The sequence below is a fragment of the Phascolarctos cinereus genome, unplaced genomic scaffold (genome assembly GCF_003287225.1).
Source record: "Phascolarctos cinereus isolate Bilbo 61053 unplaced genomic scaffold, phaCin_HiC Scaffold_2;HRSCAF=192, whole genome shotgun sequence".
NCBI lineage: Eukaryota > Metazoa > Chordata > Mammalia > Diprotodontia > Phascolarctidae > Phascolarctos > Phascolarctos cinereus.
The window spans coordinates 266,623,829-266,768,007 of NW_027555625.1; the positions used below are offsets into that span (position 1 = coordinate 266,623,829).

The 144,179-nt window shown below is 43.1% G+C and overlaps 2 protein-coding genes across 5 annotated transcripts; one reads left to right on the top strand and one right to left on the bottom strand.

Moving 5' to 3' along the window:
- The first annotated feature begins 783 nt into the window (after positions 1-783).
- On the top strand, positions 784-34,913 carry PTGES (prostaglandin E synthase). 3 transcript variants are annotated; one of them, XM_020973587.2, is made up of 4 exons: positions 784-874; positions 13,080-13,280; positions 17,443-17,525; positions 33,717-34,913. In XM_020973587.2, exons 2-4 carry the CDS (start codon positions 13,104-13,106, stop codon positions 33,964-33,966), a joined length of 510 nt encoding a protein of 169 aa, XP_020829246.1. In that variant the 5' UTR covers positions 784-874; positions 13,080-13,103; the 3' UTR covers positions 33,967-34,913. The 3 variants fall into 3 exon arrangements, with proteins under 3 accessions (XP_020829246.1, XP_020829245.1, XP_020829244.1); XM_020973586.2 differs by lacking the exon at positions 784-874 and adding an exon at positions 10,478-10,644; XM_020973585.2 differs by lacking the exon at positions 784-874 and adding an exon at positions 10,877-10,968.
- A 10,819-nt stretch (positions 34,914-45,732) lies between these two features.
- Positions 45,733-110,027, bottom strand: PRRX2 (paired related homeobox 2). Of its 2 annotated transcripts, XM_020973575.2 has the most exons (5): positions 109,443-110,027; positions 51,660-51,844; positions 51,013-51,191; positions 49,860-49,983; positions 45,733-49,401 (listed from the first exon to the last, which is right to left on the bottom strand). In XM_020973575.2, exons 1-5 carry the CDS (start codon positions 109,729-109,731, stop codon positions 49,219-49,221), a joined length of 960 nt encoding a protein of 319 aa, XP_020829234.1. In that variant the 5' UTR covers positions 109,732-110,027; the 3' UTR covers positions 45,733-49,218. The 2 variants fall into 2 exon arrangements, with proteins under 2 accessions (XP_020829234.1, XP_020829237.1); XM_020973578.2 differs by lacking the exon at positions 49,860-49,983.
- Between the last annotated feature and the right edge of the window lie 34,152 nt (positions 110,028-144,179).

Below are 144,179 nucleotides of genomic sequence, written 5' to 3' on the forward strand. Positions count from 1 at the left end.
GACTCTGAAGTCAGAAGATATGGGTTCAAATCTCTCCTCTCACCCTTATTAGCTGGGTACTTGGAGATGAGTTATTTAACCTCTCTAGGGTCCTTTCTGGCTCTAGATCTACAATCCTATGAATAAAAAAGAAATAGAATGGTATCTCAAAGGCAATCACCAGAGAAGGTGGGAAGGACTATTCCCTTCTCTAAGATGTCCTGCAGTGATGCCCAAAATTTCACTATTAAGAATTTATTTCTTTGAATTAAACACTCAAGCTTTCTTTTAAATAGTACAAATATTCTTGGGAAGGGTTACATGCCTGGTCATCAATACATTAGTGGGAATGGGTAATCTGGGGCTTCCCTTCTTCATGAGAAATAAGGCAGTAGGCAGAGATTAAGGCTGAAAAGACTCGGGTTTGGAGGAAGTTTCAGGAGTTTCTGATGATCCATTTTGCCTAGAGCTGACCTGTTGACCTTGAACCCAAGGCAAGAGAGAGTTGGCAGTTTTCTGCCATTGAGAAATAGCAGTGGGGAATCCTAGAGGCCAAACCCCAAGCACAGAGTCAAGTAAGTGAAACTGGAACTTGGCTGGGCATCACTGCATCTCTCAGTCTGAGCTCTTGTTGTGAAAGAGGGAGATTAAAGGGAGGGAAAGTAGACAGCGTAATAACTTTGTGGTTTGAGTCAGGAAAACAATTACGTAAAAACTGACCCAAGGTGAGGTGGGGAGGGGGATGGCCTCATAGTCTGACTCTCCCTGAGTCACACCTCCGAGAGGAAAACCATAAGAAAAAGGAAGTAGCAGAAATCAGTTGAAACCTCCTGCATCTATGAATTGACAGAAAGATGAGCTCAGGCCTACGAAGTCTTAAACTCCTCCTGACAGGGTAAGGACCAGTAATGTCAGGGGTGGGCTTGCATGGGAGCCCAGGATTGGGTTATAGGGAGGGCACCTAGGTCAATCCCCTGCCACTCACTACAGGAGACAGATGACAGAATCCACTTTTTCCTCAAAAACCCTTAAAGAAGCCTCATAATCCCAAATGAATAGAATTGGGCATCATAGACTCACAACTTGCTAGTCGTTGTTTTCAATGCTCCTATTTTCCCAGTTCTTTCCTTTAAAGCCCCTTCTTTCAGAAATCCTTTCTTCTAAATCTTGTTGGTTTCTCAGATTTTTATGAACATTGTATTGTGACAGTAGTAGTAAGTATACTTGCTGGTCAACTGCTTAACATTTTACCTGATTATGTTTTGTGAGCTCGGTGCTACATCTCAGGACTCTGGGATCAAAGCTGGTTGAAGTTAAGGACTTTGGCTGTTAATGTACCCAGGAAAATATTGTTATGCTATTCACTGATGTTCAGATAGCTGGTATTCTTCTCAGTCTCTATTCACTGCTTCTTCCTACTTGTTTCTTTCAGTTTGGTATTTACAGAAAGGGGTACCAAGGGTGGGATTCTTGAAGAAGAAAGGAAGGGAAATTGAAGGGGTATGGTAAAGTACTAGGTTTGAGCTGTCTGATTTTGATACTCTCACTTCAGCTGTTAACACCCAAGGTGGGAGTGGTTGGGGTACCTTCTCAGGTTACAGTGTCTACAAAAAGTCCAATTTATTTTCCTCCTTCTACCTTGCTTGTGTTTCTAGGCCAGAACCTCCTGTTCTTCACCCTTTCTCTCATGACAACTTTGTCTAGCCTTGATAAGTTCTGAGGATTCTTATCCCAAATCCCACCCACACTAATAAGCTGGGTGTTCCAGAGCAAGGTTAGCTACATTTTCCCTTTTGGGTTCTAGGAGTATCTCTGAGGGGTTTGGGTTATCTTCACTGTTGTTGGCTCAAGTCCTTATTCTGATCTATTCTCCCCAATATCATCCACTAGTAATTAGCATTCCAGTATCATTTAGTCCATTGACATCAATTGGTTTTTACATGGGGATATTTCCTGAGAAAATATAGAAATAGCAGAAGTAAAAACATTTCCCTCCTCAGCACTGGAAGACACCTTCTCCCCTATATCATCTCAGTCCTTGGGGAGAGTGGGCTCAAACTTAAAGCAGTTTTTAACCAAGGATTTGCCCCACCAAGTTCACTTCTGAATTCATCATAGTCAATCAACAGAGCCACTCTCTTGTTGGTAGTGCCTAACATCTTAGATTTGGGGAGCCACCCAATGTTGAGCTGTGCTGTAAACAGCCTTGGCTGGTACCAAAGTCTTGCGTAGATTTTGGCTCTTAGGCCTCTGGTGGTTTGCCATTCTGACCTTTTAAATCTCATGCTGGAGCCAGAACCATGGAGGTGTTTCCAATACCCCTTCATCTAAAAGAAAAAGAATGGAGACTTATATTCATGGGTAATATGCTGACCCCTGGGAGAGAGAGAGAGGGATGAGGACTCTTCCCACTGAGAGGCTTACAGCATGTGTCTGTCACTTAAATTAGCCAGGCAGGAAAGAGAAAGGGTCTTGCTTTGGTACCTTTTGAATATGCTCTAGTTCCAGCTCAACCAATCAAAAGATCCATCTCTTCACTGAGTGGTGAGTGGACTGGAACCACACGTGGACTGTGTCAGCAGAACATGCTGTGTACACTCATAATGAGTGGGCTCATTCACCAGTGCCCTGCTACCTTTGTTTAGTTAAGCACTACACATACTTTTTCTTCCCTCTTTTATAGATGAGAAAATGAAGCTGAGAGAGATGAGGTGAAACAGCAGCGTGGTATGGTGGAAAGAGCATTGACTCTCGAGTCATTCAAATCTTACCTCTCATACTTATTACATGGACAATCTTGGGCTTCATTTTCCTCGAGTGTAAACTTAGGCGTTTAGACTAGATGGCCTAGGAAGTGCCTTCCAAAGCCAGATATTTCAGCCTATAACTTGACTATGGTCACGTAACTAATAAGTGCCAAAATTAAGATTTGCCACGAGTCTAAACTGCCTTAGTTCTTATTTAGTGCTCTTTTCTTCTTGTTTCTTAAGTAGGCTTTCCATTTGGTCTTTCTTATTTACTCAGTTTTCTCCCAGTCAGTTTGACAGGCCAAACATTATAAATTATCATTCATAAATAGCATACGTTTGTATAGAGCATACAGTAGCTGCCTGTCGATGTTACAGGTGGGACATAGACAAGTAATGCTATCATCTCAAGGGACTATCCTAGATTTGATGAATTTTCATTGGGGTATAATCTTTTTTTTATGTAATTGCTATAGTCTCTGTTTCTATTTTATTTAAAAGGTTTTCATAATAACAGTAGTAGCTAACATTTATGGAACACACACTATGCGGTAGCCACTTTACAAATATTATTCATTGGTCCTCATCACACCCCTGGGAGGTAAGTGCTATGATTATCCCCATTTTACAGATGAGGAAACTAAGGCAAACAAAGATTAAGTGGCTTGCCCAGGGTCACACAGTTAGTAAGTGTCTAAGGTCATGTCTGAACTGGGGTCTTTCTGATTCCAGGTCTAGCCTCTACTGCACCATCTAGCTGTCCCCATTGATATTCATTAGGAATATTGTTCTGTAGTTTTGTTCTCTGATTTCTCTCTGTCTAGTTTAGGTATCATGACAATATTTGTATCACAGAAGGAATTTGGTAAGATTCTTTCTTTTCCTTTTGTAACAGGAATTCATTGTTCTTTGAATTTTTGATAGAATTGAATTGTAAATTCATCTTGTCCTGATTTTTTTTTATTTTGAAATTAATTTATGGCCTTTTCATTTTCCCCCGAGATTGTGTTATTTAAACTCTTTGCTAATTGTCTTATTAATATGAGAATTTTGCATTTTTGTAGATATTCATTAATTTCCTTAAACTTTTCAGTTTGGTTGGCATGTTAATGGATAAAATAGTTTCTAATTTTATTTATTCTTCATTTGTTGTGATTAGTCCTTTTTCACTGTTGATACTAGCAATTTAGTTTTCCTCTCCAATTTAATCAGACTAGCTAATGGATTATGTAATTTATTTTTTAAAAAAGATTTTGGTCTTATTTATCAATTCAGTGGTTTGTTTTTTGCTTTTGTTTTTGTTACTCTTCTCTGACAGAATTTTTATTTTGATGTTTAGTTGGTTTTTTAAAATTTACTGATTTTCTAAGAGGTTTTAGTTCTATGCTCAATTCAATTATCTTTTCTTTCTCTTTTTGTAATTGGAAATGTTTAGAAATATAAAATTTCCCCTAAGAATTTCTTTGACTGCATTCCAATAATTTTTGTATGTTGTCTCATTGTTGTAATTTTCTTTGATATTCTCTATTGTTTCCATAATTTGTTCTTTAACCACCATTCTTTAGAGTTGTCTTTTTATTTTTATGTTCATTTACTTATCTATTTATTTGCTTGTTTATTTTGTTGAGACCGAATCTTCCCTCTTGGTCAGGCTAGAAGTGCAGTGGCTATTCATAGCCCCAGTCCCAATACTGATCATCATGGGAGCTTTAATCTACTCTATTTTTCCAGTCTGGGACTGTTCACCCCTCCTTAGACAGCCTGGTGGTCCTTTGCTCCTGGAGGAAAGGAATAATCATTTATTAAATGCCTACTATGTGCCAGGCACTGTGCTAAGTGCTTTACAAATATTATCTCACCATATTGGTGCCAGATCTGATATATAGAGATCCAATAGGCTTTAGTTCTACTGCAGCTCTGAGTTCAGTAGATCCACCAGCTTCAGATTCCTCAGCAGCAGGGACTACAGGCATGTACTCCCATGCCTAGCTAAGATACTTAGTCTCCAATGAATTTTTAATTCTTTGTTCAAAGGTCCTTTATCGAGCCTTCAAAGGTCCTAATATAATTTTTGTTCTATTGTAGTCAGTAATGAATGTATTTAGTATTTCTGCTTTTCTTCATTCATTTGTGAGGTTTTTATGCCCTAGGACTTAGAAAATTTTTGGAAAGGTGTCATGCACAGCTGAGAAACATGTACATGCTTTTCTGTTACAATTCAATTATCACCAGAGATCCATCATATCTACCTTTTCTAACTGGGTCTTAATTTTGTAATATTTAGTTGCCATGCCATTTGGTATGTATATATATGTATATATAAACAAAAATGTATACATATACACTATACATGTATGTATGGATATATACACATATTATATATAAAAATTATTCATATTAATTCTCTAGAATGTGTTATCATGATTACTACCCGTGATTCTTTTCATTAAACTGAAACATAATAGTTTGCTCCAGTCCCTTATTTTAATTCTATATAAATCTTTCTGTTTCAAGTGTGTTTCATTTAAACAATTTACTCTGCTGTCTAATCCACGCTGTTAGCTTCCTGTTTTAGTGAGTTCATCCCATTCTTGTTTACTGTTGATTATTAAAAGTGTCTTTACCTTCATCCTGTCCTTTTGTACTTTCCCTTCTCTTTTTTTCTGCCTATTGTCTCCCATCTACTTCCATTCTACTATTCCTCTTTTCTTTTTACCCAGTCTCTGATCATAGCTTCTTATCTTCTCTTTGGTTCTACCCTTCAAATTCCACCCTCCATAGATGGACTTTGCTTTCCTTATGTCCTCTCTAAATCTACTCTCTTTAGTCCCCCTCTTCCCTCTCTCCACCTGATTTCCCTTTTGAGTTGAATGAATTTCTACACCAATCTTTGTGTGTATATATGTATCGATATAACCTTCCTCTGTCCAGTTAAGATGAAAATAAGGTTCATGGGGAGCCTGTTTCCCCTCACTCCTTTCTCTATGTTCATATGATCTTTTTTCATACCTTATGTAAGATAATAAATTCCACACCCTCTCTCTTTTCTTCTTTAGTAAAGTTCTTTTTCCTTCCTTTTAATTTTTTTCTCTTAAGGTCATCAAAAAATAGCAAAACTGTTCCTAGGTGTTCTCTCTTATTTAAGACCCCTGAACACATTAGTGATCTCAGGGGAAACTTATTTCTTAAGCCCCTACTAAAATATAAACACTTTATAATCATATGGCCCCTTCCAATTACTCAAATATATTTATCTTTCTGTTTTTCTCTTAACTCCTTTGTTTTCATTTCGCAGTATTTACTCAGCTCTAGCCCCTTCATCAGGAATATTTGGAAGTTCTCTATTTCCCTAAATGTCTGTTTTTCCCCTGTAAGACTTTACTCAGCTTTGCGGTGTAAGTTATTTTCAATTGTAAGCCTTTATCTTTTGCTTTCTGGAATATCACAGTATAAGCTCTCTTCTTTATTGTGTAGGTACCAAGTCTTATTCAATTGTAACTATGACTCCTAGGTATTTGAACTTTTTCTTTTTGCCTCTTTCAGTATTTTTCTTTGACCTGAAAAATTTCGTATTTCGGCTGTGACAGCCCTGAAAGTTTTCATTTGGGTCTTTCAGGACTTTGACCGGTAATTTTTTTTTCTATTTTCGCTTTGCTCTCTGGTTATAATAGATCTGGGAGGTTTTCATTTGTGATGGCTCAAAATACAATATTTAGGCTTTTTTGTTCTCAAAGTTTTCAGGCAGTCTGATGATTCTTAGACTATGTCTCCTTGATTTGTTTTCCAGATCAGTCATTTTTGGTAGGAGATATCTTTCCTTTTCTTTTTTTTTTTCCCAGTATTTTCATTTTGCTCTAAAATTGTTACACAGGGAGTTTATTACTTGAGTGAAGTTTTGCTCATTCTCCTTTCAACTCTTTCCCATAAAACTCTCATTTCCTTTCCCATTCTTTCCTTGAGAGTTCTCATTTCAATCACATGATCACTTTTAAATTCTTGCTCTATTTCTTCTAGAAATCCCAGTAGAGCATGTGGTAAATTTGTGGTTTTATTAAGGTTTTTCTCATACAGAATTCTTCTCTTCTTCTGGGTATGTATCTTTAGCATTCCTTGTTCTATATATTTCTTTCTTGTTAGTGTTTTCTTATGTTTACTCATTTTTCCAGGCTTTCTTGCTGAATTAGGATTTTGTATGGGGCCGTTGGCTCTGTGTACTTCTAGAAGGAATGATAGGCCTTCTTTAGTGCTGATCCATATTATCTGAGTAAAGTACCTCAGAGGCAGCTGGCCAACTCAAGTGATGAATGTGAGGTGGGTTGGATGGCCTACATTGGGACATAGTGAATAAACATTAATTAAGCATCCACTATGTGCAATACTGTGCTAAACCCTGGGGATACAAATACAAAAAAGAAAGACAATCCCTGCCCCAAACAGCTTACAATCTAATCCTTCCCTTCTGAGTCAGAGTAATTTAGCTGCATATTCTTGGCTGGTCTCCCATCACTCTGCCTTTGATATAGGGCTTTAGTCTCTAGGCTTCTTTGGCTTGTCAGAAGTCCTTGAGCTTAAAAGGCTTCCATGAACTGAAGTGCCTGGCTGGGGGAGGGGGGGCCCCAGTCTGGTAAAATGCATGGATTTCTCGATCATTTCTTAGTCTGGTATGGTTTTATTTATTTGTTTTTTAGATTCTTGCTAGAGTAGTTGTGAGAGAGCTGAGTCTGATCTGCTTTCAGTCACTTCACCATCTTGACAAAAGTCTTTTGATTAAGTAGCCTTCTCCTTAAAATTGTTAGTCTTCAACAAAACCCTGTTAAAATAAATGTGTTCTTCAAATGCAAACACGTTACCAAGAAGGTAATCCATTAGCACCCATTAACACATTAGTGAGAAGTAGTTTATGAGTAGTGATCAGGGTCTTATGAGAATGGTACATAGGGCAGGCAAGTTTTAATGGGAATGGGGTTAGGAAAGGTCAAGGGCATGGAGCCCATCTGGAAGAGGAATAGTTCAGATGAAAAGCTGAAATGGGGAGGGTGATACATTGAGTGTTAATTATAACAATAATGATAATAGCTAATATGTAAGTAGAGTGCTTTAGTGTTTGTACACATGTACATATGTACATGTACAGTTCATGCACGTGTGCCTGTATGTTTATATACATATATGCTACATACACACATATATTAAATTTCATTTGATCCTAATGGCAACCTTATGAAAAGATGTTATAATCATTCTCATTTAAAGCATGAGGAAATTGAGGCCAAGAGGATTTAAATGATTTGCCCAAGGTTACAAGCTAGCAAATAGCAATGGCAGGATCTGAATTCAAGTCTTCCTGACTTTTTAAGCCCAGATTGCTACCCATTCTTCGAAATTGCTTCTCATATAACCTAGGACATGAAAGCCAGAGGGGAAGTAACAATAATGACCAACATTTATAGAGTGCTTATTGTGTCCCAGGCATTGTGCTAAAGGCTTTACAATTATTACCTCACTTAACCCTTGCAACAATCCTGGGAGGCAGGTTAGCTATTATTACCCCCATATTATAGATGAGGAAACTGAGGCAGACAGATTAAGTGACTTGCCCTAGTAAGTGTTTAAGGGTGGATTTGAACTCAGGCCTTCCTGACTCCAGGAAGTAGAAGATAAATCTCACTTTTTCAGCCTCCTCTAGCACATAAAAGGTTTTGTTTTAAATAAATATTTACTCACAAAAAATGTCGGCCCTAAAATTCCATGATTTCATGACTGAAAGATTATGTTTCTTGAGATCAGAATGATGCCATAGACTTCAGGAGAAAGAGGATGGACTTCCTTCCTGACTCTTATGGTGTTTTGTTTTGTTTTCCCCCCCAAATGGGAAGTGTTTGACATATTTCATCCATTTGGGAAAACTATGGTGAGACTGATTTGGGGAGCTCCATCTGAGTACTTTCCTAGGAATGTGACATCAGTTCTCTCAGCCCTGCTACAGGAAATCGATTCCTGATGTATTCCAAAGGTTTGAAGGCCTTAAGAACACTATAGCCCTAAGGAGATGTCTTGTGCAAACAAAACCATGGAGGGTCTGGGGCAAGAGATGGGGGGAGGTCAGGCAGAGATCTTGTCTCCAGTCTCCTCCTGCTCCCCACTTCCAAACCAGGAACTACTGTCTAGACCTAGCTTTTTTGGCAAAGTCAAGTCTCTTTGAAATTCTTGGACAAAGGCTTATGCTGAAGCAAACTTCTCACCCTCCACCCATCCAGCTGGGCCCTGTCCTAGAGGTTGGGCCAATAAATTTTCCTCTCTTGATTCCATATAGTTTCCTCCTCTATAAAACAGAAATGGTAACCCCTTCCTGGCCATCTTCACAGGGCAAATAACGTGAAGCTCAAATTAGAGAGGCTTTGAAATTGTGAAGCTCTCAGTAAATAGGAACTATTAGTAGTAATAGTGAAACAATTAGGGGATAAGAGACTCAGGAGCAACAGATAGGGCCTTGTCAGAGGCCTGGGGCCCTCAGGCCTGGCAGTTTGGAGCCACAACCATCACTGGTATGATGGGAATCACTTTCTTTTTTAAAGGAAGAGGCCAGGGCAAACACCAAAGCTTTACTATAGACCTCAGCAGGCCAACCATTTCTTGACACTATTGTTTACCCTCAGTCCCAATTTGGACACACTCCTCACCACCCAGAGCTCCCAGCAATGTTTTTTCCCCTGACCTATAGAATCACAGGATTTTAGAGCTAGAAGCCACCTTTTAGGGACTCTTAGAGGAAGTGACCAATGAGTACAACCCTTTCATTTGATAGATGCAGAAACTGAGAGGAAATCACTTAGATATCTCACAGTCAGTGTCATTGCTGGGCCTAGAGCCCAGATCTCTTGATTCTCATTCAGGAGTGTTTTTTAGAAAATGTGTGGCTGAAAGAAACACCACTCCTCCAGCTTTTCCCACTAGGCCAGAAAGCCTATTTATTTATAAATGAATGCATTATGATTCCTGTGGGTTCACTAATAGTTTGGCCTTTCCCAGCTTCAGTACCCCTTTGTGTTTATCACTGTCAATGAGTTGTGATGCCTCAAGCTTCCAAGGTACATCTTACACTTTGGGAACACCAACATTCCTGCAAGGTACATCAAATAGAGACCCTTCTGCAGTCTTTTGCCCTTAGGGGAGGGGGAGGGGAGAATCTCTCTTCTTCCATATGCTCTTTTGCAGGTGGTACTCTAAAAAGAGGGGACACAAGGTTCAGAGAAATAACAACCCACTCATGGAAACTACTGGGGGTGGGTGACCCTGATGGCTCAGGTGAGACCAACTTCTCTTTGGGTGGGCTACAGAGTTCAGCCTCTCCCAATTTCAAACCAATTAAAAAGCAGTGGCCCCGCAGGGCCTCCTGATCCATGGCAAATGCAAGAGTGGCATTCGGTGGTCTGGGATTTCTGGCAAAAATAACTCTACTTTTTTCTTAGCAGAGTTCAGACCTATAACTGGGAGAGCTTTAATAGTGGAGACATTGTAAGCGTGTGACACGTGTAAGCATGACAGAAAGTGCATTTATGAGGAGCTAATAATGCCCCATCCTGGAATCCATCCACATTGTTTTCCGCAGTGATAACTTGTGATTTCAGAGGCATACAGGGCTCCCGATGACCAGTACATGACCCCGCCCCGCCCGTGCGTGTGCCTGCTCTGCAACTTACACGATGTCAGAGAGCTGCTTGGGGCCACGGAGAGGTCATACGTGTACGGGGGTCATGGGTCACAAGTGGGACGCCAGCTCGAGGTCTTGCCGACTCCGAGGCCTACTGCCGGCTGGCTGACTGACGTTTCTGTGACATTTGCTACTACTCTAGGGAGCCTGCCTTCCCCCGGGCTTTCTGATACCTGAAGGTGACATTCTCCAAGAGGCCGAGAGCAGGTTGTGTGGGTTTCCCAAATCCCCCAAACTCCCCACGGCGCAGCCCTCTGGGTAGGGATAAACAGGCCCTAGGCCTGGGAGGGTAGGGGGAACGTTCAGTCATTTTCCCGCCTCCGGGAGAGCCTGGATCGAGTGTTGCGCAGCTCTGCCTGGGAACAGAGCAGCCAATCACAGGGCGACCAGGGGTTTCCTGGGGCCTGCAGCAGGGGCTGGGGGTATATTAGGAGAAAAGGGAGGGCCCCACGTGGCTCTAGGAGGCGAGGTTCCGCGGCTTCGGTTGTGTCTCTCTGAGCTGGGGTTTTGGGAGCTGGGATCAGCCCGAAGGTAAGTGATCCTGGCCCCGAGATAGATGGGTCCGCTGGAGGGTGACGGGTCCGCCCTTTGTCCGACCAGTGAGAGCGTGGTGACGTAACGAGGGACCAAGAGGGCTTGGGAGCCTAGATCCAGAGGCTTCAGAGGCCGTCGAGTTGGGCCAGGTGCCTCGTTTTACAGAAGGGGAAACTGAGGGCCAGAACGGTTATCCGACTTGCCCAAGGCAAAATATATACATTGATATATGCTATATTTTATATATATATATGTATATATATAGTGTGTGTGTATATATGTGTGTGTGTGTGTGTGTATTATGTGTATGGGGCGGCTAGGTGGCGTAGTGAATAGAGTGCTGGGCCTGGAGTCGGAAGACTCATCTTCCCGAGTGAAAATCGGGCCTCAGACACTTACTAGCCGTGTGACCCTGGGCAAGTCACTTTACTCTGTTTGCCTCAGTTTCCTTATCTGTAAAATGAGCTGGAGAAGGAAATGGCAAATCACAACTGAAATGACTAAACAATACACACACACACACACACACACACACACACGCTAACACAATCATTTTGTCCAACCTCCACATTTTCCAGATGAGGAAATAAGATTCACAGAGAATATTGGGACTTGCCATTGAGATAGTTTTTATTTGTGTGTGTATTTAAACTTTTATATACACACACACATATACATATACACACATATATGTATATGCACAGAGTAAGATAGAGATGGGATTTGAATCCAGGTCCTTTGACTCTAAATCCAGCCTACTTTCCTCCATGTTAAGCTGGTCTGAGAGCCGGGGGTGGGGAGTCTGGGGGAAGGGCTAGCTCAGAAAAAAATAGTTTAAAACAAGTGACAGGTGAACAATCTGCTAAACCAGAAAGATAATGAATTTGAGGGTTCTCCCTCCCCCCCCAATCCCAAAGCCTTTGAAGTGGCCTTTACAGAAGGAATAAGTTTATTGAGCACCTGCTGTGCATTTTTGAATTATTCATAAGATCATAGGTTTAGGGCTGTAAGGGACTTCAAAGGGTACCAACTCTATTCACTCTTGATCCTTGAGAAATCTATTAACCTCTTGTAAAATGAGAGGGTTGGGTAAAAATCACCAAGATCCTCTCCCACTTTTATTCTGTGATTCTAGAATTTGGAGCCTGAAGGGACTTTAGGGATAATTTTGTCCCACCCCTTATTTTACAGGTGAGGAGTAAGATCCACCGAGAATGTTGGGACTTGCCACTGATTTATCTTGGCAAAACCAGCCAGAAAGAAAACCCTATCCTTGCCCTCAAGGAGTTCAGAGTCTAGCACAGGAAACAGAACAAGACAGGACAGTGAGCCCTAACGCCCACTCTTACCTCCCCTACCCTACCCCCTTTTGTTGCAATGTCTTTTCTAGGTGATGGTTGGATCACCCTTACTTCCTCAAATCATTTTCTGTTAAAGCTGTACCTTGAGGGGAAGGAAAGGAGGCATTTTAGGGAACTCCCCTGCATCCCTTCTTTTAGAGCTCAGGAACTAGTAGGAAAGACTGCCAAGCCATGGCCCGTGAGGGTGTCTGAGAGGTCCCAGGACCCTTCACTAATAGTCTCTAAAGTCCTCGGTTTGGTCAGAGATATTCTAGGGAGGCATTCTGTTTTAAGAATTAGTGGCCTATCATTTTCCAGAGCAGGTAAGTTGATTCTGCTGAGAAAATAGAAAGCTAAGTATATGGAAGTTGGTTTGTGGTAGAGGTGGGGGAATATAAAATTGTTTGAAGGTCTGGGACCTTGCTGGGGCAGCTTTCTGTCCCCCAAATTAGGGAGGGTGGCATTTCTTGCAAGGATAAATCCTTGGCATGCTCCTCAACTAACCTCCAACTTAGAGGTTTCAGTGTTACAAAGAAGCCCTCAGCATCTTCTAAAATACTTGGGAGCAGAGAGGACATATCCTGCTAAGTGAGCAGGGCTGAGAGATTTTGGGCAGGAGAGGCTAAGAAAATGAGAATCTGTCACCTTAAGGTTCTGTGCCTCTGTGTGGGTGTCTCTGTGTTGATTATAGACTAAAGGATTTTCATAAACCCATTTCCCCCCCTTTCCTTTCTCCGCCTTCTTCCCCCTTCCTTTCCTCTCTCCTAGTCTCTGCCCTGCTCACTTGAACACATGCATCCAAGGAACCCTCCACTTGGCCAGGCGTCCGAAGGGGACCGAGCTCCGGCTCCCGCTAGCAGGATGATGGACAACGAAGTCTTTGCAAACTTCCTTCTCTACAGCACCGTGCTAGTCATAAAGATGTATTTGCTGGCAGTTATCACCGGGCAAGTGAGGCTTCGGAAGAAAGTAAGTTTTCAGTCCCTCTGAGCCCTTCTCCCTTTCAACTTATGGTTTTATTCTGTTATCTCTGCAAATAGTTAGAGTTGGTAAATAAAACCCAGTATATGTTTATATCTGGTGGAGACTTAGAAGTGAGTTAGATGCTAAATATTTTCTTATTGTTTTCTTGGGTTTCTCTTTCCCTCAGTTCTCCCCACCTCCCCAGTCTGTTTCAGAAGGGTCTGGTTATTTCATCTTTTGCATGTAAAGAACATTTTTCTCATTTGACATGACATGTTCTCTGGAAGGGTATTGTGTGTTAATCGCTTCTTGGAAAGAAAATCAGGCTTCTTTTAAACCTGAAGTTCCGGAATAGTACAATCTGATAGCTTTGGAGCCTTGTATCTTTCACAGGGAAACTGTATTTTGGGGGTGGAGTAGATTTGGCTAAACAGGGACATGGGGATCATTAAATGGAAATTCCCCAAACCCCAGGCTGATTATTCTCCAGGGCCATCAGAATCTTCTGAGCCAGGGTTTTAGCTGGAAATAATCAAGAGGATTCAAGTTCTGGCACAGTTTATGTGGAAGAATTTTCACCCGACATGTTTTAGTCTCTTAACGATTGGGGGAAAATACAGAGAGAATGAAAGTAGAGAAATAAGAAGTAAAAACTGTTCAAGATGGGAATGCATTTTTAACTGGATGGTGATCAGACAAGTAAGCGTATAAGCCAGCAGGATGGACCTGTTTTATATTATATAGAATTGCAAGAGAATGCCTGCTGCAGAGGACTGCAGTTCCAAAGGTCCACCTGGAGTTTTCACCCAATTCAAATTTTTCCATATGATCTCTCTGTTGATACAGTTCTAATTAATCATTCCTGTTTCTATCTTCTGCCCTTCTGGGCATTGGGTTTAGAGTAAAAAGATCTGGGTTTAAGTCCCAAGGAATCCTACCACTTATGAGCTGTGTGACCTCAGGCAAATCATTTGACTTCTCTGTTTCTTCATCTGTAAAATGGGAATGATAATATCTGTACCATGTACTTCATCAGGTGAGACAACCAATGTAAATTATGCTTTTTTAGTTAATTTAGCAAACATTTGTTAAGCACTTTATAAGTGTTATTTATTATGGTTCTTTCCTACATCATAGGATGGTGGTTGCATTTCAGAAGCAAGTAAAGTTTCAGCATAGAGCCTAAATCTTGTTCAGAAGCTGGGAGGGGAAAGGAAGAGAAGCAATCCATTGAGCATCACTGGAAGCTTAAAGGAAACATGACTTCCTGAGACACAGAAATGGGTGGGATTGTAGATTTATTGCTGGAAGAGACTCTAGAGCTCATCTAATCCAAAGCCCTCATTTTCAATATGAGGAAACTGAGACCCAGAGAAATTAAAGTCATTTGCCCAAAATCACATGGGTGGTACTTTTAGGAATGTGGAATGCATGTAAGCCATTGTGTTGTCACTAACTACAGTTCTAAAGACATGGGAACAAGTAAGAGGAGTGCCCGTGCTTTACACCAGGGCTTGTTTGTTAAGTTACTAAAGCCAGTAGTCATTGCCCCATTCAAGAATAATTATTCCTGTGTGAAGGCATTGTTGGGGAGGGGAATTCCTCAGATTAGACTGACCTTGCTTCTTCGTGCCTTGTTTGGTTATTTCTTTAGTTCTTTGCATTTCATACCCAGGCACAGAGTAGCTTGTGCATCTATTAAGCCATAGTCTGGTCACCCTCCTAGAGGCAGTGCAGTTCTAGGTGAGATGGGGTAAAAGGAAGTAAGAGGTTTCACTGGGAATAGCTTAAATACAGAAATAAGCACGTTGCTTCTGGCTGGAGTCTTTAGGCCCCCCCCTCCCCCAAATCTCCCTGCCTGGTGTAATGGAAAGAGGGAAGGGCTTGGAGACTGAGAGCCTGATTTCACATCTTGGCTTCATTCCTTAACTTCCTTTGTGACCTCAGGCTAGTCCTTCAACACCTTGAGGCCTCAGTTTCCTCCTCTGATAAATGAAGGGGTCAGACTGGATGACCCCTAAGGTTCCTTTGAGCTCTAAGTTTGTGATACCATAAACTTTGTTTTTGTGCCACTCATTTATCTGGGTGTTATTTGTTTGGGGTTGAAGTTTACCTCTCCGACTAGCCTCTAAGCTCCAGGAGGTCAGGGACAGTGTCTTAAACATCTTTGGAATCCATTCTGTCTAGGAGAGTATGTTGCACAACATTATGATCAGTGCATTGATATTTAAGGATAGTAGGAATATACTAGCGAACTGTAAACAAGGCATGACAGGCAGTCAGTAAATATTTTTTGAATAAATGAATGAAGGGTTAGGATAATTCCATGCTTCAAGAAGCATGTTGCAGCTCTTCTGGCTAAAAATGGTATCCCAGAGATTGGGCCTAGCTTGGTTTGAAGTTAACAGATAAGAATCTCTTGTGCTGATCCCAGTTCTGATGAACTTATTAGATAACTTGGGACAAATACCATAAATTCCAAGCTCCTTCCCTCCCTGTGTATAATGGGAAGCGTGAAATGTTATTTTTGCAAAATCAGCTAGATATGAAAACTGGCAATGATCCACTGGAGATCCTGGCCTCTGGATTCCAGGATCAGAGATCCTGGAGCTGAAAGGCATTTCAGAGGCCATCTACTACAACCCCTTCATTTTGTAGATGAGCTAACAGGCCTAGAGAGATGGAGTAACTTGTCCAAGTTCATACAGGTGATCAGTGGCAGAACTGGGATTTGAACCCAGACCTAGATTCTAAATTCACCCTTTCCCCGTGTACCACCTAGTCTTCTACAGCTGAAAACATTTAATTTTCTAAATGTTCTTATCCTACTTCTGATGGCAAGGACGACATTGCTTTTTGCTCAACTCCTAGTATCAATCAGCAAGAATTTGTCAAGCTACTTATTTAGACAGCTAGTGGAGAGAATCCTGGACTTGGATTCACGAAGACTTGAGTTCAGATCCTGTTTTAACTACTTATTATCTGGGCAAGTTGCTTCATTTCTCCCAGCCTTAGTGTCTTCATCTGTAAAATGGGAATAATAATAGTACCTACCTCTCAGGGTGGTTTTGAATGCCTAAGGACATAACTTTGTAAAGTACATTGCCAAACCTTAAAGCACTTTGTAAAAGCTAGCTGTTATTATTGCCCAGTGCCTACTCTGTGCCAGGCATCGTGTCAGATGGTAGGGGTACAAAAGACAGACAAATAAAACCTACATATAAGGCCCTTACATTCTAACAGAAAAGCAGAAACAGGGTGAGAGTAGTCTTGGGGGCACCATGTGAACCTAATTGAGTCAGTCAACAAGCATTTATTAAGCTATTACTTCGTAAAATTTGTGAAAAATGCTGAGAATACAAATGTAAGTAAAAGAAAGACAATGCCTGCCCTCAAGGAGCTAACATTTTGAATGGGGAATGCTATATAAAAGGAAGATGAAGTGAGGGGTGGGTGTGTGGACAGGGGCGTGATAAAGGAGTCTAGATCGCTGGCCTGGGCACTTTTTTGGGGGGGGCAAAGCATTTGGGGTTAAGTGACTTGCCCAGGGTCACACAGCTAGTGTCAAGTATCTGGTCTGAGACCAGATTTGAACTCAGGTCCTCCTGACTTCAGGGTCGGTGCTCTATCCACTGCGCCACCTAGCTGCCCTGGCATTTTTCTTAAATGGAGGTGTGGGGAGGGGCCTCAGTGACTGAGGTGTGAATTCAAGGGCTGAAGTGATCTCCTTGGATAAAGAAAGTGTGGGAGGGAGGAAAAGAACAAACATTTATCAAAGCTCTCTCTAGTACTGTGTGCCAGGCACCGTGCTAAGTGTTTTACAATTATCTCATTTGATCCTCAGAAACATTTCTACCTAGAAGTTGGTATTATTATCCCATTTTACAGTTGAGGAAACTGAGACCAACAGAATGACTCGCCCAGGGTGACACAGCTAGTAACTGTCTAAGGTTAGATTTGAACTCGGGTGTTGCTGACAGCAGGCTCAGCACTTTGTCCACGACCCCCCTAGCATGCCTTTTCTGGGGCATTATAGAGGAGTCTAAATCGCAGCCTGATAAGAAATGAAGAGATGATTGGCCTCCTTAAATGGAAATTCCTGTGATGAAACATCCTTAGGCCTGACTTATTTCCCATACGGTAGTAATTCTCCATGAATATCTTTTAGGCTTTTGCCAATCCAGAAGATGCCTTGAAGCATGGAGGCCTCCAGTATTGCCGGATGGACCCAGATGTGGAGCGATGTCGCAGGCAAGTATCTGCCATCTGTCCCTGTGTGTTCCTAGTTCAGCCTCTCACTTCTTCCCATCCTATGTGTTAGGGTGCTTAATGCTATTTTGGAGAGATGGCTGGTGGGTTGTGGAGAGATGGGTGATGTCTTAGACATTCTCCTTCCCTTCTGCCAGTTTCTGAGCTAGGGCCAAGAGGGTGGAGTTGGTGAAAACAATGTAGAGCAGGGATAATTGTGGATGGGTGGGTAGTAGACATAGGATGGTTTGGGACGGGACAAAACCCTTCTGTGCCCTAAACAAATGAATGGATGTGTCACCTCAGACTAGAAAGCAGGAGTAGTTTGCACTAATTACAAAGCTCTCTTTACTTATGTTATTTCCTCACTTGGTAATTTCATTTACCATAAGCCTATCCCTCATGCCTGGAAAGTATTCCCTCCTGCTCCTCCTCCTCTTCCTTTATTTCCCCCTCACCCTTTTCTTCCTTCTCCTCCACCTCTCTGAAGGTTAAGTGACTTGACCATAGCCATTCAGTGGAGCCAAAACTTCTACCCAGGTCTTTGACTTCAAGTCCCACACTTCCCACCAGTGCCACACTATGCTCTTGAAAGGCTGGAGCCCAAATAATGAGGAATTACCAGAGTCCTTGGCATCTTCACCACAGCTTAGCAAGTTATTGCAGAGTATGGAATAGAGACATTCGTTTTTCAGAGATTATAAGAATTTATAGCCCAAGGAGTAAATCTCATCAACCTGCAGAGACTAGAGTAGTTAAATATTAGGCCAGGGCTGATGGAGCTGTTACTCAGTAGCTTGGCCTTTCAGCCGGGAAAGAATGAAAGCATTTGTATTTTGGTTTTTGGGAGCAGTAAAGATACCCTATAGGTGAGAAAACTTGGACTGCAGCTAGGGAAGGCTGGGGAGAGGGAGGCAGAGTACCCGCTACCACTATGTTTAAACACTGCCTTTTTAGATGGCCTGAAAATAACAGCCTGGGAAATGGGGCTGAATGCTAAGACCTTATCTGTATATACACATATTTGGAAGGTGTTCATGTGGCATAGCAAAAGGAGAAAAACTACTTCAGAAGGAGGTGAAAAAAAGGAGAAAAACCACTACGCATAATTATGTTACCCTTCTCTTGAATGTGTAGACAAACTTATGGGATGGACTAATAGGGATGGATGCTTGCATTTCTTGTGGACAGGGATTTGGGAACAGGAGGAAAGTATAGAGAAGGGCACAAATGGATGAATGGGGTATTGCTAGATGTAGTTGAAAAGAGCATTAGATTTGGAGTCAGAGGGTCTGGGTTAGAGGCCTTGCTCTGACACTTAACTAGTTTATCATGGGAGTCAGTGCAAGGGGGACCTGGGTTCATATTCTAGCTCTACCCCTTGCTCTTGTATAATTACCCTCAGGCACTCAGCCTCCCTGGGCCTCAGTTTTCTCATCTGTAAAATGAGGGGAGTTGGACTAGCTGACATCTTAGGTCCCTTTCAGCTTTAGGAGCCTGTGATCATAGCTTTGTATCCTTAGACAAATAGCTTTTTCTCTGGACCTTAGTTTCCTCATTTTCAGAACTGGGATAATGCACTACCTACCTTTTGTTTTGTTTTTGCTCTCCATATCTTAAAGTTAACATAAGGAAAGCATCTTGTAAAACCTTAGAGCTTTGGAATAGGCATTGTTAGTAAGTTTTCTATTAGTCATAATGGAAGAAGTCTTAGGAAGACCAGTTTAGCTCACTTGAAAGAAGCTCATCGCCAGACAGTTGGCCACAGGTTAGTGAACTTTTCAGCTATAGAAACTCAAAAAAACCCACATCCCTGTCTGCTGTTGTGATCTGCTTTGGTGGGGAGAGCACCCACTTTGATGAAATCAGAGGTCCTTGGAGTCTAAGCATGATTGCCACCATGTTGGAGGATGGCCAGGACAAAGTCCAAATTACAGATTTCCACATACCCATTTCTATTGGAGTTTGACATCACTGCCATAGTTGTTATGTTTGCAGATGACTCGGAGTTGATTGCATCAAGCCCTAGAACATTACAGAGTCTTTTAAACGAAACCCATAATCATGCCTAAGAGTTCAGTTCCTATCCACACAGGAAAACCCCAGTGGATAAAGAATACGTATCATCCAGACTACAACATGTAGTTTGACAGGTGATCCATAGATCTGGCCCATTAGTACCTGTATCTTGGAAGGACACTGTGCAGGGCAATAAGTTGGGCCCAGGAGCAAATAGCAGGTTAAATAGGCTGCAGGAAATTGTGCTGTCCCAAGCTTCTCCCTGAAACAAAAGGCCAATTTTTAAAACATGACTATCCCTCTGCTGATGCTGCCTGATATGGGGCACAGAGTGACCTCATCTCTGAAGAGTGAAAACTGTAGGTCATCCTAAAGAGAGGTGGGCTCTGAAATGTGACTGAGGAGCAGTTGTGGGGAAGAAGCAGCATCAAGAATGACAGAAAGGAGGGGGGAGGGTCGCAGAGCCTAAGGCATCGATCCAGAGCTGGAAGGGACTGGGGAGGCCAGCTGGTCCAATTTCCTCACTTTACAGATGAGGAAACTCAGGTGAGAGATGATCAGTGGACAGCCCATGGGTTCCATCACATCCATCTATGAAATGAGTAAGCATGTATAAAGCAAACCTTAAGGTGCTATATACGTGCTGGCTGCTATTATTATTCATGTAATGTCAAAAGGTTTTGAGAAAGGCTCCCAGCACAGCAGATGGACCACTTGCAAGAGCGTTTGTGGTAGGAAATGAACACGGCATGGATGAGTTAGAACCTGTACTGTGGGAAGGAATATCTACACCCCTTCCCCATTACCAACCCATTGAAAAGCCTTCAAAGTAATATATTTTCATAGTCCAGTTTATCAAGCATTGAAGGCACTGGGGTAGGTGCTGAATTAGTTACTTGAAATTTATTAGTTGGCAGGAAATTTATAAATATCTTCCTATTTGTATTTTTCATTGTTTGGGGTATCAGTGGAACCCAACTTCCCTTTTCTCTACACCAGCAATTCTCAGACCTTTTGGTCTCAGAATCCCTTTACATTTTTAAATTATTGAGGACCCTCATATGTGGGTTATACCCAGGGATATAACACAGCCAACTGCACCTGGATGAGCCAGTTGTTACATTTTTAGTGAGTATTTACTTCTTGAAAATCAACAAAAGCTACAAATCAGGGCTTGGTTTATTGTTCTGTTGATTGTTTAGACTTAAGAAATTGATGGAGAAAATATTAATAATACAGATGAAACATAAAAGTATGTCTCACTGTGTACTTTTTTCTTGGAATGCTGATGGTTAAATATTTATCAGCCCATTCTTGTTTGTATCTTGATATTTGGCTGGTTGTTCAGGTGTTTTTCAGTCACGTCTGACTCTTCATGACCTTATTTTGAGGTTTTCTTGGTGAAGACACTGGAGTGGTTTGCCTTTTCCTTCTCCAGCTCGTTTTACAGATGAAGAAACTGAAGCTAGCAGGGTTAAGTGACTTGCCCAACGTCACATAGCTAGTATCTGAGGCCAGATTTTAATTCAGGAAGACTCATTTTCCTGACTCCAGGCCTGGCACTCTATCCGCTATACCATGTAGATGCCCCATTGACATTTACAGTATTAGAAAGTAAAACATCTTAGTATTATGATGAAAATAGTTTTGACATTGTGGACCCCCTAAAAGGGTCCTGAGCATCCCTCTTGGATCCTTGGGCCACATTTTGAGAACACCTAAATTAATGAGGTTTTACTCTGTTTTTTACCAGCTACAAAACTGAGCTGAGATAGGGTTACCTTAAAGTGAAAGTCATGAAAATTGTAGAGGCAGTGGGAGGAAAACAGCCTGCCTCCTGGATTGCCTGGACGTGACTCCTAGCAGCTGCTCTCCCAGTGGGGACAGGGCCTGGGGGGAAGGCGCCACTTCTGAAAGACAGCTATCGAATTTCCAAACGGCTGTAATGACATAGTAAAATTCAGGCTGATGTCGCAATAGCTCAGCAAGAGGCAGGATATTGCAGTATAGGGAAGCTGGCTGGGGAGCAAGTCTGGTCTGGAGTGAATTTGTTTTGGATGACTCTTGCCTTGAAGTGGTCATTATTATGAATGACACACGTTAGTCTGTACCTCTGTTGGCTGAATGTATTTTTTGTTTTTTCTTCTCAGATTAGATTCTGAAAATGTGAGTCTCCTTAGAACAGGCTCCTTGTGTTTGCACTTTGCTCCCTCACCTCCATCGTGGAGAATGTCCTTAGTGGCTTTATTTGGAACCATTTTTATAGGATCCTAGTTATAGAAGGAAGAGGGACCTTTAGAGGTCATCTAGTTCAGCACCTTTTAAACTGTGGGTCGTGACCCCATCTGGGGTCACGACCCACAGTTTAAGGAAGTGCTGAAGGGGTTGTGAGTGGAAAAAGTTTAAGAAGCTCTGATGTAGTCCAACTCCGTCTTGAAAAGAGTTTATTAATGCATTTTGATTTTACACATATGCCTCCCATGCTCCTCTACCTTCAACTAAACCTTCTCTTGTAACAGAAAAACAGTAATTGCAGTCATATATGATTTGACTAACAGTGTCTGCAGCGTGCTGCCCTTGTAGCGTCCCATCTCTCTTGTGAGGGGAGGGAGGTATGGTTTATTATCTGTTCTCTGAGCCAACACTTTTCATTTTACCAGTGATTAAATTAAAGCCCAGAAAGATTAAGGACTTACCAGAGATCACACAGGCAGAGTCAGGATTTGAACTGGGGTACTCTTGACTCCAAATACAGTGTTCTTTCTGCTGTACCATGTTGCCTTTTAGTGACCTGGACTACATGGCCCTATTTATGTGTACAGTTGTGAGGAATGGGAATACTGCACTTAGCCCTGGTCATTGCTTAGAGAGTCTTTATTTAGAACTCTCATTCTTGGGGAGAACATCCTCCTATGGCTAGTATTATGTCAGAATGCTGGGAGTTCTCAGGCTGAGAGAGTCCTCTGGGGAGAAAGACTTGGGTTGACTTAGCTCTCTCTTTCCTCTTGCTCATACTTGGGCAACCTTGGGAAAGTCACCTAATCTTTCTGGGCCTTATGTTGGATGGGATGACTGTTGAGGGCCCTTCCAGCTCTAGATATGTGATCCCCTGAATTTTGAATGAGTAAACATGAAGTAAGGTGAATCCCCCAATAGTAGGACCTAGGGGAACCATCCTTGAAGTCTGAGTTTCAGGAAAGCGAAAGGGAAACCCACTCTACATAGCAAGTAGCATATAGATTCTTGGGTGGTCTGCTTCAGTTTCCTCATCAGTGAAATGAAGGAACTACACTAGGCGGCTCCTTCCTCAAAGGTCCAGGGGTTGGCAAACTATGGCTTGTGGAGCAAATATGGCTTGCTGTCTCTTTTCATATGGCTTGCAAGCTAAGAATGGTTTTTATATTGGCCAGATTTGGCCCATGGGCTGTGGTTTGCCGAACCTTGCTCTAAGGGGTTTTGCCAGCTCTAATGTGGTACTATATCTCTGGCCTTTACTACAAAAGGTTGTGAACCAGAAAGGCAGTGAGATACAGGGGGGAAGAGCCCTGGGCTCGGGAGTCAGGAAGACCTTGGCTCAAATCCTGTCCAAGATGTTTTTCAGTCAGGTGGCTCCAGGGAAGTTACTTAACTACTTTGGGTTCTCAGTTTCATAATTTGTAAAATGGGGATAATAATAGTACCTGCATCATTTTAAGGAGAAAACACATGTAAAACACTATGTAAAGTGAATTAAGATTTAACAATAGATGGCTAACTGAGCTCCAGTAAATGACTTAAGGAAGATAGAGATGTCTGAAGACAAATCTCTCATCTTCTGAAGTTGATTTTTGAGTGGGGCAATTGCATCTTTCTGTGAGCTGGTCAGCAGTGTATCTACACACTATGTCCAGAGGCAGGCTAAATCAATTTTTTCTTGTGATCTTTTGGTTCTCCTCCCCCCCATTATGCTTCCCTAGTCCCCCCGCTCTATTATTTTTAATAATGAAATCTCAGTCAACTTCAGCACCTTCTCCTCACCGCCCACTCCTCTATCCTAGACCTTTGGCTCTCTCCTAAAAGAGTGCATTGAACTCAGAGTACCTGTTTTTAGGACTGGCTCTAGGACCCTCTACCTCTTCCTGCTCAATCCACATGCTCTCTGGACATCAACACAACTGTTGGTTTGATTCTTGATATTCTCTTTTCATTTTATTTTGTTTGCAAATAGGTTTTTTTCCCCCTAAATCAAATCATTTAAAATACGGTAGAGAAACTGGTCATGAATCCTTCCTTAAAGTGAAGAATGCTTTGGTAAAGTTGATAATGATTTCTTCTCTGTCTCCTGTATCAATGTCTACTTTACTCTGTCAAGCTTGTGTAAAGCAAAGCAGAGCTGTACTTTTCTGAATGCATTAATATAGACTTCTTCAGAGGTAATGAAGCTGCTGAGAGTCATGGGTTCATCAAATCTCAGAGCTTGAAGGGATCTCAGAGACCATGCAGCACTGTGCCTTAACAGAAACCGTATTTCTTCCTGAAGTGTGTCTAACTGAGAAGTTAATTCCGGGCTGGGAAAGTCCTGGTAAGGCTCTTTTCTTGGATGAGAGGGAGAGGTTTGTTTGCTTTTTGTAGATGGAATCCCAGAGAGGTGGGCAAGTTGTATAGAACAAAGAATGTGAGTCAGTGAAGTCTGGGAGGTTTTCTAGTCTAAAAAAACCTATGGGAGGCAAGTCTCTGCCTCAGGTTCTTCAAGTGGGGACTGGATAAATGCTTGATGGGGATGTTATAGAGGGAATTGCTTTTGGGATACATTTTGGACTACATGACCTCTTGAGGTTCCGTCCTAACTCTGAGATGCTGTGATTTTCTCAGGGAACCTTGGGGTGGCTGTGCTTTTCCGCTGACTGACCTGCCCGATTGACGTTTCTATCAAAAATAGAATCCTGTGTCATGGGATTGAGGCAGGATACCTCTACTGGTTATTTAGCTTCAGTTTATCAAGCCAGGTAATGTAGGGAAAGAACACTGGCCTTGTAGTCAGAAAATTTGAATCCAGCTTCTGACATGTAGTAGCTTTGTGTTACTGGGAAAGTCATTATTAACCTCTTCTAGCTTTAGGGTCTCCCATCTGTAAAATGGGGACAGTAATAATAGAGGCTACCTTACAAGATTGCTATGAAGATCAAATGAGATAATATACGTAAAGTGTTTTGCAAGCCTTTTTTTTTTTTAATTTTTTGAACCAAGGTCTCCCAATTTTGCCTGGGCTAGAGGTATAGCAGCCATTTGTGGGTCCAATGCCAGTACTCATCAGCGTGGAAGCTTTGACCTGTTCTGTTTTCAATATGATCCAGTTTGCCGTTCTATAGGCAGCCTTGCCCCCTTGCTCCTGGGGGCTCACCATATCGGTGTCATACTAAGTGAGGACACCCAATCAGCATTCAGAACTACTGAACTCAATCAGTCCATTACCCTCTACCTCTCCCTTCCCAGGAGCAGGGATTATAGGCGCAAACCACCATGCCTGCATGATAGAAATGTTACCTTTTATTTAACATCTACTGTAGTCAAGGCTTAGGGCTAGGAGCTTACAGAGATAGATGTAACATGCTCTGCTCTTGATAAACTTATAGTTGGATGATGGGGGAAAGACAAATATAGAAATAAGTGTGCTATAAGAGAGCGAGGTGAAGGGGGTGAGGGGTCCAGGCAAATTGCTATGAAAAATTTAAAAAGGAAAAGATTGATTTTATCCAGTGAGCTTGGGGAAGGCTTCATAGAAGAGAGCACTGGAGTTGGCCCTGGAGAGAAGTCCATTACAGGCAAGGGGGTGGGTGGAGGGAAGTGGTATGAGCAAAAGCATGGAGATGGAAGAAGGCTGGGCAATAATGAGGGGGAGAAGAGTGCATGTTGATAGGAAAGCGCAATACATGGAAGCAGTATCATGGGGTAAAGCTGCCCAGGCAGATTGGAGCCACCTTGTGAAAGGCTTTGAATGCAGCTAGCTGGTGCAGTGGACAGAGCACTAGACCTGGCGTCAGGAGGACTACTTAAAATTAAAATTCTCCCTCAGACGCTTACTAGCTATGTGATCCTGGGCAAGCCACTTAACCTCTGTCTGCTTCAGTTTCCTTAACTGTAAAATGGAGATAAGAGCACGTACCTCCCAGAGTAGTTGTGAGGATAAAATGATGTGATATTTTTACAATGTTTTTCAGAAAGAACCATATAAATTATTATTATAATATGTCAATGTCAGGAGTTTCTTTTTTGTTTGCTAGGGAGCCACTGAAGGTGTCTAATTTAAGGAGTAGTATGATCATAGGTTCTGTTAGAAAGAGTATTGCTCAGGATCAGTTATGTGGAAGATGGGTGAGGAGAGGAGAGGAGAGATTGGAGGCAGGAAGACTTGTCAGGAGCCTGCTAGAATCAATCAGCAAGCATGTATTAAGCATTTATTGTGTACCAGACACTCTGCTAAGGTCTGGGGATACAAAGAAAGGCTCTGCCCTCAAGGACCTCACATATTGATGGGGAAGACAACATATGGACAATTCTACGTGTACGATATGTATACACTGTAAATGAGAAATGATCTTAGGGGGAAACGGGGGTGAGATTGGGGAAGGACTCTGGCAGAGATGGGTTTTGAGCTGTCTTGAAAGAAGCCAGGAAGTAGAAATGAGGAAGGAAAACACTCTTGGCATGAGATATGGCCAATAAACAGGCCCAGAGTTGAGTGGTGGCAGGGTCATGTGCAAGGAATAGCCAGGAGGCCAGTGTCCCTGGATCATAGAGGGTGAGGAAGGGAGGAAAGTGTAAGAGACTGGAAAGGTAGGAAGAGGCCAGGTTGTGAAGAGCTTTAAAAGCCAAATAGAATCTTATATTTGATCATGTAGGAGCCATTAACATCGATTGTATAGGAAGTGACAAGGTCACTTTGGCAGCAGAATGGAGGGATAGACTGGACTGGCAAGGAGACCAACAAGTAGGCTGCTGTAGCAGTCCAGGCATGAGGTGATGAGGGCTTAGGCCAGAGTAGTGCCTGTGTGAGTAAAGAGATGTTGGGAAGGTAGAAATGGCAAGACTTGGCCACATAGTGGGTCTGTAGGATGAGTACAAATGAGGGGTGGAGGATGACAACTGAAGTTGTGAGTCTGGATGACTGGGAGGATGGTGGTACCTTAGACAGTAACAGGACAGTTTAGAAGAGGAGAGGGTTTGAAGGGAAAGATAAAGAGCTTTGTTTGGGACATAGTAAGTTTGAGACAACATCTAGGTAGAGATGTCCGTAGTTGGTAGTGTGGAGTTCAAGAAAAAGATTAAGGTTGGCTTGGTGAAATTGATCAGGGAATCATTTGCATGGAGGTGACAGTTGAACCCATGAGAGCTGATGAGATCACCAGACAAAATAGTGTAGAGGTTAAAGAGAAGGTGGCCCAGGGCAGAGCCTTTGGGGATACCCCGCAGTTCATGGGTGTGACCTGGATGAAGATCCAGCACAAAGGAGACTGGAGGAGCAGTCAGGAAGGAAGAGAACCGGGGGAGAGCACTGTCACAAAAACCTAGAGAATAGAGAGTATCCAGAAGAAAAGAGGGGTATATATCCAAAGAGTCCAGAAGGATGAGGATTGAGAAGAAGCAGTTAGATTTGGCAAGTAAGAGAGAGGGACAACTTTGATGAAAGCAGTTTCATTTTAATGATGGGCTGGAATTCAGGTTGAAGAGTTTAGGGTCCTAGAGAGACAGGGGAGGAAGTGGAAGCACTGACTGTAGATAGCTTTCTCAAGGAACTTAGGCATGAAGGGGAAGGGAGATGTAGAAGATTGCTAGTAGGGATGTCTGGATCAAGTGAGGGGAGAACCGTGGGTGTGTTTATAGGAAGCATGGAAGCAGCCAACTAAATAGATAGAGATTGACTGTTAGAGAGTAAGATAATGGAGAGGGCCATCTGCTGGAGAAAGTGGGGTGAAATGGGAGCAGGGGTGCATGTACTCGAGTGAGGGAAGACATCTGAATGCCATGAGATGAGAAGGAAGAGGAGCTAGCTCCTCTGGGAATGGCCTCAGTTTTTTCCTTGAAGCATGAGGCCTGAGGAGGGGTAAACTGCTGTGGTGAGTGGGATAGTGAATCAGTCATGTGTAATACTTTCACAGAAATGAAGTGCTGTATTCTCATTTGGGGATGGGTATAGAAAGAAGAGAAAGGTCTCTTTGGACCTGATGTCTACTCCCCAGTTTCCAGGGTTGTTGATGAGAATCTTGTTGGAGATTGTAGCTGTTTACCCAAGACAGGAAGTAGTTGATGGGGTTTCCACAGAGACCCTTTGTGTATGCCCAGCAAAAGCTTACACTTAGACAAACCCTGAGAAAGAACAGCTGGATAACAGTGCACAGATGTCTCCTGTCAGCCACCAGCCCAGTGTCAGCAGCAGTAGGAGCCAGATGTGTGAGGCAAGCTTTCTTGCTAGCCTGAGGACTATTGTCTATGGTAATATTGATCACTGGATTTTAGAACTGGAGTGGGCCTTTGAGGCCCATCCTCTTATTCCTTACAGAAAAGAAAAATGAGACCTGGAGAGGGGAGGTCACTCAGGTACTGGAGTGGTAGAACTAGAATTCAAGCCCAGGGTGTCTTTTCCACTAAAGCAAACAGATGATTGATGCTAGAGATCTCTAAGCACTTGCCACTACTGATTTTATTTCCCTGTGACCTATTCAGGAAGCTATAAAGTTGGCATCTTGCTAAGGCATTTTGATTGTTAATTATAATAGCAGTGCAAGGTTCACAAAGTGCTTTCCTCGCAACTCTGTGAAGGTAGGCACCATTATTCCCATTTTGTGGATGAAGAAACAGGATGAAAGAAGGAAAGGGACTTTTGCTCAGATTATACTACAGTAAATTTGGAGATTGTAGGACCATAAATTTAGAGTAGGAAGGGACTTCCAAGGGCTTCTAATCCAACCTTACCTTTTTGTATAGTTGAGGAAATAGGCCCAGGGGATTAAGTGACTTGCCCAGGGGTGATCACACATATAATAAATGTCAGTTGGGATTTGAACTCAGGGCCTCCAGTACTCTTTGTATTGAAGCTAGGCACTTTTGGCACTACTCCTCCCAGGGCAGATTTGTATAAATGGTGATCCTAAAATCAGGATCTATCTGAGTATGACCTACCTGATCAGATGTTGGGCAGGGGACCCCCCTTCTTCATCCTCTAAGATCTCCACCTCCACCACCCTGAAGTCCAGGCAGTAGAGAGACATTCCTTGATGTTAAGCATCAGCTCCTTCCAACTTTCTCTTTTTAAAATGCAAATATTCCTGACAAGGGTGACATAAAAATCAGGATTCCTTGGACTGTACAGAAATCTTGGCTCTGTTAACAGTGGGTAGATAACATGTTTAAGAAGGAGCATTGAGTGACTGTGGAGGGTCTCCCTAAAGGCTTCACAGTTTCTTCTAAGGGCCACTTCTGGGGGTGGCGGGTAAAAGAGACTTGCCTTAAGGGCAGCACCAAGTCTTGAACAGGGGCACTGATTAGAAATCATGTTTGGGGAAGTTGACAATGTTTCCCCTTCTAAGCATATTGGAGGAGGGTCGTGGGAAGAGCTGCATCTAAATTGAAAAGTAGTGAGAATAAAATAATGCCAGCCTGATTGACTGGCCCTTTGGTCTAGGGATTAGAAGGCTGAGTTAAGCTAAATCGTTGCAGGCGCTGTTCAGCAGTCACAGAACATCTGTGCAGCAAACCAACTGCCTTATAAGATATAGAATTAGATGCCTGTCCCTTTGGGCACAAATTCTAGGAGCAAAGATTGAAAAGGATTGGTCTCCTTATACAGAAGTAGAAAGTTCACTGGGGTTGGGTTGCTGAACTGCATTTACCAGGCCTTCCTTGTTTTTCCCAGTTTCCCTGTTTGGGTAACAGTCTTTCTGGTTGGACAAGTATGAATTGACTCTTGCCAAAGAATGGAAATTCTCATTTTGAGAATGGGGAAGTCACAGGGTTTTGTTTAAAGAATTAGAGTGACTGGGGCCCTGGAGCATTCCAGTTAGATAAGGTAGAATAGGTCTTGCCCTTGTGGTGGTAATGATGGTGAGCTTGAGGGATGAAGGGGCCCTGGAATGGGAGCAGGAAGGGTGCTGCTTTGAGAAGCCTGTCTCTTCCATTGACTAGCTTTGTAAATTTAGGCAAGCCCCCTTCCCCTTTCTGGGCCTCAGCTTCCTGGTCTGTTTAAAAAAAAAGGATGAGGGGCAAGAATTAGATTATCTCTATGGTTCCTTTCAGTTCAAAATATTCAATTCTGTGGAAGCAGATTCTGGAGCATGTGGATTTGTGTGTGTGATGGCAGTGGGGTGGGGAATCAAGAGTTACAGAATTGGTGGGGAGGAGCAGGGTAAGGGACTTTTACTATTTTTGGAGTGTGCTTCTTACTTGCTTTAATGGACACTTTTTGTGGATCTGTGATTTCCTTGTAACTGCTCCTCTCTGTTGATAGAGATCTCGGCCCAGGCACTTATTTGTGAAACTTATCTGTGTTTTCCCCCCATAAATCCTTCCCTTACCCCCAGATACTTCCTCTCAGTACCTTAGAGGCTCAAATATACCAAACCAGCTGGCTGCCCATCTGCCATATCTTATTCCTGCTCTGTGATATGAACACTCCAGTTTCTTTTCTGATCATGTTTCTTGGTTGTGTGCATATACAGATTGGTCAGACTTCCAACCTGTGGGTTTAAACCACTAATTTGAATCACTAATTTATGATAATCTGGAATCTCTTTACCACTGAACTCAAGGAAATCAAAGGTTAGCTAAATGCCTCATGGAAAATGTTAACCAGTTCCAATTAGATTGAAGCAAATTGGCTGTCCCCCACATCATTAATTTGTGTATAGGTATGGAAAATTTTCATCCTTTCTTGATCTTTATAATAAAAGGCATTTCATTGAAAAGTAGAGTCAGGGAGCCTATAAATTACTTGGTGATTATTGTTTTGCCAGTGTGATAAAGTGATGTGTGAGAGGCAGCACACAGTAAAGTCAGAGAAACCTGCCTCTGGGCACAGGCTGGCTCTGTGGCTGTGGGCACACACCGTAGGCTGTTCTGGAGTGCTCTGCTTTGCAGAGCAGTTACTGATCTGCATTGCAACAAGCCTGTCTTATTTCCTAACTCGTGTTTAGCTTTATGGAAGTCCAGGATATTTTAACTCTTCAGCCTTGGACAAGTTACTTCCCTTTTTAGTGCTCTAGGCAACTAAGACTTTAGATTGCAGTGCCAGTGCCAGCCTGTGTGGGTAAAGAGAGTTTCCTAATCTAGGAACCATTGAAATCCCAACTCCAGTCCCTAGCCAGTCCCTAGCTTGAGAACTCTGCAGAACTTTCTTTTTTGTGGGGATGGGAGGATCTGAACATGTTTGTCCAAATTTGTGTTTTATTTGGTGTGGGAAATTCCCAAGAGAGAAGAAATCTCCCCTTTACCAAGAAAAATCAGCCACTATTCTGTAACTTGGGTTTTAGAGGTTAAGTAGCTTTCCAGACCCACATAGCCATGGATGGAACTTGAACCCAAGTCTTCCTGACTCTGAGGGCAGTTACACCAAGCTGTGTCTCCATAGTCTGTCTCTTATTTTATATCATATATATTTATATATAATTTTAACAAGCTATTCATTTTCCACTTCCATATGAATAATGTAATGATGGTCAATCTGGAAAGCCCCTGATTAATTTAATGAGCTTCTTCCCTCCTCCGAGTCATCTGGAGTGTTAGGGACGAAAAAGACTGCCTGTGGCCCAAGGTTCTGGCCAGCATCCTCAGACTTCCTGACCTGCAGTCTCAATTCTAAGCTTATGAATGAGTCAGGCATGTGATCACTGTTGCCAGGCTTCTTATGGCAAAGGTTCTCGACCGTTTTTGTGTCCCCAACCCCTATGGCAGTCTGGTGAAGCTCATGGACTCCTCAGAATAATACTTTTAAATGCACACAATAAAATACATAGGATTACAAAGGAAACCAATTACATTAAAATAGTTATTAAAATACATATATTTAAAAAACAGATTTACAGATCCCAGGTTAAGAACCTCTTTTCTGCAGTTTCTCCATGTTCTACATCCTAAGTGTGTTTACAACTAATTCAACAAAGCCAGCTGCGATCGACTGGGTTGTAATTTAACAAATGGATCAGGCACTCCCTTAGTCAGTCCCCACTGTACAATCAATAGAAGAAATAAGAGCTCTACCATTATGGTCCATGTGTCATTGAATAGTAGAGGGGCACTGGTACATCCACACTGGTAGTGCCCTAGCCAGTCCTCAGTTGGGATCGCCTGGCTTCGTTGGCCTGTCTCTGGTCGATAGGGCTACTTGGGTTTTCAAGGCCAGGTGTCCCCCAGGTCAGTGATCTCTGTTGGGAAGCTAAGTTCTTGTCCATGGGACATCCTTGATTCTTTCAAATGAAGTGCTTATTTCCCCATTTTTTAACATTGTGCTGTGTTTGTGGAATGTTGTTGTTCTTTGTCCTTTATCTTCGAAGAGGACCAGTGACATCAGGTGATGTCTTGGCTTGTTATGTGAATTGGATTTAAGTGAGGCAGAGTTAGTTGCACAATGTTCTCATCTACCTATTCTGCCAGGTAAAATCTTCACATGCTTGAGGTAGACATCCCCCTAACTTACCAGTGGGTTTGAGGCCTGCCGTTTACCCTCTGCTTCGGTTAGCTCGTCTGCCAGAGATGGTTTTATTGGGGTGTGGCTGCTGCACATGCTGCAGCTTCCTGGAGCCACTGGTGAGAGTTGGGTGAATCAGATAGACACCAAAGGTTGATGAGCAGCCCTGAAAAGGGTATTTTAGATGGTCTTATTATGGTTGAGGGCCAGTTGGCTCACAGTAGGCCAGTCAAGGGGACATGAGATGGGGAAATGTCTGAACAGGATTCCCCTCTTAGCTAAACTGAATATTCTAATATTATAAGCCCAGAAACAGCAAAATGTATGTGATAAACCTGCTCATTTATTTATTTGTTCTTTATATACAGGTGCTAGGAAAGGAGAGGGCGCCAGGGGTCCTAGATCAGGCCTCACGAAGAAGCGCCACCTCTGGTGACAGTCACTGGGAGTTATAGAATAATACAATTTATCTGACCTTTGACACAGCTGAAAGGGACATATCTAGGGTAACTCTTGCCTTCTCAGCCTCTTCAAACTTTTTCTAATCTCCCCTGAAGTTGCTAGTGCTGACCTACTGCCTGTAAAACATTTTTAACCTTGTATATATTTTTGTGTATGCATTTTTTCTCAATATGTTTTTTCTCCTGATAAAATGTAAGCTCCTCAAGGGTAAGACCTATTTTATTTTTGTCTTTGTATCTCCAGCATCTAGCTCAGTATCTGGCACACAATAGGAGCTTAAGAAATGCTGATTAATTTAGTATCCATGTTTTTTTCTTCTTCTCTGTGGAATAGGCCTGTCCAGGTTTATCTCTACCCCCTTATATTTGTGTATAGAAACACCCCTTATAGGTCAAGATGTGAGAATGTCAATATTATCAGTTCTGAGAACTACAGTGTTATTTATTAATAGCTAGCTAGCATTTATATAGACCTTTAAGATTTGCAAAATGTCTTGCAAATTTTATCTCATTTTTTTCTCACCACAGCCCTGGAAAGCAGGTGCTATTATTATCATCCCCATTTTACAGATAAGGAAACAGGCTGGACAAGGTTCAGTGACTTGTCCAGGCTCACACAGCTAGTAAGTGACTGAGGCTGAATTTGAACTCATGTCTTCCTGACTCCAAGTTCAGTTGCTCTGTTCACTGTGCCACCTAGCTGCCTATTGAATCAAAATTCCGTGTTGGAAATATAGATCACTCCCCCTAGCTTTCTACCCTCAGAGGGGAGAAAGGATCATCAGATTCTCAGGTAAGTCCCCTATAGTTATCCATCCCATTATTTAACTTTTCACATCTTATTCCCTTAACTAAATTGTACGTCCCTGAAGGTGAGGGCCCATAATGTTTATTTTTTGTGGACTATGCAAATAAGAAGTGTTTAGGAACACATTAGGGAACTGGGAGTAGCGTTTAAGAGGGACTTGGAGTGGATACATTTGGTTGGTGTGGAGGCATCCCCTTCCAGCAATTGAACTATGATCAGCAGCTGACCAAACTGTTTTCTTTCTGTTCCAGAGCCCATTGGAATGACCTGGAGAACATCTTACCATTTCTGTTCTTGGGATCCATCTATTCCTTCCTGGACCCAGACCCCTTCATAGCCTGGCTTCACTTTTTCATCTTCTTTGTCGGGAGGATAATTCACACCATTGCCTACCTGGTGAAACTGAGAGCTCCCATCCGCTCAGTGGCCTATACCATAGCTCAGTTCCCTTGTGTTTCCATGGCTCTGCAGATTCTTTGGGAGGTCATAGACACCTGGTAACCAGCAATTAGCTATGATGCTGTCTCTCCAGCGAGGGAAGGCAACAAACGCAGGTTTTCCAGGGGTTCCATCTCATCCCCATGTCCATCTCCCTCCTTTCACTTTGCTTCCCTGCATGACTGAACCAAGTGCCTGGTTGGCTGGCCACTTCCAGAGTATGTGTGTGAGCATGCTTGTGTCTTTATATCATCCTGTGTATGTCCTGATATGCAGATCTTCTTTAGTTCTGCAGAGTCTAGTAAGGTTGCTGATCACAGCTACAGCATAGCGAAGGGAATGGTCAGATCCAAAATCCTCCCAAGTTTGCTCCAAAAGCACAGTTTTAAAAATTACTTGTCCAGTATGCATCTCTTTCTTGCTCTTGTTCTCTTTTGTGTTCTCTCTCTCTCTCTCTCCCTCTTTCTTTTTCTCTCTCTCTTGTTTGAGTTCATTTGTGTTTTAAGACCCTGGAAAAAAGGAAATGACTCTTTTTGTTAAATATTTTCATAGCTGAAGTTTAATGAGACTAGGGCCATGGAAACAATCTGTTTTGGTGTGCCCCCAGCGTAGGTTTACAGTATTTGGTAGGCTTCGAATCTTCTATTGCACTGCCTTTTCCACAAGAGATCATTTCAGAGGAGGAAAGAGGTTGTCCTCTCTAGCAGTAATAAGATAGAACCACTAGTTAGGTGTAGGCTAGAGATGAGTAATGGAATCCAACCTCTCTGAAAGGGGGAAGGGGGACAGAGTTATAACCAACAGATATAAATTGGGAAAAAGTTGTAAAATAAGGTAAATAAAAGCTGACTCCTTGGTCTGGCTTTGTTTCTGTGGTTTAGAGACCTAAGACTGAGGACCCGGATGTCACAACACCCTCCGGGAGTTCATTCCCCAGAAGCATACTTTTTTCTTGTTCTGTGAAAGTGTTTATTATTGTTGTTATTAAATTGCATTGTTTGAGAAGTTGACCCATTGCCTCTAAGCTTCTTTGACTGTGTTTATCCGTGATGTCCACTTTTCCCCCAACTGGGTGCTCTCTGGGAGTCTTATTTGGTCATGCACTTGACAGTGATGTTTAAAAGATAGAGATTCCCAATAAAGGCCAAACCCTGCATCCACCCCACTCCCAGAATGTGGACCTTACTTTCTACTTTTAGGGTATGTTATATAGGGGATTCCTTTTGGATATAGTTTGGACTAGATGGTTGCTGAGGTCCTTTCCAACTCTGAAATCCTGTGCTCCGGGGTCATCCTGACCAGTGCTTCGCAGGGACATTTTTAAGGATCTGTAAAGCCAGAGACTGAGGTCTTCAGCTATTGGCTGGTGTTCAAGGGGAAAAGGAAGTATTGGGGCAGGGAGGAGGGAACAAGCATTACTTAAGTGCCTACTTTCTGCCAGGCTCTAAGCTAAGTGCTTCACAAATACTATCTCATTTAAAGGGGTATATATCTCCAGAAACTGACCCAAAACCAGGTGGGCTTCTAGCCAATGAAGCCTCTGTTGACCAGTCGTCATCTTGATACCATTACTCCCTTTTCTCTTGCTCCGAGTTTTGGAGTCACAAATCATACGATGTAGAAATTGGAAAAACTGACCAAGAATCCTCTCTACAGTGTCCCTGGCCAGTGAGCATTCAGCCTTTTTTCTTTTTTTTTGGTGAGGCAATGGGGGTTAAGCGACTTGCCCAGAGTCACACAGCTAGTGAGTGTTATGTGTCTGAGGCCAGATTTGAACTCGGGTCTTCCTGACTCCAGGGCCAGTGCTCTATCCACTAGGCCACCTAGCTGCCTTTCATTCAGTCTTTTTGAGAACCCTACTACCTCTGAAGAAAATTTACATACAGTCTCTGTGACCTCTTTACTCATTGCTGCTTCTGCCTTTGGGGGCCAAGTAAACCGAATCCAATTTGTCTTACATGGAATAGCCCATCAGATATTTGAAGGCAACCATTGCTTACCTTCTACCTCAGTCTTCTCCAGTCTAGGTATTTCCATTTTTTTTTTTTACCAATGTACATTAAGCCTGTTCTTCAGGCCTATGCCATCCTGGTCACTTTCTTTTGGACCTGTTCCAGCTTACTATGTCTTTGAGATGTGGCCCCCAGAGTTGAGTGGTGTACTAAAGATCTGTTCTGTTTGACACATCAATAGGAACGGGCTTTTCTCAATGTTGCCTAGATCCCAGATTACACTTCTGTGTAGAGTTGAGCTGGCTCAATTTCCCCCATTGTGGAGCCTATTCTTCAAATGGGAATAGAGGGTGCAGTGGGGGGAACAATTACCAATCTTCACTTTCCCTCCAGGGGTTAAAGAGAAGGTCTGAGTCAGAAGCCTGAGGGAAGAAACTAGGTGTGTGGGAATGAGGGCTTGCTAAGCAGCCAGCACACGTAGGATGCCGTTGCTCTTGCTGAAGGGGGAGCCACCAAGAGGATCTTTCTGGCATGGAGCTGCTGAATGAGGACAGGCTTCCTGCTCTAAAAACTGCCTTTGACTCACCTTTGGAGCCTGTTCTGGCCAGCAGGGAGTCTGCAGCCCCTTGTTATGACTGTCCTAAGGCCCTGACTTCAGTCAAGGGGAAGAGCAGAGACAGGCAGCTTTGTGGCTGGCTCTTCATGTGGTCTCAGAAGATGGACTCGTAGGATCGTATGTTTAGAGCTGGGGTGAAGTTGCTGAAGGTCACTGAGTCCAACCCCATCATTTTCAATGAGGAAACAGGCCTAGAAAGGTGGTGACATGTGGTCACATAGGTTAGTAATAGGATTCAAACTTGTGTCCCCAGATTTCAAATCCAGTGCTCCTGAACTTTGTTGGGTTTGGATAAATCGTACAAAGGGATATGGGGATTGCAATCCTGGAATTCCCAGTGGCTGTTAATGTAAAGGGGTTAATCTGATCTCTGAGGTGAAGACCCACTTCCCCTCCTTGCTCAGTGTCAGAGCGAACCTGGGAAGGATGGCAGCCCTGTTTAACAGAGGCTCTCTGAATTGTAGGCCCTTGGCTTGGGTGTCAGAGAGAGGGGCCATTAGGTAGAATTGGGAAATGTGTTCATTGAGAAGCAGGGCTAGGTGAACAGTGACCTCAAGATGGCAGTGTAGGCCAGGCACAGAGATGCCTGGATGCACTAGTGAGTAGACTAGACTGCAGGGAATCCGTCAGCCAGAGCTAGGGAGGCCCTTAGGAGTCTGGGGGCAGCTCTCCTTTGCCATTCCTTAGGTGAAAGGTTTTAGAGCTGTAGAGTATCTAAGGTCCCTGCCCGCATTTACTGATGCTACCTTGGCCAATAAGAGTGTTGGTATATTACAACTTAGAGCCGAAAGGGGTTAATTCGGTTTTCCAGTAGAAATATAAGTGACAGAGCTTTGCCAGAAATTAGTGAACTGTGATAGGAAGTGAAAATAGAGAAGCTAGTTGCCTTGTCCAGGTTTCTGCCTTGGGAAATCTGTATAGCAAGTATAAGTGTTGGGGGGAGGGCCTGTAAGTTGTACCTTCTTTCTCCCATCATGCTGAAGGTTAGGAGTAGACAGAGTTTCTCATGATCAGTGTTAACCATTTTTGTTTTGTTTTGTTTTGTTTTGGCTGGGCAATGGGGTTAAGTGACTTGCCCAGGGTCACACAGCTAGTAAGTGTTATGTGTCTGAGGGTGGATTTGAACTCAGGTCCTCCTGACTCCAGGGCCAGTGCTCTATCAACTGCGTCACCTAGCTGCCCCAGATTAGTGTTAACTTTGGCACAAAATGTGAAATTGGGGATGTCGGTAAAATTTGTTTCTTAGTAATTCCTGTTGCCCTCCTTCTAGTTATCCTACATCTCTTTGTACTTATTTTTAACTAGTAGCTAAGTTACTGTTAACTGATAGCACTTGCTATCAATCAATCAAGTACTTATTAAGCACTCTCAATGCTACGTGTGCCTGGCACTGTACTAGATGCTGGGGATACAAATAGAAAGGTGACAGTCCTTGCCCTCCTGGAGCTTACGTTCTAGGAGGAATGTGTGGCACAGCCCACGTGAGAAAGCAATGGACAGCAAAGAGGGTCTTATGAATGGAGTATGTAGCAGTTGCTTCCCATACCCTTTCTAGAAGCAATGGTAATATTTGATTATTATCCAGGGCAAGAGGTCAGAAGTGGGTTGGGAAAATCAAGGAATGACTGACAAGCATTTATCAAGTGTACTGCTTGCCAGACATCAAGGTGCCATGTCCCAGTGCTGGGATTTGAGAATTGGAAGGGACCTTAGCAGCCATTTAGTTCTACCCCTACCTGAAGGAAATCCACACTATATGGCAAAGAATTGGAGATTGAGGGGATGCCCATCAGTTGGGGAAGGGCTTAACAAGTTGTGATACATGAATATAATGGAATACTACTGTACTATAAGAAATGAAGAGCAGGCAGACTTCAGAAAAACCTGGAAAGACTTGAATGAACTGATGCTGAGTGAAGTGAGCAGAGCCAGGAGAAGACTGTACACAGTAACTGCCACATAATGCGATGACTGACTTTGATAGACTTATCTCTTCTTAGCAATGCAAGGATCCAAGACAACTCCAAAGGACTCATGATGGAAAATGCTATCCACATCCAGAAAAAGAACTATGGAGTTGGAATGCAGATCAAAGCGTATTATTTGCTCTCTTTTTTTTCCTTTTTGTTTGTTTCTTCTTTCTTGTGGTTTCTCCCATTGGTTCTAATTCTTCTTTACAACATGACTAATGTGAAAATAGGCTTAATATGGATGTACATGTAGAGCCTATATAAAATTGCACATAGTCTTTGGGTGGGGGGGAGGGGAGAGATGGGGAGAAAAATTTGGAACTCAAAATTTTATGGAAGTGAATGTCAAGACTAAAAATACATTTTAAAAAATCCCCACTACGATATACCTGACAAAGCATTGTCTAACTGCTATTTAAAGACCTCCAGAAATGGGGAACCCACCACTTCTTGAAATTGCCAATATAAGGAAATTTTTCCATGCTGTCCAGGCCCTGGCTGTGTGGAATGAAGAAACATGGTCTTGGGGGTCTGGGATCCGCTGGGTGTAGAGGGCAGAGGTGGGATTGGCTCACTCTGTAATCTGGATGGCTTCATCCCAGGAAGATTCCCAAAACTGGATGAATTAACTCCCCTGGGATGAGAGAGGCAGGGCCTCTGGAGGTCTGGTCCTAGTATGGAGAGACAGGTAGCAGCAGGACAGAGAGGAACATGTACACGTTGGCTAGATGCTGGTGTCCTGGTGGATGGCTGCATGGCATGAAGCATGATTTGGAGCTAATGTAATGGTTTTCATGGCCCTAAGTAGAGCCCTTGAACTTTAAAGACTCGTAGCTTCCTTGATGAGAATAGTCTTTTAACCAATACAGAGAGCAGCACCTTCATGCCTTAGTTTCATGAGCTATTGAAGCTCAAGTAATAAATCATCTGGTGACCAATGCTAGTGTTGAGCCTTTCTTTACTTAGCAATAGAGGCAGTGCTATAGATAACCGTTTCAACAGCACCTATGGCCATGAAAAGACAGCAGAGCAGAAGTACAGTATTTCATTTTAAAAGTGGATCCTTGAAAACTGAGGATTTCAAGGACTGAAACTATAATAGTGGAATGATAGGCGTTGGGGTTAATATTTGAGGCTAGGAGGAAAACAGATATTATCCAATATCCCTTCAGATGACCCATGGCTAACTCATTCATCAAATATTAAGTGTATATCATCTCTTCCTGGGGGGATAGAAACTTAAGACATGGTCCTTGCCCTCGGTGAGATTTTGATGAATTTATAATCTTGTTGGGAGAGCCAATTAACACTTGTAAGGCTGACCATAATGGTGTTTTAAATGTTTCTTTTAGGACTAGAAGCAGAGGAAGTGGTAGATAGAGTAACTTTGTGGTCTTCCAGAGAATTCTAGAGTTGACCTGGGACAACTACTAGGGATTGGGGGAAAGTTCAGTTTCTAAAGTTCTTGATTTAGAACTAAACTAGGTAAGTTGGATATAATCTTTCAAAACTTTAGCAGCATGGTTAGTATGGCCTTCTGTCCTGGATCATCTCCTCTGGGGGGGGGGGGGTGGGCCTTTCTGAGAAGTTAGATTATTCAATTATACATTATCCAGTTTTCCCAATAGTTATTATTGAATTATATTACATTCCTTTCACCACTGTTTCTAAGTAATGAGTTTGTCAATAATTTTATATTCATTTAGTACAATTTCTGAATTCTACATTTTTTTCATTGATCTATTTTTCTGTTTTTAATGTAGTATTTGGCCATTTCTATAATTATCATTTAATAGTTTATCTTGAAATATTATAGGATGAGTCCCTTTCATAAAGTTTTCATTGTTTCTCTTGATATTCTTGCTCATCATTTAAAGCTTCATATGAATTAGAGTTTTACAAATGCTGGTCAGTAGCTCATTGACATTGTATGCAATCTAAATTAACTTGGGAAGTATTGAAGTTTTTAACATATTGGCTCAATCTAATCATTTGCACTTCCTTAATTTCTGTCAAAGTAATATTGAGGTGTTTTGTTTTATAAATCTTTTGTCTTGGTTTTTCCTTCTTTCCTACCTTCAAAAAGCTCATCTCTCCTAGTAAAAATTAAAGTCATAATTAGACAATGTCTCCAACTTTCCCTTTACCTGGAGTCACTCTCTTAGGATTGCCTAGGAACACTTAACAGGGTGGGGAGGTGGGACTGTGAGATTCTCCAGAGCACCCCGGTTATCCACATCTGGGAACAGACATTTTGTAAGTCAGGGCCGTGTCCAAATAGTAAAGAACAAAAATGTGTGTAGGTCACTCATCTTACTGAATCTTGGCCTATTTGAGCTACTGTTGAATCAGTGATCCAGACCTCTTTTAGAGTTCCAGACCCACCTTTCCAGTTGTCTTCAGAATATAGCTCTGTGGAGGTTCCACCAGCACCTCAAACTCAATGCATCCCAAGCTGTAGTCTTCTTTCTCATTAAGCATATCCTTCCTTTTAATTCTGCTATTTTTATCTTACAGCACCATCATTTACACAGCCTCCCATGTTTGCAACCTTTGAGTTGTAATTGACTCTTCCCTTTCCTTCACCTTTCATATCCAATCATTATTAAGTTCCATGAATTCCGCCCTACAAGCAATCCTTCCTACCGCTGCCAGGATAACCTTTCATAAGAAAATAATGACATTTATTTTGTGCCTTAAAAGTGACAGAACCCTTTTGCCTTATTATAGCCTTTAAATTAGTCTTTTTGCCACTGAGTTCTTTCCTCTCTATTCCTTTCTTCAGACAGCTGCCAAAATTATCTTTCTTCTGCTGAAGACTTTTAGTGGTTCCCTATTATTTCTAGGGAAAAAAATGCAAACTCCTTAGCCTGACATTTAAGGCCCTTTACAATTGGGCTCCAACCCAATCTGTTCATGTTACTCCCCTCATGATCATTATATACCAGTCAAATCACACTATTTGCTAGTCTCCAAACTCAACATGTCACCTCTCCATCTTCATATCTTGGCATAAATGAATACCTAGAGTACACTCCCTCCTCACCTCAGCCTTTCATAGTTCTTATTTTATTTCAAGACTCACTTTAGAGACACCTCCTCCTGGATGCCTTCCATGATTTCCTGCCTCAAACTTCCTAGAGCTCTTTCTTATTTATCCAATGTACCCGTATGTAGTAGACAGTGTTCAAGAAATCAGAGCAGCTACAAAAAGATTTGCTTGCCCTCTCTCCTTGGCTAGACTGGCTAGAAGAATACCTGAGGACAGACATGTATAAAAAGTTCTGAGCTTGAAATTGCTGGAGGGAGATAGCTAGCTATTAGGAAGATGAGGAAGGAACCTGTATATTAGAAGCCCATGTGGTAGGGTGAGAGTAGTATCAGGCCATCAGAGACAGCAGCTGCCTGACAAGTATCAAAGCCAAGCTGGGTTGGTGACCATGTGGGAGGCATGTAATGAGCACTGCTGCACTAGAGATGGTTTGGGACACCCAGGAGGAGATGGACAGCTGTGCTGAGAGACTGACATACTGGGAGAGGATACTGGACTCCAGAAAAGTGAGGCAGCAACAGAAAACCATTAGATCCATGATGATTTTAACTTGGGGTCCAAGGACCTGCAAGTCAGGGGATAGGATGGGAAAAATGATATCTTTATTTTTGCCAACCTTTGGTTTCCTTTATAATTCTATTTATCTTATGCATTTAAAAATGTTATTCTGGGTGCCAGAATCCATGACACACACAAAAAATTAAGAAGCTCTGTACTAGAGACTGAAGAAGGAGGTGATGGGTTGGCAGAGACTCGGGACCTATGCCGGGACCCATGATTTCATTTACATCACTGAGACCTAAATGTGGTGATCGGTGAGTTTTGCAGAGACTGTGACTAAATCTCTTGGGGTGACAGAAACTAAGCTGAATAGGGTGAAGGCATGGGAGTTTGCTAAAGGGGCTAGGATACTAGTTACTTCTCTGTTCTTTACATTCCATTAATAAAACAGCCCCATGTTTATTGTTGAGGAAGTCTGATGCTCTTACGGGGGGAGCTGTGAGCTCCTTTGAGTAACATAAGCCAGAACCTGATGTTCCCAGAGGAGGTTTGGAGGGGAGAGGGAAGGGGTTTTCAAGCCCTAGAAGAAAAGCTCCCAGGATTGAATGAATCCTTCTGTCAAAGGAAGGGGGTCTAGGGGCCCCAGGGGACACTCGGGTTATACTTACCTACAGCCATGTTTTAACTCTCCCCAGGAGGCTGTAGGCTCCTTGAGCATTGGGCTGTTTTTTGTTTTGGTAACCCTGGTACTTAGCACAGTGCCTTGTGTATCATAGGGGCTTAACTGTATGTTGAATTGTGAGCTCTTTAGAGATTGGTAGCACCAGTATTATCATGTCCATGTTACAGATGAGGACACTGCCTCAGAGAGGTTGTAAGTGATTTGCTCATGTTGGTGCCAGATTTCAGCCGACTCCAAGTCTGACAGTCCATTATTCCATACTGCCTCTCTAAAGCACAGACCTAGACATGCTACTTCTTAAATTACAAAAAAACCCCACCTTTAATGATTTTCTACTGCCTTACCAACTAAAGTTCCAAATCCTATGCCTAGCATTCAAGGCCCTCTAGAATTGGGTGCAAGGGGCATCTGGGTGGTGCAGTGGACAGAGCGCTGGGCTTGGAATCAGGAAGACCTGAGTTCAAATTTGGCCTCAGATGCTTACTAGCTGTGTGACCCTGGGCAAGTCATTTAACTCCTATTTGCCTCAGTTTCTCAACTGTAAAATGGGGACACACTAGAGAAAGAAAATGGCAAACCACTCCGGTATTTTTGCCAAGAAATTCCATGCACAAGCCTAGAGGGTCACAAAAAGTCAGACACAAATGAATGACTAAACAGTAATCAGGTGCCAGCACACTTTTCCACTGGTATAATTCTTCCCCTCCATCCTCTGCACTAGCCAAACAGGATAACTCAGGCTCCTGAACACACACAATTCTTACACCTCTGTGGTTTTGCTCTTGCTGTCCTCTCTACCTGGAAATGCCCTCCCCTTTTCTCTTTACCTGGTGAATTCCTACTTGTTAAAATCCACCTCTAACACCACCCCTTCCTTTTCCTGGTCAATAATAACTCTGCCTGTCAGACCTCACCCACGGTTTTCTTTTGTAACCCTCCAATGTATTCATCAGGCACTCTTAGCTATCAGTGTTAGTGAAAATTTCCCCTATCTGACTGCAAGTTCCATTTGGGTAGGGACTGGGACATGCCTAGAATCCTGTTCCTATCCCATTAAGGATGTTGTCTATCTTCTTAGAATGTAGAACTGTATTGAACACAGCCCACAAGCTTTTCCCTGCCCTTTTTATTTTTTAAAGCCAGGAAAGCTATGAGAAAAATAAAATGGTGAAGTTGGTTAAACCTGCTCTTCATCTTCCCTCCTCTCTCCACCCCAAACTTGGAAGGGTCTTAGAGAATCATAGTCAGAACTGGAAGGAGGCTTAGAAGCCATCACGTCCAACTCTTATTTTACACATGAAGAAACAAAGCCAAGGGAGGTTAAGTGCTTTGCTCAGAGTCACACTGATAGTAAGTCTCTGAGGCAGGATTTGAAACCAAGATTTCTTGACTCCAAGTCCAGAATTCTATCAACTGTGCTATATAATGCCTCCTCATGCTGCTCCATCCTTAATATCAGGAAGGAAACCAATCATCTAATAATTGATGCCTGGGTGTGAACGATGGGAATGTGTGACCCAGCCCCTTGTGTAACCCAAAGGGAGGAAGCACTAATGGTGGCATTCCAGACACTACCGGCCTACCTGGAGTGGGACATGGGGCACTGTTTTGGATGGGGGCCAGGATGCCCTCTAATCACGGCCCTTTTCTGCTCTAACCCTTTTTGCTTTTTCTCCACTACCTTGGTCAAATAACTCAGTAAAGGAGTTGGCTGTCGCTGGTTAACCAACCCCAGGTCATGTGCATGATGAATCTGTCTTCCTTTTCTCTGAAGAGCAAACCAGATTAGCTCTGGGTTTAAGCAATGACTTCAAGGTATGCGTGCCTTTAAAATATTTTTTTGCCTCTTTTGTGTGTGAGGTAACAGATGTGAGGTGGGCCTGAGCTGGATGATGTCTCATCAGGGAGGGTCTTTTGGTGCCACCTCCCCCTTCCCTTGACTCCCCTCCACCTAGTGCCTATGATAGAAAAGTGATGAGCATTCCAGGATTTGGGTCTCAGTCATGGGATCATAGGGTCACTGAATGCCAGAATTAGAAGAGATTTCAGAGATTGTTTAATCCTGTGATTCTCAAACTTTTTTGTCTCAGGACCCCTTTATATTCTCAAAAATTAGGTTATCTCCAAAGAGCTTTTGTACATATGTATATCTATTGCTATTTGTCATATTAAAAACTAAAATATCAAATAATTTTGATCTCATGGACCCTTTTTTGGGGTCCACGGACCCCACTTTGAGAAGCACTAGCTTAATCCAATGTCCTTATTTTATAGATGAGGAAGCTCAAAAGAGGTAAAGAGAGTGGAGTGTCTTGTCCTTAGGATTCAAATCTGGATGCTCTGACTGAATCTTCCCATTCTCCTCCTTTCTCTTGGCCTAACAGGAATTTGAGCCTAAGAAGAATGCCTCCCAAAGCTGTGAACCTTGGCCATGAGAAGGGAGGCCAAATCTCCTTATGTCTTCTCAGTGACTAGGATGGCTGGAGACTAGAGTTTCCCGCCTCGGCAGCCACTTCTCTCCCACCACCCTCTGTTTTGTTTTCCGCTCCCCTGCCCCCTGGGGCTCTCCTTCTGGAGTGTGGTCAACTTGTACCATGGCCTGGCTTGGCTTCCAGGTCCCAGGAAGGATGACAGTCTTGAGGTATCCCAAACTTTTCTTTTTCAGGATCATCACCTCTTAATAGGCAGAATCTGGCCCCCAGCCAGATATGTATACCTCTGTATCCAATCAAATGCATACTTTTCATATTGCTTTACCAACAGCTGTGCCTTTTTTTTTTTTAATGGTTCAGGGTTTTTTTTTTTAACAAAAGTTCCTTCATATAAAATAAATTGAAAAAGACACTTGAAAACCCCTATCAATCCTGCTTATGAATAACTGAAACAGACAAAGGGAAGGGAGATGGGGTGAGGGGAAAGAACTACAGAGGAAAAATTTCGAATTCACTGCAACACTCGGTGTGGGCAATTTGTATCTTGTCTCGGTGAAGCCTTTATCTCAAGTGACAGATGCTGAATAAGCTGCCAAAACATCACAGCAATTAAGGGCTACAATATCAAGAGCAAATGTTTTAATTCATTTCGTTTTTCTTTTTTTAAAAAAGGGGGGGAGGGAGGAGAGAGAGAGAGAGAGAGAGAGAAGAGAGAGAGAGAGAGAGAGAGAGAGAGAGAGAGAGAGAGAGAGAGATCCTTATTCTCTCCCTTTTGGGTTTCCAGAGAGGCATCTGTAAACTATTAAACTGGTTTATTTTCATTAGTGCACTCACGGCGGAAGTGACATTTATATCCTTGTGGTAGGACTGAGAGAGCCAGGAGCTTTCCATGGGAATAGAGCCCCCACGGCTTTTTCCAAAGCTGACAGAGGTTCTCATGAATACAAGCTTCATGTTCAGAGAGGATTCCAGGCCCTCAAAAAACATGCCGATTCCATCTATCTAGCCCTTAGCAGTACCAGAAAAGGCCTTTATTTTCTCCACCAAGGGAAAAAAAAAAGTAAAGAAAACATCCTTCTTTTGCCTGCACAACCCCTGCCTGCTGGGCATCCCTAAACTCAGAGACCTTAGCCACTGACTGTAATACACCTGGGAGGGACAAAATCTATTAGCTTTTCTGTTCCCATTGGGGAAAGGCGGTTTAAATTGCAATCTGTTATCAAGCCCCCAGTGATGTTCCATTAGGCCACCTGCTGGCCAGCTGGAGTCAGTGCAGGCAGGTGCCAAAGCTAACCTTGCCTTCCTTGGGTGGTTGGCCCCAACTTTGTATGGAGGCAGAGCTGTGTCCCTGGAGGCTGCCCCTGCCCCTTACCCCTCCCAGTGACTCTTTAGGTACCATGTCTCTCCTCCCCCTCAAAATTGTTGGGCAGTGTTTGAGCTCTTAACATTTCCTTAGCATCCTTCAAGTTTTCTCTCTATCATTCTTTTCTTCCTTTATGTTCACTTCCCATTTTTCCCCATTCCAAGCACTAAGAGATCTCTGGCTTTCCCATCCGTCAGGCCAAGGAAAGATGCTTCTGATATTTACTACCAGATGCTTTTTATTTAAAGTGTGACCCATGGCATCTCAGGAGTATTTTCATTTTAAGATGGTCCCGGAGAGAGCAACGTTTAACCCAAAGGGAGAGAGCTAATGGTAGGGTTTCAGATACTGCCCCCAAGATGTGGGGCTGGGACAGTGCTTTCTTGGAAAGGGTCTTATTCTCTGGGTTTCTTCCAAGTACTTAATGCCTACTTTGTCCACTTTGCCCAGGTGTAAGTCTGTTCTCTGATTGAATTAATGCCTCATAGGATTTGTCAGGCTCGTTAAACAGTATGGGGTTCTAATGGTTCTTCCCTCCTTTGCCTCTGCATGGTAAACCATATGAGTTCTGGGTGTAATGTAGCAGCATCTATAGAGGAATAAATGTGTTTTATACAATTAAAAAAAAAACCCAACCCAAACCTCTGCTTTTGTGTGCAAGAACAGATGTGGGGTGGGTCTGGGCTGGGTGGTCTCTCTATGGCTGCTTGTCAGGGAGAGGTTGTTTGGGTTCAGAACCCCCATAAGCAATTTTCTATGGCCCCCTACTGCCATGCCTGGCAGGCAGAATTCCTACAGCTGAATTTTTGTTCCTCGTATTTTTCCTGTCACCTCTTCCCTTTTCACTAACCATCTGCAGAGATCACAATTTTAGGTTGATGACCTTTTGATCCCACTCCATAGATGACCACCCATCTGCAATCCCAGACTGGCCTGTGGTTCAGCATCTCCTGTTTGTCCCGAGAGCTGATGCTATCAACATGGGTTTTGCCAGAGCTGTATACAGCATAGTCTCCATTCAGGTTTTTGAGACAATTCATTGAGATGCCTGCATATGAAGGTCAAGAAGTTCTATGTTCCTTCAAGTGAGGTTCTTTCAAACTACCCTGTTATGTTTCCCTGCCCCCATCTTCCCCCCTGAGCCATCAGATACAGACAGAGCTTCCAGTCCCCTGGCCCAGGCCTTAGTTCCAGAATCCTAAAGCAGTCATACTTGGAGGGGCTTTGGAAATCACCCCATTTTACAGATGGGGATACTGAAGCCCAGAGAAGGAGAGCCCCTTAGCCAGTCATTCAAGTATTAAGTGGCAGAGCCAGGATTTGAACCAGACCTCAGGCTCCCCAGTTTATTGTTTTTTCTCCTATATCCCCAGAAGAAGGCCTGTTCTAGGCTCCACTCCCATCTGGTTCTTCTTCCAACTAAGGAGGGCTGTGGGGGGCGGGGACAGGGACTAGAGGCCATACACAGGAAGCAAAGAGAGGCTTCTGGGAATGACAGGAAAATGTTCCTGCTATTTCTGAGCCTCTCCATCCCTCATAGCCATTGCTGGAATATCCAATTAGTGAAGGGCAGTGTTGGTTGGCAGAAGGAAGGATGGCCCAAGCAGGCTCCTGTATGATGCTGAGGAGTCTCCTGACCGTCCCGAAGACTGGGGCTATGGTGAAGAAGCATGGGAGGGCAAAGGAGAAACACCAGCAGTCCCAGGTACACAGAGAGCATCTGTGTTGCTGAGCCTCCTGTATTCATAAAGGATCTCAGGTCTTAGAGCTAGAAGGCATCCTGGAACTATCTGGTCCAGCTATGCCCTCCGGCAGGAGATGTGGTAGTCCAGCGAGGGGGGGTTGTAACCAGAATTCAGGGTGACATGGCTATTGTTTCCAAGCACAAGACTCCTTTTCTCTTTTAACTTGGCCTCTGGCATCCTTTCCTTAGAGTCTGCCTGGAACCTTAGGAGAGCTCCCTTGGGAGAAAGGGATCGAGGCAGTCTGGGTCAATCTCTTTCTGACTCCCCCCTACTTCAACTATGTACTTTTATACTAGGATGCACGTATTGTTCAAGGTCCAAACCATGGAGCTGGATTCCACTATTTATCCAGCGGAAATGGGCAGACTTCAGCCTATGTACAGACCAAGGTATGCCAGGTGGCATGATGATGTATGTCACAGAGGGGCTGGTTTATGCTGACTGTTGCCCTAAGGGCTGCTGGGACATTTGATGCCAAAATCCCATCTGGTGTCAGCAACCAAAATGGATCTTGAACAACATCAGCTGGTACCAGTTCATATTCTGCATCTTAAATGAAAAACCTTTGGTTCTGTTTATAGTTTTTTTCTCATCCTTTTCCAGGTTTGTTTGTTTGTTTGTTTTGAAGAACTCAAGCTTTTTGATTTTCAAACAAACACTCTGTTTAGGTAGGTCTCCCTCCTCTTTCCTGGCCTGACAACATCAGATGCTCATGAGTGAGGATAACCGAGACAGAAGTTGGAGGGAAGGTCTGGGTCTGGGCTCTGCTGTCCTCAGCAGCCACAGGAGAGAAGGCATATTGGTTGGAGAGCATGTCCTTGGATGGCTCTGTAGGGTCCTTTCTTAACCAGCCCTTCTGTTGGGGGCAGGAACAGCCATCCTTGTACTGTGGGTAGGAAAGGAGGGTGAGGTTCATTTTCCTTTCCTTCCCTCTCCCCCTTTTTTCTTTTTTTTTTAAAAACATTTTTTTCTTTTTTTTCTCTTTTTTCTTAAAAAAAGTTTTTAAGAAAAAGGTAGCTTAGTCCTGGTTGAGGGCTGCTGGGAATCATTCAGTTCACTGTGGGCACCTGGTTCTGATGGAGGCTGAACTCTTTGGCTTTGAGGCGAAGGCTGGCGATGCTGTTGGCCATGTTGACCCCCTGAGTGGGAGGGGCTGTCCCCCCGGGGCTGTAGGATGGCACCGTGCTGGGGTGAGGGAAGGAGGAGACATAAGATAAGTGAATCACTCACAGCCTTGGCCCAACCACTTCCTGACTCTGGTGAGTTCCCATTCTTGCTCTCTCTCTGTTCACCTTCCTACCTTGGCTTTCTCTTTAAATCACATGGGATCTCAGATTTGCTCCTTCCCTTTCAGAAGTGCCAGGAGGTTGGCAGGACTTGGGGAAGAGTTAGAAGCACCTTTCAGTGTGGGGGTTCAGTAACCTTTGAAATCTTAGAAATATGGAATTTCAGAGCTGGAGGGGATTCTTGAGTTCATCTCTGGCAGTTAAGACCCCCAGAAAAACGTTAGTTCCCCACCTCCCCTGCCATCTCAAGTAAGAACAAGGAAGGAGGAGGTGGTGTGAGGGGAGCCCTGACCAGACATTCTAACTCCCTGCTCTCCCCATGCCCCACTTCCTCTCTTCCCTTCTTCCCCTTCACACCGGCAAGCCCATCTCGATGTTCTGTACAGGCGTGGAGCTGCCCCCGCAACTGGCTCTGGAGCCCCCATCAGCCGGCGCATCTCTGGCAGGCGGGCGTGAGTGCCCAGAGCTGCCAGCAGCTGAGCTGAAATTGAGATTAGAGAGTGATCAGAACCCAGGGGCTGGGGTGTCCGGAGTGGAGCCTAGATACCAGAGCAGGCCCTTCCCTATGCACTTGGCCTGATGAGCCATTCAGAATCCCCCTGACTCCCCGTCTTAGCTCCCTTTCTTGTCCTAGAAGACACTGAGGTTTTTCTAGGCTTTTCTTAGTCATTTAGAAATTCCTTTTCCAGAATAGATTCCTCTAAAAGCCATCTGATAAATCAATCTCTTCTCTCTCTCTTTTCCTTCATCTCCCCTGTTCTCTTCCTCCCCTTTCTTTCCCTCCATTTGTCCCATTCCCTTTCTCCTTTACCTTCCCCTTTCCTCTATGATCCCTTCCCTTCCTCTTTCCCTTTCTCTCCTTTTTTCTTTCCCCCTTTCTCTTCCCTCTCTCCTACCTTTCCCTTTCCCTCCCTCCTTTTCCCTCTCCCTCTTTCTCATTTTCTCCTTTCACATTTCCCTCTCCTTCCTTTCTCTCTCTCTCTCTCTCTCTCTCTCTCTCTCTCTCTCTCTCTCTCTCTCTCTCTCTCTCTCTCTCATTCTCCAATTCCTTCTTCCTCTCCTTCCTTCTCCCTTTGATTTTCCATCTCCCTCTATCTCCCTTCTTCCTTTTCCTGTCCTTATCTCTTTCCCTTCCCCTTTTCCTCTCCCCCCAGTTCTACTCCACCCTTTCCTACCTAGTTGTGCCCAAATGAGTAGAGCCTGAGCTAACCTGTTCTGGGGCAGAGGTTTCCCACTGCTTTAGATTTTGGGATACCCACGCTCAAAGGATTCTTTAATTTCTCTGTTTCTGTGCCTCATAAGCACAGAGGAATTCTTTGCTGTCTCTTACTGTGCCGCCCAAGGAATAAAACAAAATCTGTCTTGAGCTCTCCATTTTGGGGATCCTTTCTTCCCCAAACTTCAAGAGGCCTTGTTTCTTCTCCCTTTGCTCTCTAGCAGCCCCCCGGCCCAAAGTGCCTGGAAGGTGGGGTGGGGAGAGGGCAGGCTCAGAGTGTTGGGGGAGTCTCACCTGTAGGGGGTTGTGGTCGTCCAGGACAGATAGTCTGGACTCAGGGCTGTTGGCCTGGGTGCCATCGGCTGCTCGATGGCTGCTTCCTGGCTATAAGACTTGAGGAGCGAGGCAGATCTGTTGGCTAGCATGGCTCTCTCATTTCGTCGGAACTTCGCTCTTCGGTTCTGGAACCATACCTGGGCAGAGACCAGGAAGCACACAGTGAAGGGGTGCCAGGTTGAGGAGAGTGGGGCATGCAGGGAAGGGAGGAGACTGGCTATGAGTCTGGGCATCCCCAGCTCTTCTTGATGGGTCATAGCCAGCCAGCAAGATCATTAAGTTTATCTCAGCCTAGTTTATCTTAGATGGGAGCAAAAAAATCCCTGATACTTTAATGGTGGGACTGTAGGCATGGGACCAGGAGATCTTTCCAGAGGCCATAAGAAGTTAGCACCTTCCCTCCCAATGCCCATTCCAATCACAGGACCTTAGAAGAGATCTTGGAGACCATCTAATCTGGCCCCTTTATGGAGTGAAGATGAAGAATAGGCCTGGTGGGGTTTCACAATGTACCCCACATTACACAAGGAATGAGGCTTACACTGCTCCCAGCACCCTGTGCTGCTTCCTCCATGGAGCAGGCTGAGGCCTCCTGCTGCTCTCACCTGCACCCGGGCCTCACTCAGGTTGACCCTGCGCGCCAGCTCCTCTCGGACGAAGGCATCGGGATAGTGGGTCCTCTCGAACACCCGCTCCAGGGCTTGTAGCTGGCTGCTGTTGAAGGTGGTTCGGTTTCTACGCTGCTTCTTCTTCCTCTTGGCGACTCCTCTGCTGGGGCTGAGGCACTCACCTGGAGTCACAGGGAGAGACAGAGAGACAGAGCACCTGGAGGGACGACGTCCCATGCCTTCTCATCATTCACAGAGGCCATCCCAGCAAACGCCACGTTGTGGGTTCCCATCCTTGTCAACGTCTGCATTTTGTAGTGCAGGATGAGGTGGCTGGTCCTGGAGTTAGGAAGACCTGAGTTCAAATCCAGCCTCAGACACTCACTAGCTCTGTGACCCTGGGCAAGTCACTTAACCTGTTTGCCTTAATCCACTGGAGAAGGAAATGGCAAACCACTCCAGTATCTTTGCCAAGAAAACCTCATACAGGGTTACAAAGAGTCAACACACGACTGAACAACACCAATGATGTAAAGAGCCTTGGATTTGGAATGAGAAGAATTGGGCTTGAATTCTGGCTTTGCTGCTTACCATCTCTGTGGCCTTGGGGAATCTCTTCCCTCTTATGGGCCTCAGCTTCCTCATCTGAAAAATGAGACGATTCTAAAAGATCTCTAAGGTTCTTTCCAGTTCTAAATAACAATTGTTAAATAGGGCACTTTAAGGTTTGCATAGCACTTTACAGATACTATCTCTATTCTTATAGCAAACCTGGGAGATTTGGGCTATTATTATTTACTTCTTATCAAAAAGGAAACTGAGGCAGACAAAGATTAAGTGATTTGCCTAGAGTTATCAAGCATCTGTGGCTGGATTTGAATTCAGGTCTTCCTGATTTCAAGTCCAGTGCTTCATCTATTGTGCCACCTAGCTGCCGATATAATGATATGAATCCTATGATACTATTATGCACTGTTGTATCTTTTCTCCTTATTAAATTGTAAACTGATTATTGAGACTGAGCTTTCATTGTACAGCTCATTTACTCTGTTGGCATCTTCACTAAATCCAGAGAAACTGAGGAAGGACCCATAGCCTTTGGTGGAGGGGCTTCTCCCAGCGACAAAGCCACAGAGGGATACGGATAAGGGTTCCATAGTATGGGACAGGCACAGGTAAATTGTTATCTGCAGCATTGCAGAGGATACCCATATCAGTAAGCTCAGGAATCCACTGGAGCATCTGAGATTAATGGTGCCTTCATCGATGGACCCCCTTCAGTAGCCTAGCACAGGGAAAGCTGTAGCATCATAGCTGGTACTCCATCGAAAAGCTGAATTGATCTGAACCGAATCCTTCCAAAGTCCTAATAACTGCCGGCATTCCTACAGATGGCCTTTAAGGCTCACAAAGCATTTCTTCCACACCAACCCTTTGAAGGAGGTAGCACAAATATGATGGTTCCACTTCAGAACTGAGGAAAGTGAAACTCAGAGAGAGGGCTTAGACGGAATGACTGGCCTGGGGCCACACAGGCCCCAGGTGGCAGAGCCGGCATCACACCCGGGTGTTGCTTGCCTCCAAGTTCAAGGCTCTTCTCACTGCACTAATTGCCTCTCTGCACCTGCAGATGACCCAGGTGGAAGTCAGTCTGTGCCCAGCTGCACTTGTTAAACTTCAGAACGTGAGATCCCCCGCTACATCTACCTCACATCCTTCCACTGCACAGGGCCAACAAATCAGGGTCCTGGCAGGCATTGCTGGCACCTGAGCAAACACTTCCCCAAATGCCCCTGCTAACCTCTTAAGTTCAAAAGTCTGGTCCTGACCCCCCACCCCTCCCCCCATCGCCTTTTACAGACAAATTCAATTGAAGGGAAGAGAATAAACCTTAAGACACAAAACGCATGGGAGTAGAGACTCCAGGACATCACCCCATTGTGGAGAAATAGGGGCCCTTGGACACTGACCCCACAGGCAGTGATCCTAGGAATCCTGCAAGGTTGCATCTGGGGGAGGGGGCAGGGCAGAGCTCCTCGGATATAACGGTGAGGAGAAAGGATGAGGCCATTAAGTAGCTTCTTATTTTAATTATACAGTTGTTTCTACCTCCTGAAGGAATGCAAGTGGAATTACTGGTGCCTTCCAAATTTTGGTGCCACGAAACAAAACCCTGATTACCCGCCTTGGGTAACTGCTGTAGTTTCCACCCTCCATCATGAGGAAGTCAAAGTGATTTTCCTGGAGTATAGGCCTGATTACATCATTCCCCTATCCAGGGGTGAGGATCCTGTGGCCTCCAGACCACACGTGGTTTTGTAGGTCCTTGAGTTTGGCCTTTTGACTGAGTCCAAGTTTTACCGAACAAATCCTTTTACTAACAGAATTATTTTAATTTTATTAAGGGGATTTGTTCTGTGAAGACTTTGCCGATATCCCCAACTTGCTAGCATCTTCTCCCTACGTGGCCCCAAAGTCTTAGCACTAAAAACTTCATTCAAACTCTCAAATCTTCAAACTCCTTTAAGACTTAGGGGACACCTTGCCTATTTACACACATGTTGGCTTCCTCCAGAGAACAAATTCCTTTCGGGCAGAGACTCTAGAATTTTTGACTTTGTGCTCCTGGTGCCTGGCACAGAGTAGGTGCTTAATAAATACGTGTTGATGGATGGATGGTCACAAAGCCTCATGAGATGGATTTCAGCTTGGAATTGGCAGCAGAATGGCATGCATTTAGTTGATAATGTTTTGAGCTCTCTGCTGGGATACTGACTTCCTTCCAGACTTCTCTTGTGGAGAGAACTTGTCAGCTGTTTATACTCCCATGTATCTCCTGCATTTGTCTTCTGCTCATTAGGGAGCAAAATTAATTACACTTCCTCCTTTAAGGTCTTCTTAACTCCTACATCCTCTGTGAAGAATTCCTTGCATTTGTCATGCATTCAGCGAATACTTATTGGCAGCTAGATGGCGCAGTGGATAGAGCACGGAGCTTGGGATCAGGAAACTTTGTCTTCATGAGTTCAAATCCAGCCTCAGAACCTGACTAGCTATGTGACCGGCCAAATCACTTAACCTTGTTTGCCTCAGTTTCATCATATGCAAAATAAGAAGGAAATGGCAAACCAACTCCAGTATCTTTGTTAAGAAAACCCCAAATGGGGTCATGAAGAGTTGGACACAACTGAATAACAACAGCAAATACTTAATTGACCATTCCACCATAGAGAAGGCATCATGGGACAAACTTAATTAAGTCTTTTGCTTGTTTTGTTTCTCCAGATAAGAGCTCCTTCAGGGCAAGGACTGTTTCTTAGACTGTCCTCTTGCCTGTCTTGGCCCCCCAAACTCCCTACCCAAGGACTACTTAGGGCTAGGCACCCAGGAGGTGCTCAGGAATCAGGAAGATCTGGGTTCGAATCTTGTCTCTGACACTTATGAGCTGTGCTGATCCTGGTGCAGTTACTTGATCTTTCCAAGTCTTAGTTTCCCCACATCTGTAGTACCTACCTCACAGGTTTGCTGTGAGACTCACATAGGTGAATGGAGAGGCAGCCCAGAGTAGTAGATAGCAACCTGAATTTAAAGTCAGGAAGAACTAGGTTCAGACTCTGCCTTTGACATTTATTAGCTGATACTGGGCAAGTCACTTAACTCCTCTGGGCTTCAGTTTCCTCATCTGAAAAATGACAGGATTGGACTACATGGCCTCTTCTACCAACAGGTCAGTGCTCCTATCTACGTATCTGGCTTTATCTGGCTCTGCTAACTTTAAAGCATTGTCATTATCATTTGCCTAGGATGTGGATGCTGCTGGAGCATTGCTTTCTTCTTAGTCAAGCTGAGATCTTAGGAATGTTATCAGGGAATGGGGACTGGACCTGAGATTTCAGAGGCCTAGGAAATGCCTTCTCTCAATGCAAGTTAGGACCTTCTCTGTGGCTTATCATCTAAGACAGAGGTGCCCATCAAGGCTGCAGCTGTCAACATTCCTGAGTACTGCCAGAACCAAATTAAAATCTAATTGAGAAATACTGAACAAAATAAATAAAAATACAATAGAATAGATCACGTTAATATGTGGTTTTCTAAGTCAATCTGCCTCTGCAGGAATCCTTATGTAAGTTTAGTGGTTCTCTTTCCTATTTGAGTTTGACATCCCTGATCTTAGGGAGTTATTATCAGAAGTTCAATGATTTGCCCAGCATCACTCAGCCAGAATATGTCACAGGCAGGACAAAGACAGGTCTTCCTTGTTTCAAGGCTGGCTTTCTAGCCACTCCTCCATGCTGCCTCCACTAGAATATTCACACTGCATTTACATTTCTGGGAGAAAAATATCAGAGTGGGGAGGAGCGGGACACAGTGAAATAGGGAGGGCCTACTGGGTACCCAAAACCAGTCTGGTTATTTGGCATTTTCTTCTTTTTCTGATCAGTTTAAGTCAAAAGGAGATGGGGCAGAAATGTAGTGATTTTCTTGTTTCTTTGAGTTCCAGATAACTGATCAGGCCTCTTAGCCTCACATACACATAAGCAGGCATTCCCATACATATTGTGTTTGGGCGTAGACCCAACCCAGTGAAAATTTTCAGCCAAAAAAGGAGAATTTTTCCAGGAAGTTTCTGAGCCATTCAAAATGGGAGTTATAATGAAAACCATTTTGCCTTTCTAGTGCTTTTGACCACCAGAGTGGTTAAGAGACAACTTTTCTGGCTCCAGGTTGTCGGCTAGGTGCCTGTGATGGAGCTCAAGTGGTCCTACTGAAACCCTGTTTCAAACCAATGCACGGGAGTCCCTGGCAAGCTGGAGACTTGGTGACTGATAACCACCATCTCCTTTGTTTCGTGATCCAGGGCAGGAAGGATTCCTTTTGGATCCTGTGTCTCATCCAAACTGTGATGGAGATAACCCTAAAGACCTTGTAGAAAGTGTGTCCTTAGGATGCAATGGGGAGGGTTTGGAAACTCACTTTCAGCCCCCAGCTCCAAATTTCCTTTTATAATCATGTAGGAATTCCTAGCTTAATTTAGGGCCCATGAACTTGTTTATAATATACAGATCTCTCTCTCTCTCTCTCTCTGTCTCTCTCTCTCTGTCTGTCTGTCTATCTATAAGTCTATTTAAATATATAGGCAGCTAGGTGGCAAAGTGGATAGAGCAGTGGACTAGGAATCAGGAAGACTTATCTTCCTGAGTTCAAATCTGGCCTCAGATACTAGCTGTATGACCCTGGGTGGGCAAGTCACTTAAACCTGGATGTCTCATTTTTTCATCTGGATCAGTTTCTGATCTGGAGAAGTAAATGGCAAACCACTCCAGTATCTTTGCCAAAGAAAACCCAAATGGGATCACAAAGAGTCAGACGTGACTGAAACTGCTGAACAACGGCAGGGGTCAGAAGACCTGAATTCAAATCTATCATTCGACTGGCTATGTGACCTTAGGCAAGTCACTTAACCTCAATCTGCTTCAGTATCCTCACCTGTAAAATGGGGATAATAATAGCACCCATTTCCCAGAGTGAAGATAAAATGAGATATTTGCAAAGCACTTTGCAAAACTTGAAGTGCTATATAAATGCTAGTTGTTATCATTATAAATATAACTGGTTTCTTTTGTAATCCTATGTGCTTTATTTTATGTATTTAAGAACATTACTCTGAGAAAGGTTTCATAGGTTTTACCAGACTGCCAAAGGGATCCATGATGAAAAAAAAAAAAAGATTAAGAACCTAAGAAGTGATAGCCCTCCCCTAACACTCACAAGAGGTTTTGTAGATTATTTAAACTCTCCAAGAGGAAGTTTGGATATACTGTGGGTCTTGGAGCCAGGAAGACCAGGATTCAAGTCCCATCTCTGACACAAACTGACTGTCTGACTCTGGGCAAGTCACTTAACATTTCACTGCCTCCAAGACAGCTTTAAGATTATATGTTACAGAAGAGATGCCTCCCTGTGTTGGTAAAGGGAGAAGACAGCTATATCAGTGAAATCTGAAGTCCCCAGTCCCTAACCCTCTGAATGCTGCACTAATCAGAACTTTTGTGACAAAGGGGGTTGAGAGAGGAATCTGTTGTAAACCATGAGGGAACTGACTGGTTCAGACTCTTTTTTTCCCCCAACAGCAAGACCCAAGGAAAAGTTGTATTTTCTTTTATGAGCAAAGAGATGTTAGAGCTGGCCTGGGTTCTACCAGAGTTCATAAGATGATGTTACCCCATTGCCTAACAAAAAAAAATTCCAAAAAAAAAAATAGTGTTAATATCCTTCAGACTGCAGAGAGGTGGGCTCTCCTCCTTCTAATAGGGACCTAACAGGTCATTTAACCCAACGCTGGCATTTTCTAAATGAGAAAACTGAGACCCAGGCAAGGAAGTGACCTGACCAAAGTCACAGAACCGCTAAGTGGCAAAGTCTACATTTGAATCCAAGTAATGTACCTCCAAATTTAGCTCATTCATTCTATCCCATGGCTCTATGAGTATCACCAGGGGTTTGCATGGCACCTTTCAAAAAAAAAAAAGCACCAAGCCTTCAGTCCCTTCATATGTTTTAGCTCTAGGACAAGGTTAAAACCATCCTACTTACACAAACCTTCCACTCTAGGCAAATAAATTCCATTCAATTCAACAAGCATTCATTATGAGCCTACACCATGACACTGAGTTGGAAGGAGCAGATTGTGTTTGCTGGGTAGGGGGTATCCAAAAGATTAGTGATATTTTATCCTAGAAGTAATAAGGAAATACTGAAGATTTCTTTGCTCCAGAATATTCAATGACTCCCCAATGCCTCAAAGACAAAATAAAACTCCTCAGCTAGGCATTTAAAGCCTTTTACCATCTGTCTCCGGCCCACTTTTCCAGATTCACGTGACTTTTTTCACATGACTCTGTCTTCCAACCAAGTTGGCTTTACTGCCAAACTCTGAACCCCACCTTCTATCTCCTGCTTTTATGTCTTCTCAAGGCTCTCAATCCTGGGATTCACTCCCTCCTCACCTCTACCTCGGTGAACCCCTGACCTCCTTCAAGGCTCAGCTCATGGGCCACATCCTACAGGAAACCTTTCTTGATCTCCCTAGTTGTTAGGGCTTCCTTATCTACTCAAACTAGCTTGTATTTACTTATTTGTTTACCTCCCAAAGGATGTAAGCTCACTGAGGGCAGGGACTGCCTCGCTTTGGTTTAGATCACTGATTGGTAGCCAAAAAAATCCATTACCCAGCGTGTACATTTTAGAGACGAACCTCTCTGCATTTAGCTCAGTCAGTTCTTGGATGACAGCCAGCCCAGTGCATCCCCAGGCCTGTTTTTGAGGCCTCTCCATTGTGGTCAGACCAGGCAAGGCCTGTGGTTCACTGAAACGATCTTCAGGAGCTCAGGGTCACCTCCACAGCAAGGCATCAGAGGGGGGCTTTTGTGGAGGATGACCGGATATTCATTTATTATATTAACTTCCTAAATCATCACTTAAGGAATTTATTGATGTGGCTATGTGTCCTCCCCTGGGAGCACCAAGCCTGAGGTTTAAAAAGAAGCCAGTGTTCTACAGCCAGAAAATACCTCGACAGAACTCACCTCTAATCACACCCAGCTAGTGGGCTGGGGTGGGGGGTGGGGAGGGGAGAGGGAGAGAAAAGCATCAAAAATTAGAATTTTTCAAGTGGGAATGGAGCCCAAAGTCTCCCTTTTTAAAACTAAAAATTTAGTTTTAAGAGAGTAAAACATGAAAAGGTTTCCATTTGAATTGGCCACTTAAATGTTGTTTGTGTAAAAGGTTTAGGATCAACACATTTCTGTCCCTTCTCTCTGGGTTCAGTTCAGATGGAGGAAATTTCAGGTCTACATCTCTTAAAAGCTAAAATTACATTGCCTGCTATTACACTGCAATGAAAAAATGACTAGTGCAGTTTTCTGCTGTTAAATTATTTCACACATTCCATTTCTTTTCAGACGCTTGCCAAAGAGATTTTCAAATGTGCTCTCAGCCAAATGATCAAGTTTTTCTTACCCTCCCCTCCCACCCCACTTGTTTTTTCTTATTCCATGTAATTTAAGGGTCAAAATAGCCTGGAGGGAATTAGCTGCAAATTCTTCCTAAGACAAATAAATTCAACCTTTGCCTCTCCAATGTCCCCCCCCCACCCACCTTTTTCATGCTGTTGAGAGACACTTTCTGTTTGTTTTTGGTTGAAATAATCAGTCTGAGCCTGACCCTAGGGTTGTGGCGGGCTCATACCCAAATAAATAACTTTTATTAATTAGTATTTGCTCTTACCCAATACGCTCTCAACAACCCCCCTCCCAACACCCCCACCCCCACTACCATCTCATTGCTGCCAGTATATTAACAAAAATAAACAATTGGCTCCCGAGATCTTGATGTGGATTTAACAAATTAACACTGGGCCTTAATCAGAGGGGCCGCAAGGCTGCAGAAGTATTTATAGCCAAGAAAGTTGCAGGGAGTAACAGAGGAGAAAGTCTTTTCCTTCACCCAAAGGCTTTCCTGGTAAAGATTGTGGAGGCCTTTAAAATACCTCTGGGAGAAGGTCTTAAGTAAGAGGGCTAGTAATGATGTCCTGTGTGATTACCAGGGTAGGCGGGCTGTTCCTCAAAGTTATTAATGCATCGCCTTTCTCAGCAGCTTCTCTCGATTTTTGGGGGATGTAAGTGGCCTGGGACAGCTGCTTAGCAGAGCTGTAATAGGGGGCAATTAGAGAGACGCAGAATGTAGAATGTCGAGACCTGAGTCTTCTATTACTTATGTGGGGAGTCATCTTGCTCATTAAGTAAGTAATTCATGGCTTCCTGGAAGCCTCATGTTTAGGACACTTATATATGCAACTTTTAACTGGTGCTCATTTATAAGGTGCTCGATGGACACTGGAGCTGGGGAGGATGTGTATGACCCATGCCATAGCTCTTGGACTCCCATCTACTTAGTGAGTGGACTTTTAAAAAATGGAACAAACACCATATTTTCCAGTATATTGGGCACACCTATTTTGAGGTTGGAAATCCGGCTTAGACATAGGAGTGCTATTAATGGCCAAAAAAAAAAGAAACCAAAAAACCCTATGGTAGCTTCCGGAGAGGATGCCCCTGACTCCCACAGAGGGGCTAGCTCTCTGTGGCCAAAGCTGTGCGTCCTCAGCTATTCCCTCCCCTCCCCACCCAAGCTGAGGCTGTGCTGATGAGTCCATCCCCCAGACTTCCTGGGCTCTCACCCAGAAGAGCAATGTTTTCAACAAATGTGGTCAGAGCCCCTGAGAAACTGCCAGCTGAAGCTAATTGCTGTACTTGTCCCTTTGAAACAGGCAAATCCAGTGTTTGGTTTTAAGAACCTAAACACTTCTGAACTTAAGTCCCATTGGCAAAGGACAGTCTCTAATTCCAATGGTCTATTTGGAGATTTGGTGGTATGGGAAACACTTCAGAAGAAGGGAATGAGATGACAGGTAACAGAAACATTTGTGTAACGGTTGTGTGTCACGTAATTCAATTACAGACCTTCAGGGAAATTAAAAACTACAGCCTGGTGGGGGGAAGGGGAGAGGTTAGGGAGATGGGTGGAGAAAGAGTCAAGATTTAAAAGCATAGCCTTTGGGAGACCCAGTGAGGAAGGTCATGCAGGCTCCAGAAGGATATATTGGAAAGGTGTATGGGAGGAGATGTCCAGAGGAGCCAGTCAAAGGGGAAGATGACTAATAATGTGGAGAGAACGGAAAGACAGGAGGGAGGTTTTGTGACCAAGGGAGTTTGCCCACAGGGCTTAGGAAAAACTGGAAGGGTTCATTTGAAACTGGATAAATTTCCTCTATGATGCCTCTCTGGTTTCTCAAGCTTCTTGTGGCCCAGTTACTCTAGGCTGAACTTAGTTTTCTGTTATTTCATTTGACATCTTTGAAATTAGGGATACTATAGGATACTGCCCACATGAATCTAAGGGGAGGAGAGGGAAAAAACACATGACCTCTCTTTACATACTGCTGAAACCAACTGGCTTTTTTTTCTGTTTCCAAAGGAATATGTCTTCTTTTTCCAGGGATTCCAATCTTAACAAAGGACAGAGACTGGACCTGTGATTTCATTGGTATAGAGGACTCCCAGGTGAGGAAATTCCTTCCACTAATACAGATCTGCACCTTCTCTAAAATGTATATAGTCTTGAGACTTGCCTAGAGCACTAAGAGGTTAAAGAACTGGCCCAGGGTCACATAACCAATATGTGTTAGAAGAGGGACCTGAATTCAGGTCCTTCCTGGCTTCAAGATCACTTTCATTCAAGATCACACATTATCCTACCCATCATCTCTCTACTAGTTATCTAAAGCAAAGTGTTTAGAAGGAGACCACATCTCAGACTGAGCTGTGACTTTCTCAACTTTAAAATTCATTAAGTTTGTGGATGATGCCCCAGAATGAGTCCCAAGAGCTTAGGTACATAAAAAGCCTTCAGGGAGGTGGGGTTTTGTGAGATTAGTCATCTATTACTAGTGTTTTGTTTTGTTTTGTTTTTTTGGAAGACCTGGATGTGAGTTCTGGCTTTGCCATTTACTAGCTATGTGACTTTAAAGGATTTCCCTTCCCTTCTCGGACCTCAATTTCCTTTTTTTTGTAAAATGAAAAGTTTGGACTAGATCAGTGGTTCTCCAACTTTTTGGTCTTGGGACCCCTTTGTACTCTTAAAAGTGATTGAGGACTCCTCTAAAAAAGTTCTGTTTATATTGATTATATCTCTCAGTATTTATTGTATTAGCAATTAGAAATTACATTTATGTATTATTAAAAAAACAGATTTGATCTCACAGATGTAAGTGCTCAGGCCACTCTTTGAGAAATATTATTCTGGATGAATTCTAAAGGTGCCTTCAGACTCTACCATTCTGTTGGGATTCTGTGAGACTCCTTTTACCTGATGGTGAGCTATTCTCTAGTAAATGAACGGGAGCACTGAACTTATTAGAGTCCTAGATTGAAGTCCTGACTGCCACCTACCAAGCTTATGACCATGGCCAAGTAAGTCTTTGGGCCTTAGTTTCCTCCTCTGTAAAACACGACTGTTGGACTGGACGACCTTTAAAAGACTCCTCCAGCTCTAACATTCTATGATTCTAAAGAGGAGGGTTTTTTGTTTGTTTTTTGTTTTTCCCTGGCAAAAATTAGGAGCACAGAATGTCCAAGCTGGAAGGACCTTAGAGATCACCTAAGTCTAACCTCTCATCCTACAGAGAAGGAAACTGAACTTTGCCAAGGTCACACAACTAGTTGGTGCAGACCCCAAATAGACAGAAGAGTCAGAAGCCCTGGGCTCTACCTGCATTAAGCACTCAGGTCATCTCAGTAGACTGAATCTATTGGGAGAAACCCTGTGCTTCTACTTGGGGCTAGTTCCAGATCTCTCCTATCAGCTCTGAGATAGCTCACCCTTTGACAGAATAGGAGAACTTAATATTACTACAATGAGAGGTTTCATTGGGATCAGAAGGAGCACAGATTTAGAGCTGGAAGGGAGATAAGAGGTCTTCTAGTCCAAGTTCCTTGTTTTGCTGATAAGAAAACTTTCTTCCTATGGGCTTGGAAAGTTAGCAGTTGGTATCTGAAAGGAGGCTAAAGAAAAGCTTGAGAGAAGAACCCAAGAAAACATCTGAGAAGGAGGGAGCTGGAGAGATAGGGTCTTGGGAAGTATGTGTGTGTGTGTATGTGTGTGAGTGTGTGAGTTTCAGCTACTGAAGTAACATTACAGTGCCATGTCTCTGAGAATGTTTCACTTATTTATTGTGAGAAAAAAAGACTAATGAATTTTTATTGGCTTCCTCTCAAGGGGCATAATTTTGGGGGTGGGAAGAGTCATCTACTTAAAGGAAGAGAGAGAAGGAAAGTAAATCTGGCTGGAAGATCAAGTCAGGGCTTTTCCCTGAAGGGGGCAAACAGCTCATAGGAGGGCACTTTATAGTAACAAAACTTCAGGTCTGTGCTAGCTAAGAATCAGCCTCTCTTGGCCAGCCTCCTGCTAAAAGGCAGCAAGGGAAAGGAAGCTCTGTGGTGGGAGGCACATAGACTCACTTGTGTGCCTGTAGGAGACAAAGCCATGTGGATGTCATAGACTGTCCCCACAGAGGGTGAGTGAGTAGGAGAGGCCGCTTGGACTGCCTTCGGAGATGTGGTGGGTACATGAGGTTGGAGCCAGTAAGAAAGACCAGACTTGAGGTCTATAACCTCTGCCCACTAAGCAGCTGCAGTCTGATTCAGACCAGCTGGGCAGAGCCCCACCTGAAGTCTCACCTCCTCCAACATGTATGAAATGCTCAGTTTTTATAGTGTAGAGCATAAGGGAACAGGTCTTTAGACACCATTCCCTGCCCTCAGAAGCCACATTTTGGATGGTTAAAAGGCAGTTTTCCAAACTACCCACAGGACAACCAAGGTGGCTAAAAAAGGAAATGAAAATTTGGGGAATGGATGCCTTGTTTGGCTCTGCTGTCTGTGAAGCAGGGCCTTCTTTATGCCTCAGTTTTCCTTCCTATTAAAAGGAGTTGGAAATGGGTAGAGAGAACTCTGGCTATGAAAATAAAAAGGACTCAATTCTGTTTCTGGATCTAGCAGCATCTGTGTGGCCTTGGACAAGCGACCCAGCCTCCATTTCCTCATCTGCAAAATGATAGTATATCTTCCCTACTTATCCTCTGGGATTTGGGTGCCCTGCATCCTGCTGACTCCATAACTTTGTTCACACTGTTTCCTGTGCCTGGTCCATCTGGCTCCTGTAGAGTTCCCACCTGTAGAGTTCCCATTAGTGCCTTACAGCTGAACTCGGGGTGTCATAGAAGGCTTCTGTGATCTTGGTTCAGCTGGTCATCACCTTGTCCCCTTGGACCTCACCTAACTCTTTGTTTTATAACTCTATAAGCCCCACACTCCTTTGTACTGGCTGATCTGCAGGCCTGAAATGCCCTTTATCACCTCTGCCTCACAGAATCCCTCTTTTCCTTCAAGACACAGCTCAAGCCTTCTAAAACCTTTCCTGACCTCCCAATGTTGATATTTCCCCAAACTACCTTGTATTTAATCATGTTGGATTTATTCTCTTTTTTTTGCACTGAATATGCTTCTGTGTGTTCTTCTGGTCTCCCTCTTAGAACACAGTCTTCTCATGAGTAGGTACTGTTTCAGTCTTTATATTTGTAACCTCAGTGACTAGCATAGTGTCTGGCACAATCGGTGCTAAATAAATGCATGATGATTGATTAATTGATCTGTTAGTATTTTTTTCTTTTGACTGGCATAGAGAACTTTCAAAGAGAAACTCAGTTTCCTAGATCAGTATCAGCAGATCAGTAACTTCTCTGCAATTTTTAGCTTTAGAGAATTGCTTGGGTCACTGAGACGTTAAGTGACTTGCCCAGGGTTACACAGCCAGTATAGATCAGATGCAGATCTTGAACCCAGGTCTCTCTGGCTTTAAACCTAGCTCTCTATTCAGTTTGCCATACTACCTTTAAGAAAATGAACTTGGGGGCAGCTAGGTGGTGCAGTGGATAGAGCACTGGCCCTGGAGTCAGTAGGGCCTGAGTTCAAATCCGACCTCAGATACATAACACTCACTAGCTGTGTGACCCTGGGCAAGTCACTTAACCCTATTGCCTAGCCAAAAAAACCCAACCCCCCCCAAAAAAAAACTTATCTTGCATCATTAAATTTCAAAGCTCCCTTGTGTCTTACCATCCTACCAGAGCTGGAGGTGGGAAATCTTCGGGCCTTGAGGCTGCAGGTTCCCCACCCCTGTACCAGACTGTAAGCTCCAGGAGGGCAGGCTAAGTCTTATTTAAACTTTGTTCATTCCCTAGAACAGAGCTCTACACACAGTAGGTGCTTGGTAAATGTTTGCTGAAGTCAAATGAGAATGTGGATAGGAAGGGTGCTTTGAAAAGTATAACTGGTTATCCAAATATTTGCTTATTATTACACATATAGGTATTGTATTCACCCTTTGGGAATCTCCTGCCGAGGTTCCCAGCACAAGTCCCTCAGAAGTGGTGACCCGGCTGATTACACAGCTGAAACAATAGTAACTCCATGGGATTTGTCCTTAAGAAGCTAGCCTGGCTTCCTGAGGCCTGCTTCACAGAAGGGCTGGAGAGAGAGAGAAGTTTGGAATATACAAACCTAGGGCTTGGATATGGAGTAGCTAGGTGGTGCAGTGGAGAGAGCTCTGAGCCTGGAGTCAGGAAGACCTGAGTTCAAATCCAGCCTCAGGCACTTAGTAGCTATGTGACCCTGGGCAAGTTACTTAACCCTGTTTGCCTTAGTTTCTTCATCTGTGAAATGAGCTGGAAATGGCAAACCACACCAGTATCTTTGCCAAGAAAACTCCAAATGGGGCACAGAGTCAGACGTGAACAACAAAGGTTTAGCTACCTATCAGTGTTTCCCAATTTTAAAAGGGACTGGAATGAGAACACTGAATTGGTGAAAGAAATCAATAAAAAAAGAGGTCCCAAACCGTAAAGGCTTGACTTAAGATCTGCTGGATGAAGAATGGGGCCCTGAAATGGAGTGTGACCCACAGAACCCAGCGGCCAGCAAGGACCCTGAGACCTTCAGTTTGAAATCTCAGCTCTGTCTCTGTATGTCTCTCTTCCCCCACTGCCGCCCCCACTGCTAGAACTTGGGTAGGTTTCAAAACTTCTTTGTGTCTGTAGAATATCAGAAAACCATAAGATACTTCTTTTGGCTCTATCCTGTCTTCTTGGCACCTCTGGCCCCCACACCAGCTAAAGGGAGTGAATGGGTCTTGAGGGCACATGGTAACACAGGGACTTGGATTACTAGATCAAAGGGTAATTTACAAAGCATCAGAGACCCCTGGTGTGAGGCTCAGTAGTGCCAAAACCTTAATAACTCCCCATGAGCCTCATGAAACAGACCAGACAAGGAAACCTCAGACTGGGGAGGGGATAATCTAGATTCTAAGGCTGGGAAAAGAGAACTGGACTGGGGATGGGGGAGTGGGTCAGGTTTAGGGTCAGGGTGGGATGACATCCCTGAAACTAAGGCAGATAAATAATCTATCCTATTTTTTGTCAGAGTAACTAGTGATGTTTTACTCAATCATATATGAAGGTAGGAGTTTAGGGAAGTCTCTACCTAATTAATTTAGCATTTAACAGCCTTTAAAATTGTCCAGTCCTATATTAAAATGTGAGTCCTTTCTCATGAAAAATTGCCCCCCTCCCCCAGACAATGGCAGGTCTTTCTGAATCCTTATAATGTCCTCATTTTGCTATGATTTCTTCATGCATCTTGAGAACAGTCTTCACACCATCCCATGACCATCGATGAGAGAAATCTGGCTACTCTCTGGGTTGGTCCTAAGGCACACATGCACTACATCGTCCCCCACCCCCAACCACATCCTAGGAGCTGGGTACCTCCTGCAACTTAACAAGCCCCCCGAGCCCACAGCAAGCCCTCCCCACATGGCATCTGGCATTGAAATTGAACACCAACCCTTCAGGTTAAAGTGGAGCCCTAATTGCATTTAGGGTGGCTGCCAAAAGAGGCATGTAAAGCCTTGTGATGCAGCACCAGTCACTGGGGCGGGGGGCAGGTGGGGAGTGAGGAGAGAGCCCTTGCTCCAATCAATGTTTATGGCCTCAGCCCTGCACAGTCTCCACTAAGAATCTAGTGTGTCGCTTGTCAAGGGAAGGGAATTTAAATTAGATTGCTTTGGAGAGTATAAGCCTGACTCCCTCTGAGGAGAGCTGCCTCAGAATTGGGGATGGGGGGGGGAGGAAGGGCAGTGCCGAGAAAGTCGAGTGTGTGTACAGCCCGTGCTCTGGAAACTGCGGGTCTGAAAACCGAGTTGCTGTCCGCCAGTCTGTTTTTAATTTGAGGTTGATGGAGCCCTGCCAAATTTATTGTAAAACATTCATTTTAATAAGTGGTTGGTATCTCTCAGAAAGCCGCCCTGCTTAACCATTTTCAGTCCAGGCTGCACTTTAGCAGATAAGAGCATCACTGTTTCCCATACTTATTTAAAAGCCTGCAAAGTAACACCTGCTGAGGTGCTGAGGCAAGGTTATGGGATCCTAAAGAGTGGCAAAGTCCCCATTTCTTCCCCCCACCCCAGTCAGTCAATAAGCAGTTATTAAGCACCTACTATGTGCCATGCACATAAAAACATAAAACCACTCTTTCCTAACCAACCTTAAATTGCAGGTCAAGCCATCCTTTCATCTTTGTTGTTATTCTGCTCCCCCAAAGAACATCTGAATAAACTTAATCTTATAGTATGTCCCCCATTTCAGCCTAAACTGTGGGGGCTATTTAGCCAAAGGCATTAGCTCCCACCCTCCTATGCAGACTCTTAGAGGTAAAAGGATTACAAGGTCATCTGGTTTAACCTCTTCTACCTAATGCAAGAATCCCTGGCAGCCTCACCCAGCCTCTGCCCGAAGACTTCCAGTGGCGGCGAGCTCAGTCCTCGAGGCCCAGCCTGCTCCGATCTCATCGCCATATCCCCAGCTCACTCAGAGGTCTTAGTTCTTGATCCTAGAGCTGGAAGGGGCCTCAAGAAATCATCTGGTCTAGTTAGCCCAGCCTTCCAGGCAGCCAGAGCGTCATTATCCTTATTTTGTGGATCAAGCAACTGAGCCCTGAAAAGTTAGGTGACTTATCCAAGGAACTCCACACACCCTCCCAGCTTTGGGTCACACACAAACTCATTCTTCCCCCAGATCCTCCCTGTAAATGGACAAAAGTGAGGTGAGGCGAGGACAGGAGAGTCCGAAGGAGGGCAGCTGAGGGACTGCAGCCACATAAGCTGTTCTTTTGGCTACAGTTTGGTAGCTTATCTCCTGTCCTCTTCCCTCTGCCATAGCCTCTAACTCCACCTTTGCTGCCTTCGGACTTCAATAAGGAGATGGACTGGGACTGCCCCAGGGGAGCTAACTGGGGTAGATGTTGGGTAGGACATTTGATTCATCTCTGCACAGGCAGCTTGGGTAAATAGGAATTCATTCGTTGGGCACAGAATTGGGTCTGAAGGAGACTGAAGAGTCTATGATCTCTATGGTCCTTTCTGACTTCAGGATTCTGTGAGAACACTGGCAGAAGGGACAGCAGGTGGATGACAAGCCTGACGAGAAAAATGCTTTGGGTCCCTCTCCCAGAAATAAATTTCATTGGTTGCTTAAGGAGTCTTAAGAATCTTAAGAGCCAGAAAGCACCTTAGAGACCAATCGGTCTAGCTGCTAGTAATGGAAGAGGCTGAGGAAGCTAAGGAGAGAGTGGTGGCCTGTTTTCACTCTGTTCTTTCTGCTATATGTCCTTTACCATGTGGAGCAGAGGAGATAGCCCTAAAGGAGTAGGTGGAATTTCTCTTTCATTCCTGAAAAGTCTGAGACATTCATTCTCATACAATCTTAGTGGTGAAAAGGACTTTAGTGATCATAGATTCAACAAACAGCAGAGAATCTAAGAAATCATCCCATTCTACTCCCTGCCCACTGAATGAATCACCTCTTACAGCCTCTCTGACAGAGGGTCCTCCAGGACCTTGGTGAATAGCTATGCTGTGAATTAGTGGAGGACTGGTACCAGAACCCAGGTCTTTTGGCACCAGCCCAGGGCTCTTTTCCCTACACAGGATACCAATCAGAATTCAAATATCCTATGCGGAGAGCTAAGGGCAGATTCTCATCAAGCTCACTCCAAGGGTGTTTCCCTGGGATCAACAGCACTACCTCTATTGTGCCTCCAATTACAGGGTAAGGCCTCACCTAGTCAGCTTTTCTCTCTCTCTCTCTCTCTGCTTAGGCAGTTGGGGTTAAGTGACTTGCCCAAGGTCACACAGCTAGTAAGTGTCAAGTGTCTGAGGCCAGATTTGAGCTCAGGTCCTCCTGACTCCAAGGCCAGAGCTTTATCCACTGTACCACCTAGCTGCACCCCCCCCCCCCCCCCGCTTTTCTCTCTTTAACTTCTTTAGCTCCTGAGGGGGAGGGCAAAGGAGGGAAGCCAGCACAGCTCTCAATTGGAACCTATCGTATATATTAGAGCTAAGCCTTGAAAAGCAATGAGCACAGCCAGATGGGGTCCATAGAAGCCCGAGGGCACCAATGCTGATTAAGGTTTCCCAAGTTCTCTTCAAATAACTTTCCCCTTGGTAACACCAGTTGGGCCCCGGGGGCTAAGGGCAGTAACACTAGCACTTTGCTCTTGGACAGATGAAGCTTCTTTCTCTCCCAGCATCCTTCCAGGGGACCTCACTATCATCTGCTCAAAGAACTCCTGGCCCAAGCTAAACCTTTTGTCTTGATCCATACTGTTGGGGCCTTCCATGAGGCCTTTGGTTGCTCAATTCCATGTTCCCGAGTACGTTTGGCCTTTATAGCGCTGGCAGAGGGTTTTATGATTCGTTTGTGAGTTCTGGCTATGCTGGAAAAAATGAACCTGGTGTTCATGAAAGTAAAGGACAAATGACATGGGTTGGTTGGAGCTAGGCATAGCTTCAGCAGATGTCTTTAAACATTTTTACTTCTTTGCTGACTGTCTGTTCAGTAAGCCTGATTTAGTTTGTGATACTGTTGGTCAACAGGGAAGGCAATCTGTTATCCCTCTTTCAAGGCACTGAGCCACTGGACAGCTGGATGGGTGATGGTGTCATGTAGCCTGGTTCACAGTAGGGACCAGCTTAACACCATTAGGTCTATATTTTTGTTATTTTTCTGACTCTAACAAAATCCTCATACTCCACCCACATCTACCAACCAGACCACCCAGTCTCTTGCTCTGCCTTTCAGCTGGGGAGAGAGTGAAAAAAAAAGGAAGGGAGTTTGAAGGGAAAAAAACAGATCTAATCCTACAAATAGTCATTCTATCATGTGTAAAAACAGTGAGGGACACTGATTTGCTGTCATACCATGGCCTCTGTGATCCTGTATCTGAAAAAATAGACAAAAATCACAGAACGTTTGAGTTGGAAGTGTCGCTGAAGATCATCTCATCCAACTCAATCATTTTTAAAATAGGGAAACAAAAGGCCAGAGAAGGGCATAATTCCAAATTGCTTTCCAGAATGGCTGGACTATTTTGTAACTCCACCAACAGTGTATTAGTATGCCTTTCCTCCCATAGCCTCTCCAACAATTGTCATTTTCCTTTTACCTTTGCCAATCTGATAGGTGTGAGATGGAACCTCAGACTCACTTTAATTTGCATTTCTTTAATTATTTGTGATGTAGAATAATTTTTCACATGATTGTTGGAAGCTTGGATTTTTTCCTTTAAAAACTGATTTTTCATATTCTTTGACAATTTCCATTGGGGAAATGGCTTTTATTTTTATAACCAATTCCTTGTATATCTTAGATTTGAGACTTTTATCAGAAAAATCTGCTATAAAGACTTTTTTTTCCCCGTTACCTATTTTCCTTCTGTTTAACTATAATGGTTTTGTTTGTGTAAAAACTTTCCAATTTTATGCAGTCAAAATTGTCTATTTTATCTTCTGTGATTCTCTCTATCCCTTGGTCATTAACTTTTCTTCTATCCATACCTATTGTTGTAAAAGTATTCATTCCTTGATCTTCTAATTTGTTTATGATGTGACCTTTTAGATATGTCATGTATCCATTTGGAACTTCCCTTGGTATATGGTGTGAGATGTTGGTCTATACCTAGTTTCTGCCAGATCACTTTCTAATTTTCTTACATGCTTTTATCAAATAGTGAGTTCTTACCCTCAAAAGATGAGTCCTGGGTTTATCAAGCACTGGGCTACTATGTTCATTTACTTCTGTATGCTGTATACCTAATCTGTTGTACCTATTAACCTCTATTTTTGAAAATAGTACCAAATAGTTTTGTAGTATGGTTTGAGTTCTGATAGGCCCTCTTCCTCCTCACTTTTTTCCACTATTTCATTCAAGATTCTTGACCATAGCTGGACTATTGCAATAGTCTGCTGATTGGTTTCCCTTCCCCACTCCTTTCTTTGTAAACTCTAGTGCTTAACACAGTGCCAGGGACATGACAAGGGCTTAATATAGTTGACTGTAGAGTTGACTGATTCCAGATAATTTCATCATCATTTTTTCTAGCTCTATAAAATAATCCTTTGGTGGTTTGAGTGGTAGGGCACTGAACTGGTAAATTAACTTAGGTAGTATTGTTATTTTTATTATATTGACATGGTCTATCCATTATCAATTAATATTTTTCCAGTTACTATCTTCATTTCTCTAAAAAGAATTTATAGTTGTATTCATATAGTTCCTACGTACATACTGGTAGCTAGACTCCCAAATATTTTCTAGATTTTGTAGCTATTTTGAATAGAATTTTTCTATCTCTTTCTGCTGGATTTTATTGGTAAAAGAATAGTAATGATTTATATGGATTTATTTTATATGTAAAATCTTTGCTGAAGTTATCGATTATTTCAATTTGTTTAGTTGATTCTTTTGCATTTCCTAGATGGACCATCTTATCATCTGTAAAACATTATAATTTTGTTTTCTCTTTGCCAATGTTTATTCCCTCAATTTCTTTTTTTTTTTTAACATATTGTTATAGCTAGCATCTCTATAACTATATCAAATAATAGTGTTAATAGTAAACATCTTTGTTTTACCACTGATCTTACTGGAAAGAACTTCAGCCTTTTTCTGTTACGTACAGGGTATCTATTTAGATAGATTGTGCTTAGCACATTAAGGAAAGGTCCATTTATTCCTATGCTTTCTAATTTTTTTTTTAACAGAAATGGGTGTTGGATTTTGCCAAAGGTTTTTTTTTTTTAGTTTTTTATCTATTGACATAATTCATGTAGTTTTAAATATATTGGTATTAATGTGATCTATTATTGTATCTATAGTTTTTTTTTATGTTGAACTAACTCTATATTTCTGGTGTAAATTCAACCTGGTTTATGGTGTAGAATATTTTTAATATGTTATTGTAGCTTTTTTTGCTAACTATATTTTTGTATCTATGTTTGTGAGGGATATTAATATATAGTTTTATTTCTCTGCTTTGTTTTGCCCTGGTTTAGATGCCAAGATCATATATGTATCACAGAAAGAGTTTGGAAAGATTCCTTATTTTCCTTTTTTTTTAGAAACAGTATATTTAATATTGCAATTATTCTTTGAATATTACCATTTACTTGAAACTGCATCTAGTTCAGGAATTTTTTCCTTTGAGAGTTCATGACTTGACAAAGGTGTTAAAGCTTGTAAATGGCAGGGCTCCAGTCTTCTGACCCCAAGTCTAGTGCTTCCCAATCCCCCATGCTTTTTCCCACTTCTAGCCTGAAATGAGAGAAACTCAGTCCATCACATATCATCACCTTAATACAACTGAGACTTGTACTAGAAGTGTTCTAAAGGAGAAGTCTCTTTTCCCTCCTTAATTACTAGCCCTTCAGAATCCTAGATGGGTCCTGTGTGCTTTTACCCTGTAACACTCGATGGGTCAGAAACCTAGCTGTGCAGGCTTTTTAACAATTCAAACAAAAGGGAACTAACTGATTCATTTTCCTCTCCTCATCTCGAAGTACCAGTCACTAGCAGGTACATAACAATGACTATGACACTGAGTCTTCCCAGTTCATCCCCCTAGGTGAGAAAATTCTGAAATCTGTTGAGGTCCTTGCTGGTTGTGAGGATGATCTGCTGTAGCTCCCAATGAGTTTTCTATTATCTTCCTGCTCCATCATAAAAATTATAAGAGTATAAGGAAATGACACTTAAAAAGAGTGTTCTACCATTCATCCCATCGGGGACTACAAAAGAAACCTAGTATACTTTGATGATCTTCCCCTGATTTTTGGGGAAACAGAAGGAAACAGAGTGCTAGATTTGGAGTCAGGAAAACCCGAGTTGAAATCTTACCTCAGACACTTACTAGCTGTGTGACCCTGGGTAAATCACTTAATCTTTCTGAGCCCTAGCTTCTTCATCTGTAAAATGGGGATTAATAATAGTATCTATCTCACAGTGTTGCTGTGAGAATCAAATGAGGTAATTCATAGCAAATGCTTTGCAAATCTCAAGTTTATGTAATAAACTATGTTAGCTATAATTATTATTATCATCATTAAGGATAACAGCATCTATCCACACAATGATATTTATCAAGCACTCTGTGCAAGAACGTATGACAGAATTCCTGCCTTAAGGTCACTGAATTAAATAATTTTAGATTTGGAAGAGACCTCAACATCCATCTAGCCCAACCCACCCTGGAAAGCAAGCTCCTCTATCACATATCTGACAAGATAAGGGAGTTCTGGCTAGATGGCAATTAATCTGAAGAAGAGCTGGGGATTTTAATGGCTGTCAAGTTCGACAGGAATTAATAGTGTCATAATGTAGCCAAGAAAGTTACTTAGACTGAATTGAGAGAGTCTAGTGCCAGGGAGGTTACAGTACCACTGTATTCTCCCCTGATCAGACCACATCAAAAGTACTGTGTTCAGTTCTGGGTACCAGGTTTTAGGAAGGATTTTCATAAGCTGCAAAGCAATCAGGAGAGTGAAGGACATCAAGATGATGTCATAGAAGAATAACTTGTTGGAAATGGGGATATTTTACTCTGAGGATAGGAAAACTTGAGGGCAGGGGTTATTATAGCTATCATTAGGAGTTGGAAGGTCTACCTTGGAAGAGGGAGGCAGCTAGGTGGTACAGTGGGTAGAGAGCCAGCCCTGGAGTCAGGAAGACTCATCTTCCTGAGTTCAAATCTGGCCACAGAACCTTAAGAGTAGTGTGACCCTGGGCAAGTCATTTAACCCTCAGTTTCCTCATCTGTAAAATGATCTGGAGAAGGAAATGGCAAACCACTCCAGTATCTTTGCCAAGAAAACCCCAAATGGAGTCACGATGAATCGAACACAAATGAAATGATTAAACAATAACAACAAAAACCATGGAAGAGGGGTTAGATTTATCTGCTTAGCCCCAAAGAACAGAATAAGGAACAACGGGTAGATTTTCAAAGAGCCAAGTTTGGGCATCATATCAGGGAAGAACTTCCTTACAATTAAGAGCTAGCCAAAAATGAAACGGGCTTCCTTGGAAAGTGGGCAGTTTCCCCATGAGTGAGTTCTTGAAGCAGGGGCTGTCAGAGCACCAACAAGAATGAATTCCTGTTCAGGTATGGGGTGGACTAGAAGGCCCCACAAGGGCCCTTCCAACTCTGAGATTCTGTGATTCTATCTGACCTAGACTTTAAGTTTGTCCTTCAAAGATTTTTACAATCCAGTAGAAAATACATCAAAGAAAGGACAGAGGGAAGGATCAGAAAGGATTCTTCCTTATATCATTCTATAAATGACTGAAGTAGCCGTTCTCATAGATCTGTAGATTATTAGAAGCGGGAGAGACCTCAGGGATCACAGAATCATAGAGCCGATAGAAATTTTAGAGGTTATTTAGTCCAGCTCCCAATTCTGGAGAGAAATCCTCTCTACAAACCTTCATTGGTTTGTCTGACGATCATTTATAAAATAAAAGAATTGAGTTAGCTGATTTCTGAATTCCCTTATAGCTCTATGATCTCCAGTGATAGGGAGTGTATAACCTATTATTTATTTTACAGTTAAGAAAACAGGCCCAGAGAAAAGAAATTATTTGCTCAAAGTAAAAAATCTACTAAGCAGAGCAAAGCTAGTGTTGTATCCCCCACCCCTCAATATCTCTTAAGCAAGAGCCTAAGACTCACAATTCTTGGTCTGGCTGGGTGTAAAATGAAGGGCCTCCAACTCAGAAACCAATTCAAGGGACTTAAAAACATCAAATAGTAAATTCTTACAATAGTACTTCCATTTACTTATTTGTGTTCCTAGGTTTTATTTTATCTTTTTAATTAAAAGACCAGAGCCCTAATCCCTACAAGAGAGAAAGGCTGACAAAGCAAAGGTGGCCTGGGCTGTCTGATGTACCCCAGACCCAAACATTTATTGGAGTATCAGTTTTCTTGTGTTCATTGGAGTTGCCCTGGGCTGCAGCCAAATTTTAGCCTACTCCCTCAGGAAGGGGCAGTAAGAGAGGGCTAATTAGGGTAAGAGAGTAGGAACTCAATGACTCTATATCGTTGTAACGGGGTCCCTACTGAAAAAATGAACTCTATCTTCTTCAAACTTATGAGGCCTCCCCAGATTTATCTACCTAAGAATATCTAGATCCCCCATCTCTATTGTCCATTCCTTTCTCTACCACTTTTGTTGGTTCTGTGAGAACACTGACCATGGATTTAATCTTACCACCTCTTTCTCCAGCTCCAGGTAAGTACATTTTGACTTCTCATTGGAGGAAAACGGAGAAAAGGAATTATACTTTTTGTGGTCATCTATAATGAAAACACAGCCACAACCCCTTAATCAAGAAATCTTCCATGTGCTAAGAGATAAAATGTGGGCAAAGACTCTATAACCTTTTAGTGCCCTCTGAGTGGTGTCTTACTTTCCCCCATTTTTGGGGAATGACTTAGTGCCCAGCATCATTCTTTAAGCTCCAAGTGGGCCAGGCTAGGGGATACTTCCTATAGAGAGAAGGTAGCTAAATGGCTCCTTGCCCTTTCTGATGTAGTATTTGTCTATGAAAGACTTCCTTGCAGGGAATAAGGAGAAAGAGTTGGAAACCAAACAGAGCCCCAGATACCACTGGAAAGGCCAGATTGTTCCTGGTTCTTAAGAAAAGCCTTTTCTGACAGTTTTCTCCACTGCTCACAGCTGTCTAACCAGTCCCAGTCATTCCAGCCTGAGCCAGCTCCATACTTCTGGCTTATCCAATCAATGCCAATCTAAATCTGGTTTTTGCTTCAAGGTCCAGCTCCAGTCCCTGCTGACCCTGGGCCTGGCTACTTCCTAGAGGCTTCCCCTGCCTCCTCCAATGCTCAGCACTCACCTCCTTTATACTTTCTAAACTTATTTGACATTTGCTATCTGGGTTTCAAATTTTAGTACTTCAAATCATGGGATTTTTAGAGCTAGAAGGAAACTCGCTGTGCAGATGAGGGCTTGATCACATGATGGTGATAGCTTATGTTAACATAGAGCTTTACAAAAAATATTTTCACAGCCTGGGGCTGTTTGAAAAGTCTATATTATTATCCACCATTTTAGAGAAGAAAAAACTTGGGTTCAGAGAGGGGAAATGAATTGCAAGGTCACACAGCAGGAGTGAAACAGGGAGGGGGTCAGATGCCTTCAGGTCTCTCTGTGGCTGTTGCAAAAGAACACAAGAAATCTTGATTCTGGGCCTCACTAGGGGTTCATTATAAAAGAGCAAGTTGTCTAGGCAAGAAATACTGCCCTTTCATTTTGAAGCTTTGTTCACACCTTCCCTTAAAGAGAATAAGGTACCTATCAGGAGAACTGACCCGAATTTACAGCCTCAATCTCGGGGAATTGACTTTTGTAAAATAACCATTTATTAGAGAAGACAAACTCTCCCCACCCATCTCCTCCCCCAAACCCGGCTAAATTGATATTTTGATTCTAAATCCAATTTTCTACACTCCTACTTGTGTTCTGTCTTAAGCGTGTGTAAGTCACACAGCTCCAAAAAGACTGAAAGCTTTTTGAGGGCAGAAATCTTCTCATGCTTTTTTCATGCATACTATGGGCCCCGGGGGAACTCAATAAATACGTGAATTGCAGTTAGGCTGTGGTTAGTTTATAATTAAACACTTGTCTCAATGAGTTCAGCCTTTCCAGAAACCAAAACCTGTAAACTTAAATTCTACCAGCAACCCTTCAGTTGCCAGACTAACCTGCTCAATGGTTAGTCTTTTCACCCTTCTCCCACTTTGCGGTCTTGCATTTTTCTGCAGCCTTAGGCTACTCGAGTTCAATAAGAACTTTAAAAAACAACCACCACCCACCAAAAATTGATTTTTGAAGTAACAAAAAAAAATTGCTCTTATTTGGAGGGTGGCCACAGCTTTTGTATCATGTGGAATCATCTCTCAGTCTACAGACCAAGGGTTAAGGATGGAGGGATTTAGAAGGCAGAAGTTCAAAGTGGCTTATTTGCGTGCGGAGGGGTGGGGTGGGATGGCGAGGAAAGAATCGCTGCAAAGACAATCTCCTGTAGCGGTCTGGAGTTACGCATGGTGTGAGAGTTTATTCTCTTACAGGCGAGTCTTGGGTTGGGGGAGGCAGTACCATTCTGGGTTCAAGGGCAGCTGAGACCGAAAAGGACGAGTTGGGGTGAACGAGCGACGTTTCCAGGAGGAAACCTCGGAGTTGAGCGTCCAGAGCTCCTGTACGAGGGCAGCGAACGGCCAAGGCACCCTGAATCTCCTACAGTTATGACCCTCATCCACATACATCTTTTTTGATCAAAGATCAAGGTCCAAGAAGAAACCGAAAGGGCTGGGGGGGGCAAGCATGGCAGAGGTGGGGGCATAGGGGGGATGGTTAGGGGGCTGGGGTCGCAGCATGCTTCCTCTAGCCGGCCCCAATTGGGCTGCAATCGCCTCCCCTCCCGGACCCGCCCTGCGCCCAGGCCAGATGCTCCCCTGTCTCCCCAGCCCCCGCCTTTCTGCCATGTGTTCGCCAGTCTCATTGCGTGTGAGGGCTGCGATTCGGTGGCTGGGCGGGATGGCGCCTCTCCACATCTGGTTCAATGTGAGAGCCTGGCGCCTGGCTTCGCCACAGACTTCAGCCTGAGACATGCAGACGTTAATAGACTCGCTCGTTCGCTCGCACAATCCTCCCCGAGCTATCGCTCGCTCGCTCAACCCCTGGGCTGCTGAAAAGCCGCTTTATTGTGCGGGGCCCCAGGGCCTGGCTGGATGGAGGGGGGTGGGGGTGGACTGTTTCCACACCCCCTCGGCCGTTCTCCCTGCCCAAGCCCCTTGCCCCCGGGCTGCGATTAAACTTCTTTCTCTCCTATTTAGCTCAGATATCTCTCCCCTCTACCCCCCCCCGAAAAAAAAGCTCAGATCCTGTCCTGGTTTAATTCTCCCAGAAGTTTCGGATAGGTTACCTTTCTTTTTGGTAAATGGGAAAGAAGGAGCTGTGAGTTAGGTGGGGATAGAGGAATGGGGAGGAAAGACTCCCCAAGATGTTCTTGTGCCTCCTCAATCTCTGGATACAGCCACTGTCTTCTATAGCTAGGCTTGTACCCCTAACTCCCGGTCTCTGCTATAATTAAATCTAGACTGGGACAACTTTCTGTTCTAGAGGAATGCTTCATCACCTGTCCAAGTCAGGAATTGGGGGAGACCCCCCTCCCTCTGACCCCTTCCTTGGCGGTAGTTTCCATTTCTCATTCCAGCACCCCATTTCCCAAAGTTCCTTTTGTACACGGGCACCTGAGGTCGATGCCAAGGAATTATCACCTTATGGGTGAAATAGCTTTTTGATGTCATCCTCTTTGGATAGGGTCCAAGACTGAATTGCCCTGAATTCCTCTCTATCTCAAAAAACATCATAGTGGCATTGCAACGCTGGCTTTGGTTGTGTTCCCGAAAGATAAATATGAGCCTGGCTTTGCAGCCCCACCGCCTTTGTGGAGGGCTGCAATTTAGAAGTCTGTTTTTATTGTTTAAGGGCACATGACGCATTTTATTTTGCAAAAGGGCAATGGTCCATCGGACCAGCCCCCCTATAAAGAGCTAAATAATAATAAATCTTAAGGCCTCTTTTAAAGAAACGTTAGAAGTCCTCTCAAAGAGCTTGGGGGTAGGATGGTGTTTCATTGTTTATGGCAGACCTTAGTCCCCATTTCTTGCCCTTGTGTGCTTAGAAATTGCAAATCATTTGGAGGCTCAATGCTAGACTTTAGCTTTCCTCCTTTCTTAGAGGGCACTTTATAAGGAAATGGATTACTTTAAGCTCAACATCAAAGTACTATCGCTTTGCTTTTAAATTGGAGAATTTTGCTGGGGTTGCCTAAGTTTCTACTTAGAACTGCCACTTTAAGAGCTGCCCACCTCTCTTCTCCCTCCCCCCTTAACTTGGGCCTTCGGAAATTCTGGATTTGGGGAATAAACCACAACGTTTTTCTTTTTTCTTTCCTAAAAGGCAATCCCAAACCTGTAACAGAATCCACAATCAACGACTTCAACATGGTCAATACACCAGGCATGTTTAAAGGCAAGGGAAGAATGATGGATGCTCCTTGACTCCCCTGCCAAGCCCCTGGGCTCAGAACTCTGTTTTTGATGGTAGTATCCCCTACTGCCTTATAGATGGAGTAGGAGACAGAGAGGGGGAGAGATGCCTTCAGGTCTCACTGGCTTCTCCAAAAGAACACAGGGAATCGGGACTGCAGGACTCAGTGAGGGTTCGTTAAGAAGAGCAGACTGTCTCTTGGCAGGAAATATTGCCTTTTCATTTTAAAGGCTTCATTCACACCTTCTCTTAAAGAGAACAAGGCATCCTTAAGGAGAATTGACCTCAATCTTTGTGGTTGGCCTTTATCACTGACTGTTTAGAAGAGAGCCATCCTGTCCCACTTTCTTTGTCTTTCCCTTTTGACAGGCTTGAATAAATGGAAACTGGGTCAAATGGCTGGTTTTCTGGTTACATTTTCCACTGAAGGAACTTTCCAGATGCTCACATTCTACCTCCATCACACAGGCAACCCATGGCACAGTGGAATGAGTTTAAGGAAATTGTATCAGATGACCAGGGTTTCAGTTCTGCCTCTGCTACTTAGGACCTTGTACAAGTCTTGTACAAGACCTCGTATATCTCTCTATGTCTCAGTTTTCCCATCCATAAAATGGGGGAGCTAGGCTAGGTAAACTTTAGGGTCCATTCCAGCCCTAAATCTGATGTTCTTGGTGTGTTTCATTATAGTTTGTGATCATCTCCCCCCCCCACAATGTAATTTTTGTCTTCTCTTTTTCTATATTACTCTCCCTCCTCCCCAAATAAAAGTAAAACAAAGCAAAAACCCTCTCTGTACCTTAACATGGATAGGGGAGAAAACATGGAGCTTGACCACAGGCTAAGTCTGTGGGCTTCAGAATGAATTGCATTAGGAAAAATATTCCAGTCTCAGTGTATGTGACAGTGGAATATCTGCCCTTCCCTTTATGGAGACACTGAGATGTTTCAAACAAGTGGAACTACAACCCCCCTCTGCTCAGAAGCCACTGTTCTGCCTGCCCCTACAAACCCTGGGATTTCTCTTGCCGCTTGTCTTTGGAGAGGAGTCCCTGCCTTTCCTTCTCTCCTGGCCCCTTGCCTTCTTTTAAAGATAAAATGATGGCTAAGCAGTTCCCCCTTCCCCACCTTCCTCCTTGACCTCTCTTAAGCAGTGCTGTTATATGCCTCATTGCTTCTTGATGATTAATTCTTTCATCTGGGGGCTGAGGAGTTGGTGGGGGAAAGAGGAAGGAGGGTCATGGGGCCTTGAGGCTAGACAGACACAACCCGCCTGATCTGAAGTGCTATGCATTTCAACCAGTCTGAAAACTAAGCCACAGAAAGCAAGCTGTGGCTCTCAGATGTTATGGTCAGTATTGCCTCAGAGATCTTCTAGCACAGTGTCCCTCTCCCTCATTTTACAGGGAGATAAACTGAGGGGGAGTGAATTACCCAAAAAGTCCCTCAGGTAGTTAGGGCTGGGATTGAACTCCAGGTCCCCTGAACCCCAAGCTAGTATTCTTTCTATGACACCACCCGTCCCTAGAGCAGTTTGGGCCATGGACCCCTTTGACCATCTGGTGAAATCTATGGATCCTTTTCTCAGAACATTGTTCTTAAATGCATAAAATAAACTACATAGGATTATGAGGGAAACCAGTAATTTTGAAATACAGTTATCAAAATATTTTAAAAACAAACTCACAGAACCTTTGCACCAGAGCATATTACGGGTTCTTCAGCTAGCTTTATATAAATGTCAGTTTGGTACTGTACACACATAGCTTACCCAAAGTGACCCAAAGTGACCTGGACAGCTAGATCTGGGCACTTGTCACAGGTTATCTGGGTGGGGGGATTGGCTGCTGACCTTCCTTCAGCAAGGGACCCACTGGCCAGAATGCACCAATCCTGGGTTGAAGTCCTTGTCTCCAAATTCCCCCATCCCCTACCTTCATCAGGGGAAGAGAACTGATATCCTCAGGTAAGATTGAGGAGCACCCCTCCCCCCACCTTGGCAGAGTTTAAGTGAATCACGCCCCATCATTGTGCTCCAGCTATGAATACTAAATGCACCATGCAACTCAGGTGCCTATAATATTTTTATTAAACTTTTAAAAAGGAATTTGGCTTGAATAAATTGCCGATTTTAGAAGAGACTGACTCAGGTTGAAAAGTCTATAAAGGTTGAAAAGTAGAAAGACTGCTAATGCACAAGTTGAAGGCACTGTACTCAAGGTCCCTGGGAGAAACAAAGAAAACCAACAGTTCCTTACCCTCTTGGAACTATGGGCAAAAGTCTATATACTGAATGACCCAGTGCTTTGAGATCTCAGAGGACAAGGAGATCATTGTGAGTTAGACTCATTAGAGGAGTCAGGGCATGTAAGGGCATGTAATCCTTGTTATGAGAGGAAACTGAGGCTGGTGGTTTACTTCAGTTTGGAGCTGCAGTAGGGTTAAAGCTGATGGGCTGCTGTATAAAGTCTGGCATTGATATAATGGGTCCCTGGGAATGAGGACCCTCAGGCTACTTACAGAGGGGTAAGTCACCCCACGTCGGAAGTGGAGCAGGTCAAAGCTTCTATCAGTTATGAGGTTGGGCCATGAGTGGCTGATATCTTTCCAGCCGTAATGAGATAGGAAGATCCAGTCTCAAAGTACAAAATCAGTAGGGAAGATGAGGGATTTAAGTTAGTTCTTGAAGGATATACAGAACATTTTTAACACAGGTGCATGCATACTAAAGGAATACCTCTTGTACCAATACCTATACCTCTTGTACCAAGCTGGGGAGGGGAGGGGATGAATGATCCACATTTCCATGGCACTTTTAAGCTTTATAAAGCACTTCTCTTGCAACAACCCTATGAGCTAAGTAGGGCAAGTACTATATCCCAATTTTACAAATGAGGAAAATGAGGCTCAGGTTAAGACTTTCCCGAAACCCCAGAGTGGCTCAGTGGTACAGTTAAGACTAGAACCTATATCTGTTGACCTCAGCACCAAGTGATTTTGCTATAACTCCAGGCATGAAACATGAGTTGACTTGGAGGCAGAACTCAGATACCTGAACCACATTTAGGACTCAACAGTCTTGTTTTTCTTACCCCCGACAAAATTCAGACTTTCTTACATCACCAAGTATATCCTCCTTCTCTCTTCACCACTAGCCCCCAACCAGGGGCATTCCCCTAAGATGACAAGGGTCTGAAATAAGTGTTGTCCATGGGATCAGAAAGGAAAGGACAGATTTGCCAAAACTTTAATTAATTCATCAAACATTTATTAATCGCCTATTGCATGCCAAGCACTATTGTATGCTGTAGGGAAGAGACAAAATTTAGATAAGACACGTTTCTTCCCTTCATGGATCCTTATATCTAGCAAGGAGAGTTAAGAGAGACAGCATGCTATAGTGGAGAGGGAACCATTTTGGAAATCAGGTGGACAGGGGCGTACCTTTTCTCCCTCTGACATATACTGTTGTGTGACCCTGGGCAAATTACTTGACACCTCCACTTTCTAACAACCCTCTAAGACAGGGGCTCCCAACCTAGGCTATATGCACCCTAGGGAGTATATAGAGTTTATCAAAAGGTATAGATTTGGGGGCAGCTAGGTGGTACAGTGGGTAGAGCACTGGCCCTGGATTCAGGAGAACCTGAGTTCAAATCCAGCCTCAGACACATAATACTTACTAGCTGTGTGACCCTGGGCAAGTCACTTAACCCTATTGCCTAGTAAAAAAAAAAGAAAGAAAGAAAGAAAAGAAAAGAAAAGAAAAAGGTATAGATGTGGTAAATAACTATATTAGCCTATGGAAAATAATTTCTTATGGGCATATGCGTGGTTGTTTAGTTGTTTCAGTTGTGTCCGACTCTTGGTGACTCCATTTGGGGTTTTCTTGGCAAAGATACTAGAATGGTTCCTTCTCCAGCTCATCATTTATAGATGAGGAAACTGAGATAATCAGTGACTTACCCAGGGTCACACAGCTAATAAGTATCTGAGTCTGGATTTGAACTCAGAAAGATGAGTCTTCCTGACTCCAGGTCCAACACTATCCACTGCGCCACCTAGCTGCTCCATATGTGTCGTAAATTCTGGAATTTCTTCCTTTTTATATTGAATGGCAATACAGGAAGTTTTACTGAAAACCAAGGGGTAGGGAGTTGGAAAAAGGTTGGAAACCCCCTGATCTAAGACTATAAATTACAGAGCAATTGCTGATCTGCATTAATAGAAGGAATTTCCTCCCCAGGAGTTCCCCTACACCAATGAAATCATGGCTCTGGACCTTTCCCTCCCTGTTCTGTCCTTCCCCCTCCTCTTCCTCTCTCCAGCAGGGAAAAAAAGGAACAGAACTTGGTTGAATTCCATTTTAGACATGTTGAGTTTGAAGTGGTGATTGATATGACACGCAAGTTGAAATGCTTGGCTCCAGAGGAAAGAATAAGAATCAGGGGGCAGAAATTGTAGAGAGGCAGATTTTTGCCTCCATATATGGAAAAACTAACTTCCAGCTAGCCTCATCCCAAAGTGGAAAGTTTTGCCTTGGGGTGCTGTGGTTCTTCATGTGAAGAAGGCTGAATGAGTACTTGTTGAGGATGGTGGTGAGGGGCTTCTTCATTGCTGTGGGTTGACCGGGTCCCTTGTAACTCCTTGGGATTCAGTAAAATGTTTGGGAGGCAGCTGGAGCTCAGGTGGTAAGGTCAGGGCTGGAAGCTACAATTGAGGCCATATCTACTATGGCAGAGGTCATTAAAAACAGAAGAGTAAGGGGAAAGGAATGAATCTTGTGGGGAATGTCCACAATTTGGGGGTAGCAGGAGGCATAGGAACAAGCAAAGGAGATAGAGAAGGAAGAGAGATAAGAGAACCGGGCTAATGTGGTATCATGGGGACAAGGAGGGGTGAGTTTTATGGGACCACAGAATGTGAATTTAGGTCATTTAGTCAAATGCCTTTATTTTACAGATAAGGGAAATGAAGCCCAGAGAAATTGGAAGTAAGTAGTCAAGCTGGTGATTTGAACACAAATCCTCATTGACAAAACTCTGTTGCCCAGCCCCAAGGGTCCGTCTCTTGCTCTGGGGACAGTAATCAAATCAACATGCTATTAAAAAGGATGTGACAATCGAAGTCTCTGTAACCAAAATTATCTTCCCTGTCCACCAATATCCTGTGTGAATTATATCCTCCATTAAAATGTATGCTCTTTGAGGGCAGGGGCTATCTCACTTTTGTCTTTGCATAGCACAGAAGTAGGTACTTAATATTCTGTCTCTGTCTCTGTCCATCTGTCTGTCTGTCTCTCTCTCTCAACAATTCTATGTGATAAGTACTACAGATATCAGCATCAGCATCATGTCCATTTTCCAGATGTAGAAACTAAGGTCTGCAGTGGTATTTGAACCCAGGTCTTCCTGATTCCCAAGTCTTGTACTCTATTGCTCCATCATTACTCTCTATGTCATCTTCTTCAAGTTGGGATAGGGCTTGGGGGAGAGATAGGGCTTAAAGACACCAGAGGAGGTTTGTGGCAGTTGATCTGGTGCCTACCTAGGCAATCAACAACAGAGGAATAAAAGGTTTATTGAGCAGAGAGCAAGCAGGATGAATCATACAGCATGAATCTGTAGTGGGTCTGGGTTTGTGAGGTTCCAGAACTTTCTCTGTCTATATTGACAACATGGGAACAAGACTATAGAAGATCAGAATTCACAGACTGTTAGAGCTAGAAAGGTCATTAGACACCAAATAATCCCTTTATTTAACTCAGGATGGAAGTGAGTCCCATAGAAATGAAGTAAATAGCCCTAGGTCATACCACCAGTTGAAGGAAGAATTGGGTCTTCAGCCCAATAGTTACTTTCTTCTAGCTCCCAGTCCATTCATTACTCTGCTACCTTTACCCAGAGATACAAAAACAAATGATCCGAATATTATGCAAGTGTCCTTGGGGTCCTTTCTAGCTCTAAAGCTATGATTATATGAGGGTGACCGGGGGTTGACCACTGGCATGACAGGAGTTCTCTACACTGGAGCTCTGTCAACACTTAGTTTAGGGCATAAGTGTGAGTAGTGCGGGAATGACTGGACGTGACATGGGGAGGAGGAGAGGGAAGAGATGTGTGGCCAGGCGGGGGCTAAAGAGACTTGGTGAGATGAGAAGATCCATCAGCATAGGCATAGAACAGGTTGACAAGGCATGAGACATCAAGCGGAGTGCCTTCTTCAGTGCTGGTATGGAGAGACAAGGAGAACAAAGATGCTATTTGATGCCTGATGCAGAGGTTCTGTCTTTAATGAGTCCCCTCAGAATCTACGCTGCTAGTATCGAGGTGGCCAAGAGAGCTTGGCTGACTCCACACAAGAAGACAGGGAAAGAACTAAGTGGCACCCCCACCACAGCCCTGGACCACTTAGTGAAGTGACATTTGTCTTGGTGCTTTTTCATCTTCTTTGTCACATGGGCAGTCTCCACATCCTGGGCCCCTACCTCAGAACCTTACTCAGTGGCAGTGATGAAATCACACCATGCAAGTATCTGTGGAGGGAACTAGGGATGGTTAGGCTAGAGAAGAGAAGAATAGAGGGGAACATAATTGCTGTCTTCTAATAGCTATCATGTGAAGGAAGAATTAGGCTTGCTAATAATAAATAATTATAATGACAATGACAGCATTGATATAGAGCTTTAAAATTTACAAAGTAGTTTACAAATTCTATCCTTACAACAACCTTGGAAGGATATCTCCATTCTACAGATGAAGAAACTGAGGCAGACAGAGATTAAGTGACTTGCCCAGCTCTCCCCACTTCACTTCACTTGGACCCAGAGGGCTGAATTAGGAACAGTAAGAGGAAGCTGCAAAAGGGCAAATTTAGGCTTAAGGAGAGGGAAAACTTCCAAATAATTAGAGCTATCTAGCAATGGAATAGATTGAGTGGCAGTGGATTCCTGGTGGTTATCTCCTCTAGGCTTAGTGTGCCTTCTGTTCTGGCAGTGCAGCAGTGTGGTGGACAGAGTACTGGCTGGGCCTGGGGTCTGAAAGACTTGGGTTTGAATTCAGCCTCTGACACATACTAATTGTGTCTCTGGGTGAGTCATTTACCTTGCTGCACCTGGATTTCCTCTTCTCTAAAATGAAGGGGCTTGGATCAGATGACTTCAGAGGCCCCCTGTAATGCTCTGAAGCCTGTCCCATACACTTACTAGTTGTGTGTCCTCACACAAACCATTTAACCTCTCTGTGCTTCAGTTTTCTCATCAGTAAAATGGGGATAATCATAGCATCTCCAAATGAAATTATGCTTGTAAAATACTCTGCAAACCTTTAAGCATTACATAAATGTAAGCTATAATAATAATTATTATATGTATATATTTCATTTTTATATTATATGTTATATTTGTAGATATTTATGTTATATATGCATTATATTTCTGTTATATTCATATATTATATTTATATGTATGTATATTGTATTACATACATATATTCCAGTGTATGAATATATTATCAGTATATAGAGAACTGGCTATGGAGTCAGGAAAACCTTGGCTCATGTCCTGTCTCTGACACATACTCGCTGCCTGACTCTCCTGAACCCTTCACTTAATCTCTTAGTGCTTCAAGCAACTCTCTAAGACTTTAAATAAAAAAATAGGCATAATTCATATATGTAAGAATAATATGTTCTTTTTTCTTTCCCTCCCTCCCTCTTTTCTCTTCCTTCCTTCCTTCCTTTTCCTCTTTTGTTCTCTTCCTCCTTTCTGTAATTCATTCATTCTTTCTGCCATTCTTTCTTTCTCCCCGTCTATCTCCTTTATTTCTTCCTTCCCTCCTTCCTTTCTTTTTCTTTCTCTCCTCCCTCCTTTCTTTGTCATTGTTTCTCTCTATCCCTCCCTCTTTCCTTCCTTTTCCTCTGTCTCTCTCTTCCTCCCTCCTTTTCTTCCTTTCTCTGTCTTTCTCTCCTTTTTTCCTTCTCTCCCTCCTTCCTTCCTTCTTCCCTCCTTCCTTCCTTCCTTTCTTCCTTTCTCTCTTTCTTTCTTCCCTTCCTGCTCTGAGATTCTGTCAATATTCATAGCCACCAAAGAGCATGCTTACCATGGTAGAGAAGGGACTCAAAAAAAACCCCCCAACAACCAGCCTTCTCCAAGCCAGTCTCAACAGTTAGCTGCATATTTTAGCTTTTAGCTCTGCCCTGAACCATTGCAATTACTATGATCCTTTACTATGGCAATGAAAGGCAGCAACATATGACTACATTAGTTTGTGAAACCTCTGTTTGAGTTTAAAGCCCTTCTTTAAACTCCCATCTTTCTAGCCTTCAATCACTTCCTCCTCAATATACATTTTGGCCTCCCAGCTCTTCCTTGAACAAGACACTCTGTCTTTGACTCCAGGCCTTTACACTGGCTGTCCCCTAGGCCTGCAAATTCCCTCCCTCTTCATTTCTGCCTCCTGGCTTCCCTCAAGTCCCAGCTAAAACCCTCCCTTCTACAACCCTGATCCCCTGTAATAATGTGCTTTCCCTCTATCGATTATCTCAGAACTTATCTTGCATACGTTTTGTTTGCACTCTGCTGTTTGCATGTTGTCACTCTTATTGCACTGTAAGCTTTGTGACAGCAGCGTTTGTTTTTTACCTTTCCTTAGATCCCCAGCACTTCGCATAGTGCCTGACACATAGTAGGTGCGCAATAAATGCATGTTGGCTTGGCTAAATAATTTGAATAATCAATGTTAACTACCTTCCTTCACTCTCCCCTCTCAGATTCACCTTCTTGATCTATCTCACTCTGCTACACCCTTAGAAACTCATCTTGGTTGCCTACACAGATTTTAATTGAATATCTTTTCCTCTGAAGCAAAGTCATCCCTATAATAACAGCCAATTAAATATGGAAATGAACCTCCACTGAGTGGCACTTCATTTGCTTAATTCAAGTTTAATTTGGTCTTGACAAGGGGAGTGGCTGCCTTTGCCTAGGCCTTTGGTTTTAAGGGAGTTCTGCAAGTTTGTTCAGAATTATTCTTACAGTGTGCTAAAAAAAATCACTGGGAAGGAGTTTTTTTTTTTCAGGGATGGCAGGGAGAGACAAAGGGGCTGGCATTTTTGTAAAGACTTCTTAACAGCTGCACAACCGTATTCCTGGAGTAGGAGAATTCATTTTTCAGCCAGAAGGTAAGGAAGTCAGAGGTCAGGAGAGGCCCAGGGACAGCTGAGGAGTCCAGGGAGAGCAGGATGGGTGTGTGTATAACTCATCCCTAATAGGAACCAGAGAGTCCTGTTTCTAATTGCCTATGGATTTAGAGACAACAGGCACCTGTTTGACAGCCTTGTATCTCTTAAATGCAAACCCCTGTTCCTAGAACAGGGAAGGATCTTACAGGGCTAAGAGGAGAATGGTTGAATATGAGGGAAGAGAGAGACCTATTCTCTTTTTACCCTGAGGTTTTCTCAGGGGGACTTTCAGCTCTCCTTTGTCCCAATAGTCCTAACTGACTGATCTGCTGCCTTTACACGCATCCCACCAGAGGGATGATGACAAACGAGGGTGGAAGTTTTACCTTCTATCCTCAGAATCTTTTGTCCCTTGCTAAGAGAGGACTTCCTTTACTGAGTATCCATAAAAGTTGAGATTCTGTCTTCTTAAAAAGCTCTCACCTCCTGCTATCCAAAGATTCTTCATCCTACCCTACCCACCAGCCATTAAGACTAATGTGGGTATCTACTCTCTTTCCTGTGGCAAACTTATAAAGTTTGCAGATTTTTTTTTCATTGCCCTTTCTCTTTTTCACACTGCTTACCATATCTAATTAATACAGAATCCCATTCTCAACTGTTCAGATAAACTAATCCCTACAAATGTGTCAATGATAAACTTGCATGTGAACAACTGTCTTTGGGGGACAGTGCCTTAATCCAAAGGTGCAGAATTTTCGGGTACCAGGGAAGGCGTGGAGGGGAGAAAAGTCAGGGGAATCTTTCCTTGCTCTCAGTCAGATAAATACAGTAGAGATCCCTTTTCTGTAAGGTTTCCCAAACTTGCTTTCTTATCACATGACGGCTTGAGACCTGCTGGAACTTTAAGAGAATCATAAAGAGTTGGCTGCTCAATTTCCTGAATTTCTTTTCCTTATAGAAGGCTGGAAGGGCTATTTACAGACTCGTGATTTGACATGGACAGGGAGACTGAGAGAGAAAGAGAGAAAAAGAAGGAGAAAGAGAGAGAGAGAGAGAGAGAGAGAGAGAGAGAGAGAGAGAGAGAGAGAGAGAGAGAGAGAGAGAGAGAGAGAGAGAGAGAGTGAGTCTAAAGGGACCAGAGGGCAGTGGAGCAACCTTCTCTTTAACAGGGATTCCCCCCATCCACGGAAATGGCTTGCTAGGTTTGTTTCTATTTGTCTTATCAAAAAGCAGTGAAGATCCTCTTTGACCCAGCAATACTAATATGAGGTTCATAACCCAAAGTATTCAAAGAAAGAGGGAAAGGTCCTATGTGTGCAAAAATATTGGTAGCAGCTCTTTTTGTACTGGCAAAGAAGATGCCCATCATCTGGGGAATGGCTGAACAACTTATGGTATATGAATGAAATGAAAACTATTGTGCTGAAATAAATGACTAAAGGGATGGTTTCAGAAAAACCTGGGAAGACTTGGATGAAATGATGCTGGGTGAAGTGAGCAGAACCAGGAGAACAATTATAACAACCATATTGTAAAGACAAACAACTTTGGACAACTTAGGAACTCTGAGCAACATGCTGACAGAAAGTCAATGGACCGAATATTCAGAATGAGACATACATTTTTGGACATGGCTGCTACAGAAATTTATTTGCTTGACTGCATATTTGTTCCAGGACTTTCTTTTTCTTTCTTTTTCTTCAGGGGAGAGTGTGGAGGAGGTAGAAAGGAAAGAAACTAAATGCTTATTAATTGAAAAACATTTCCATTTTTAAAAAAAGCAGTGAAGAGCTAAAATGTATTGAGTTATCTCTTTAGATGTGCAGATGCTATAGCTTCTCCTGCCCCAAAAGACGACAAAGCTTGTAGTAGGGGTTTGGGAAGCTGGAGAAGGAAGCCACAGGCACAGTGGGTAGGGATTCAATGCCCAGGTTAAAGAATCAGATGCAGTGACCAGTCTTGCTCCAAGAGAACAGATGACTGAACAGATTTGCCTTTCTGAAGAAAAGAGGTGAAGGGGCTCCCAAGAGTAGAAAGTTGCAGATTTTACTTACCTGATTTTCTTAGCTACAAAAGGGGGGCTTTTAAACTGTTTTTGTTACAAGTAGGGGTGCATGTGCACAAAAAATAGATGTGGTGTAAAAAACTGAAATTGACAGTCAAACTTAAATTTTAAAATTCTCCTCCATGGCCCCCCAATAATTTAAGAAACACTAGGAATTTGGAACAACTCCTTCCCCCACGCCCATCAGTACTTTAAGACAACCCCCTGAAGGTTCTTGTTCGAGGGAGGTGAATGTAATCAAAGCCTCAGCCCTTCCTCTCTGAGACTGGAAAACTTCCCTTTATGTTTGTTCCTGACATCTCCCTTCCCAGGGGAGAAGATGCAAGACTTTCTATTCACAACACAGAATCCAACCACATTCCCCTGGGCTGTGTACCTTTAGAACATTGCTACCTGGGATCAAATGCTTGACTGAACCCTCACCTGCAGGTTCCATCAAGACCACATTACTGGGGCAGCTAGGTGGCGCAGTGGCTAGAGCTCTGGCCTTGGAGTCAAGAGGACCTGAGTTCAAATCTGCCCTTAGACATTTGACACGTACTAGCTGTGTGACCTTGGGCAAGTCACTTAACCTTGATGCCTACCCATTTTGAAGGAAGTATTACTTAGAATCCCCCGAAATCCATTAACCAGAGTACTCTGAAGGGGGCAATAGGATTGTCTTTTCTCTGTTCCTGTCTTCTACCAGCCCTGAAATGGTCAAAACACTGTAGGGTTACCCACTGGGCAACACATTGGATGACTAGACCTGGAAAATTTCCTCAACTTAAAGTTTCTATGATGTAGCAAGTGCCTTTGGTGAGTTTAAACCATCACTTTCTGGCTAACCTAGAACCTTTAGAACCTGGCCCCAAACCACCTTCTCAGTGCTTCCCTTTCCATAATCTTCAATCCAGTCAATTTGACCTGCTTACTGGTTTCCATAAGGAGTATTCCATTTCCCTTTGCACTGGCTGTCCCACATGCCTAGGGACCACTCCCCACTTATCCCAGTTCTTGGAAGCCCTAGTATCCTTTGAAGTTCAACTCAAGTCCCCTACCCCCTTCAAAATGAAGCCTTTCTTAACTTGGCAGCTCCTAGTACCCTAGTACCTGCCAGATCAGGTACAGCACTTTGTATCTATTTTATCTGTTTCTATAAGTACATGTTGTCTCTCCCAAAGAATATAAACTCTTTGAGAGCAGGGTCTGCTTCACTTTAGTCTTATATCTCCAGTGTCTAATACAATGCTCTGAATGTAGACAGCTAACAAATCCTTGTGGATTTATTGATTAATTATTCTCCCCATTTTGTAGCTGAAACTACCAACCCACGGGGGGAGAGGGGCCACATAATGACCCTCTTATGAGAAAGAAGGGTTCAGAACTCAGGCAGTTTCAGTTCCAACTAACTACTACCATGTCTCCAATTGGATGCCATATTCTCAGCTTCACAATTATATTTTCCATCTGGTTCTGGCTCTATTCTTTTTTCGTTGTTGTTTTTGTTGTTTTTAGGGGCAGGAAGGTTCAGGCAATCAACCATTGCCCAGCATGCCACAGAAGAAAGCTGATATTTAAAGAGAAGAGAAAAAACAAACCTAACTAATTGAAGTTTGGTGCCCCTTGAGTTTGCCTTTAATAGTTTAATTCCACATATTCTAGGATTGGCTTTATCACAGGAGCCTTTTTTTTAGGATTATGGTGGCTGTCTCTTAAACATCAGATCTTCTAAATCGATCTAGGGTCTCCTGATTAGACAGCAGATATATCTATCTGTGTGTCATACCAGTGGCCTGGGGTCCTCTATCAATCTTTGCATCAAGATCATTTTTGAAATGGTTTCTCTAATTGCAAACACTCACTGGAGACACTATGGAGTGGTTTCTTCTCATGTCCCACTGTGAGGGCATGTGTGTTCCTAGATTTGCCAGAAAAGTGAGTTCTTCTTTAAGGAGACAGACAACCTCCAGCCTATAATTTCTGTCTATGGAATAACAAGAATAGGATCCATTTCTTTCAGTCTTCCTGAGCTGCCTTATCTGGAGATCTAAAGGACATGGTAATTAATCTTTGAATTAAACTAGTTAACCTCAAGCACAGCCACTGTGGTATATAAATAGACAGCAGTGTTGTGTTTTTTATAGAGGGTATTTGTCATGCAATTATACATGTTTGCAATTTGTGCCATTCTGGATAAAATCCGGCTGCCATACTTGGGATTGAAGTGTTTTCCCCAAGGAATAGTGCCTCATTTTAGGAAATTGATAAAACTGGACAGTATCCAGAGGAAGGCAAACAGAATGATGGATAACCTCTAAGATCTAGGCCAATGAGGAACCCCGGAGCTGTAGGACCTGAAGATGTTTAGGCTGGAGAAGACTGGAGTGGGGGTATGATAGCTGGCTTCAAATATCTGCAGAATTAACGTATGGAAGAAAGATTAGGATGGCTCTGCTTGGCCATGGGTGGGGGAGAAGAGGAATGGCTGAGAAGAATAGGTAGAAGTTGCAAAGAGGCAAGCATAGATTCAGGACATAGGGGAAATTTTTCCAACAATTAGGGCTGTCCAAGAACAGAATTGACAACCTCAGGAGGGAGTGAGTTCCCCTTTGCTGGAGGAGGGGGGCAGTCTTCAAACAAAATCTGGTTGACCATTTGTTGATTACTCAGCAGAAGAAATTTCTCTTCAGGTCTAAGTTGAAGTACAGGGGCTCTGACTGAAGATCCTTCTCACGGTGAGATTCTGTGATTCTTTTTTTTTTTTTGAGAAAGGTTGAAATATAATCGTCTTAGGTCCACATGTTCAGAAGGACTTTATACAGTCCAGGGGTTGGCATAAAGGACTACTTTTCCCTCTTACCTTCATAAAGCCCATTATTCAAAGCAGACATAGCGCAAGCTCATAGAATTACAGATTTAGAGTTGGAAGGGACCTCATAGACTGTCCAGTCCAACCCCTTCATTCAGAGATGAGGCAACTGAGGCCTGTGATGGAAAAGTGACCTGCCGAAGATCATACAAATAAGAAGCATCAATGGTAGGATTTGAACCCTGGTCTTCTCATTAGAGAGACAATGTTTTTCTACTGTGCTACCCTTAATTTTCTTGTTTTCTACAGCTCTCCTTCTACTCTCCCCTTTAAAAATAAGGCAAGTTATTAACCCCCACATATAAATATGAACCCAAGAGAAGCCATTTGACCTGGGTGAGGGGCTGATTATAGACTTGGGAGCGAGGAGGCCCCTGTCTGAATTCTAGTTCTAATTCTGTTTTCCGAAAGCTTTCGCTAAATCTCTTTCTGTCTCATTTTCTCTACCTGTGAAATGGGACAGATAATTCTAAATACAATCCTAAATCCTATCCATCTCCCAGTTGGTACTGGGGAGAATGGTAAGGTAAAGTGATTGCAAAACACACTGAAAATATGCAGCATCATCTCTTGGGTGCTAAATGAACAGAAGAGCTTTCTTCCTAGTGTTTTCTCCCCTTAGATGTCTTGGTCCTCTAGGTAAGATGTAGTTGCAAGGCTCTGGATTCAGATGACCTGGGCTGAAATCCAGTATGGAATGCTTACTACCTGTATGACTTGGAGTAAATCGTTTAACTTCCCTGGATCTCAGTTTCCTCCACTATTAAATGAGGGGGTGAGATTAGATAACCTCTTAAGCCTCTTCCAGCTCTAAATCTATGGTTAAAAGAGATTATTTTTTCCTCTTTCTTCCCCAAACATTCCAGGCTGGATAGTTGTTCATAGATGGAGAAACTGATAGGCCCAAGGCCAACAAGAAAGAAGACTTGGATTAAGAAAACTCAGCTCCTGGCTCTCAATCCAGTGATCCAATTCTTGAACTGAATGGCTTGTTCTATTTACATTGGGCATGTTAATATATCTGTTGCTTTAAAAGAAAGAGAGACAGATCGAAAAAGAGAGAGACAAAGAGACAGAGAGACTGATAGGGAGAGGGAGAGAGGGAGAGATGGAGACAAGGGGAGAGGCGGGGAGGGGGAGAGAGAGAGAGAGAGAGAGAGAGAGAGAGAGAGAGAGAGAGAGAGAGAGAGAGAGAGAGAGAGAACGGGGCTCATGGAGGATCTCATGAGGTGTCCACTAAGTGAACTGGAGAGATAAAGTATGGCGGGGCCACTTGTGGGGGGAGGAACACCTGTTCTTAGTTTTGTAGGGCTCTGAATATACTGTGCTTATTGGGGAAAAATAATTAGGTGAATTAGTTGAATTGCTGGTGAAGTGAACCAACTTGGCTTTCTGCCATATGCTAGAGTTAGACTGTGGCCCTTTTAATGAGGCTCCAATATGATTTTGGCTCCAGAGCCGGTCAGTTTAAAGCACAAAGAATTCCGGTGGTGTAGACATGCCCTCAATCCAAGAGCCCAGGTAACAGCTGGTCAGGAATTTACAACCTTCCTCTCTAGGAGGCTAGAGCAGCCAAGGAAGCAGCCACAGGCGACTGTGGTCCTCTAAAACAGCAACATGTAAATCAAAATAAAATAACATGGTCCATGCTACAATAAGAGCTTCCCTACAGCTGGTTAAAAAAAAAATAGGACATAGCTTCTCCCAGTCTAGTTGCATTCAGGGTAGTTCCTAGGAGTCTGCCCAGGGCATGCTTTAGAAACCCAACCCTGTCAGAGAACAGCTCTTCCATCACAGTTGTGTTCATGACTCTGAAGGCATTTCTTCAAAGGGGGGGGGGGGTGTAGATCCTATTTAAAAAAAAAATCCTTCCCCCTCCTCCATTAGCTCTGCTGTTCCTAATGTACTTGGATGAATTGAAACAGAAATCGTTTTCTTTAAACAGTGAATATGTTTTCTGCTGTTGGTTAGATCTTTTTTCTCTTCGTTTTCCTTCTCAGTGAAACTGGATCGGTCCGTTTTTACTTCTTGTCTCTAGCAATTTCCCTTTCAGGTTCTGATGCCCTAGCTGAGGGCCACGTAGGCTGGGCTCAGAGCTCTGCAGGGAGACGCTCCGGTCTTTCAAATGAAAACATTATGTCTCTTAGAAATATTATATTCCTGAAGGCTTTGCCTTCTCCTGCTTCCCACCCCCTGCTCTTCCCCCTAGATCGAAACCCAGATCTAGGGCCCATCTTTTTTGACTGTGTCCCTTTTCTATGGGCTTCACAGGTGCATTGATTTACACACACACACACACACACACACACACACACACACACACACACACACACACACACACACACACGCGCTCTCTCTCTCTCTCTCTCTCTCTCTCTCTCTGAGCCTGGAAAGACAAAGGTTTGGATGGCATGGGCCCACAGCCTGAGATGCTCAGGTTTATAGGTGAGCAAAGAGGCAAGGCTGGGGATCCCCACAGCTCCAAGAGATGACAACCAAGCCTCTCCACATGCAGGCCAGGGAAGGGCTGGGAAGGGCACATAGTTCAGAGACTGACTTCTATATCTGTAGCCTGAGAACCACTGGACTTTTAAACTTGGGGCCCAGCAACAGGGCAGTCACCAGACCAGCCAGACCCTAGGCTGGAATTTGCTGCTGAAGAGGTAGAGAGGAATTCTCACGTGTGCTGTTTCATCATATGAGGAAATATTCTTCCAGACAGCTGGACAACATGACAAATTTGTCTTTCTTCCTGGCTCTACCACACTGCAGTGATTCTTTTGCCTCTACCTGAGATCAAGAGTCAGATAAATTCCATCCCAGAGGCTGGGACTCAGTCAAGATCTAAAGGTATGGCTCAAATTCTGGAGCCTAGAATTCGGGGAGCCACAATCTTTTTCTGCCAGTGCTTTGGGGCCTCTTTTATTCCATTTGCCCTTGAGAAACATTTCCCCCAACTCTGGGACTTCTTGCTATATATCTGTATGAGGAATCCCTATCATGAGGGTGGGATGATAGAATGGGAGGGGCCTGGCCTATGAGAACATCTGCACTCAAGGTCCCCTGTGGCTTCTGAGATAGAGCCTCACTGCCCATAAAGTTCGTTGTGGATGCTTTCTTTCTTTCTTCCTTCCTTCCTTCCTTTTTTTTTTTAAAATTGTACTTATTTACATTTCTTGGGCTTCTATTATTTGGGAGTGCTTGTAAGTTGGAAAATTCAGATCAAGTCTACTTTTTTTTTATAATAAGAATGACTCAAATGTCCTTTTCTTTTGAATGGACATCTTTTTATTGTTGTTGGCTTTCAGTGATTCAAGGAATGTATATTAATGTCACACTTTAAAGTGACCCTGGCCTGATCTGGAAGTAGTTGCTTTCTAAAAGTCCACTGGTGCCCACTCTCCTTTATTTGTATACATGCCTTATCTCTGCTATGAGGTTAAAAGCTTGTTGTGGGGAGGGAAGGCAGGAATAGCACTGCCTTCTCTTCAGTACCTAGCACAGTGCATTGTATACACATGGTAGGCTGTCAATAGATTTTTGTTGAATGAATGAGTTGGGAAAGGAACTGAAGAGGGTTCCTTCCCACATGTTGCATAGAGGGGCCAATACTCTAGGGTAATCTGGGATATCTATGGAAGCGGCTTCCCTGGGGAGGGCAGGCTTTTCTCAAAGGGCTATCAATCTCTTGTGGGGATGCCAGGAGTAACTGCAGCCCGAAATGGCATCAGACCACGGCCTGCTGGCTAAAATTACCCTTCTGCTTTATCATCTTGAGAACATTAAGGGCTGTTGTTAACAGATGTTTTCTGTTACACGTTATTTGTTAGTCTAATGAAAGGAGGTGCACTAGCTTTCAAGACCTCAGCGTTCTACAGAAGGTTTTATATGAGAGGCTATTGCACAGCTCTGGTGGAGAGAGCATCTCTGCCAATTGTACTTGGCGGGTCCAGCTTTGATTTTGATGTTTGCAACCATTTGCATTGTAATTTTAGCTCTGGTTAAATGTCATTTTTAATAACTCCATCTATGGTGTGTAAATGTTTGAGCAAGCACAAGAGAGGCGGGAAGGGAGAGGAGAAAGACAGACAAATGGAATTCTTGGTCAGCAGTTATGAGTAGAATTGCTGAGGACGGTGAGCCAGCGAGTTTATGGGATGCAATGGGAAAAGCTGTGTCCTCTGTTGTTTGTCCTCGGAGGTTGGGGACTAGATGCCAAGGCTAGAGAGAGGAGGCTCAGAGGAAGGTCAGTTGGCCCCTCCCTTGTGGGGAGGGGGAGTAAGCAGCTGAGATGGAAATAGTCTGTATGCTAAAAGCAAAGTCCTATCCCGATGGTACAAAGGGACACACGTGCCCAGCTTAACAATGAAGCCCAACTCCCACAGTGAGCCTCAGCTGAAAGCTAGAGAAATCAGGACACAGTAGGGGTTAACAGGATAAGTCTTCGTCTAACATTCTTTTTTCCTTTACTCACAACCACTTACGTTGCTATTCTTTGGTGACTTAGTTACACTTTCCAGTGACCTGCTCTATTTTCTCATCTTTATCCCAGACACTAAGACGTCCTGGAAAAATTTAGATTCTGGAAATTCAGAGCCCCGTCCACAGTGTTGGCTGGCCCCCATTATTCCATATTTAATCTAGCCATCTAGGTCACTCTCACCCAAAAAACAACCATGTTCTTCACTAACATAAGTTTATTTGATATCTCACATACCCCCTGAGTAGTAGCAGAAACTGGTAAAGTGTCCATTTTCCAGATGGGAAAATTGACACAAAGGAAAGGAGGGAAAACTAAGATGTTTAAGTCTCAAATAATCGACTCATATTTCTAATACTGCTTTATGGAATACAAAGTGTTTTCTTTATGATAATCCTGTGAGGTAAGGGGTTCAAATATTATTATTCCCATTTTACAGATGAAGAAATTGAAACCCAGGGCGGCGTACAGAACTAGTAAGTGCCAGGGCTAGGACTTGAACCCAGATCTTCTGATTCCAGAAGGTGAATTTTTCTCAGAATGAGGAAATGAGTCTTCCTTGTGGGTTTGTTCCTCCTTTGAATGTCCTTCCATTCGTTACCTTTTGAGTTACATTTTCTCTCTCTGTCCTATGTCCTTAAGAAACTTCAATTACCTTTCCTCTACAGTCAAAACTACACGGTATCACTCTTAGTCCCTTTCACTCTTTCTTATCAAGGCAGATTAGAGCCCAGTCCTCGAGTCTTCCTTAAAAGGGGCACCGTAAAAGAAATATAGATGCATGTGTATATGTATGTGGGAGTGGGAGTGGGGGTGGTGACTGTATGTATATAATTTTTTTTTCAGTGTTGACAATAAACTTGTTGGCGCAGACCAGGAAAGTTCCAGCTGCCCATCCCAAGTACAGCTGGGAACAGAAAGAGCTGGCAATAAAGAGGGGCTGGAATAAAAACGTCCTGGGCCTGTTTCATTTTAGGACACCAATAAAAGATACCATTACCCGTAAAAGTCCCTGTGTGGACTATGCCCTGCCACACAATGGCCCCTCTGCCTTGGGGTGGGAGCTGAAGGCTTCCCAGATGTGTGGAGAGGGAAAGAAAGAGTTTAGAGAAGGCAACAGCAAAAGGACAGCATGACACGTGGCGTCATGCATATCCGATGAAGAATCAAACCTGACACCCAGACCAGGTGATGCATTCACAAAAACCTCTTCAAATTTTACTTCCTAGATTAGAAGAATGAAGCAATGATTGAAATTCAAATGAACCAATATCAATCATTTAAAGAGATTTTTTTCCAGCAATTTTTATAGTCAGTGGCCTCTGGATCAAGCCAAAGGCCAGACCTGACACATCCTATGGTCAAAACCCTTAACTAAGGGATATACCTATGAATTATTCTGAGTCCTTTCTGTTTTCAGTTCAGTCCTCTGTTCTTGATGAGAGCAACAGGACTTGCTTCCATTCCCCTGTGACTTCTACATGGAGGTCTTTGATGCCTTTTCCACTGAGATTGCTAGGCTTACAAGTCATACCCAGTTGTCACATTTTCCCTTCCTTAGCTTATCAAACCCTCTCTCTTACTTCCTCCCACAAGGCCTTCACCAAAAGAGAAGTAGATGACTTTCTCCAACCACGTTTGTCTAAACAGGAAACTCCCCTAGCCCTCCCCTACTCACCACCTCACAAAAGGCACTTAACCCTTGGCCCCTACCTAATACAAATAGGTAATCTCATCTACTCATTATTAGTATTTATCCTATCACTGTTCTCTGGGTGTTCTCCCTAAGTTTATCCATGTGTTGAGCCCTCAAGAAGGGATTCTTAGTAAGATAAGGGTTAGATTAGATGTCCTCTGCAGACCCTTTCAGCTCAGAGATTCTGGTATTCTATATCTTCAACTCTAAGAATCTGGAGGGAGGGAAGGGGAAGATGTCTGTGTAATTTTCTTCTTGAGACAATCTAGTATAATTCTAACCAATCGGCAACAAGCATTGATTGTCTACTATGTGTCGAGCATTGTACTGGGCACTAGGGATACAAAGAATGAAACAATTCCTACTCTCAAGTTTACATGCTAAAAGTGTGTGTGTGTGTGTGTGTGTGTGTGTGTGTATGTGGTATGTGTGTATGTGGTATGTGTGTGTGTTTATGTGTATATGTGTGTATGTTGTATATGTATGTGGGTGTGTGTGTGTGTGTGTGTGTGTGTGCGTGTGTGTGTGTGTGTGTGTGTGTGTGTGTGTCTGGGGGGAACTTACATTCCATACAAGAGGAAGACAAGAGTGTGACTAGGGCAGAATGGAATCATAAAACATCCAGGCTGAAAGAGATTACGGAGAGTATCTAATCCAGGTCCTTTGCTTCACAGCTTTAAAAGTCGACACCCGGAGATGAAACAACTTACCCAAAGTTATCCAGGGAGTTTAGTGCAGAGCCTGGGCCTGAAGATCTCATTTTTCTCTCTGCTATTGCTATACTGTTTCCCACCTGCAGTTCCCAATCTAGAGTTATATTAGCTGTGCACGAGGTGGAACAAGGGGACCAGGGTGGGGGAAAAGTCATCTCCTCAGCTTTGGTCTGACTCTGATATGACTAAGAAGCCCCCATATCAATACCTACCAAGACTATTATATATATATGTATATATATATATATATATATATATACATATATATATAAACAATTATATAAGCATAATAATAAGTATAATAATACAAGTATAGGGAACTTGCTTGGCCCTAGCTCCTTTCTGCTCCGGAGGAATATGATAATCTATAGATGATGGGAAATGCAAACTATGTGGCAGGCATTAGGGATCCAAAGATAACAAAATGATGATAGATCGATTTAGACGCAGAAGAGAACTTAGAGGTCATTGCGTTCAATCTACTCATTTTTTAGGTGAAGAAACTGAGATCCAGATAGTTTCAATGACTTGCCCAAGGTCACACTGATAGTGAGGGGCAGAGCTGGTATTTAAACCCAGGTCCTCCAGAACCAGCATTCTTTCCATATTAACAAGACCTAACATTTCTATATCATTTTAAATCTTGCAAAGTGCTGGTAGGTGCTATTATTAGGCCCGTTTTGCCAATGAGGAAACTGAGGCAGAAAGCAGTTAAGTGACTTGCCCAGGATCACACAGCTAGTAAGCCCCTAAGGCTGGATTTGAACTCATGTCTTCCTGACTCTAAGTCTAACACTCTGCCAATGATAGATTGGAAAGGTACCTACTTACCTTTCCAATCTATCATGCTGGAGTCCTTTCCTACTTCTTGCTACCAATCTATCTAGGCCAGCCCAATCCCATCTTTAATATTCCTAACAAGTGCTCATCCAGCCTACTCTTGAAGGCCTCTGATGACAGGGAACTCAGTTCCACTCAGTGGCTCTTTTCTTCTGTCAAGGGCCAGGCTGAATAAGTGATCCTTCTACCTAACATCCCTTCAAATATATGAAGTCTAGCATCATGACCCACTCAAGTCCATCATCTTCTCCAGGCTAAACATCCTTTGCTTCTTCAACTGATCCTTGAATGATGTGATTTCAAGTCTACTCATCCTAGCTGCCCTTCTCCAGGTGTTCCTCAGCTTTTCAGTGTCTCTTCTAAAATGGACAGCTCTAGGTAGGGCACTCCAAATGTGGGCTGACTAGTGCAACCTTTAGAACTAGTGCCTTTCCCTCCCTCTGGAATGAGCTCCTCCTAATGGCCCATCAGAGCAAGTCTAAATCTCTTATGAACCTACTATTCAAAGCCCTCCATAAATAAGCACCATTCTTCCTATCATTAGGGCTCTAATTCCTTGAACAAACCCTCTACTCTAGAACAGTCTCTTTACTGTCCTGGGTGCTCAGTCTTCTCTAAATCATGCTTATTCCTGATTCTGCCTTTGACTCCCTTTTCTCCCCAATCCAAATTTTACACTTTAACTCTCATCTCAAGTCACATCCTAAAGCTTTCTGCTCCCTGTTTACCCTGAGGGCTCTCTATTCCAAAAGTCTATGAAACATCTAGTCTCTATCTTACAATTCATCTCTTGGTGATTCATTGTCTTTGTTGTATTGCCCTCCCGTTTCAATAGTGGAAGTCTCATTTAACTCAGCACTTATTAAGCACCTACCATGTACAAAGTCATTGTGCTAAGATCAGGAGTAACAAAGTCAAAACCAAAAAACATCTTTATGTAAGGCAGGACTGCTATCTTTTCCATACTTCTGTGACTTAGTAACTAAGGAACTCCAGTAAATTGTTCCTATATCCAGTAGGATCCCTTTAAAATGCCACACAGTGGCTGACACAGGACTCAGTAAAAATATTTGCTGTCTTGCTCTGTTCAAAACCAGTTCATGTTAAAAAAAAAAAAAGGCGGTCAAGAATGGAGATCTGCTGGGAAAATCGCACAATCACCTTGGGCCACTTGATTAAGCATTAAATTGTTCGCATCAAAACAAAATCAATTTTTTTAAACCTCGGTGCAGTTAGCATTTATAAATCCAGTCATCCAAACTCCCAGGCAAAACTCCTCTCTCCACCCCACTTCAAACACATATATTCCCCCTTCACTTAACATCAGTTCTTAAGTCTCTAGGCCGGGCATCAATCCCTTGAAGGGTCTCTCTCTGTCACATATAATCAGCCTGTGGCAAGGAAGCAAGGACCTAAGGGGACAAGGATACATTCAGAGAGTTGAGTTCCTAATAATTGTAACACAATGGTTTTTTGAGGTTCAGCTAATCCTCTGAGGCAGCTGACCCAGTGATTTGCTGGGATGGTGTCTATGGCACAAGCTGAGCACTGAACACTATGATGCCCAGATTCTATGGGGTGCTTGTTAACTTCACTCAAGTGTTAAATTGGGTAGGGAAGCAAGATCTCACTGAAAACCAGATGCTGCATCTAAGCTACAATATATTAAAAAAAAATAGAAAACATCCTTCCAGCTAACGAGTTAGCATTACACAGAAGCCATCCGCAAACATGAGGCTAAGGGAGCCACCAAAGGGTAGACAGCTGAAGCCAATGGCATTACTGCCTGTTTATCCCAGCAAGTTTGTGTAGAGTTGCCCTGTATGGGTCAGCTGCCCACTGCTACTCTGGCAAGGCTGGGGATGATGGGGGTGGCATTTATACTTCAGACCCCTTGTGTTCCATTAGGGAGAAATCTCAAATACACATATATGAGGCTCCTAGTTTTCTAAGTAGTAAACACTGAGGGTGTTGTCAACAGAAGGGTTAAGAATAGCTACACTATACTAGGTCTTTAAAAAAAATGTGAACCTCTGACAACATTGCCTTTATTTTGAGATTTTCTGGTAGGGGTATGTGTAGTACATGTTGTACTACAGGGACTGTGAAATCAGGTTAGGATATGTACTAAAAGGATAGGTTAAGTAACTGAAGGAGGACTTTAAGTAATTGAAGAGGGACTGATAAGTAACTTAAGAGGGACTTTAAGTAACTGATGGAGCTAGAAAATGGGTAATGAAACATACCTGCCTCCTCATTGCAGAGAAGTAGGAGAATATGAGGGACCAGTGAGGTATACACTATCAGAAGCTCTCATGGGATCGGGCTTTTTTCTTAATTATTTTTATTTGTCACAATGGAATCCATGTTCAATATGGAGTGAGGAAAGGGGGTCTTTATGAAGAAATGAGTGTGATGTAAAAGATTTTTTAAAAAGCACTAAAAGCATTAAATTGAATTTTTAAAAAATTGCTCCAGATCAGTAGATATTTTTGTCTCTTGACCAATCACCAAATTCTTACTTCTCCTACCTTTGGAGCTGGTAGCCTACAGTAGATGCAGGACAGATTTTGCTCTCTGTGCCAAGCCAAGCCAAAATAAGAGGGGGGGGGAGAGCCAAATTTAATGGTCACGGGTGAACATTCATTGAGAAGACAGAAGGGTGTTTCAGGTTTTCTTTCCCTCCTCTAGGGCTAGGACACCATCCACAAACTGGACTTTTCCTCATTGTCACTTCCTTTCACTTTTTAACAAATTGGATTGAAACCCCTAACTTGCAAAGATGATAACCACGGTCAAAATGCCAGTCTCACATTGTCTTTGGGTTCTTCTGATTTTCTTTTTCTCTCATTTCTTTCAATCACCAAATAAATACCATGTCCTGAGTTAATGGAAAATAGGTAGAAGTTTGGTGGTTGCTTTTTTCTCTCTCCCAAATCTCTGACAACCCTAGTGAAAAGAATAAATTTTCAGCCCTAGAATTTTTTGAGTATAGGCAACAGAGAATTGAAAAATGGCAAGAGGAAGTTCTGTTTTAGCCAAAAAGTTTTAACCTTCCACTTTTGACTTTCTTTATTTTTGTAGCATCCATGTTACTAGTTTCTGCCCTGCCCACAGGAGGGAATCTTTTAAAGGAAGCCCAGTTATTAATGTGTCTCTTTTGTTGTAACTCATTGTGAAGGCAGCAACCCAAGGGTTTATTTTCTCGACGTGCTTGGCATATCTTAACACCCCAGCTCAGACCTCAGAGTTTGATTGGGGAGGAATCTGAGCCTCTGGCTTGCTCTGACTCACTGAAGAAGCCGCTGCCTTTCCCTGCTATCTCTCTGAAAGGGGTGGGGGTGCCTGATGTCTGGGAAAACCACCCAACTCAGAAACAAGCTGTGTCCACCTTGGTCTTTCAGAAACATTCTCTCTCTCTGTCTCTCTCTCTCTGCCTCTCTGTCTGTCTCTCTTTCTCTCTCTCCCCCTTCCTCTCCCCCACTCCCCCATGTTGTGATTCAGCTTGTGCTGTTGAAAAGACATCCATTTCTTCACTTTTTAATATGTCCTATTCTCTCCTCCTCCATCCACCACCCCCACTCTTTTTTTAAAAAGGGGGCACACGTTTCTTTTTCTCCACATCTAGAAAATAGCTCCCTGATGCTTCAGGGAGCGTACAAACGTGTTGGACTCCTTTGGGAGTAGGCAGAGCATTTCCAAGGCCAAGGGGCCAGAAGGAAGTTAGAACATGTGGCCAAAGCTGGCTGGAAACCAAATCTTGGAGATCTGCCTGGTGCCTGCCTGGGCAACTTAATATTATCCTGAATATTATTCAAGACCTGCCAGGTCATAGATAATGGTGGAAAAGGGGGAGCAGTGGCCAATGGTATACTTAGCCTGGAACTGAAAAGGAAGTTAAAATCACAGAAAGAAATGACTGCCCCCTCCCTTCCATATTTTGTGGCAGGGATTACAGGACCATAGCCCTAGAGAAGAGGTTCTTAACCAGAGGTCTGTGAACCTGTTTTAAAAAAAAATTATAAAGATTTCAAGATCATTGTTTTCCTTTGTGATTCAGGTATTTTGTTTTCTGCATTTAAAAACATTATTCTGAGAAGGTATCTATAGGCTTCACCAGAATGCCAATAAGGTCCATGACCCAAAAAAAATGTTAAGAACCCCTGGTCTAGAGCAAGGATCAGCAGACTATGGCTGAGGTTTTTGTATAGCCCGTAAGCTAAGAATGGTTTTCATATTTTAAAAATAATAAAATGTTATTTAAAAATAAAAAAAAACCATTCTTAGCCTGTGGGCTGTACAAAAACAAGTGGCGGGCCAGATCTGGCTTGCAAGCTGGAGTTTTCTGAGCTCTGGTCCAGAGCGCAGAGTCCTCACAGGCCATTTAGTTCAACCTCCCTTATTTTACAGATAAGGAAACTGAGGCATAGAAGTGAAGAAGGAGAGCTATTCTTGGGCCAGTAGTCCTCTCTTATTGTCCAAAACCTTTTTCTAATTTAAGACATGACAAGTGAAATGAGCATCTTTGCTTTGCTGGGGGGATGCCACCCACGTGATTTGAACAGTGCACTTTTGCTGCTGAGCTCCCTGAGAAGTGGTTGGGCTGGTGCACATGGAACCCAGATGCCCAGAAACCTTGAGTTCCATGGAGACTCAATGGCTTTCAGGGTCTTTCTCCTAACCTTCAGTCTCTTGGCTTGACTAGTGTAATGATGCCTCCACCTGTCTCCTGGGAAATACTGAGCCTGGAGCAGTAATGCATTTCTGTCTCTTACCGAGCTGGGGCCATGACTGTGCTAATGGAGACCACCTTTCCCACCCCACCCCACCTCCCAATCAAGGAGTCTTTTTGGCCATGACTTTCTAAGAATAGAATAGTTCTCCTCCCAAATCACTGAAGTTCGTTGCCTCTTTTCTCTCCATGCCTCCTTGGGTCTTTCATCCTTTTCCATCTCCTCCTATCCCTCCCTTATTTCACTAGTAGCTAATAAAGTCATAGGAAAGTGATGCTGTTCCTGGCACCTTGGATACCTGTCTTTCATATTGGAGGCACTTAAAAATGTTTGTCAAATACATGAATCATGATACTCACACCCACTATGTCCATAGCATTTCATGGATTTTTGAGGCACCTTTACTGAAATTATGTCTTCGTTCAAATTATCTGATTTAATCAACTCCTCATGGCTTTCTCCCAGTGCTAGTGATTAGCAGGTCCAGAGGTTAGCTTGTCCTTTGAGATAATACATACAAAGTGCTAAGCACAGTGCATGCTTATGTCAGGGCACATACGAAGGGCTATATAAAAATTAGTTGTTATTATTTTTATTATTTTCCCTGAACATTTTCAGTACAATGGAATTTCTTGGTTTTTCAGCTAGTAGGGTAGCTGGCCCCAATTGGGGACTTACTCCCCATCATCCCAGGAAGATAATTTGATTAAATCTAAACTCTCCAGGGCCTGGCTCCCTAAACTCCTCTTGGAGAGAAAAAAACGGGCTTCTCATCCTCTCTATGGAAAGTCATTTCTCCAGTTGTTTCCTCTGACTGGAGAGAGACAGACTGGGTAAAGGAGACAGTTTGCTTCACCTTTGATTCATTAGGAATAACAAACCCGGCTGCCAAAAGCACTCTGGAGGGAGGGAAGACTTGGCCAAATGGGGCTCTTTCTCTTCAGAGAGATTAGGCATGGCCGCAGCTTTGCCATTAATTACAGAGGCACTTTTTGATCCCCACTTCCTGCTTGACCTTATATCAGGTTAAGCATCAGTTTTCTGTGGCCATGTCTGTCTAAAAACAAAACAAAGCAAAGAAAAAAAAAGCCAAATCATCACCCAACATGAAACCCCTAAAGCTCCTGGGAGTCTGATGCTGGAAGAAGAAAGTTGTGGCTTCACTCAGACTGGGGAACTTATTAGTCATTTTGCAGATGCTGTGCTGTCCTAATTTCCTGGCAGGAATGATGCTGTGAAATATGAATATAGCCCCAACATGGAGAGGCTAATGATAGAAGAGGGGAGCGAGTGACTTCTCTCCTACATTCATGAAGGGGGTAGTCATTGGACCGGGGTACAGGCAACAGCACCCGGAGGAAGAAAGTTCCTGCACAGACAGAGAAACCCGCACCTCCAGGGTGAATATAAATGCTCACTTAACTCTGCTCCTTCCAAGTCTCTTTCAATCTCCCTTACAACTTGAGGAGGTGCTAGTATCTTTAGATCAGGCCTTCTCCCCTTCTCTAACAACTGCAGAATAGATGTCCTGGAAGCAACTTGGAATACAAATCTAAAGGTGGACAGGGGTCCTTTATGAACTCTTTAGGAGTTTGGATTCTCTTTCCACTCCTTTTCTCTTACTAGATCTAAGCTTCAAGGGAAAGATGACTTCCCAGGCCATGGAAGGTGTAAAAATATTCTGGACCCTGGGAGTAAGGGAGTCTTAGTGAGCCCCTAAATGCAAATTGCTAGTATTTATATAGCCCATTAAGGTTTGCAATTTCATTTGATCCCCCCAATAACCGTATTAACTAGATGCTATTATTACCCCATTTTACAGATGGGAAAACAAGCTGAAAGGATCACACTACTAGTAAGCACCTGTAGCAGGACTGGAATTCTTCTTGATTCCAGGGCCAGGACTGTGATCTCCTGTGCCACCCAAACAGCTCCCTAGTCCTTCTAGCTAGAAACTTAGTTTCCCAAATTCCAGAAAGACAATTTGATTAAATTTAAACTCTCCAAACACCCAAGCAGAATAGTCTCCCACCCCAACATATAAACAAGCCCATCATTTAGGTAAAAGTTGTGTGTGGGGGGGAAGGGGAAGCTAGTCCTTAACTCTAACCAGTAACTCATGAGAAAGTCAATAATCCCCACCCTCCTTTGAGAAGCAGTAATAAAAATAAACCACATGCATATAGTACTTTAAGATCATAAACGTTTAACATTAGAAAGAACCTTAGAAATCACCTAGTCCAATCCCTTTATTTTATCGGCCCACAAGACATTTTCCTTAAAAAGAACCCTACAAAGTAAATTGTGTATTAGTACCCCCATTTTACAGAAGAAGAAACTGAGGATCAGAGAGGCAAAGGGACTTGCCCAAGATCACACAGCTAAGGGTCAGAGCCAGACCCAGAACCCAGGTCTCCAGACTCAGAGTCTAGCGCTTTTTCCACTAAGATTCCCCTCATGCCAATATTCTCTTCGCCTCCCCCAGTCTTGTCTAGGAAGTTTCATGTTGTTTTGTTTTTTTCTTAAAAAGAAAAAAAAAGAACCTCTCCGTCTAGATCTGCAAAGTCCCTTCCCTGGACTGACTCATTCTGCTCACCAGGGTGTTGCTTTTGCCGCTGTTTCATCTCCAGCACCCACTAATCCTCTGACATCCCTCTCCAACTCCCTACTGAGGCCTTGGCATCGCACCAGCACAGGTTTAGGGAGGGGGCAAAGTGAACAAAGTGAGGGGTGTCTACCAGGCAGGACACTTGCTCTTAGCTGAATGACTCTCGGGGTCCCCTTTCGACCCATCCCGGAACCCCTACTGCCAAGGGATGGTGGGGATACAGTTGGGGATACGGGGCTGAAACCCCGTCGGGGCTGGAGGCATCCTCAGCCTTCTGGTACGCATTAGAATTAAGTGTGTCCCATTAGACGGCCTTGGTCCTCATTAGAGGGCTGCCGCCCTCCGCCCCTATCCAGGACCAGGGGTTTCCTAATGAGCTCATTTGGGTGGCGGGGCGGGGGGTGGGGAGGACCCCTCTGTCTTCTGCGGTTCGCGACCTCCTGCCTCCCGCCAAGTCCCGGGGTCACTTACTGTCCTGGGGCGCCGCCTCGCTGCCGCTGCTCCCCCCGGACGGCTCCTGCAGCCCCCGGCTGCCGTCCCGGGGCTCGGCCCGGGGCTCGCGACCTCCGTTCCTGCCAGCGGCCGCCACCTCCTCCAGGTCCAAGAGGTGGCTGACGCTGAAGTTCTTCCTGGCCTGGGCGCAGTCCCCCGGCTCCAGGAGGCGGCCGCCCAGGGGCTGCTGCGGCCCGAACGCCTTGTCCATGACGAAGGCGCCGGAGGTGGCGGCGGGGGCAGCGGCCGGGGCGCTGGGGCTGTCCATGCCCCAGGCGGGCGGGCGAGCCTCCGAGCCGCGCGGCGACGGAGCTCCGGCCACCCGGAGCCTCTCTGCGAAAGAAACTTTTTTTAAACCTCGCCCCCAACTCTGTCCCCCTTGCACTCCCCTCACTTTTTCTAACTCTTGTTCCGCCTCGTGCAGACTGTGAGAAAACAAACTTTTTCTCCCTCTTTTCTCCTCTTTCTCCTTCGCTTTCTCCCTGAAGTTGTTAAAAAACACAATCTCCTCTCACCACACGCCCCTTCTTGAAGGGAACCTCTTTCCTTCGTCTCTCCCTCCTTCCTTTCCTCCTCCTCCTCCTCCTCCTCCTCCTCCTCCTCCTCCTCCTCCTCCTCCTCCTCCTCACTCTAGTCCTCTCCCCTTCTCCAGGGGCAGTGGGGGTTGGGGTAGGCGTGGGGTCAAAACAGGAGAGTCAAAACCCAAAGGCATAAAAAGAAGCTTTGGGAGTTGGGGGTATTGGAGGAAGAAAACAGTAATTGTTTTTCTTCCCTCACCGCCCCCAACACACACACACACACACACACACACACACACACACACACACACACACACACACGCACACACACTCACACACACGCGCACACTCACTCGCTCACTTCTGCCAGTTTCTTAGAGCTAACAGTGGTTGGGAAAGTTAAGAACTTCTATCAACAAGTGTCAGAGAATGTGTTTCCTTCCAGTTAGAGGACTGCAATGGATAGTAGTGGTGGGTGGATGGGGGTGTGTTTTTTCCTTCCCATCTGCAAATTCCTCTGGAAGTGGGGAACTGATGCAGAAAGTTAAGGGGAGAAAGCTTCATAACCCTCTTTCCCACCCCTCAATGTGTTCTGTCTTTCCAACACTGCACCAACACAGGACCCCCACCCTGAAATGGAATGGCTCCAGAAGCTTCAAAATCCCCACTGCCTCCCCAGCCTTGAATCAAGGTCATCTCCAGTGGGCAAGCCTAGCTCTCTGACTTTAATGAGATAATTGTGCCCCATACCACAGTCAAAAACACCCCATCCCCAGGGACAGTTCAAGGAACCTCCCTAATGGAAACCAGGAAAGGAAAAAACGAGTTTTCCTTTTTAACATTTTTTTTTAAAGAAAAGAAAGTAGAGATAAGCTTTGAAAGTGGGTTTAGGGCTTATGATTGGTGTATCGTTGGAATAATTTTAACTACACTCCAGTTGCTCAAAGCCAAGAGGGAAAGCACCATGAGACATTTTTTATGGATGTTTGGTCACTGTTCTTTTCTATATTATAAATATGTGCAGAACAAGAAAATAATTCGAAGATACATTCAGAATGATGGACAATAAAAACTTATAAAGAAGGATAACACCTTATGAATTGTTCTCTCCATTGTCCTCTGCCTTTGTCTGTTCATACAAGCATAAACACATATATTTTTACAATTGTCAGTGCATTTACTGTTCCAGTCCTGATTCCTTTGCCTTACGCTAGATTGTACTTCTTTACACATTGCTTTGTGCTCATCCTAGTACCCATTTTCAATGGCAGCATAATATCTCATACCTTGGTGGAGCACAGTTTATTTAGCCAAACTCCAGCCCCTGGACACTTAGGTTGTTTCCAGTTTTTCCTCTTTTGCAGATAACACAGCTATGCACCGATGTGTACAGATGATCTTTTCACTTTTCCAATTTATTGTACCGTAACTTTAATAACAACATAACATATTGGGGGTTTGAATTTTTTTTTATAATTAAGGAAACATTTTTGTGTGCTCATTTTAAAATTATAGGCATTCCTTTTTTTTTTTAAAGTTACTCTCTCATAATAACTTCAACTGCTGATTCAACTGAAACTTTATGGAGTTGCAGGAGCTTTTTTTGTTTTCTTTTAAAGGAACAACCCCAAACTAATTAGAGTAGACCCCCTTGTCTCTTGTCACAACCATGTCATTGCAACTGATTGGGAGTTCACAAACGAATGGACTGTGAGTTTCTGGATAAAGCCCCAGGGACAACAAAGATTTCCCTTCCTTGAAAATAGCATCACAAGTAATGAAGAATGAAGCCAGTGAGACACAGACAATTTTAATAACAACAGTTGGTATTTATATGGTACTTTAAAGCTTGCAACAACCCTGTGAAGTAGATTAAGAGCTTATGAGTATTTTAATCTCTGTTTTACAGTTGAGGAAACTGAGGCTGAAAAAACCTAAATAATTTGTGTAGGGAACACAACCAATAAGTGTCAGAGGCAAGAGTCAAACTCAGATTTTTCATGACTCCTGGTAAAGCATGCAAAGTCTGCCATTCATTACCTGTGTGATCTTGGACAAGTTGCCTTGAATCTCTGAGCTGGTTTCTGTTTCCTCCTCTATAAAATTAAAGGGTTGGATTAGGTACCTTTACAGTCTTGTGAAGCTTTAAAAATCTATGATTCTATACCATGTGTCCAGAGAAAATGAATTCTTTCACCCACTCATCAGACAACATGGAGTATAGGGACAGCCCGTGATTTGGAGTCAAAAGATGTAAGTTTGAATACCAGGTCTCCTACTTGTTGTATGTGTTACCTTGGAAAGATACTTCCCTTTCTAGACCTCAGTTTCCTCCTCTGTAAAGGAAGGAGGTGGAATTAGATAAACCTTAAAGTTCCCTTGAAGTCTAAATTTTCTATGATTGGATTTAATTCAACAAATATTTATTAAGTTCCTACGTACAAGGCATTATGCAAGACACTGAAGACACAAAATCGAACAAGAAGCAGTCCCTACAGAGCATTATTCATTTGGGAATAAGGGAGGGATCCTGGAGGTCTGCACGGAAAGAGATGGTACCTGAGCTGAGACCGGAATAAGGAGAAGGATTCTGAGAGACGGAGATGAGGAAGGAGTGCATTCCAGGCAGAAGCCTGGCTGGTGCCAATGCCTAGAAGTGGGAAAGAGGTGGGATGCTGTTCTAGGAACAGAAAGTAGACCAGTGTGGCTGGAATACAGAATACGGGAATAGGAACACTGTGAAATAAGACTGGAAAGGTAGAGCGGAAGAGACTTACACATAAGAATGAGGAGTTTGTGTTTTATTCTAGAGACAAGAGGGAACCATTGACAACTTTTGAGTAAAATTTTTGAGTGGCACAGGTCCAACTCTATCACTCCTATGCTCAAGAACGTCAACTCCCCTGTTCCAGGGGACCTAGAAGTCAGGATAAAATACAAATCCCTTTTGCATTTAGAGCCTTTCACAATGTGATGGCGACCTGTCTTTTCAGACTGATTTCACATTGCTCTCCAACCCCTGTGCATTCTCCTTCCAGCTCTTCCCTCTATCTGCCATGACATTTCCTGATACTGGGCCATTGTAAAGGCTGTCCCTCATGCTTGGAATACACTCTCACCTTACTTCCACCTAGGTTCTTTCAAGGCTCACCTCAGGCTCCATTTGCTACTTGAGACCTTTCCTGATTTCCTCAGTTGTTAGTACCTTGCCCTTCCCCCTCCCCCCCTGCTTTGTATTTACTTTGTACATCATATATCTTGTTTATCTATTAACATGTTCCGAACCACCACTAGTAGAGTGGTGGGGTTCAACTTCACAGAACAAAATACTCTTCCCAGGTTAAATTTACTGCCTCTAATCTCACCTTCATGGGGCTAACTCAGACCTTGACTGATCCCACCTCCCTCAGCCTCCTCTCCCTTCTGATTGGAAGGCTGGGGGGTGGAGTACCAAATGCCTCCCAATGTCTTCCTTTAAAGAGCGCAGAAACTGGACTTTTTTGACTCCTTCTGTTCCCCATCTGGCACTCTGCCTGGTTTCATCTCCATGGCCTCAAACCCGTTGTGAGTTAAGGGGGTGTCTACTCCCAGCATGGGAAGACTTCCCCTGAGAAATGGTCAGATGAGAGCAATTTGTTCCAATGGCTAGGAAGGCTGAAGAAGCAGGTGCTGTGGAGCGGGGTCAGACACTGAACGTCATCCACTGCATCCCAGGCCATGGACAGTGCTCTTGACTTTTGTCTTGCCACTGGACTTTTTCAGGAAGAGAGAATGAAGCTCGACGGCTTTGTGCAAGTGTCTCACTTAAGTCTGATTCATGTAGAAGTCAAGACATCAGGTGATATCACTGGTCCTCTTCAACAAAGAAGGACAAATAACAACAATCATCAATGCCAGACACAAAGTAGGCATTTAATAAATGTTGATTGGATTGCATTATTTCCCTTTTGCTTTTGTAGCCGCATAACTTTCCTTGCACAAGCTAAGTGTTTAATAAATGCTTGTCGGAAAAAACAAAACAAAAAAGAATGCTTGTTGAAAGTTGAATGACACCGAAGTAGTTTGCAAATCAGGTCTGAAGGCAGATGGGTCAGTCGTAAGAGTATAGATCCCAGTCTAAACCAATCCTTTTCCCCTCTTACCAACTTCTCCTATGGGCCCTCTGTCCTTCCTTTCCCCTTCCTCCTCCTGTCTCTACCCTTCTCCCCAAAGTGGGATGGGGGGAGAATCTTTCATTACCAGAACCTCGTGATTTAAAATTTTTGTTAAACTTTGAAGGTTTGTGTATTCATAGCTGAATTCCCTCATGCTCTACCTGTCCTAGACTCTAGTTTGCCCATGTCTGGAGGCATAGGTGGTTTAGATTAGCTGGGGTTTCAATACCAGGCATCACACAGGTCAGAGATTACTGAGTGAACCGCTTCAATGGGCTGCTGGAACATTTTGTTTTGTTTTGTCATAGCACCCTTGGGAAAGATCCTTATTAGGGCAATGTTGATCAATCAGCTAAGTGAAATCTCTGACTAATCAACTTGGTGTGTGGAGATGGGTGGGGGTGGTTGGTGTAGGGGGGTGATGCCCTGGTTGAATTCCTTCACTGGTCAAACTGAATGTTTGAATGTTTTAAGCACTGAACCAATTGGGCAAAAGCAAGAGTATATTACTGACCCAGTTAACTCACACATGATGTAAAAAGTTTGGGGAAGACACTCTGCCTGTCCTCAGGTCACTTATAGTGTAGCAAGGGGTCTTTAGGGCCTTTACCCCATGTGGTAAAAGAACACACATTCATTTAAAATATGGCTCATTTCTAATTCTAGTCTCTATTACCTTCCTTCCCTAAAAGTTGAATCAAATAGTTTTGCAGAACCTAGCAGCTGAAATTGATTAATCCATCAATCATTCAATCAAGTATTTATAAATATATGCCAAGCACTGTGCTGGATGCTAGGGATAAAAAAAAGACAGAAACAAGACGGTCTCTGCCCTCAAGAGCTTATAGTCTATCAGGGGATATATTTATATATATATACACATATACACACACACATATATGTAAAATAAATACAAGATCTTTCTTTTTGTGGGAACTTAGAGGTCATCCTACTAGAATTCACCACTCCAGTATCTTTGCCAAGAAAACCCCAATGGGGTCAGGAAGAATCAAACACAACTGAAATGACTGAATAACAACAACAAATAGCACCTACCTCCCAGGGTTGTTGCGAGGATCAAATGAGATAGTATTTGTGAAGTGCTTGGTATTCAGTAGGAACTATGCAAATGCTAGCTGTTATTGTTATGATGATGGTGTTGTCGTTGTTGATGATGAAGGAGAAGAGGATGACCGATAATGTCCCGACTATGTCAAAAGCTACAGAGAGGTTAAGAAGAATGAAGACTGAAAAAAAGTCACTAAATATAGCAAGTAAGAGGTCATTATTAACTTTGGATGGAGCCATTTCTGTTGAAAGGTAAGGATGGAAGCCAGATTTCGGAGGATCTAGAAGCAAGTGAAAGGAGAAACTGACTCTTCCCAGTCAGCTATGACTCTCCTATTGTCCTGCCCAAGACGAGGTTCACTGTCTGGGGGCAGCCACTCTAACTCCTAGACCATACAACTGCAGGACAAAAAAAATGGGAAGTCATTTAATATAATGGGGAGTAAGCTTATGGAACTCTTTATCCTAAGAGACAGACTGAAAGCATAACTTCAAAGAAAGTTTAGTAAATTAATTAGATTTAATTTAACAAAAACTTATCAAGTACCCTACAGGAGCCTGCCATCTTATAGAGATACAGAAGAGGAATACACAAGTAAATACAATACAAGTAAGATTGTTAGGTGGGAGAAAAAAAAGAGTGGTTTTGGGCCAGTGATGAATGATGACAGAGTCATAGTGGGTTACTAAGGAAAGCTAGAATTTGAGGGAGGCTTTGATGAAGGACAGCCATGCTAACTCCTCTATGAATCTTTCCTTGATCACTCCCAATTGTAAACATTCTCACCTTCTTCAGATTGTTCTGGAGCATCATATAAGGATTGTCTTTGCGTTTCTCTATCCTTGCCTTTGTATTAGACTTGTTTCACATCCATCTAGTTAACTATAAGCTCTTTAGGGGCAGAGGCTGTCATTTTCTATCTTTGTATCTCACAGTCCAGTACAGTGTTCTTGCACATATTAGGTCCTTTTTTCATTCACTCATTCATTTATGCATCTACTTATTCAATCATTCAGTTAACAAATTCCTTAACTGTCCCTCTGTCAGAGACAGAAGTCTGGACTAGATAGTGAACCTAATCCAGAGTGCTAATTCTTATCTTCCCCATGTCTTAGTAAGGGCCATTCTCTTTAATTATCTTGGCTATTTGGTGGATCTTTTGCAGCCACTTGATAACTAGTCACTCCCCTTCCTTAGAAGGGAAAACCCTGCACCCCTCTTCTTTGCCTGCTTTGCTTGTGGAGCATCCTGAAAGCTGTCCTGTCTACCTTGGGCACGAGGCCTCCTTGGGCATGGGGCTGCACCTTCCAGAGAACATGGTTGAGCAAGAGCTGTGCACAGGCAAGTCTATGCAGTCTGTGTCCATTACCGCACATCAGAGGAGTCATAAACAGATATGACAGGCAGATATGACTCAGTCATGTCTTGCAGTTACTCTAATAGATTGTGAAGTTTTATAAATATTCTATCAAGCTGCACACATTACAGGGGCTTGCTACTTACTTCTCCCAGTGGAGCCAGGTTTGGAAAGGCAGTCTGGGAGGCATGACCCAGCTGCTCAGCAGAGCCACAGGAGCCCGCAGCAAGTAAGTTGTGTCCTTTCTGTGGACCTCAGTTCTCCATCTGCAAGAAGGAGAAGCCGAAGTCTTGTTCTCATCCTGAAACATTCTTCTCACCATTCTGGTTCCCATCTCCCATTGGTGAGTACCTTCTGGGCAGGGCTTCCATTTTGGGGATGGGCTCAGGCTGGCCATGCTTTATTACCCTCTTGGCTGTGCTTCTGAATCTCTGGACTTTGTCACCATGCGCTTTCTTGGGCACCTTTATATCCCCCCACCCACTCACCCATATGTGTGTGTCCACATCTGCACAAATACACCCCCCCATACACATACACATACCCACACACAGAAAAACACACACACACACACACACACACACACACACACGCACACACGTATTCCCAGTGCTTAGCATAGTGCCTAGCACACAGTAAATGCTTTCTAAATGCTTGTCACCAAACTACCCTCAGCAAAGTTCTTTTACCCAGGCATCACAGCCCATATTTTGCAAACACAAAAAAATCCCTAATCATGACTGCGCTGGTTACTCTTTGCTCAAAGATAAAAGCTACAAGGTTGAAACCATGACCTGTAGCTTTCTGAGAGCAGAGTCCATGCCTAATCTGGTGCTGACAGTTCAGTTCCCAGACTAGGACACAGAGAGCTCTGCAGAGTTGGCAGGGGCAACCTTCGTCCAAATAAAAGGGGTATTCTGGCATTCAAAGTCCTCCACAATTCATTGATATCTTACTTTCGCAGCCTTCGTTCACTCTCCAGGCACCCTATATTTTCACTCTGTTTCCTAAACACACCTCAAGTATTCCTACTTGCTACCTTCATATCTTTATTCACCTTGTTTCTTGTGAGGAAACGTCCTCTTTCCCCTCTTCACCCGTGGACTTCCTTTAAAGTCCAACTTAAATGCCATGTCCTCCAGAAAGTCTTCCTTATTTCTTTGCGTTGGTAATGACCTCACACAGCATTTTGTTTTGCACCTAATATAGTTAGATAACTCTCATTTATATTTAAGTGTGCTTGTATCTAATATACTCTTGTGTTGTTCAATTGTGTCTGACTCCTCATGACTCCTTCTGTGGTTTTTGTGGCAAAGATACTGGAGTGGTTCCTCATTTCCTTCTCCAGAACATTTACGGATGAGGAAACTGAGGCAAACAGGGTGAAGTGACTTGCCCAGGGTCACATAGCTAGTAAGTATCTGAGACTGGATTTGAACTCAGGAAGGTGAGTCTCCCTGACTCCAGGCCTGGCGCTCTATCCACCTGATTGCCTAGCTGCCCTTTAATATATGTACTAGCATGCTAGTTCCATGAGAATAGGAGCAATGTCTTATCTAAACTTTGCATCATCCTCTCAGCCTAGCCCAGTGTTTTGCATGCTGTAGGTGCTTAATAAATGTTTGGCCAATTGTAACGTATTTGATATGGTGCTAATAACCCCTGTAGAGATTTCAAAACCAACAAATGGAAATTTTTATTTTTCAATCCCAGAAGATCATTAAAATTTGAGGCTGCTAAAACAGCTCCATTATTTTGGTATATGTTTAGTTGCTACTTTCCATTTTCTCTCTTTCCCAATCATGGATACCAGATGAGAAAGTTTATAGAATTGAAAATAAAACAGAGGTTTTAGAATTTAGTGAAATCCAGGAGTGACAGATGTATGGGGACCATAAAGAGACACATAAATGGGAGCTATTATTATTATAATGGGTTATTAAGGGAAAGTAAGGAACTTTTCCAGTACATTCTAACTTTTGAGGTTGACGTCATAGAAGGAACACAGGTCCTTACACATAGTGTTACTGGAATGGATAGATGATGTGTATGTATGTATTGGGGGCGCAGAGTGCAGAGGGACCCAATATGTCATTTTCATGTTTTTTCCATCATTCAACAAATGTTAAGTGCTTTGTATTCAGCAGGAGTGCAATAATGGATATGGATGTGGATATACATTTGTACACAGATATGAATATATATATTCTATGACTATGAGTTTATGCATATATTACTATATGCATAGAATTTATATTCAAGAAGCCCCAGCAATGTGTTCATGTCTATGCTAGTAAAAAACCTGGTCTCTGTCTCAAGAAACTTACATTCTTGGTCAGAGATGTACATGAGAAACAGCTGGGTACAGAGTATCCCCAAAGTGTTAGTATAGTTTTAAGCCTTTTGAGACACCTTATCTAAATTAATTACTATATAGCACCATGTTGTATAGTATAAACTAAGCAGTATAGTTCTTATGAGATATTTGCAAAGTTAATAGAGTCTAAGTGTGAAAAGAAAAATAACAAAATATGAAAAAAATAAAAGGAAAAGAGATCAGAAGATGCAGAAGGAAACAAGAAAGTGTTGTTACTTTATTAAAATCAACATGTACATTTCTTTTTTAATTTTATTTTTAATTTATGGAATAAAACAAGCATTTCCATAACATGGTACAATAAAAAGATGATTGCACATGAAACTGCAAAAAATTATGTCCTCACTAATATAGAAATATGTTTGGCATGACCTCAAATGTATAATTGATATCAAATTGCTTGCCTTCTCAAGGAAGAGGGAAGAATGTGCAGGAGTGAATTTAAAACTCAAACTTTAAAAAAAATGATTGTAGTATATGATTGTGATGGAATACTACTTTGCTATAAGAAATGATGAGCTCACTGATCTTAGAAAAACATAGAAGGACTTGCACAAAATAATGAAGAGTCAAATGAGCAGAAACAAGAGAACATTGTATATGGTAACAACAATATTATTTTAAGAGTGACTTTGAGGGGCAGCTAGGTGGCACAATGGATAGAGCTCCAGTCTTGGAGTTAGGAAGACCTGAGTTCAAATCCATCCTCAGACACTTGACATGTACTAGCTGTGTGACCCTGGGCAAGTCACTTAACCCTGATTGCCTCATCAAAAAAAAAAAAGGAAAGAAAAAAAAGAATGACTTTGAGCAATTAAGTATTTTGGGCTATTGCAAATATGCAAATTAACTATAAAAGATAAATGAAGGTTTTTTAAATAAAACAATCTGTATTAATGCAATTTCCTTTTTAGCTGTTAGATTGAGGGTGGGCAAACCAGTTAAAAGGAGAGAGGAGGGGGAGGAAGCATCATTTTTCTCAAGCTAAACAATGCATCCCTAACTAGATAAATGAAACAAGTTCAGAGAGATATGGCTTGAATATTATTTGGGGGATGAACCTTCTACTTAACCAAGTGTTTGGGGATTCTGGATTGCTGAGGGCTGGCCAACTTGAGAGTTCTTCCTCAATAGACATTTGAAGAGTGGACCCACCAGGTCTTCCTGCAAGTCTGTAGAAAGATGTGAGAAACCTGGATTATCATGAAAAAGGGAGACACTATCTGTATCCAGAAAAAGAATTGATAAATAGAAGTATATATAGAATGATTTTACATGCATATATACTTATTTGTACCTAATGGTAGCCATCTCTAGAGTGGGGGGGGGAGAAAAAAAAAGAAATTTATGTGATAACTATATTGTATACTTTAAAGGAATAGCAAGTTGTACATAATAAATTTGCAGTTTCATGTGCAGTTATCTTTTTTATTATACTATGTTGTGGAAAGTGTTTTATTCCATAAATAAAAACAAAACAAGTAAGTGCAAAAAAGACTGATGAACATTTTTACATGTAATTGGGAAATATTTAATGAAATAAAAATAGTTTTTAAAAATTATGGCCTAAGAAGCTGCTGAGATACTTCCCTCTCTTATAGGTGGGATCCCCAGAGGAGCGAGCCCAGGTTCAAGGTGAGTGTTGTCTATTTTTTCTCTAGTCCTCAGGAAGACACTATTGCTATTGTTGATGCCTTCTAGTGAAGTTTTTTTTGCTGAGAAGTGTCATAGGATTTGGGGTGTCTATCTGGAAGAGAGCTTAAAGATAAGCATAAGGTAGTGGATAGTGTTAAGCTTGGAGTCATGAAGATCTGGGTTTGAATCTTGCCCCTAATTAGCTATGGGACCCAGGGCAAGTCACTTCACCTTTTTGATTCTCAGTTTTCCCATCTGTAAAATGAGAGAGGTGAACTAAATGGACTTGTAGTTCTAAATTTGTGGTCTCGTGAGCGAATTGAACTCCCTCGTTTTACTGTTGAAGAAACAAGTTGAGAGACATGGCTTGAATATTATTTGGGGGATGAACCTTCTACTTAACCAAGTGTTTGGGGATTCTGGGTTGCTGAGGGCTGGCCAACTTGAGAGTTCTTCCTCAATAGACATTTGAAGAGTGGACCCACCAGGTCTTCCTGCAAGTCTGTAGAAAGATGCTAGAAACCTGGATTATCATGAAAAAGGGAGACAGTGGCATCCTAGCCTGGAGCAAGAGGATGGTTGGGAGACTCCCATGCCTGGACCGAGCCTGTTGCTGGCCTTCACAAAGGCCGTTCCGTTGCTCAGACCCTTCTCTCCTCCAGGCAACATGTTGCTGTGATTATTTTGCGGTAAAGTGGAAATATGCAAGGCTATTCATTGCATAGTGCCCAGGATTGGGTAGCGGGGGCGGGGAAGAACGGCAGAGGTGAATTGTGACGATGGAGGGGGGTGGGTATGCAGTGATGGGGGATGGAGGGAAAAGGTAAGGAAGGGTAGCTGAATGAGAGGGCTTGCCTCTCAGCTAGCTTATTTGATTGGAGTTATAATAATTATTATTATTTATAACCCCCCTCTTGAACTTAGGTTATGTTTCTTGGAGGGGTGTTGGCAGTGCTCAGCAATCCAGGCAGGCGTTAAATAATTAAATTGAGGCCCTAATCGGTGGCGAAATTCCCTGTGGGCGCCACTTCCTTAGCTTGCTGATTGCTGATATTTTGGGGGTGAAATATGACCTTTTTAGTTTTTTTTAAAACGATCAAAGAGATCAGAGCTGCAAAGGAAAGAAGGAAAAAAAAACGGGATTCGAGTTTGCTTTTCCTCTTAGTGGTCTGGTAAAGTTTCTTTAGACATGCAAAGATTTACACACCTTTCTGCAGGGAGCCTTAAATTACCTTCCAACTCCTTACCCATTTCCCTGAGCAGAGCAAGAACAGTTAAGTCATTGAGAAATTAACAGGCTTCTCCATAATAGGCCCTGTCGGTCTTTCAGAGAAAGAGTGTCTAATGACTTTTTTGAAGTCGGGGTCAAGGTTTTTTAAATAAAACAATCTGTATTAATGCAATTTCCTTTTTAGCTGTTAGATTGAGGGTGGGGGGGGGGAACCAGTTAAAAGGAGAGAGGAGGGGGAGGAAGCATCATTTTTCTCAAGCTAAACAATGCGTCCCTAATTAGATATGTTTATTTTAAAAACTGTATATCATTACTTTGTCAGATCCCTCATGCCTGATTCCAGTGTTTCCCCCTTCACTTGTTCTAGATTATCCAAAGCTAGTGGGGACCAGGTTTGCTGCTGAAGCTTTCTGGATGAATGTCTTATGGTCATGGGTTTCCCTGCTAACCTTGAACAGGGTTTGCAGAAATTGGGCCCTTCTGTTCTTGGGGTAGGAGGAGGAATGGAGGGCCAGGGAGGAAGGTTCCCATCTAAAGAGGGAGGGGGCTACCCTGAGCATTCTAGGATGCCTTGGAGTTGACTTCAACCCCAAACGTTTCTCTTCTCTCCTGATTCCTTTGACAAAATCTTAATCTGTTTTATTCCTGTTACCTGGGGTCCTTTGGACAAGGCTGTGGACTGACTCTGTGGTCTGGGCCCATATCCTAGCTTATATCATTTTTGAAACTAATCTGACCACGTGCCACTTTGGGGCTTGAAATTTAGCGACAGAACCCATAAATGCTGGCCCAAGCATATGAAATATTTCTAGCAAGGAAAAGGGTCTGAGGAAATTTTGGAATAAAATATAAGTAATTAAATATAGAAAAAAATTGCCACATAGATTACCTATTTTTAGATATTATGAATAATTTTATATTGATATTCTAGAGGAAAATTATCTCATTGAGTCCTTATTCCCACCACATAGATAGATCACAATTCAGGAAACATTGTCCTAATCTGTTCTTCAAGCCCCCACCTTTTCCATAACGCCTTCCTAGATCATTTTGGGCTACACTGGTCTTTCATCTCTCAGAATTCTGGCAGCCCTGCTCCAAAGATCATAGAATCCCAGGGTCAGGAGGCAGTATGGATTGTGGGGTTCAGGGACCCCTGGAGTCCCCAAGAGACTTTCAGGGGGTCCAAGAGTTCAAAGCTAGTTTCATAATAATACTGAAACATTTTAATTTATAATACAGTAAATATTAATAGATATAACCCCCCCAAAAAAAAGCTTTTTGGGGTCCACAGGAACTTTTGAGTGTAGAGGGTCCTGAGACCAAAAAGCTTGAAAACCACTGACAGTGTGGAAAAAGCACTGGATTTGAAATTAAAGGACCCAGGCTTGGGCCCTAGCTTTGCCATTTACTACTTCTCTCTCAACAAGCTAACTTAATTGGGATTTTGGTTGTTATTATTACTTATAATCCCCCCCGGATGACCTTGGGCAGGGACTTACTTCTCATTGGTCCTCTGTTTCTTTCTCTGTAAAATTAGGGTTGGACTGGATCACCTCTAACATCCGTTTTATTGTTAAATTTTAGGACCCTATAAATCTCAGAGCATCATCCAGTCCAATCCTGACCCAAAGCCTGAGTCCAACTTTTGGGATTGACCTGTACCCTCTACTAGTTTCATCTATCCATTTCTCACCAGTTAGACCATGGACTCCTTAAGGGCAGGGACTGATCTGGTGCTTATCTGTGTCTCCTACCACTGCTGGGCAAAGAGCTGGTGCTCAGTAAGTACTTTAAAAATTTTTTTAAATTGATATCTTTTGTTTTTATATTGCCTACATTTCTCTTTTCTATGTTTCCCTTTCCATGTTTCTCTCTTTCTCCCTCCAGACAGCTATCCTTGCTAACAAAGATTTTTTTTAAAGAAAAAGAAAAAAAATCAGCAAAACTGATAAATATATTTTTAAAAATCTGACAATGTATGCAATGTTTCACACAAGTGGACCCCCACCTCTTCAAAGAAATGTGGGGGGTGTCTTCTCCTACCTTTTCTTTGGGGCCAATCTCATTCATAATTTTGCAGTATTCATTTTCAGGGTTATTCTTTCGATGTACATTGCAGGATCAGCGTGTATATTGTTTTCTTGGTTCTACTTGTATTAGCTCATGTCTTTCCATATTCTTTGCATTCATCATATTTATTGTTTTTTACAGCACAGTATGATTCCATCACATTCATGAACCACAATTTATTTAGCCATTACTCATGTAGCTATTACAATAGGCATCTACTTCCCACTTCTTTGCTACCACAAAAAGTGCTGCTATATATATTTCAGTGTATGGGCAGCTTTTATTTTTATCAGTGACTTCCTTGGGGTATATGACTAGTAGTGGAATTTACAGGTCAAAGGGTATAGAGATTTTAACCACTTTATTTGCATAGTTCCAGATTGCTTTCTAGAATATTTGTACTAATACACAGCTCCACCAACAATGCATTGGTATGCTTATCTTTCCCACAATCCCCCCAACATTGATTTTTCCTAACTTTTGTCGTCTTTCCCACTTTGCCAATTTTCTGAGTGTGAGGTACCAAATCTAATGGCTTTTTCCCAATCCTCCTTCTTGACCTCTCTGGAGCTTTTGACACTGTCAACCACCTTCTCCTTAATGTCCTCTCTCTAGGTTTTTATGACCCTGCTCTCTCCTGGTTCTCCCCTACTTGTCTGACTTCTCTTTTTCTGTCTCCTTTGCTACATTTTTATCAAGATCTTGCCTCCTAACTGTGGATATACCTCAAGTCTCTCTCTTGGACTGTCTTCTCTTCTTCCTCTAGGCCGTTTCTTTTAGAGATCCCCTCAGTCAAACTGAGACCTGTTAAAGACCTTAGTTTAAAAAGACCAAGGTGCCCCACTGTATCCAGGGCCAACCAGTTGTTCTGATCTATATCTTGCCACTGGAACCAGATGGCTCTGGAGGAGAAAGTGAGACTGGTGACTTTGCACATCCCTCCCTCACTTAAATCCAATTCACATGCATGTCATGGCATCACCTTCCTGACGTCATGGTCCTCTTCAAGAATGAAGGATAAATAACAATAACCTTGGTGATCTTATTAGCTCCCATGAATTAAATTATCATCCCTATTCTGGTGACTCTCAAATCTATTTGTCCAGCCCTAAGCTCTCCCTTGACCTCCAGTTTCAAATCTCCAACTTCCTATTAGACATCTCAATCTAGAAATCTAGTAGACATCTTAAATGCAACATGTTCAAAACTGAGCTCATTATCTTTCTCCCCAAATGTCCCCATTTCCTAACTTCCTTATTACTTTCAAGGGTTTCAACATCCTCCTAGTCACCCAGGCTTGCAACTTTGAGTTGCCCTCTCTCTTGCATCTCTCAGGTATTCTCTCTAACTCCCCATATCCAATCAGTTGCAAAGATCTGTCATTTCAACTTGTAGAACATCTTTCAGAAATGCTCCCTTCTTTCCTCTGACACTGTCACCACCATTTTGGGACTGGACTATTGTAGTAGCCTACTGATTAGTCTTCCTGCCTCAAGTCTCTCCCCATTGCAGTCCATCCTTCACTCAGGTAAGCTTCCTAAAGTGTAGGTCTGATCATATCACTCCCCTCAACCTCATTCAATAAACTCCAGTGTCTCCTTGTTACCTCCAGGATCAAATATAAAATTGTTTGTCTGGCTTTTAAAGTCCTTGGTAACCTGGCTCCTTCTTACATTTCCAATCTTCTTATACTTTATTTCCCTCCCTCCCCCCCAGGTACTCTTTGATCCAGTGATCCTGCTCTTGTCCTCTTTTCTGATTGTTGAATACAAGACTGTCTCTATCTAGACTCCTATCATTTTCACCACTGTCCCTCATGCCTGGAATGCTCTCCCTTCTCATCTCTGCCTCCTGGCTTCTGTGACTTTCTTCAGGTCTCAGCTAAAGTCTCATCTTCTGCAAGAAACCTTTCCTGCTCCTTCTTAGTGTCTCCCCTCTGAGATTATTTCCAATTTATCCTGTATATATCTTGTGTGAGCATAATTGTTTGCATACAGTCTCCCCCGATAGATGGTGAGCTCCTTGAGAGCAGGGACTTTTTTCCCCCACTTTCTTTGTACCCCCAGTGTTTAATGCAGTGCCTGGTACATAGGAGACACTTAAATGCTTACTGACTTGGCTTGACTTGTGTTGCTTTGAATTTTTCTTATTATTAGTAGTTTGGGGGTATTGTTTCACATGGCTGATTACAGTTTGCAATTCTTTTTTTGAAATAAATACTTATTTCTTGAATGAATGAAGGTGCCTTTAGGTCTGTGGTTGCCTTGAAGGAAGAATCTGGGACAAATGCTCACCTATTCTGTGAAAGCTTTCCTAACCTTCCCCAAAACAAGGTTTAAGGCAAATTATCTTTATTTTTTCATCAAAGGTTTATTTGGTACCTCTTGATTTTACTTTACAGTCATTTCTGGACATGCACCATCCTCCACTTCCCTTTCCTCCCCTCCCAGCCCAACCTGCCCAGTGAGCCTTCCTTTGTAATGAAGAAAGCTAGTCCAGTAAAACCAACCTATGGCAGCACCATATGCACCATTCTTGGTGCATTGGACCTATGGGGAAGGAGTTCTTACAGCAACATGTTCACAGGACCAGACAGAAGTCTGCCTTCCTCAACAGCTGCAGCTCCTCAGTGGGATGATGTCTTCCCTGCTTCACAGCTAGCCAGGTTAGGATGTAGGCAGGAAGCTGATGAAGGGCAGATTTTTAGTGGTGAGAAAGAAGTTTCTAGTTCTAGGGATCTTCATTCTGATAAATGTCTCTTTGGCACTGGGAGTTCTACAGGCTAGTAGAATGCTCTGGCACCAATGCACCCAGTGCTATTTAAGCAGTTAAGAGTTTTGTCTTCTGTCTTTCCTGTGTCTTCTCTGACTGACTGTTACTTGGCTGTTCTTCCAAGTCTCAGCTCAAATCCCATCTTCTAGAAGAGATTTTCTTGGTTCTCCTCAATGCTAGTACCTTCCCTCTGAGATTACCTCCAACAAATATACGTATGTATATGACTATGTATGTGTATATATACATGTATATATCTATATATCTATATATCTATCTATCTTGTATGTACATGGTTGTTTACATGTTGTAGCCCCCTTTAGAATGTGAGCCCCTTGAGGGTTGGGAACATTTTTGCCTTTCTTTGTATCCCCAGAACATATTGCAGTACCTGTCACATAGTAGGTGCTTAATAAATGTTTGTTGATTAGTTGACCTGGTATGACTAGCATACAGGAAAATGGAGGCTCACAGAAAGAAAGAAACTAAGTCTTCTTAGGCTAGGGGTTAAATCTGAATGTCCAAAATTTTCAAACCCAGTGCTCTCTGCCAAGCCAGTCTTTGTTTTTTCTTAAAATAAGTAATTTAATATGAACTTAACTTTAAACAATAACAAAATCAACTAAGCTTGCATGTACAACTGTAGCCAGAGGCTGGCCTTTTTCCTCTGAGTCACCAGCATCTGCCCTGAGAACAGCCCCCCAGAAGTCCCTGGTTCAGCCCCCTCTTTCTTCCCTTTTGGAAAACTTCAAGAAGAGAGAGGTGATCTGCATCACTTGGTCCAAATGCCTTGGAGGAAGATGGAAGAGAGGAAGACAGAAAGAAAGCAAGACTCTCTGTCTTTTTGAACCCTAAAGACTCAGTGGGTGGTGCTGACATAAGTGGGGTCAAGATGCTAGAGGAGGACAATGGGGTGCATGAGCTGGCTCTTAAGAGGTGTTTCTACAGCCACCTAAAGAAATCTTTTGTGAAGAGTTTGGAATTGTGAGACTAAGGGGTTTGTGTGTATATAGACACACACACATATGTGCACATATACACACATTCTCATATATATGGATGTAAATGCATCCATATATATGAGAATGTGTGTATATATATGTATATGGATGTGTGTATAAATGTATATATATAAATGTAAATGTAGGCAGCTAGGTGGTACAGTGGATGGAGTATCGGACCTGGAATCAGGAAGAATCATCTTCCTGAATCCATCTGGCCTCAAACACTTACTAGCTGTGTGACCCTGGGTAAGTCAATTAACCCTCTTTGCTTCAGCTTCCTCATCTTTAAAATGATCTGGAGAAGCAAATGACAAACCGCTCTAGTATCTTTGCTAAGAAAACCCCACAAGGGGTTATAAAGAGTGGAGCACGACTGAAAAACAACCGAAACAACATGTTTATGTATGAATGAGCATGTGTGTGTGTGCGTGTGTGTTCTAAATAAGGATCTTTTCTTAACCATCAGTAATTGACCTCCCTGTTGTCTTTTTAAGAAATAGTCTGTGCAAACCATTCTCATAGAATCATAGAACTTGAGCTGGAAGGGTCTTTAGGAGATCAGTTAGTCTAACCTTGTTTTTAGAGGAGGAAATTGAGGATCAGAGAGGGATGCTTGTTCGAGGTGATAGAGTGAGTTAGCACTAAAGCCAAGACTGAAATCTGGGCTCCAGGCACCCATTTCACCTCTCTTCCCACTGGGTCATGCTCTTTTCTTCCTTCCCTTTATGCTGAAGGGAAAGAAGATTCAGGATGTCAGGTTAATAAATCTGCCTTAAAAAAAAACCCCTGAGTTTGAGAGGGCCATTTATAATGTGCCTATCTGCCCAACCTCCAACTGCTTTCAAAGCTTCTGCAAATTTACCCTTTATGGGAAGGGTCCCTATGGGAATCACCCCTCATATTCTTTGCCTTAGAACACTTGACTGTGTAGCTTTGAACTGTGGCTATGGGAGGATTTTAGATTGAGAAATATTTGAAATGTGGTGTGGTAGTTAGGGCCACAGCTGGGGGGAAAGAACTTCTGGTCTGGTTTTTCCCTTCAAGAACTCTTGCCCTGTGAAATGAAAGCTTGAATTAAACAATCTGTGCCTAGAATTCACTCTCTCTTCACTTCCACCTGCTAGAATCCCTCTGCCTTCAAGACTCAACTCAAGCACTATTTTTTAAAAATAAATTTATTTCTAGTTTTGAACATTCACTTCCATAACATTTTTAGTTCCAAATTTTCTTTCCATCTCTCCCCTCCCTGAAGACGGCATGTAAATTGATATAGGCTCAACATATATATTCATATAAAACCTATTTTCACAATAGTTATGTTGTAAAAAAGAATTAGAACCAATGGGAGAAACCATGACAAAGAAAATAGAGAGAGAGAGAGAGAGAGAGAGAGAGAGAGAGAGAGAGAGAGAGAGCGAGCTCAAATAATATGCTTCAGTCTGCATTCAGACTCCATAGTTCTTTTTTTGGATGTGGACAGCATTTTGCATTTTCCATCATGAGTCTTTTGGAGTTGTCTTAGATCCTTGCATTGCTAAGAAGAGATAAGTCTATCAAAGTTATTCATGGCATTATGTGGCTGTCACTGTATACAATGTTCTCCTGGCTCTGCTCACTTCACTCAGCATCAGTTCATTCAAGTCTTTCCAGGTTTTTCTGAAGTCCACCGGCTCATCATTTCTTATAGCACAATAGTATTCCATTATATTCATATACTACAACTCGTTCAGCCATTCTGCAATTGAAGGGCATCTCCTCAATTTCCAATTCTTTGCCACCACAGAAAGAGCTGCTATAAATATTTTGGTACATGTGGATCCTTTTCCCATTTGTATGATCTCTTTGGGATGTAGCCCTAGAAGTGCTATTGCTGGGTATGCACATTTTTATAGCCCTTTGGGCATAGTTCCTAATTGTCAAGCACTATTTTCTATGGAAGCCTTTCTTTCCTGAGCTCCCCAAGAGCTGATGCCCTCCCTTCCTAACTACCTTGTATTTATTCTGTATGGGTATATTGGTTCCCTTGATAATTATAAGCTCCTTGAAGTCAGGGAATTTTTTGTTTGTTTGTTTTTGGTCTTTGTATTCTTAGCACCTTAAAGAGTATCTGGCATGTGTTGTTGTTGTTGTTGAGTTGTTTCAGTTGTGTTTGATTCTTTATGACCCCATTTGGGGTTTCCTTGGCAGAGATACTGGAATGGTTTGCTGTTTCCTTCTCCACCTCATTTTACAGATGAGCAAACTGAGGCAAACAGGGTTAAGTGACTTGCTCAGGGTCACACAGCTAGTAAATGTCTGAGACCAGATTTGAACTCAGGAAGATGAGTATTCCTGACTCTAGGCCTCGTGTTCTGTTCACTGCCTTACCTAGAGGCCCTCTATTGCGTGTGTAGTAGATGCTTAACACATGCTTATTGATGAATTGTTTGATGCTAAGATATCTTCTAGTGCTGACATCCTATATTCTAACACTTTGTGTTAGATAGGCAAATTTAGAGAACCCACTCCAAATGTTCACACAGACTGTGTGTGCCTGACCCATCGTAGAACATTCCGAGTGCTTATGGGTCTGATCAGCCACAATTAGGCACACTGAAACTTGACTCTAGCATAGTGATGCCATTTTGGTCCTCTTCAAGGTCCCTTCCAGCCCTGACAGTCACTCTGCTAAGATTCCCTCCAGGGTTAACATTCTGCATTCTAAGGTTCCGTCTAACTGGGATGTCCTAAGACCTCTTCCAGCCAATATGCAATATTTCAAGGTCTTTTCCAGCTCAAACAATCTATGTTCTTCTTCTGACAGTCGGTCTATAATTCTCTCCGCCTGAATTCTCTCTCATGCAAAAATTAGGGCAACTGATGTGGTCTTATGTCTGGGAATCTAAAGAGTCTGCTGGGAAGAAGCATCCAACCAGTCTCACTAAGTCTCATAATTTGAAGGGTAATGTCTCTGTACCCCTCATCCCTCCACATAGAGAGCTTCAGTCCTGGAAGCTGGTGGGATCAAAAAGGACCCACTGTTCTAGTGATTGGGGTAGCAATGAGCAGATGCTAGGGAGGAACGTGAGCAATGTTTACTGAACACTTGTTTTGTGCAGACACCATGTACCAGATGCCGTGGGAGGGGGTATAGGAAAATGCTTCGAACCATCATGGTAAATATCAACCCTGATAATATTTAAAGTTGCATTGCAGTTTGGTCTGGTGATAAGAGCTTTGGGCTGGGAAGCAGGAGAATTGGTAGATGGTATAGCTGATAGTGGTCCAAAGACCTGAGTTTAAATCTGGATTGTTGTGCTACTGTCTGTGTTATGGGCCCTGTTAGGCAGGTCCTTTCACCTCTCTGGCTTTCATTTACTCCTCTGTTAAATGAGAGAATTGGATGAGCTCTTCTAAAGTCCCTTGGGTTCTAAATCCTTTGATCCCTTGAGTTTTGGCCCTGCTGCTTGTTGTATAATTTGGGGCAAATTCTGGGCCTCAGTTTCCTCATCTGTAAAATGGGAATAATAATGCTTGCATTCCATACCTCACAGGGTTGGAGTTAGTTAAGCACTTTGTGAACCTTAAGATATGACAGAGATGTGAGTTATTATTATTATTGTTACATTCTATGCTTCCACAAACTAGTTGTACATCCTTGGACTAATCAACCTCTATGACTCCATTTCTTTGCTTCAATTTTCTTTATGTTAGTGTCTTATGAAGGATAATTGTGAAGTTTAAATGATATGCCTGTTGCAAAAGTGCTTTTAAAAGTACCAAGTGCTATGCCAGTGTAGGGGGTTATTATACTCATGAGTCCAGGTCCCTTCAACACTTTAGCGATAAAATGCTAAGATGTCTAGACCAATCAATCCATCAGCCATTCACAACCAGAAGCCCTGCTAGGGGATTGGTAGGTACAAAAGAGTCAAAGAGGCATCTAAACCTAAGGAATTTACAGTCTTTTTGTAGAGATAAGACTCCATACATGGAAAAATAGTAAACAAATAAGAAAAATAAGTTCCCAGTGAAGGGTACGGCTCAGGAAAGCTGATGGTTAAATTTTCAGTGTGAATATCAGCAAACTACAAATCAGGGTTTGAGTTATTGTTTTGTCTAGACCTTAAGAAGTCAATGGAGAAAATGTTAATAATGCAGATGAAACTTAAAAGTGTGTCGTGAGTACATTTTCCCCCACTGAGAGGCTGGTTGTTAAATATTTACCAGCACACCACTGGATGCAGACACTAAATACTGTAGGAATTCCAAAGAGGGATAGCTCCACGAAAAAAAAAAATCATAGGTTTAGAGCTAGAAGGGACCTTAGAGATCATCTAATCTGGAATCTGTGAACATTAAAATAATTGATAACTGCATTTCAACATAATTAATTCCCTTTTCAATATCATGTATTTTGTGCATTTAAAAAGGCTGCAACAGACTTCTAAAATGGGGTGATTTAGTCTAACCCTGTCATTTCACAAATGAAGAAACTGAAGTAGAATGACTTGGCTGAGGTCATACAAGGAGTAAAGATTCAAAATCAGGTTCCTGACTCTATATCCAGCTGTCTATTACCCTTTAAAGAGGAGGAAGAAGGAGAGAAAGAGGAAGGAGAAGAAGAGGAAGAAGAGAAGGGGGAAGGAGAGAAAGAAGAAGAGGAAGAAGAAGAAGAAGGAGGAGGAGGAAGAAGAAGAGGTGGTGGTGGTGGTGGTGGAAGAGGAGGAGGAGGAAAAGGAGGAGAAAGAGGAGGAAAAAGAGGAGGAGGAGGAGGAGGAGGAGGAAGAAGAAGAAGAAGTCCTTGAGCTGATTCAGACAAAGGAAGGGGGAAGACATTCAGACAAGGAAAGAGGAACTATATGAGCATAGCATATTGCCTGGACAGTGAGAAGCTTGGTGTGGCTAGAACAAGGGGAGAGCAGTGGAAGATAAGACTGGGTCTTTTGGGATGGAATCAGATTGTAGATGGCCTTGAATGTCCTATGAAGGAGTTAAGGGATCTATTGAAGGTTTTTAAAATAAATTTTTTTTAGTGTAACTCTAGTAACCACCAACAAAAAGAAACATTTAAATAAACAACCAAGATTTTGGAAATGAAATGATACATAGAAGCATAAACTTTTTACGATGTGTCATCTTTAAAAGTGCACATTCTAACTACTTTCACAAAACAATAGCAATAACATCTTACATGCTCTGGTGCCCTCTTCTCATCCTTTTCTTCTGGTTGCCTTCTGATTGTTTCTTCTGAATTTCTTCAGATTTTGATGTTGTTATTTTTAAAACTGAGGTCATAGACAGTATGCCTTTTGTTCCAATTCTGCTCTCATCGCTCTGCATCAGTTCAAACATGTTTTTCCTTATTCCTTTGTATTTGCATTTGTCATTTCTGATGGCACAGTACTATTCCATCACGCTAGTATGCCAAAGTTTATTCAGTCATTCTTTAATCATTGGCCATATTGGTTGCCAAGGAAAATTTAAAAGAAAAACCATGTTCTGATTTGTTTGTAGCAAACACCCAAGGGTGGAAGAGATGGTTCCTGTCTTGAGGAACTTATAGTCATAAGATCACAGGATCCTAGATATGGAGCGGGGAGGGACCTTAAAAGTTGTCCCTCTCATCTTATAGGTGAGGAAACTGAGGCCTACAGGGAAGGTTGCCTTGCCCAAGAATGCATAGGTGGTAAGCAGCAAAGCCAGTATTTGAATCCAGATGTCCTGAGTTCAAATCCAGTATTCTTTCCACTATACCACTCTGCCTCTCTTAGTCAGGTTGGGGGAAATAGAACACTAGCAGTTTACTAGATAGCAATATAAAAACAAGTATACACTATGGATTATGGAACCCACATTCGCTGTTGTTGTTTAGTCATTTTTCAGTCATGTCTGACTCTTTTTGACCCCATTTGGGGTTTTCTTGGCAAAGATACTGAAATGGCTTGCCATTTCCCTCCCCAGCTCATTTTATAGATGAGGAAATTGAGGCAAACAGAATTAAGTCACTTGCCCAGGGTCACCCAGCTAGTGTCTGAGACCAGATTTGAACTTGGGTTTTCCTGACTCCAAATCCAGAGCTCTATTCACTATGTCACCCAACTGCATTCTGGTCAGCTGTTGGCCATGACCTTCTGTCTGTCCATTTGGCTGTCTCTGTGTTTCTAGACTTTCTCTTCAATGAACTTCAGCCTTGTACCCAAAAGTTTAGTACTTTGGATGGGTATTTATGCCTAGATTCCATATTCATTTGTAAGTGGGCATCTGGTAAAGCCCCAGAACCTTGGGAAAACACGGTGGTCTCAGAGGAGAAGGCTTGTCCTGTTGCAGGGAGAATTGCCTCTTAAAGGGACACAAAAAAGGTGTGAGATTGTCCTTTGCTGGCCTGAGGTTTTGAGGATTATTTTTTGCCTTTTAGTTTACCTGGAGCCCAGTCATTAAGGACTCAGCTCTAACTCAGCCTTTGCTTGTTCTGTTTTTCTTTTCCTCCTTTATCTTTCTCTCTTTCTCTCTTCTTTCTTTCTCTTCTCTCTTTTCTCTTCTCCTTCCCTCCCCCTTTCCCTCCCTTTCTCTCTCTACTTGTATCTTTCCTTTCTCTATCTCTCTCCTTATCTTCTCCCCTTCTCTTTCCTTCCTCCCTTCTTTTTTTTTAGTCTAATTCTCTTTGTCTCTCAGTCTCTGTCTCTTCCTGTCTATATCTCTTGGTCTCTCTCTTTCTAAATCTTTCTCCCTCCTCCTCTTTCTTTTCCTGCCAGGAATCCTGTCTCATGTGAACCAATACTCCGTGGCTCTGCTATTTCCCCCCTTTTCAGCACTGACTTGGGAAAATAGAAGAGGGGGAAGGGAAGAGAAAGGAAGGGGAGGGAAGAAAAGAGAAGAGGAGAGCAAAGGAGAGGAGAGAGACAGGCAGACACAAACATACACACAGGGAAGAGAGATGAGAGAGAAAACAAGACAAAGAAATAGAAGAGAGAGAGAGGGAAACAGTGACAGAAGATTGAGATGAGAGAGAAAAACAGAGACAGAAAAGAGAATCAGAGAGGAGGGGGGGAGAGAGAGAGAGAAAGAGAGAGAGAGAGAGAGAGAGAGAGAGAGAGAGAGAGAGAGAGAGAGAGAGAGAGAGAGAGAGAGAGAGAGAGAAGAAAAAAATATCAAAGCTCCACATATTGGATCCAGATGTGCTCCCTTGCACACAGCCCTTTCCAGCAATTTAATTAAATTCCCCCAGACAGCCAGGAGGGTTTCTTAATGATCAAATTTCCCTGGCTCCCCTCCTAAAATGCCCCTTCTCTCTTGCTCACTCTGTCTCCCTGATGGATAGCCAGAGGTATTCTTCCTGCAATCAGCTCCACCAAACAGAGCAATACTTCTCTGTTGTTGTAGCAGAGCAAAGAGAACCCTGTGGTCCTTCTGTCCATTTTTCCTCCCCTCCTCCTACTCCAGGCTCTTAGTAAAACACCCTTTCTACTACAACCACTGGGATTCTGAGCTGTACCTTCCTTTCTTCTCCCATCTTCCCTGGCATAAAGACTGATTAAAGGACTGGGACAGTATTCAGGGGGCACCTTATTCTGGCTCTCCTACCCTCACCCGCACCCATATACATATACTTTGCCACAGGGGACTATTTGCCCTCTCATGGGAGGCAGGCATGAAATGGGAGAAGGGCCCACCTGGGCTCCGGAGCAGCAGTCAGTGGAATGGAGCGTGGGTAGCTGTGCCTCCCTCGTCAAGAGTCTCTGGTTCTGTTTCCACATGGGGCCTGGGTGGCTGCTTTGGGATTTGTTGTTGCTTTGTTTCATTAATTGGAGTCAAGACTTAAGTACCCATAAAATCGATGCTAGGCCCCTGGGGTAGGGGACAGTGGAGAGGTCTACACAGCCCGACCATATCCTTGTTCTTAGATTTCTCTTAGAACTTGGGACCTCATATTTGCACTTCGGTTCTAATTTGTGGCTTAGGTATTTGTGTACTGTCTTATCAGACTGTAAGCTCCTAGAGGACAGGGACTGTAGGATTGAAGCTCATTGCCAGGAGGGATGGTTTCATTCTTTGTACTTGTGTCCCTAGTGCCTAACACAGCCTGTGGTGCTGTTCCAGGTATTCAGAGAAGAGGAAGAGTGAAGACTAAAGCAATTCAAGTTAATTCAAATCAATTCAACAAGCGTTTATTAAATATTGATTATGTTCCAGGCCCTGCACTAGATTCAGGGGATACAAAGACAAAAATGAAACAGTGTCTGCCCTCAAGGAGTTTCTATTCTACTGCTAGTAGTTGGGAAGGTTTTGTGGAAGAGGTGGGATCTAGGCTGGGCTTTGAAGGATGATCTAAAATTTAGAGAAGATCAGGGAGGACATTTCTAGGGGGGAAGGGAGTGAGCTGAGTTGAATTCAAGTCAAGTCAACTGAACAAACATTTATTAAGGGCTTGCTCTGTGTAAGACCTTTTCCTAGGTGCTGGTAAGGTACCAGATCATTGTCAAAACTGCTTCCCTCAAGGCCTCATCCAGTTTCCACAAGATCGTAGAGTCAAGTAAAACATCCATATAACAACAACGACAAAAAAATGTATACAGTGCTTTGGGTTTATAAAGCACTCACTAGCCCCATGAGGTAGGTAGTAGTTGTGTTATTGTCCCCATTAACAAAGTTAGAAACTGAGGTTTAGAGAAGAAAAGGAGTTTGCCTAAGGTCATTCAGCAAGGAAGAAAGAAGAGGGATTTGAATCTAGATCCCTGACTTCAGGGCCAGTTGGTCTTGCTACCCCACGACACTCCATTCTTTTCTGGAGAATCTCAGAGCTGGAAGGGAGGTACATATCAATGTCTTTCAATCATTTTACAGATAAGGAAACTGAGGCCCAGAAAGAGGAAATAACTTGTTCCAGGTCCCATAGTGAGATAGTAGCAAAGCTCGAATTAGGACCTAGGTCTATTGACTTCATGAACATCAATCCTGGCAGACATTTAGAGGGAAGGAACACAAGTTAAGATCTGTAGGAAGAATTTAGGGTTGTTGGGTCATTCTGGGTCTCATGTACCATGTGAGCTATCTAATGCAGAATGGGCTGGAGGGTCAGTGCCAACCCCTGGGGCATCCTCACTTAATGTTTTCACTTTGACTGGGGGCAGGGGGGAGGAGGGCATAGCTCAGACAGCAGGAATGTCTTCCAAACTCTGTCCTCCCTCCCTATTTTCCAAGAGGGTCAGGGAGACTGAGAGCGGTGACTAAGCCCCTGGGAGGCAGGACTCACCACACCCCTGGCAGAGGGATTGAGTTTCAGGCCCAGACTCTATCATGGGGGTAGTTGGGGAGGGAGAAGGGGAGAGATAGAAAAGAAATCTTTTAGCTCTTCCCCTCTGATGCTTTTTTAGGGGGAGATAAAGACAGAAACCCTTTCAGTTCCCCTCCAGGAACTGTCTCTGTTCTGGGGGACTGAGTTCAAAAGAAACTCTGTAGGATCCCAGGGGTAGAGGTAGGGGGCTATGTGGCTAGATAAGAGTCAAGAAAGAGCAGTGATCTTCCCGGCTGGGAAATTGTGTTTCGTGACTTTGGATCACACTAGCTTTTTGGTATGTCTTGCACTATAAACATTTCAGAAAGGTCAGAGCTGGGGTGACACCTATATGGGGAGAGAAGCAGTCAGAGGTGACCCCAGGGGCTTACATTCTTCCTTTCTTCCAAGGTTCTAAAGGGACTTTTCTCATCTTAGGTCTGGTTTGTCTCCCCAGGCCCAATACTTAGAGACTGGAGCTGACTGAGCCTGCAAGTGCTATCACCAGAGGGAATGATGGACAACATAGGAAGGACACTGCCCCAAGAAAGATCCCCTCAGCAGGTCCCCAGTATATGAATAGCCCAGCTGAGAGGACAAAAAGGGTTCCTTTGTGCTAGGGGGTAAGAAGTCAAAATGGGGGGTGGGGATAAACCCCAAACTACCACCATCAGGATCAGGCTCCTGCCCTCCTCCATTCCTGCTCCTTAGCCAGTCCTAGCTTTGACTCTTTAATGCCAACTGAGCTACAGGAGATGGCTGCTCCCTTATCTGCACTGAGCCAGACTGGAGTCATACATAGGGTCCTAGGAGAAAGATCTGGAAGAAACCTTAGAGACCATTTGGTCTAACCCTTCCCCCAACATTGTACAGATGAGCAAACTCTGTGTGTATATATGTGTGTATGTGTGTGGGGAAATCCTGGCTCTGAACCCATGTCCTACTGACTCTAATCTGTATCGCTTTCCACTAGACCATACTGCCTCACTGCCTTCTAAGAGCCTAGGCATGGATAACTTAATTTCTTTTTTTTCCCTTTGATCCAGACATTGCACTACTAGGTTTATGACAAGGAAATCATTGGTAAGAATACAGTCCTAAAAGCAAACAAAAAACCCAAAACACCAAAATATTTATAGCCTATCAATTAGGAAATAGCTAAATAAATTGTAGTACAGGAATGAAATGGAATACTACTGTGCTGTAAAAAAAAAGGACAAAAATGATGAATATAGAGAATCATGGAAGGATTTACAACATGTGATACAGGCTGAAGTAAGCAAAACCAGAAAAAAAAATGCACAATGGTGATAACAATGTAAATGAAAAAAGTCAAAACAATCAAAAGCAAATGTTCCAAAATTTAAAAGAACAAGCACAGGGATGACTTGATTTCTGCCAGAAGTCCTGATATATGAGGTGTTTCTGAGCCCTCCTCTCTGTCCTCTTCCCCATAGCTAATCCCATTCTCTTCCCAGGGGAACCATCTCTCTTTATACTAAAGCTGTTTGCTCCTGCCGGGTCTCAGATTCCACATTGACTCAGTGCGCTGAGCTACCTTTAAATATTGATGCATTCAGCAAACATTTACTAAGAACCTACTATATGCAGGGCACTCTGAGAAGTCCTGAGATGACTAAAACACAATCCCTGTCCCCCATTCCCAAGGAGTAATCTACTGGGGAAAGAGGTGGATAGGAAATGTATGCAACTAATGTTGTTTATCCTTTGTTTTTTGAAGACCAATGGTATCGTGGTTGGTGATATCTAGATTTGTGAGTGAACTGGATTTAAGTGAGGCACAATTTCACAAAGTCATCAGCCTCACTCTCTCTTCCAGAGTCACTGAAGTCCAGTGGCAAGACAAAAGTCAAGATGACTGGCATGGCCAGGGATGCAGTGGATGACCTCAGTGTCTTTGATGTCTGACCAAGCTCTAAGCTTTCCACAACATCTTCTTCATCCATTTTCATGGTTGTTGGAATAAATTGTTCTCATCCACACGTTCCTATAGGAGAAATCTTCACATGCTTGGTGTAGGCATCCCTCTAACTCATTGACAGGCTTGAGGACCCTCGGTTATCCTCAACCTGGTTTAGTTCATCTGCTGAGATGGTTTTTCCCAAGTCATGGTCACTGTACATGCTACAGCTTTTTGGAAACACAAGGGAGAGTTGGGTGACAGATGGACACCACACGTGGGAGAACAGCCCTGAAAAGGGCTTGGCAAGCCCTCTCACCAGAGATGCCAGTCCTCCCTGAACACCCCAAATACCCCTATGTGATGATAATACAGGACAGAATGCATTAACTTATAAGAGAATTATGAACATTAGTTACAAAGATATGGCCACTGGGCCTTTGGACCCCTTAAAGAAATGAGAGGGAATCCTGAGGGAGGGAGGCCTTCAGCTCTCACATCTGTCATGGAGCAGTGAAAAGAAGATGGGATTCAGAGTTAGGTTGAACACCTGGGCTTGGACTCTGGCTCTTTCACTGATTACCTGTAAGGTAGTAAGGCAGTCTTATTCCCCCTCTGAGCCTCAGTTTTCTTATCTGTAAAATGAAGGAGGATAGGCTAGATGGCCCCTTCCAGCTCTAAATGTTACAAAAGTCAAGTCAAGAGGCACTTACTGAGTGCTCGCTATATGCCAGGCACTGTGCTAAGGGTGGGAATACAACGACAAGCAGAAAGGAAGATGGTGCCTGCCCTCAAGTAGCTGACATCAATTTAATTTTCACCTGAGGATCATTCATCTACAGTTGGAAGGGACATCAGAGGCCACGTAGTCTGACCCCCTTATTTTCACAATTGAAGAAATGGAGAGCCAAGGGAATTAAGTGATTGCCTGAAGTCCTTTAAGCATCATAGGGGGATTTTGAACCTAAGACCACCAACTCTTTCCACCATATCATGATACTACCTCAGGTCAACTTGTGTAGAGACTGGGCTCTTCACTAGGGTTGGAAAGGAGAAAGGAAAGTCTAGGCTTCTCTTAACCTTTCACCTTGTGGGTGAGGTAGATATATGTGGCCCACATGTGAAGAAGTCAAGAGTCAGTTCCATTTTCCACTGGGATATCTTAGGAAACTCCCCCATTTCATTGTCTTTGTCCTGTGCTCCTCAGAGCCCACGTTACTCCCCACCATGCTGACTCTTGAGCTCATGGGGAAGGTCTCAGATCATACCTCACCCTCTCCTGGAGGCTTCCAGGAAGAAAGAGAGGCAATGATGATGACAGACAGAGGGTGGAATTTGGGGGGAGGGGAGCAAAAGGAGGAAAGACCAGCAAATCAGGGGAGAGATGGATGGAGGGGATGAGTGAAGGGAGAATGAAGAGGGTGGGAAGGCAGGAGCATGTCATGACCGAACTTCAGAAGAATGCCAATCCTCTCGGACTCTGTTCCTCTGCGCCCCTGGGACCTACCCATGTGTTGAAATCTGGATTCTTTCCATGAAAAAAAAATCTGTTTGGTTTATTGTTAATTTTTCCAAAGATGTGAATTTCTGGAAACCCCATGAGGTTAAGTGAATAAACTATTGCTCCTTCTCCCTCCCTCTACAGTTAAATTGCCTTGGCCTTATAAGAAGAAGCTCTGGCACTGACCGCTAGGCTGTCTTGGAGGGGAAGCTGGGAGGACAGCCCTGGGAGAGCAGAGGGGCTGGTACTGCTGGCCTGGAGGTGTTGTAAACTCACAGTCTGGGGTAAACAGCCCAGCCCACGATCCACCAGCCCTGCTGGAGCCCAGGACAGGCAAGAAAAGGGGCAGGATAAATCACAGATAGACAGACATGTGACCAGCAGGGATTATCGGTGGTGATTTAACAACCACAAACAATAGTTCAAGCTTAGATTTACAGGGAGCAGCAGAGGTAACACCGGGAAGTGGTTAGAAGCTGGTGTTGGAAGCAGAAATACCTGGGTTCAAACTGTGCTTCTGACACATATTAGTTGGGTGACCACAAGCAAGTCACTTGATTTCTCTGGGTCCCATCTCTCTCTCTCTCTTATGCTGAGTAGATGATCTGCAGCAGTAGAAGGAGTTTCCACACTGAGAGCTCCCTACAGATGTGAAATCACAAGTCTAGACAAAAACAAAAGAACATAGAATAGAACACTTTCCTCACAACAGCCGGGTGAGGTTGGTAGTATACTGTTACCCCAATTCTGCATATGGGAGGGATCTAAAGCTCAGAATGAAGTTAAGTGAGTTACCCAAAATCACAAAGCTAGGACTGTGAGAGGCAGCGTGCTAGAAGGAAACGGAGTAGGCATTTCTATAACACTACTATGTACCAGCCATTGTACTAAGCGCTTTATAACTATGATCTCATCTGAGCCTCACAATAACCCTGGGAAGTAGGTGCTGTTATTATCTCCATTTTACAGTTGAGGAAACTCAGGCAGACAGAAGTTATGTGACTTGCCCAGGGTCTCACAGCTAGTAAGGGTCTGAGGTTGGGCTTGAAGTCAAGTCTTCCTTTGTTCCAGGCCACTAGCTGCCTTGGTGGAGTGAGTGGATAGTGGGCTGGGTCAGGAGGACTTGGGGCTCAAAGCCCACCTCTGACAATTACTAGCTAGGGGTCCCTGGGGAGTCACCTAACCTTTCTGACCTTCAGTATTCTCATCTGTCAAATGGGAATGATAATAGCACCTATTTCCAGGGTTGTTGTGAGGATCAAATGAGAAAATGTATGTGAAGTGCTTTGCCAGCCTTAAGGGAGTGTATAAATATTTATGTGACATTTGACAGGGATTACTGGGCTTCTTAGTTTCTACAGCATCTTTCAAGAATCAGTTCAGAACTGCCTTCTCCAAGGTAATGACTCTGCCTGTCACCATTACCGACTCTCTTTCTTCCCTCCAACAGAGGGTGAAGCACAATCTGGGTCTTTCCCTATGAGCTCAAGGAGGACAGCACAATGGGAAGTAACACGGGCTCAGAGCAGCATAGGACAAGGATGATGGACTGAAGAGTTTCCCAAGTCATCTTGATTAGAAGGCCTGGTGGGCAATGGTACTGACCCTGGCTTCTTTACTTTGGAGGAGCCTGGGATGGTTTGGGGGTCGAAGGGTCTAGTGGGTGGGTGGCTCAGAGGGCCCTGGTTCCTGTGCCGTGGATGGGGGTTCTCTGACTTTAATGTTTCCAGACAGGGTCCTTGTCACGTAGAAATGAGGACAAATACATCCATATTTTATCCATGCATGTGAAGATCAAATGAAATGATAATTGTAAAGTGCTTGGCACAGTGCCTGGCTCACAGTAGGTGCTATGTAAAGGTTAGTTATGATTATTATTATCTAGACCCTGAATTTTCACTTGACATCTATGAGTGTTCTCAGGAGACGTATGGCAGTGGGGTCTTTCTGTCCCCTACTTCCCCAGGCTTAGCAGCAACAAGTAGGTGAGTCTATACTTTCCCACTGAGCCATGGTCAGGCGAGGTTTGCAGCCAGTGTCTGGATAAACCTACCCTCATCCAGTCCCTTCCCAGCGTGAGCTCAGCACTGACTTCTGGAATTGCCTGGCACCTCTGAGGTGGGGCCAAGTGTGACAGCCTTTCTTGGATTTGGGCCACTCATTTTTCTTCTGCCCCCGACAACAGCAGGGAGTGTATGTGTGTGTGGAACTGAAGTCCCTAAATCAATGCCCTTTTTACTGAAGTGCTCCTGAATTTAGGGAAAGGAGCTGGGTGGCACAGAGTCAGTCTGGGGGCTGTGACAAGAAGGGAAGGGGAAAGGGATGAGTGTGAAATCAGAAGCTAAGACGGATAGAACCTTAATGAGAGACAGATGGAGACCTAAAGGAAGAGAGGTCAGTCCTGCTGACAGGAAGCAGAGGTCAAAGGGCATGGAACTTTCTAAAGATAGGAGCCAAGGAAAATAAGCGGCCAGGCAATAGCCAGTGCTGGTAAGAGGTGAGCCATCCCTCCATGCCCAGGTCCCCTACCCAGAACAGAATCTCTGGGGTAAACTATTTCTGGCATTGTTGCTTGCTGGTTTCCATCCCTGGTCATTCCCACCTATCCCAGATATGTACAAAGGTTAAAGGGTATCTAATGGGTAGAGCATCAGACCTGGCAATACCAGGGTTCAAATGCCATCTCTGACACTTACCAGCTGGGTGACTATAAGCAAGTCACTTATTCTCATTTCTTCATTCTTAAAACAAGGGACGTGAACTGGAGGGATGACATCTCTGGTTCCTTCCAGCTTGACATCTATGATCCTATGAAATCACAGAATTGCAGAACGTGAGTTAGAAGGGACCATAGGAACCATCTATTTTTTTGGGTGGCACTCAATAACTTTTTTTTTATTCTTAAGAATGTTTTTATTTTATTTTTTCTCAATTACATGTAAAAACACTTTTTAACATTCTTTTTATACAGTTTTTGAGTTCCAAATTCCCTCCTTCCCTCTCCTCCCTTCTTGAGAAGACAAGCACTTTGATATAGATTATACATGATATTTCCACATTAGCTGTGTTGCAAAAAGAGAACACAGACCAAAAGAAAAAAAACAACCTTGAGAAAAATAAAGTGCAAAAAAGTATGCTTTGATGTGCACTCAGACTCCATTAGTCCTTTCTTTAGAGGTAGATAGCATATTTCATCATGAGTCCTTCAGAATTGTCTTAAATCATTGTATTGCTAAGAAGAGCTAAGTTATTCATAGTTGATCGTTGTACAATATTGCCGTTACTGTGTACACTGTTCTCTTGGATCTGCTCCTTTCACTCTGCATCAGTTCATGTAAGTCTTCCCAGATGTTTCTAAAAGCATCTTGCTCATCATTTCTTAAAGCACAATAGTATCCCATCAATCTATATTATGCCCCAATGACCATCTAAGTCCAAATCATGCATGGAAGGGATTCCCTGTTATGCCTTACCTGACATTAATAGCTAACATTTACATAATGCTTGAAAGTTTACAAAGCATTTTATACATTATCTTATTTGATTCTAAAGTACTGTGAGATAGGTGATATTATTCATATTTTACAAATGGGGGAGATTGAGGCTAAGAGGTTAAGCCCAGAATCACATAGTTGGTAAGCATCTGGAACAGGATTTGAACTCTAGTCACCCTGATTCCAAGTCACCCTGGCCAGAGAGCTGAGCTGAACTGATGTCACAGAACCAAGAGATCAGGCCTGTGCTTCTTTCTCCCCAGGACCAGCTTAGGGCAAAGATGATTCTGCTGCCTTCTCTACTGTCACAGTATTGATTCATCTAAACACCTGTCACTATACTTCCCCACTTTGGCT

Coding starts and splice junctions, on each gene's coding strand:
- PTGES (XM_020973587.2), top strand. CDS start 13,104: ATGCATCCAAGGAACCCTCCACTTGGCCAGGCGTCCGAAGGGGACCGA. Junction 13,281..17,442: donor AAGTGAGGCTTCGGAAGAAA/GTAAGTTTTCAG, acceptor AATATCTTTTAG/GCTTTTGCCAATCCAGAAGA. Junction 17,526..33,716: donor GATGTGGAGCGATGTCGCAG/GCAAGTATCTGC, acceptor TTTCTGTTCCAG/AGCCCATTGGAATGACCTGG.
- PRRX2 (XM_020973575.2), bottom strand. CDS start 109,731: ATGGACAGCCCCAGCGCCCCGGCCGCTGCCCCCGCCGCCACCTCCGGC. Junction 49,984..51,012: donor ACGACCACAACCCCCTACAG/GTGAGACTCCCC, acceptor TCTCAATTTCAG/CTCAGCTGCTGGCAGCTCTG. Junction 49,402..49,859: donor ACATCGAGATGGGCTTGCCG/GTGTGAAGGGGA, acceptor CCCTCACCCCAG/CACGGTGCCATCCTACAGCC.